Here is a 144179-nt window from a genome sequence, read left to right as displayed (position 1 = left end):
GGGGATGTTTGATGCACGGCACTTTAAGTTACGGTATCATATTGCTTCATACCCAGTATCATGTCTTCGTTGCATTTTCATCACAATGCATGGGTTAGGAGAAGCGTCAGCAAGCATTTTAGATGAGTGCTTTGTGCGTCTTGCGTTTCTGCATTTTGAAAACCCTATGTGAAAAATAATAAAGATGTGCGTCAGTGGATGTGTCCGTCACCTACGTCATAGCACTGAGTATGTTCTTCGTGTGGATTGGTGTGGGAGTGTCCAGTGTGCATGGTTGCTCGGGTGTTCTGACCGTTAGCTAGGTCGTCATGGCATCTCTAACGATGTATTTATTTACTGTTGAATGGTTCAGTCGAGTTCGTCCATGCCGCAGGTGTCGGCTTGAGCAGGGCAGGCTGGTGGGCAGGCTGGTGGGCACATCCGTATGTTCCTGTACCAGGGTATTTGGTCGTCTGGTAGATAGGCAAATTCCTCTCGTGGCAGGTGTCTGGGCCGCGATCCTCTAGGCCAGGGGCGTGAGGGGATTGGTGGGAGTCTTTTGTCCCATTCTCCCACTTCATTCCCCCCTCTGGTCGACTTGTCGACCACAAACATATCTTTTTCCTTATCTCCTCTTACTCGCCATATTTTAGTTACTCCTCCCAGGTGTCCATAGTGGTTGACATGGTCTTCAAATGACCAATACATATACACACAGCTTCCTCAAGGTGTGCAGTATACCGATTTCCCGATGTAACTCCTTGGGTTTCTTGGGTTTTCGAGCTTCACAGATGGTGGGTCCAGGTGGTTGGTGATGATCTGCTTGCGCAGTTTTTCTCTTTCTTTTATTATTGTGTCTGTGTGCTGGCCACCATCCGTCGGCATCAAGGGGTGCATACCAACCGTTTCGATCATTTCGTCTGTAGTGCGTGCTTTCCGGGCCTTCCAAAACCTTATTATGATCAGTGCAGCTCCAGCCAGTATTGTGCATCCAACTATAATCTTCAGTCCGTCCGACAGCCATGATGGTATCCATGACCATAACATTGAAAACCAGCTGTCATCCTTCTTCACTCCTTTACTTTCTTCCATCATTTTGGAGTGCATCTGGGCCAGTTGTGATACTGCTTCTGTCAGTGTACCATTGTCAGCATCGTTAGCAGGAATAAATGTGCAGCATGATTGTCCTATCTTTGCGCAAACTCCTCCTTCCATTGCTGTAAGGAGATCTAATACATATCTGTTCTGTAGTGCTACCATCCTCACTGCTCGCAGTTCCTCTTTTATTGCATTGAATCCATTTACTGTAGAATTAATTGTCATCATTAGCTCCCATCGAGTTATCTGGAGCCATTTTGCGTTTGCGTAAGCTTGTAGTCCTGGATGTATTATTGACGAGAAGAACATTGCTGCTCTGCTGAATAGTCTGTGTTCTGGTGGGATTGAAGTGAGTGCTGTTTCCGACCTTCCCCATAGGTAATTTCCTCTCAGAGGTTCTCCTTGTCTCTTCTTTCTATTCAGGACATTGTTGTTGTTGTTGTTTTCGTTCTCTGACCCCTTCTTAGGTTATACAGATCTCTTCTTCCTCTTGTTTCCTTCATCCATTTTAGGGAAGTTTGCCATGTTCACATGTTTCTGGGGCACCACTAGTTATGGCACATTAATGTGTACCATTGTGCATATACCATTCCACAGAGGGGGCAGTGTGTAGTATGCCTTGTTTCCACAGGCCCAGTAATGGTCCATTAATACTGCTGTTCCTGCTCCCCCATCAGGTAACTCTATCACGCTTGCACAGTTGGTGTTGTATCCCACGTCCACTTCCCCTCTATGTTGGTAGCATATCTTAGGTGCAGACAGCGGCAGTATGCTCATTGGGTCTTCATCCTTCTCCATCCATGTCAGCATGGGTATGTACTTGCCCCAAATCGTCCAACATCTGTTATTGTGTTCATCAATAGTTGTAATATTTTCTCTTGTTACCATGTTGCTGCCAATCACTCCTATGACCCATTTGTTGTCCATGTACACCTTCCCTGTTATTGTTACCAGTGGTCTTTCCCAACATCCTTGTGTACCAGGAACTTCAGTGGCGTACCAGTCACATGGTAGGTATTGTAGTGTTACTTTCTTCGTTTCTCCCTTTTCAGGACCACTTGTCATGTATCTGAATGCTTCAGCATGCAAACTGCTCTTGTGGTAACTCAAATAAGTCTTGAGGAAGTTGTTTTCGTATGGATATGTGTCTTGCGTTTTCCACACCAATCTCACCACGTCCCTTGAAATCGCCCTCTCGTTTAGAATAGTGCTAGGTATATTATACATCGTGCTGTCTTTTCATCTATTTCTGTGGCAGCGAATGTTTGAGAAGCGCTCATGGCATATGGGATCAATGAGCAGACGTAGCAGCTGTCTTCTGTTGTCTGCTTACCTATTTGGGTCATGTGTTGGTACCACATGTTGTTCGAGACGTGTGCTGAATATGTTATGTAATTATCAATGCCTTTATTATCTGAGTATGAGCTGCGTTTAACTCTATTTCCCTTATGTGGAGGCTTGCTAGTACCACCTGACGTAACACCTGTTGCAGCCGTGGGTGGGGGTACATTATGTTTGGGTGCAGCCAAAATATTGATAGCATAACTTTTCTGCCATACAGAGGCAGCCAAAAAACCAGTGATCATCAAAACCCCTATCATCTTTATTACAGAAGCTAGTCTCACCGGCATTTTGCTCTTACCTTGCTGCAGTCCGGCAGCTTATTCTTGCGACGTTAAAGTTGCCCGCCTGAAAATTCTCAATAAGCTTGTTATTAGTGTTAGTTGTTGTTTTCAAGCTCTCCCTATCAAGTAGTCGTTCAGTGCCCAGGCGAAGAGCTGTTCCCACGCCAATCTAAGCGATCTGTCTCTTAGGGCAGGCAAGTGTTGGTGAAGATGGGGCATTGATTGTTCTATGGCCAAGATAAATACTGTGTAGTAAACACGTACCCGCCTTCTTTTTAGGTACTTTGGCCTTTTTATGTGATAGACAAATTGGTGTGATAGGGCTTCAGGGTAATTATCGTCTGAGGGTAGCATCTACTCCTGGGCAATGTACGCTGTTAGTTATCTGTTTTCTCAGCAATACAATAATACGCGGTACCTGCATGTGCGAGAAAGAAAAAGAAAACATACAAGTGTTTACATGTGTATATGTGCAAGACAATGTCCTTCAATTGGGTGGTGGCTGTAGTGGGTAGGAGGTTTGTGGGCAGAGGGTTTGGGGCTCAACTGGCGGAAGTCTCTTTACTCTTTGATCGTGTGACCATGGGGTGGGCGGTATGGGAATTATCAGTTTCTATTTCAGTAGTTGTCTCTAGGGATTCTGGGGGGTGGCAGGGTATGGAGACACTGAGGTCGTCAGCTGTGGTAGACGTCTCTTTCTCCGTGGGTGACGCTGTCGCTGTTCTTCCAATGGCCCTGTCGGTGACGCTAGGGCGGGTCTGGAGTTTGCAGATCTTCACGTCGTGTAGGTGATTCCAAGCATGCTTATCCTGCAACTTTACTGCTCTTGTAGATACCTCCTCTACAAGGTGGGGACCAGTGAAGCGTGGGCTGCTCCACTTTTGATTGAAATTGCAGAGTAGCGCGTGGTCACCTTTAGCGATTTTGCACAGTTTTTCCTTTTCCAATTCTTTGTCTGCTTCTTCTTGTTGATAACTCTTAGAGCCGCCCTGCGTGCGCTCGAGCTGTTGAGACACAAACGCTACACTAGTAATCAAAGAAGACACATATTGGTACATTTCATCACCAAGAACAGTTGCAGTGTTTTCATATTCTGTGAATGCTCTTGATGTTGGCGTTAGAGGAAGGCGCATTTGACGTCCGGTCACCACCTCGTGAGGAGTGAGGTGGTGGTCGGAGCCTGGTCTATTCCTCAGCTCAAATAGAGCTAGCGGAAGGCAATACAACCAACTCTTCTTTGTTGTTTGTTGTATCTTTGCAATGGCCTCCTTCAGTAGGCCATTAAGGCGTTCGCATATACCGTTGGCCTGCGGGTGATATGCACATGCAAATTTATGCTTGATGTTCAGTAAGGATGTGATGTGCTGGAACATTTCATTAGCGAAATGAGGGCCGTTATCCGACCGCAGTACCTCGCACACTCCCCACCTGGGGAAAACCTCCCTCACTAGAAATTTAGCTGCTCTGAATGCATCTGGATGTGAGCAGGGTCCTGCCTCAATCCACCTGGAGAATGGGCATACCACTACAATCGTATACCTATTTCCTTGACATACGTTGATTCTATCAACGTAATCAATATGGACGTGCAGGAATGGTCCCTCTGGCCGGGGTATAGTACCTTTTATCACTTGCAGCGTGTGACCGGCCGTAAACTGTTGACATGTGAGACAGATGCTGATAAAATTTGTCACATGGGAATTTAACTCGGGGCAGAACCAATCTTCCCTAATTCGTGCTGCAATAACTTCCTTGCCTGTATGAGCTGGGTGGTGGAGTTGGCTCAGGGCGGTGTTCAATAGTGCCAATGGCATTACCATCTTTCCAGTGTTACCCTGACGCCATAGTGCGTCAGTTGGCGACATTGTACATCCTCTCTTTACCCATATTTCTTTTTCTGCCATTGGTGCAGCCGCTTGTAACTCCATTATCTGTGTGGCTGGGAGATGGGTATACCCTTCTCTCATCAACATCTCTTTAGCTATCCCCCTCCCTCTCCCTCTCTCTGACTCTGGGGGGTTCCATATCTCACCAAAATATGCAGCATACTTCGCATGTGCGTCTGCTGCTGCATTTCCTTTTGAGATATGATCTTCTCCATTAGTGTGTGCAATACATTTGACCAAAGCTAATTCTTGGGGATCATTTATTACTTCAATTAATTCAGCTAATAAGAGAGCATGTTGCACTGGGGTGCCCTCAGCTCTCCTAAACCCTCTTCTCCTCCATTTTGTCAATCCTGAGTGGACAGTAGACGTGACATATGCGCTATCAGAATATATAGTTACTCTTTTGTCAAAGCTTTCCTTCAACGCCAAGATCAGTGCAACCAATTCTGCTGCTTGAGCAGAGTAATGTTGTGGTAATTGTACACATTTCACCGCCACACACACCAATTCCTCTGTCATTTTTACCACTGCTGCCCCAGTTCTCCTTATCCCATCACTCTGGTCTATTGTTGATGACCCATCAATGAACAAGAGCTCTCCTCCATTTAGCGCATCCTCTTCAACTTTTCTAGTACATGAGTACATTTCGGTAGTCTGCGTACAATCATGTGCATAGTCGCCCTCCTCAATAACTTCCGCTATAAACCTTGCAGGATTAACTGTGCTGCATCTGACAATCGATAATTCTGGTCTAGATAAGATGATCTCATAACCTGACGCCCTCTGCGTGGTTAGTGTGGATTTAGGCTTGTTCAATATTGCAAATAGTGCATGTTCCACAAATAGTGTGGTTGGGCACCCCATTGTAATAGATGATGATTTCTCTACCGCGAAGGCAGCTGCGGCGAGACCTTGTTCGCAAGGGAAATGACCTAACATAACAGGATCCAAGTGACCGCTGTAAAATGCTACTGGTTTGTATCCCATGCTTGTTTTTTGAGCCAACACTGCTTTCATTACTGCTGAGTCGCAATGTGAAAATATAAAGAATTGTCGTTCATAATCTGGGGTGGCCAGTACCGGAGCAGTTGATATTGCGTCTTTCAGTTCATCAAAGGCCTCTTTCATTTCCATTTTCCACCCCAATTTTTTCTCCCCTTTGTTAGCTTCTCTTAATGCTTCAAGTAGGGGTCCTATGTATGAGCTATAATCAAACACCCATGCTCTACAGTAGTTGCACAATCCCAGGAACTGCTGCAGCTCCCTCACTGTTTGTGGCAATGGCGTATTTTGATATAGCCTGTGCTCTTTGTGGTGCAATCTTTCTTCCGTGTTGGGATATCAGCTGACCAATGTATAGTACCTGTTCCTGACAGTACTGTAACTTTTCTTTGTCTACCTTGTAACCCTTTTCAGCCTATATTGTCAGCATCTTCAATGAGTCCTCCCTGCATTTTTTTTCGCTTGCGCTGCAAATTATTATATCGTCAACATACTGCAACACTGTGCTTTCCAATTCAATGTTTCCCAAGTCCATCTGTATTACTCTGTTGAAAATTGAGGGTGACTCGCAGTACCCTTGTGGCAATCTGGTGTGTTTCCATTTTGTGTTTCTGTACGTGAAGCTTGTTAGATCTTGTCAATCTGGATGCAGGGGTATTGAGAAAAAGGCATTTTTGAGGTCAATCACTGTAAATCGTGATGCCTCTGCTGGAATGCCACACAATATTGTGGCCAGGTTTACTGCTATGGGGTATTCTGCTTCCACTATGTTGTTCAAGGGCCTGAGGTCCTGGATGAAACGCCAAGACCCTCCTTTAGCTTTGCGCACTGGATATACGGCTGTGTTACATGGTGATTCTGATGGTACCAATATGCCATTATTTATAAGGGCCGTTATTGTTTCATATATGCCCTCATCTGCCTCTTTTGATAGTGGGTATTGCTTCACTCTAGGGAGTATTGCACCTTTTTTCAATTTTATTCTTACTCCCCCTATACTTTTTATGCACCCCACGTCATAGGGACTAGTAGTCCATAATGATGTTGGGACTTTTGCCATATCCTCCTCAAAAAAAGGAACTGGGGTGGATGTGGGTGCTTCAAGTGCCATTGCAATTTTCTGTGCCACTTGTTTGTATGTCACTCTTAGCCATATATCTACACTCATCATAAATACCATTTCACCCTCTTCCTTTTCTTCTGAAAATAGCTCCTCGTCTGACACCTGGGTGAGCCTGCATCCCTCAGCTAGGGCTATCACTGCCCTCCATGCTCTTCCTTCCCTGTCTTGGGCATGTACTGCGATATAATCAGCAGTTGCTATAATGCTCTCCATGCTCACTGAAATCACCTTTCCTTCTGATTCATTGGCTGGTGTTTCTGGTCTAAACAAATAGGCTGTTGGCCTCCTCCAGATCTTTTCTTCTATTCCTGGCATCCATGCGAATGCCATGTCTGTTCCGTACTGGAACAGTTCGCCATCTACTGGCTCAGCCCTAATCACTGTCTGTCCACAGTATGCTTGCATAATTTGCCATGCAGTGAGCATGTTTATTCCAGGAGTGGAACAAATTATGCCGTCCTCCGTAAAGGAGATTGTCATATTCAACCTGCTCATTATGTCTCTCCCAAGTATGTTTACTGGTGAGTCCCTTGAATATAAAAGCGGGACGGACATGTCATAATCCCCTATTGATAAGGGGATGTTATCAGTAAAGGGAACCAATCCCCTAGCCCCAGAGAATCCTTGGGTGTTCATGGCCTCACCTGACATCTTAAATTTACCTTCCCTTATGCAAGACCGGGTTGCCCCGGTGTCGACAAGGAATGATAACTTTTTGTCACCTATCGTTACCTCTATGCGTGGTTCCTCCGCACTATTAGGTGTTACCGACAGGATGGGACACACCAAGGCCGTCTGTGGGATGTCCTATTGTGGGTATAATGATTGACCACTTCCTGTGTAAAGGTTGTGTCCCAGGACCGTCACCCTTCCCAGTTGTGTTTGCTGTAGCTGTGAATTGGTAGACGTTACTTTATGGTCTTGGATTTGAGCGGGTTGCTGTACTTGCTGCACTTGAGGTTGTTGTGTCATTGCTACCTGTTGTTGTGGTGGTGAATATGTCTGTGGCTGTTGTTGTGTTGCTAGTTGTTGCTGCACATTTCCCGGTTGCAGTGCCTGTTGTTGTTGGTGGCCCTGCTGTTCCCTTGTAGGCCCTTGTTGTCCCTGTTCTCCCCATGCTGGTGTGCCGGGTCGCATTCTACATGTGCGTGACATGTGTCCTAGTAATCCACAAATCCAACATACCGGTGGTTCCCTGGTCTGCCATGGAAAAATCCCGGAATTGTCCTGGTATACTGGTTGCCCGGTGGGGTAGAAATTTCTGAATCCTCCCCCTTGCTGTTGTGTGTTATAGCCGTATCCCCTCCCCCTCATCATTCCTCCCCTTCCCCTGTTATAATTATAATATCCAGCTCCTTGTGTTGAGTATCCTCCTCCCATGTTAGTCGTATATGGTGGTGGCGGCTGTTGTGCTACAATCTGTGGTGATTGTATTTGGGAGGGATCTTGTGCAGCCACTACTTGTGTGGGGTTTTGGGTCATTGTTGTAGGTGTAGTTATTAGTGCACCTTCCATCGTGTATTTAGTAAGCTTTTTTCTGCACCAATTTAGCCTCTTCCGCTTTTCTACCCTCTTCCTTTTGTTTCATCTTTTCTTGCCATCTCCTACAATGATGTACTATCGTCAGTTGTATTTCTGGCCATGCTTTTGCTTCCATCCCCACTACTTTCTTCAATTGTTTCTGCACTGCTTCTGGGAGCCCTTGTATTAGTATATGATAGAATATTGCTGGTGTTTTGTCCCATTGTTCTCTAGTTTCCATACTCCACTTCTCTTGAATTTCCTGGATATAATCAACAGGATCTTCGTTCTCACGCATCTTGCTTGATGTAATCGCTCCTATGTCTGATGTGTCTGGGTATTGTAACCTCAGCGCTCGCCATAATGCATGTCTGCAGTTTGTGAATGGTGCCCCCTCGTGTGATGTGTTTGTTATTGTGACCCCGGGAAAGCCTGCTCTTTTCCAGATGTCATCTGCCGCATCCCCCAATATTGATATTAGGAGGCCCTTTACATCTCCTACTGCTAGTTTCTGTCCTGCAGTGTGTTTTTCCATTTCATATATCCATTTTCCCGCACCTCCACTTAATGATGGGAGCCTGCACTTCATATTTTCCTTGTCTGCATGCTTCCAAGGGACGTATTGTGGTCTAACCCCTCCCCTCTACAGAAGTGGCATTAGGTTGTGTCCTGTTTGACCCCCTGGGTTCCCCAAAGTCGAGTCCGTGTACCCCTCCTCTTCTTCCGTATCGTCTACATCGTCTGTTGTGTCCATATTTCCCTTGCTCGTAACTGTTTCTCCTCCATCTCTACCCCTTCTTTTATCATTTCCTTTATTGAATGTGGGCGTGTGTATTCGTTCTTCCTGGCTGCGTCCAGGGAGGTCTCTAAGCCTGCCTGCATAGGGTGCGTGTTCGTGAGGGGCGGGTGCGAGTGTAGGTGGGCATGTTGCACGGGATGAGTGTGGGGTGGTGGAGCATGTTGGACGGGATGATGAGGGTGTAGCTGCACGTGTCTGCCTTCCCGCCATTCCTTGCTCTTCCCCCTGACTTCCCCCCAGTTCTTCCTTTCTCCTGCAGGCCCATGGTGATTCCCTGTTTGTCCGGGTGATGTACAATTTATATAGGCTTTCCCTTTCCCTATTTTTTCCTTCCTTCTCCATTCCGTCTTCTTCCTCACTACAAAAGTCATCCAGGAGCGACAACCCCCAATCTGTCTTTTTCCCCCTAATCGTTACTGTTTTTAAGTTTATTAAATCCGTTCCTCCCGTTTCTTCTTTACCAATTGCTCCCCTTTGTGCTGATGTTGTTGCTACTTCTGTGTCTCTGCGTACATATCTCCTTACTTCACTCTCCCCTCTCCTATCTTCTCTTTCCCCTTCTCTTTTCTCTGCTATTTCTCTACCAATTCCCTCTCTTTTCTTTATTAATTCCTCCATTACTTCACTACTCATCTTTTCCAATATCCTTTCCTCTTCTCTCTTCCTTTCCCATCTCTCTCTTTCCAGCTCTAATATGCTCTCTATCATCCTCCCTTCTTCGTATTTCTTTGTCGTTTCTGATAGTATTCTCCTCTTCCATATTTCCATTTCTTTTTCTTTCTCTTCTTCCTCTCTTTTCTTGTCACGCAGTGCTGCTCTGGATACCCTTTCTGCTACTGCCTTTACCCTTTCAGCTTCTCTCTTTCGCTCCTCAGTTCGTTCCCTCATTTTTTCCAACTCATTCTTACTTTCTTTCCTTTCCCGTGCTCTCTCTCTTTCCTCTCTCTCGAGCTGCTTGATCAGGGCATTTTGCTCATCCCTTAATTCTGCTAATCGTTCCTCCAAAATCTCTTACTTTTGTCGTGACAGCTCTTCCTCCTTTCTTTTTCCCCCTTCCCCTTTCATTTCGCTCTTTCTGTCATTATCCTCGTCCATTTTCCTTACTACCTCCTTCTCTTCTCCTGTTAATGAACCTCGTAATTTTAATAATACCTGCGCAGCTACCCACTCATCATGTCCTATTGCTGCGATTTGTTCTTCGCTAGTCCTCCCCTCCCCTGCGGGCATCTTCGTATAAGTTGGTCCCGTCGTACTAGTCTGCTCCTCTCCCGTGTGGCCACCTGTAGCTGTATATGGTGGCGGGCTGTATGCCGGGTTCGAGTACCCCTCAGCCGCCCTTAATTGTTCTCTCACTATTTCTCGCAGTTCCGTTAAAGGCTATAACCCCCCTTCCTCTTTTTTCACTACCTTCGCTAGGGGCATGTCGTCGCTCGGTTCCTTTTTTATGTCCTTTTCGTTTATGTTGTTACTCTTTTCTCCTCCCTCTTGTCCGTTCCCCGTGTTCTGTGTGCCTTCACTCTCTTTTTCCCCATTCTCTTCTTCCTCCTTAATCTTCTTCTCTTCCTTTGTTTCCCCCACAGTGAACATTCTGTTTGGTCCTGGTCGGGACCCCTGGAACATCCTCCATAAGTTAAACACCTCCACGTGGTGTGTCAACTTCTTCCCCTTGTATGTGTTATGCAGATGTGTTAATAGTGAGTGTTGGGTATATGGATCGAAACTGCCATTAGGCGGCCTTGGTGTCGTCATTTTGTTGTCTGTCCCCTGTGTCCATTCTATGCTGTATTTGATCAGTTTCTCCCTATGGGGTGACAGTGTTTTACATATATGCTGTAGCGGGGCAGTGAGGGTGTTCCCCCACCCTCCCAATCCTGTCCCGTATGACATAGTAGCACTTCAATTGTTATCCTCCCTCTATATGATAGCGGTTATCTTGCTAATAGTGTACGCTGTACAATTTCAGATCTTTACCTGGCCCCGTAATTTTGGGGACTTGCGATTGTCCGCTAAAACAAAATAGTAAAATATAGCATTTGCATTTGTATATTCTTTTCTCTCTTTTCTTCCTTCACTGAACACCGTTACGGCCCCCTACGCCGAGGCGCACGTAGCCCCCTGCGGCTGCGTGCCCTGTGTGACGTTCTTATACAGCCGTCCCACTTTATTTTACCCCTCCTCCTCTTGCTTCACTTGTCGTGGCCGGCGTTCTCCGTGCGCGGCCACGTCCCCCTCTTCACCTTGCCCCGATCTACTCGTTACCGTTTATCTTTGTCTCCACTCCCTTACCATTATTCTCTTCCCCACCACTCTCCAAAAAATGTCTTGTGTTCGAGATATCCTATGAAAGCCCTACTGGTGACGTCACCGACCTCTTCCAAAACTACTGGTGAGTTCTTTACATGTTTTTAAAAGTTTGAAATAAGTTTGCAATCTACCCCCGTTAGCCCCACAGCTGTCCTCTTGTCACGCCTGGAACAAGGTAATCAACAATATAATCAGACTGCGCACGCTGCGTCGCCTCGCGTGTGATACGCCCCTCGACAGGAGGGCTTAACCAGCCAATTATCTTCCGTATTAGGCAACCAGCTAGCTACCGCCTACAGGGAAACGTCATCTATCTATCGAGTTTTCTGCTCGATCAATAGGGATCCTCATCTACTCATTGATCAATAATCACCAAATCGTAGCAAACCGCACACACACACACCCTTACAGGTGGTCGCGACCTAGGCCAATCAGTGTCTACGAGCGGCCGCACGTGATGTTTTCGTGCTCCGCCCCCTCCTCTTTCGTAACGTAGCGGACTGCTCTCGCACTTGTCCAGCTACCATTCACTTCACCGTCAACACTAATTTATCAAACCTTCTCTGCGCACCTGTGTAACACCTCCCACCTCCCGTATTCTATTCCTCCCCCCTCCCTCACAATTTCACATTGCTTGTTGGGCGTGGCATACTCACCAAGTTCTCTTGATGGGGGGCCGCTCGACTGCGTGCACCCCTCCAAGCGGCTCGCCACCTCCCCTCGTCTGGACCACGTCTGGACACTCGCCAACCGCGGGCAGGATACTTCTCAACCGGCTCCCGAAGGCCAATATCCGGATTGCGCTGTCTGGTCTTCTCTCAGTTCCGCGATGGTCCTGTAGTCCTCAAAAGGGGGCAGCGGCAGAGGGGGCCGCGCCGCCGGGCCTCCTCGCAATGAGCGCACTCGGAAAAATAAAATAAAAGCAGATCTTAAACAGATCTCAGCAGTGCCTCCAACTTGTCGGGGGGAAATTTTCCAACCCCGTCAGCTGGGCCGTCCGCGGACCTCCGGGCAGGGAGGCCCCAACTCCTCCCGCGTATCCCAAAAATGAGTATGAGACACACACAAGAAGCAAGGTGGTTCTGCTGTTTATTAAACAACGGCAGGGATGGGTCTAGGATCGTACGCGTCCGTCCTGACTCTCGAAATTCGTGGGGCTCGCAGGCCCTTTTTGCCTCAGTATGACGCGCTACTTGCGTCACCTGGGAAAGTTAGCAAAAAACCTATCGCCACTCTGGATTGGTTCCTCGAGTGGTAGGGTTAGTATAGCACACGTATAGAGGAGATTGTTAGTGGTTAAGGGTCAGTCATGTGGTATACTTGGGTTGTCCCTTCTATTAGATACATGAAAATTGTTACACGAAGACCCCTGATGATTGGCTAATGTTAATGGCGTCAGTGATGAGTGCCCCGTGTTCTGATTGGTCCACTCGCGAGCCCCCCAGCCTGGGACCATCGTTGTTCCCAGCTCGCTGTGTACCTGTCATTTGCAACAATATGTAACTATGTGTTTGTGCAGACAATACGTGGATTTGCTCACATGCTTGGGAGCAGACTATTCCCACCGCCGTAGGTGTCCATTGGGTCATTTCATTGTTGCAGCCTGTGTTTGAAAACGTGGGACCCAGGCGACTTCTCCCTCCTGGGTCTGGCACCCTGTCAGGTTCGGCTTGGTCACGTGAGGAGAGACCGTGGTTGAGGCAGAATTCTGCACATTTAAAATTGTATTTGCCTCTGCGTGTCTGACTTAGTTTGCAGGTGTGACCTTGGCTTCGGCTTGTGGCATGCGAGTTGCAACATTGCCCCCTTGGCTGTCAGTTCTCGCTGGGCTCATTCTGCAGGGTCAGCAATTGTTCTCTTGTTCGTTCAATGTTCGTGGAGGCTCTTGTTTGCGGCCTACTTGGGCCTGGTGCATAGGTGGGGATGTTTGATGCACGGCACTTTAAGTTACGGTATCATATTGCTTCATATCCAGTATCATGTCTTCGTTGCATTTTCATCACAATGCATGGGTTAGGAGAAGCGTCAGCAAGCATTTTAGATGAGTGCTTTGTGCGTCTTGCGTTTCTGCATTTTGAAAACCCTATGTGAAAAATAATAAAGATGTGCGTCAGTGGATGTGTCCATCACCTACGTCATAGCACTGAGTATGTTCTTCGTGTGGATTGGTGTGGGAGTGTCCAGTGTGCATGGTTGCTCGGGTGGTCTGACCGTTAGCTAGGTCGTCATGGCATCTCTAACGATGTATTTATTTACTGTTGAATGGTTCAGTCGAGTTCGTCCATGCCGCAGGTGTCGGCTTGAGCAGGGCAGGCTGGTGGGCAGGCTGGTGGGCACATCCGTATGTTCCTGTACAAGGGTATTTGGTCGTCTGGTAGATAGGCAAATTCCTCTCGTGGCGGGTGTCTGGGCCGCGATCTTTTAGGCCAGGGGCGTGAGGGGATTGGTGGGAGTCTTTTGTCCCATTCTCCCACTTCACACCATTCGCTTGTTTAGCTTGAAGCCCTCGGTATCGTATCCTCCTCCAACCGACCACTTTCACCTTCCATCCGTAAAACGCCTGTGGAAACTAGGTAGGGATTTTGTCAAAGAGGGACCCTGCCCACCGTCTTCGTTTTCTTGCAAAATTACGATTTGGTGGCTCTCCACAGGAAACCCTGCAATGTCTGTTCGTCCAAAGCTCTGGAATCAACAGGTTGATAGGTCTTTTTTAACCATACGACATTGCCACCATGTGAACCCAGGGGTCCTTAAATCAGTAGCAAGTCATGCATGGATGGGATTCAGAATAACTCTTACACCAAATAATCATACCGATTCAGGAAGTTGGCAAAGTCTAATCCGACTGTTTTAATATCAATAGTCTAAACAGGGAGTTACAACGGACATCAACGGATGTTTGCTCGAGCTCTCAAACATTTTGCATAAAAAACATGTTTATATACTAAAACTTTGTCATACATGATGTCATACTATGTGGCAAACAAGAAAATCCTACGGGGTGTTGTGGTTAGATTAAGGGGAACGTCTAGGTATACTTTCTATAAGGGAACGGGTTGTGATTGGGCCTCTACAGTCAGGTGGACAACTTATGCCCACCCGCCAATGCAGGTCATTTTCATCAGTTATTAGATACACAGTATATCATTGGCTACCAAACTATAAGACCCTTCATTATATGTCCTTCTACAATTGGTTGTCATGCTCGTACCCTTCTGGAACATTCGGCTCCCTAGCAGCACGTAAGCTGGTACCCCACGTGTCAGTGGGTGGACTTTGACTGTGTCTCCCCATCCAATTGGCCCAACATCTCTCACCGCTCATGCCATCTGCCATTCAGATTGTCTTGGCTTTGCAATGTATCCTTGCTCCTGGGAATATCAGGGAGTACAGGCACATGCTTATCACAGTTCTGGTCTGCACACCCAATTCCTATTTCCATCCTTGACTCAAGTGACAGGAGAGCGTATTTTGCCTGTTTTGCCGCATTTAATTGTCTTCAATTAATAAACTTGGCACTCGTGGTGTTTTTTCTTTGCACCTTAACATGAGACGATTCAACGTCTCATGGTTTCTGTTCTTCAACGGTAGATAACCAGTTCTCGGCCGCTTCAGCCTTTGACACTAGGCCAAACAGCTCTTCCAGGCCTTTTCCATGTTCTTAACTTCATGTTGCTGCGACACAGCTTTCCGATCCTTGTTTCTCTGTGGGTCTGAGCTTACTAAATATGTGACACCGATGTCCAGCTTCTATATAATGGCGACACCGCCTGCAGTCTATTCACTACATATAGCTAGCCTTTATGATTACTTAGTCTACTTGCGTTGCTGACCATGCACAGTTATTATACGGCTTGCATTTTCTGCACTGCTTTTCACATGTGCAATCTTCATTCCACATATGAAAGTTTACTCAATTCTTTATTTTGTCATCAGATTCCATAAAATCTATACGTCTTTTTCTTCAGCCACTCTTCTCAGTGCACCACGCTGGCTTCTTGGACATCACCAACTTCTCCTTCTCTTGTCTTCATATTCCTTTGTGGATCTCCTTCAAAAGATTGACATCTCTACGGTGATACATCAGATAGGGTTTTCTTAGTGGATACCTTTTCCTGAAGCCTCTCCGTGGAATAGGCACCATCACTGGTGTCGTGCATGGCGCAGGTTTTGGTTTCCAGTATATAGGAAGTATGGGTGCGGGACTTCCTGAAGAGGCATTCAGCTGCTCCTCTATATAGCGAATAGACTGCAGGCGAAGCCGCCATTGTATAGGAGCTGGACATCAGTGTCATAAATTTAGTAAGCCTAGACCCATGGAGAGGAAAGACCAAGAATTGTGTCGCAGCAAGAATAAGCTGAGATCATGAAAGTGCCTGATGAGGTTGTCTGGCCTGGTATCAAAACTGAAGCAGCCAAGGCCGGTTATCTATTCTTGAAAGCAGCTAATGTGCGAAGGATGAATCATCCCTTGTTAAGGTGCATAGAAAGAACACCAAGAGTGACATTTAAATGCTGCAAAATGGCCCAAATCGTGGTCTCCTGTCACGTGAGCCAAGGATGGAAATAGAATTGAGTTTGCAGTCCTAGAACAAAGATAGTGAGAACCTGCACTCCCATACATTCTCACAGACAAGGGCACTTTGCAAGGCTAAGTTCAAAGACAATCTTCATGGCAGAAGGCATGGATGATGAGAGTTGTTGGGCTAATTGGGTGGGGAGTTAAAGTCAAGTCCACTGCCTGGCACCTTGGTCTGTGCTTACATGCTGCTAAGTGAACTGAAGGTTCCAGACATGGCACGAGCGTGCCAAACAATTGTAGAGGGTGGTATAACAAAGGGCCTTGTAGTTTTGGAAACCAATGATAAACTGTGTACTTAATAGTATCAAAGATGACATGTTTTAGAGGTAGGCATCAGTTGTACACCTGACAGTGGGCTGCCAATCACAATGCTAGTCCCTATAGAAATAATATTTAGATGTTTCCCCTAGCCAATCCAAACCCTTGATAAGTTTTCTATTATTTGCCACATAGTATGACGTCACTTCTGACATATTTTCTGCATATAAGGTTGTTTTTATGAGAAAATCGTCAAGAGCCTGAGCGAGCTTTCGTTGATGTCCGTTGTATCCTCCCTGTTTTAGATCATTGTTAATAAAACAGCATCTTTGCCATCTTCATGAGTTGGTTCCGTTATTTGGACTCAGAATTACTCTGCGATCCCATCCATTGCATGCACGTCACTAAAGGACCATAAGCTCAACATTAACATGATTGCTGAGAAGGTAGAATTCCTGGACAAGATGATTATACTTGTGGGCAAATCAATACACCTAGACAAGTTTGAGAAATAAAATCAAAATGTAGATATGAATGTTTGTAGCATATGCCACGAATGAGCTGCTTATGCGTCAAGACTGAAGCCCACCAAAGAAATATGTCTTGAAGACATGACCACTCAAGAGGCATTTGCAAAAATGTCCTTCCGTTTAGGGTGGGGAAAGTGTTTATCATTATAATTGGGATGACTTCGTAGAAATAAATACATGACACTGAATTGGTGAGGTAATATATATGAGCACTGGTACCCCCTCCCCTTTTGCTCGATGTATTCTTCACTTTACCCCATCTCTTTGCCCTAGACAAATAGGCAGTATATCCTTGAGAATTGCTGTATTTCGTCCATTGGGACATGGGAAGTTAGGTTTCACTGCTCTGGTATGCATGTCGATATTGACCTATTCTAGTCAAACTGTTCAATACACAAAAAGCCTTGAGTAGGTTTGTATTCCCTTGTGGAGGGAATGTATTGCTGTTTAATCCTATGACAGAGTGGGCCAAAATCTCCCTGTATAGGAAAGGCATCTTGAGAACTGCCCTCTGCACAGAGTGTGTGAATAGACTAGCCGAGGAAGAAAGATGTGATAAACTTTAACATGGCTGCCCTCCATATATGCCCACCCAATTATCACAGTCTTTAATGGCACCATACTCTATGCATCCCAGTAGTACTTTAGAGTAAAAAATCGTCTATTTCTGGAACCATATTTCTTGCTATGTTATTGGAACTTATAAAGCACAGGTAGGCCCAATGGCATTTTGGCGCTGGAAATACACAGAAAGGCTTGATAAAAATGTGGCTTAAAACAAGAAATGTTTTCAGCAGCTGCCCAAATTCCAAGTGTTTCTCAATTAAGGTGGCAGCCCATTCCATAGCTTGGTAGCTGAGACCTTGTTTAATGCATTTAACTGTAAAGTGAAGTGCTTCCATGGCGCATGTCCTTGGTATTGAAGTCTATGAGATTTTAATAATCAGTTCAGGGTGAGAATCACCCCGAATCGTCCTAAGCTTGTGTTTTAGAGAGGATGGCCTGCACAGAGAAACTGTCAAAGTAATAAAGGAGTCCATGCTAAATGTTTTACTAAATAAAATTAGAACCCTTGGAATGCTGAAAGATCCCCTTCATTGAGCAATCTGCAGGCTACAAGAACTGCTATAGACTGTATTTTTTTTTTTGTCAAAATCTTTTTCATTGAAACATCAAAACATTGAATTCATTAATAAACCAAGTCAGTGGCAATTTAGGTTGATTAAAACAAGGCACAAGTCAGCCGCCCCACTGGCGCCTGTCCTTAGAATCACTTACTCAATTTGTAAAGTTCATAATGATCAACGTTTGTCACTGTTCATTCATTAGTTCATAGCAATGCAATAACATTTCATTTTCTCATCTTTATGATTCTTGTTAATAAATGTGTATCATAGGTGTCCTATGGGGTATGATATTACAGCTTTGTGTTCCGTAGCGTGCTTTGTTAAAGAAAAGGAGAGGAGAAGAGAAAAAAATAAAATAAAAAATAAAAACCCCACAATATTCCTTTAAGTCACCACCTTCACCGGAGTCACCGTTAGATGCGGATCGGTTCAGTTAAGATTACTCCCTTCCTCGGGTCCATCGCCTGCAAATTATTTTAAATTATATATTCCAAGACTAACAACAGTGCAGAGAATACCTGCAGTCAATACCCTGCGACCAGCCAGGCACATTTTTTGCTGCCAACTTCAATATATTTATGTGATGCCTACGGGTTTAGCGCGCTCAATAAATGTAAAAATAAATGAAATAAATAAATATTTGCTATATGTTTGAAGAGCGATGTAGGTTATAAAAGCTTTATAGACCTCAACCACAGGCTATACTAGGAGTAATGTTGTTGTATGGCTTATTACATGCCTTTTTTGTGCTCGGCCTTTAACTCTGTCATCAGGGTCCATAACTCCCGGTACGATCCCTGGGATAGGTCTATAAAGCTTAATTATAACACATTGAATGTTCACTTAGCGTTCTTATTGGACATTCTGAGGGCTATAACAACCATAATAGCCCATCAAATTGTTGTATGCCCCACAGATCCGTAAGAACACTATATTGCAGTTCCCTCTAACCACCCAGGAGGATTTCTGCACTAAATCCACCTGGGCAGTCACAGGGAGCTAGCTATATGTTGTATATTCTTTATACTTTTAATAGAAAAGTGGGTTATAATAGCTTTATAGACCACACCCTTAGGCCATACTCAGTCATAAGGGACCATAATGGCCAATGTGGCTCTCAGATTGGTTCGATAAAGCCTAATTAGAAGATTGGAATGTTTCTATTTCAATTGCAGACACTGCACAGACAGAGGGCAATAATGGCTATTAGAACCCTGAAAGTGGGAGCTGGCAATCAGTATGCGCGGAACGGGCTGTATTGTATGGTTAATTCCCGCATTCCAAGCAGCCTGGGTGCTGCTAGCCAGTGCCCCTGCTCCCCTCCTTCCTCTCCTCTTAGCACACATGTAGTTTCCTATGCGGGTGCTAAGAGTGTCTAATAAAAATTAAAAAAAGAAACGCAGTGAGGTAAGTTTCTTTTTTACCAAAAATAAATTAAATCATTTGCACCCACGTAAAAAAACCACAAGGGTCCTAATGGCTATACGCCCCTCTGCGGCGGGCCATGCCTGTTGGTAATGATACCACTGCCCGCATTAAGGGAACCTCACTTTGCTTGGGCCCTTAACTTGGGATGCAGGCCGTTACCGACAGTGTCGGACTGCCAGCTCGGGGCATATCGCTCCAGTAAAAGTATTTTGTCCCAGCATTCCAATGTTCCTTCTTTGTCTCTCCCAGTTTTTAACAGCACATTCTGCCTTCATTGTGTGGAATAGTCTAAAAGCAGTAATTCGCCCTACTCGGGCCAGTACTAGGTGGTAACGACTTTGGCCCTTCTTAAACACCCAAGCAATTTGGCAGAGGGCTGTTACTATGTGGTAATGTCGTCGGAATGTGCCATGTTTGCCTTAAGAACAAGAGACATTTGGTCCCGTACTTTGCACTGAAAATCATGTGCCCTGAACGAAAACGAAAGTTGAATACGAAGGTTCTCAATCAAGCACACTGTGCATGTATGAACAAGGTCTGTTAGAGTCTATAGCTTTCATCTACAAGGACTGTCCTTTGTTTTTTTCTAAATGCATTTGTGGGAACTAGAAGTGCAAACGTTAGCAGGAAAGCAACCATAGAGGCACGGATTCCAGTATAACACAGGTGTGTCAAATTAAAAACGTGGCAAGCAAAATCTGGAGTGATACACGTGCAGGAACGGTTGGAGCTGGCAATAATAAGCTGCCATGCCTGATTATGTTTTATGTTTTGTTTTTGTTTTAACTGCAATTTTGGCTTACTTTTCGACCGATCTAAAAAGCCGAAATTGAGTAAAAGTGATTTCAGAGTGTCATCTGCAAATTATGTATTTTTAAACGGTGCAATTACAGTGTTTTTGGCACACGTTTTTCTATGATATGCCTGTTATTGAAGCGGGTACGATCGCTTAGTGAGCTAAGGCATCTGCCGACGAAATATGTGTGCATGTGCTGGACATGTGTTTTACTGCTTGTGGGGACCACTAAGATTTTAATCCTGCCCAGGACTTAAAATGACAGAGAGTTGTATAATAATAACACCTTTAATGTACAGTGCTATGAGGCCCCAAAGACTGTAGCATCATGCCCTGCACAGAGAAAATGAGTTCCAATTTGTGTTCCCCATTTCCTGCTGCCATATCGTGCTCGTCAAACTTGACAGGATAAAGGAGCAAAGGACGAAAAGTGATGGTGAAATCTAAGATTTAGGGCCGGATCCATGGATTTCGTCGCAGGGAAAATAGGGCCTTTGCGGGCCATTCTGTGTGCGTGCAAACCCCCCCTTTTGCAGGCTTTTTCCAGACCTTGCAGGTACTCCGTGCTGGTCTGGTGCGTCACTGCGAGCGCATTGCGTGAGAATCCACGCAGAGCATGAGTAGGGCCTGTGCAGAGATTAATATAGGGGGCGGAACATGCATATACCCTATTTGCCATGCAGAATGAGGAATAATGTGGGTGTGTTGAGGGACGGGACACGCTAAGCAATGGCATGCACAATCCACTGCAAACCCACACAAATTCATGGATTTCAACGTGCAAACTCACGTATGCAAAAGTCACACGCAAACCCTGTGATCCAATCCCCCCATGATAGCAGGCATAAAGTCCAACGTGCAAAGGGTCTAATGCGTATAAAGCACACAATGCACACCATACAAACATCACACAGCTATAATGAACGCTGCGATAGTGGGAGCCATCGCACATTGACACAAAGGAGGAGGAGCATTTGCAGACCTCAGATTTTCACACAACACACCATGCTGTTTGGGATGCCTGATGACCAGGGTATGTCAGGTACCAGTTCAAGCCCCATGACATCCTACACCTTGTCAGGGAGTGTCAGCAAGACATAGCATCACCCACCATCTGCTCCCAGGTCCTTAACCCCCTTGAAAAGTGCTGAAAGCACTACAGTTCTTTGCCACAGGCTCCTTTCAGTGCACCATTGCCATATTTGATGGGCAACTCTAGCCACACAATCCTGCTGTCTTCACCAGGTCTTGGCCTGCATAACATCACGTGCGTGTCTGCGTAGGCACATATATATGCCCAGAACACTGGAGGAAAGGCAGAGAGTGTGCCAGGATTTATATGTGGTGGCACACTTTCCACATGTACTTGGAGCTATCGACTACACACATGTTGTGCTATGGCCTCCCGATTTACGGATCACATGTACCGCAATCGCAAGCACTGGCATTACATCAACGTGCAGGTTGTCTGTAAAGCAAATGGAATGATCATGCAAGTCAATGCCGATTTCCCTGGTAGCACGCATGAATGCTACATTTACCACCAGCCACCACGCTACTGGGCCCTGGCATCGGTAAAATATGGCAATACCCAGCTCATTGGTTAGTATGAACTGTCACGCACATGGATGCATACATGCATGTGACACATTGAACAACAGACCATGAGAATAAATGCGAATAATAACCATGTACACATTTGTAGGGGACAGTGCCTGCCCGCTATCACCATTCATGATGATGCCATACAGGAATCCTGACACACCAGCTGAGGTCATATTTAATGCAGCACATGTAGCCACTAGGGGCATAGTGGAGTGCACATTAGTGGAACTTAAGTCACGTTTCTACTCACTAGACCACTCTGGTGGGGTTTCAGTATATGCCCCACCAGCAGTCTGTAAAATCATAGTTGCAGCACGTGTACTGCACAATTTAGCCACACAGTGTGGCATACCAGTTGAAATGCAAGTGGGACATCGCCCCCCAGCCACAGGCACCACCCTTGCCCTTGGTTTGCCAAAGGACACAGAGAGAGGCTGCACGCAACCAGCTGGTGCAAACAAACTTTACCTGAAAACCTGCCCCTGTGGAGCACACACAGTGATGCCACCACCCTGGTGCCATTCAATGATTATTTGTGGCCTATCCTATGTGCCCATAACAATACCCTGACAATGTGTGTCTGGGAGAGTCAAACTGTGTGTGTCCATTAGACATAAAATAACATGCACCAAACACTGTCACAGTCAAAGCAAATAGAACAACATTATCCATTTTGGTGATATGATGCACGTTCAGATCCCAGCCCCTCCCAAACGATTCAGATTGTGCAAAATACAAAAATACACCTGGGGAATGCATTGATATGATATATGTCATTTATAGGGCACAAAGGCAAAATGCATTGAGGTGGATATATGGGGGTGGGGAGAATCATGTGGGTAGAGGTGACTGGTGGGAGACACCTGCATTGTAGAAGCACATAAATATTCAAGAGAAACTAACCAGTTGCTTTGCAGAAGTGTCATATAGAATACATTGTATGCGCATGATATCCTTAACATGAACTAAATCAGTAATTGAGAGTAGGCCTGAATCCTCATAAGCCATGTTGGAAACACAGAACAATGAGGCCTCTTCCCTTGCATGACAATCACAACCCAACCCCCAGGCAAGGCAGGGCACATGCATGCAAAAACACATATAAATGTATCTGGTTAGAACTTTGTACAATTACACAGGAATGCAAGCAGTCAAATGGGAGTAGGGATGCGGTCGATTGTGAAGGCTAAATCCATGGGAGTCAGGACAGAGGTCCTGAGCTGCAAAAACAGAAGCTGAGATTTAAGACTCCAGTGCCCCCCCTTGATAATGGCCATCCCATTTGAACTACCAGATGCCCAGGGATAAAGCTCCTAAATCCTTCATGAATTAGATCGATCAGTGGGATCCCAGGCCTAGGCCTTTGGAGGAGTACCTGACAAAGGGGGCAAAAGAGAACAAGTTTTGTGATTTGTACCAGGGAGAGCAAAAGGCGATGTCAACGTCCATAAGATTGCAACTGGGAAGCCTGATGGGGGCACCTACGTCTCTGGGATGAGAAAAGAGTTACCTTGTTTGCAAGGACCAGGCTGACCTCAAAGTTGTCTTTCGAGCACATGTTGATGGCCAGATGCACATCACGTGGTTAGACCTCAAGATAGGGGGGTGTATTTGAAAGCCTAACCAATCATTTTACAGTGACCCAAGGTGAAGAGACCGTCACCTATGTGTGAAGAAGTTCGAGAAGTTGATATGGCCAATGGGAGAGGGGTCAATATGTGAATATCAGCATGTAAATAGGCAATAGCCAATGGGGGTGTTGGATGAACAGTGTACATGAAATGCATCACACATGATGATTACCGTGGTTATAATATGCTCCTTGCTTTGATGAAGACAGAGAGCTCTCTGGCAGCGGGATTATAATGCCCTGTTGCCATTTTCTTCTTTGTATACAAAAACAAAGCTCTTGTTCTTCTAGAAAAAGGGTGCACCTAGCCTTTTTCCCTATGGGTTGATAAATCAAAGGCTGTTTGTTGTGAGTTTACCCTACATTGTCCACAACAAAGCATACAACACAAGCAACAAATTCCCCGACCACTGTCAAATGAACACCACCAACTAATGTGCTTGTAGACCCCTAACAACACACAGGAGAACACAAGTAGGAAGGAACAGCACAAAATGGAAAACAGCAAATAACACATGTCAGTCGACCCATACCACCCTATGTATGTTACACAACAATATAAAGGTGGAGGGGCCACCCCATTTATTGACAACAAGTATGCTCACAATACACATTCACATAAAAGTAATGCAGGTGCACTGCAAGAACGATGCACATCTCACCTCACATCTTTCCCCTTCTGAGCCTGCAACAGCTGTACAGTTGAATGCATCAACACCCCCCTCTGTAGGTCTGCAAACCACCCAACTCTGCTGATGTGTCATGTGCAGGCATCAAACAGCAATGCCCCCTTCAATTGCCGAAACCAACTTCCCCTGCAGAATTCCTCAGTACAGAAAAATAACACAGGGTCAGGACAGGTAAAGCATCCATGCACCCAATTACACTGTAACATGTGCCCCATTGAGTGCCATGCAACAAATCCAAACAAGAACTCCCCAGCCACCCATCATCATGTGTCCCTGGACCCATGCAGTGAGATCCACCCACCTCAGGCAAATGCAATTAAAACAACCCCACACAGTGACACCTTCCCCACCCACAACACCTACAGTGCATGCCCCCAGAGTGCCATGCAGTGAAGGACCAGGTACCCCTTTTCCTGGTGAGAGGATATTGTGAACACTCTGATCTTTCTGAGTCAGAATGACACTGAGAGGACTCCCAAATAGAGATCACTGAAAGTTGAAAACCCAGGATCCCCTTTGAAGCACTACCAATGCCACAAAAAGGCATCCCCTGATTAATGTGGCTTCAGGACAGTGCAGTAAAGACTGACAGGGGAGCCAATGATGGAAAGTCCAAGATGACGGGATGCAAACATCTCATCAATTACAGTGAAGATAGCATAAGGCACAGGCAGCTGGTCAAAGAGGCAGCAGTCATACAGGAAGGCAGGGCACAGAGGCAACTGTCATAAAAGATACAAGCTGACAAGAGAAAGGAATGAGAAAAGAAGGCAAAGGAGACTGACACACAAAAGGGAACAGGCAAGAGGAAAGGAAGGCAGAGTTCACAGGGAATGGACTGAATGGGGACCAATGTGCTGGGAACTGAAGTGAGCGCTGAGATGAACTGAGCAACAGTCAACAGGCAGCAAAATACCTGCTGATGTGCCGTGCATGGAACATGTCCCCATGGCAAACAACAACAGGGCAAAGTTAGGTGCCTGGTGTCTGTGGTGAACATTGCATCCCCCAAATGGCCTGCAATGTTGTGCTGTTTGTACATTTGTCTCGGGACACCACCCCCAGGAGCGGCAGAAGTACCAAGAGTGGACTTCCAGCATGGGTAGACATGAACAGCTGAGTGAATTGGAAGCCGTGCGGCAAGCAACACACATGCAAAAACTACAAGCAATCACTCGCTAGATTCCCATCACCATGTGTACCAAAACACATGCAGCCGGCCCGGCCATCCTCATGACAACTCACTGATAATTGCCCTAAAGTGACAGCCTCCCTCACAATAATCCCTCCAACCCTTGCCCCCTTTTGCCATGCGAAAACAGCAAGCAAACAACCACCAGCGTACCATCACCATGTGCCCCTGCACCCATGAAGCATGAAGCCAGACCTACTTGCCTCAGTACAAGGAAAAAAAAACATACTGTGCCAGCCCCCCTGCCACCAACAACACCACAAGTGCCACCGTGATTGCCTTCTACTTACCTGCACAAGGTACCCACCTGTCTCGCATCTACAGCATCCCACCTGAAACAACATTCTGAACTTGCAAAGACATGCATTGCATCAATGTAAAGATACTGGACAGCCATGTCAACTCCCGTATGGAACAAGGAAATAGGCATGGATCATCCAGTGTCAACGTCCAGAAGTAAAAGTAACCAAGTGTTATCAATTGAATCCAAGTGATTTGCCTGCGGCTGAAAGTACTGCGGTCAAAACGTTCGCATGAGAAAGGTGCGAACTACCAAACGTTTGCACCTTTCTCATGCGAACACACATACATTCTCACACCCACACACACAACACACCCATAACACCCCCCCACCAACACCCTCAGCACACCCCCACCCACACCCCCAACATAAACAAACCCCACTTACCTTCATCGTCACACTGGGTTCCTGCAGCGCCAGTTCCCTTTCACTTCCGTGATCGGGAACCGGCGCCACAGGGTCCTTTTTTTACAGAAGGCTGCAGGGGTGTGCCCCGCAGCCCCCGCTCACTAAAACCTAAAGTATAGTGAGCATGGCGATGCGGGGGACACCCCCGCAGCCTCTGTTTTTTTTGTTTTAACAGAAGGCTGCAGGGGTGTGCCCCACAGCCCCTGCTCACTAAAACCTAAAGTATAGTGAGCGGGGCGATGTGGGGGACACCTCCGCAGTCCCTGTTTTTTTTTTTTTAGAATGCTACCACCAAAGGTTCGAACTTTTGGTGTTCGAACCTTTGGTGGTAGCATTTTTAGAACTTTTGGTCGTTGCGACCATTTTTTTTCTGGAAAATCGTCCTAAACCTTATCAATTATCAACATCCCAAGAGCAAAACTCACCAACAGATAAATCACTGGCAGCAAACCAAATAGGTTGCAAGCACAGCACTACATGTACCGTGGAAACAGGTGTTAGTCAGCCCCAGGGATTCGGGCGCAAGTGGCGACATTGATTGCAGGCATACAAGTTCTGCACACCCACTGTCAGGAGTCACGTGTGCCTTTGGGTCACCCATGGATTCAGGGGAGGAAAAGGACTCCAAGTAAGGAGGTTATGGTCTCGGGAGTAGAAGTACAAGTATGGTAGCTGATGAGAAGGATGACAGAGGGCAAGAGGGAGACAGGACACAGAGTGATGAATGTATAGCAGTGAAGTGGGGAGAGAGAGAGAGAGAGAGAGGGAGATAGGGGAATCGTGGTGCAAGGAGGAGACTGGCTGGTGGGGAAATCGGGAGAGATATGTTGGACATTACAGTGGGAAAAGGCAGAGAGAAGGTGTGCAAGAGGGGAAGACAGAGACAGGAAAACTTGAAAAAAAGCAGCATAGTCAGGGAGCCTGGAAGGCACATAGATGGAAAAGTAGCAGAGGTGAGAGGCAAGGAAAGACAAACGTTGGTGAGGGAGAAGAGCAGACTGGAAAACAAAGGCCACCTGTGAAAGGTCAATCAGCAGCTTCACATCACAGAAACAACATGATCAACCCAACATGCCATGTAAACCAGAAAGAGAGCCATATGCCTGCAAATTAGTGCCTCCAACCACATCAAAATACCCTGCACCAACTCCTCTCTTTGGAAAGCACTGTAAATGGACATGCCAATTCACTCACTCTCCAACAGAGCACACACACTGGATGAGACTGTCCCAGTAAGTGTGCGTGGATCACAGGGTGCTCTGGCAACACCTACAGGGACAACAGATTAACATAATGTGGGGGGAGTGGACGATGTACCACATGAATGTGCCCACAATGTGCACACAGATACCGTGAAGTCACTCACACTGCTGGATTTGAACAAGCAATGGCAAAAGAAGTCATGCAATACATCCAGGTGGAGAGAACATACTGAAAAGAACAATGAACAACAAGTGACTTGATTGGGGAATGCAGGTACACCGTGTCACGGGTACACATGCGCATAGCTGTACAGCCATAGATGCACCATTGTGACAAACCTGTCCTGTGGAGTTAATTTAGACAAATGCCCAGATCTGTGTCACCAGTGGCAAGGCCATGAAGAGGAGCAGCCTAGGTTGTGTAGACCTGATATGGACGTTTGTGTTAGATGTGGAAGTGTAGCAGGGCAGGTCATGTGAGCAGATAAGGGACTGGAGTGGGCACTGGCACAGGTCAAAGAGTAGTGTGGACATGGACTGAACCTGCAGGGCCCTGTAGGACACATGGGGCAGCAGGAGGAGAAGGGTGGCAGTAAGAAGACATCATAACAGTCAGTAAGGCAAGTGGTGAACAACCAAAATAAACAGAGTCAATATGCACAGATAATGTAGGATATTAATGAGGATTAGATCCATCATGTGCCAAATACTACCAATGGCTGAGGTGTGATAAGTGTTGCACATTCAACTCATTTTTGTAGTCAATTGCGGAAGTACAACCTCAGAAACAATGCACATGCTTTGAAGTGGAAAGGCACATACCCACACATGCATGTGGACAAACACACATCTGCACTGATATTTACCATGATTCAATCATTACACCCCCAGTAAGCAAATGTGTGAGAATGCATGCAAAGATTGTTGGGACCCTTCAGATATAACACAAGGGACCGTGCTTATCCTTACGTGCCGATAGAGCTGCCCTGATGTGGTTCCCTCATAACCTCCACCGGAAACTGTAACTCCACATTTGTGAAAGCAGGGCCAGTGCCTGGCAGAGGGCATGGGAGCTAGGGAGGTGAAAAGGTGCAGGGTGAACCTCCCATGGAGTGCAGTCACTGGATGAATCAGGATCACTGCAACAACATGGGACTTTGTATGTCAACAGCTATAGTAGCAAATCATGCATACAGCACATATGTGTAAAAAGGCAATCAACCCATTGTTACCTGCACATGTAATCCTGTTGTTTCCGGGGCAACCATGGCAGTTGACACCACTGTGCATGGCTGTATCTCCAGTACAGCACTCATTAAGCCTTTGAGAGGGCAACATCAGATCTCTCAAGAAAAAAGAAATACACTAAAAAGAGTCCATCTTGAATTGGGAGATAAACAACACATGTCTCCATACTAGACAGGGGTATGAAAAAATAAGAAGAATGGGTCCTTCACAATCAAGGGGTAAAAAACATCAAAAATCACACTGGTCAGCTGAAAAGAAAAACCCATCCTGGACTGAGGTTTTTAAAAAAGTCCACCCTGGAAGGGGAGGGGGAGGTTGCGTGTCAATATCCACATAAGTGGACCACAAAAAGTAACAAAACATAGAAAAACAACATCCCTCCATGGGCTCATGGACATCACAGCAAAGGTGGTTGAGGCGGCGTGGGTGTGCTGGTCCCCCCTTCCTGCAGATGATCTGCATGTGGTTGTGGTGGTGGATCCATTCCACCCAGTGCCAAGGCCTGGTCTTCATTGGCCAGGGCCAGCCGTGAAATGGATGCAAGCACCAGCACTCTAAAGGCAGTGATTTCATAATGCTCTTCATCAAGCATGGCCAGGGAGTCTGTATGCATGCTCACCTGTGGCACATGAAGTTGCTGGGACAGTGTCTGCCTCAAGGCATCCATCTCCTCATGGAGCTGTGTCTTTGTGGCTGAGAGTTCCTCAAACTCTCCTTCTCACAGTGATTGGATCTACAAGATGCTGATATCTCACGCCTCAGGGCCTCTCTATGTGCCCTAGTATCTTTATGCAGGAACTCCTGCAGACACCTCAGATGAGCCCATCCGCCTTTGATGCTGATCTCCTCGCCCAGTCTGTGGGAGCGTCTTGAGGACCGCTTGATCTGCAGCCATTGCGCATCCCGGGCCGCTGGTGTGGTCATGTTCTCGGCCAGTCGATCCATGCCCTCTGCAATTCGATCCAACACATTGCCATTGTCAACTGTTGTTCATGTGTTTCCTTTGCACATGCTTTGGATTGTGTATTTGTCCACACTCTATTCACTGTAGTGTGTATTTATCATTATGGGTGCTGCAGTGGGAAGTGGGCTCACTGTGGATGGGTGGCCTAAACACATCACTTGTGCATTTGATATTTAATTGCTATGTCACTCCCATGTCATGCTCACACACCCACCAAAATCTGCAGTCACACACTGCCTGCACTCATGTCATGCTCCACCTCTGCCACTGGAATGCAGTTGTGTCCACACATTTCCTGTCCCACTGAGTCACGCACGCTCTGACTGACTTCCCATCACCCATGCATAGGTTTGTCATGTTTTTGTCCCTGACAGAGACTTTGCCGCCCCAACCACCTGGGCTGTAATGCGCCCAGTCATTATTCATGGATATGCCCAATCTATGATTCTGTGTGCTTCTGTCCTCAACAGGGATCCACTTGCTGTGCTTTGAGGCCTTTGCAATGGTACATGGCCAATATGCACATGCCACTTTGCATTGCATTCACATGTCACATGTAGATCGGGTGGCCACAGTGTTGGTGGTGCAATATTGTGCTGTCCAGTTGAAGTGCTGCAGATTCAGGTCTGCGAGGGAGTGGCAGGAGATGCTCTGGTCCTGGATTCAACACCAGTACTACCAGTTGATCGTGTTGGTGGTGGACATGTTGGAAGTCTGCCTCATGGTTGAGGCAGACAACAGAGGTTCAGATGAGTTACAGCTATACATTGGACTGGTGGGGTGGCAGACTGTCAGGGGGCAGCCTGGGGGTATCGGCAGAGGTGAGGGGGGCTGGTGGGTGGTATCTGGACTTGAGGGTGCTTACATGGGGTATTGGCAGAGGTGTGGGGGGCTGGTGCGTGGTGTCTGGGCTTGAGGGGGCTGGCTGGAGTAGTGTCGGTGGTGAGGGAAGCTGGTGGGTCATGTCTGGACTTGAGAGGGCTGCTTGGGGGTATTGGCAGAGGTGAGGGGGGCTGGTGGGTGGTGTCTAGACTTGGGAGGCCTGCCTGGAGGTATTGGCAGAGGTGAGGGGGCAGGTGGGTAGTGTCTGGGCTTGAGAGGGATGCCCGGTGGTTATTGGCAGAGGTGGGTGGTGTATGGGCTGGAGAGAACTGCCTAGAGCAGTGCCGCTGTTTAGGGGGGCTGGTCGGTGGTGTATGGACTAGAGGGGGCTGCCTGGGGGTATTGCTGGAGTAGAGGGGGGCTGGTGGGTGATGTCTGGAGTTGTGGGGGCTGACTGGGGGTATTGGCAGAGGTAAGGTGGGCAAGTGGGTGGTGTCTGGGCTTGAGGGAGCTGCCTGGAGTACAGTTGGTGGTAAGGGGGACTGGTGAGTGGTGTGTGGTCTTGCGGGTGTAGCCTGGGGGTATTGGTGGAGGTGAGGGGTGCTGGTTAGTGGTGTCTGGGCTTGAGGGGGCTGCCTGGAGTAGTGTCAGTGGTGAGGTGGTGTCGTGACTTGAGGATCCTATCTGGGGTATTGGTGGAGGTGAGGGGGGCTGGTGGGTGGTGTCTGGGCTTGAGGGGTCTGCTGTGCAGTAGGGGTATATGCCAGCAGTTTGGGTGCCTTGGGAGTAGGTGGGGACAACTTGCAGTTTCGCTGGGGTACCGCCGTTGCTTAGGGGGTCCTCACACAGTTTCACAGGGGTACAGTCATTACTTAAGGGAGACCTGGCGCAGAATCGCAGGGGTGTGGACGTTACTTAGGGGGGACCTCGTGCAGTTTCGCAGGAGAGCAGCCGTTATTTACTAGGGATCTTGCGTAGTTTTGCAGGGTTGCAGCCGTTACTTAGGGGGGGCTCAGGCTGATTTGCAGGGGTGCAGCCTTAACTTACCTGGGAGCTTGTGCAGTTTCACAGGGGTACAGCCTTGACTAATGGCGGACCGCGTGTGGTGTCACCAGGGTGCTGAATAGTGGGTCAGAGGTCGATACAGAGGTTTGTGCAAAGGTTGATCTATGGCTTTGGTTTTGATTTGCGTGGGGGCGTGTTGTGGGCGTTCCTCGTGCAGCTTGGTTTTCTTTGCAGGTCGGGTTGCTTTGCGATTTGTATTTCATGAATACGCAAAGTGTGCACTGGAAACTTTGTGTGTAGGGACGTGCAAAGTTATTTTTTTGACAGGGACTTTGCGGGATAAATGCTCACTTTTCTATGAATCTGGCCCTTAATGTTATAGCACAAATTACACCATAGGACAATCATAGTTGCATGGAAACACACAGTGGGTACTGCACATGAGCCACGTTAATTGTCTAAACGTCCAATAAGACTGCCGGGTCCATTGGTAAATGAAATGTCACCTATCACATACATCAAGTCCATCAGGAGACAATACAGCCCCTTCAGACCGGCGGGGGTGTTCTCATTAACTTGGGATACGAGGGCCATAACTTGAGGAAGGGTCATTATTCCAAGTGAAAAAGACCCCTCCAAATATATATAAGGCTTTTAGCTTATACTGGTATTTGGCAATAGCAATATAAGTCTATGAGTTGGGGTTGTAAGAAACGTTGTTTAATAGTGAGTAAAAATACATAAAATGTTGTCTTTATAAGATAAAAATGTAATTCTAAACTTGGTTGAATTGGAACAGTTTTAGTACAGACTTGCTTTTAGTGTGATGTTAAAGTGTATAGTTCTATTTAAATGTAAGAAGCGTTGTTCCATGTTTTAGCTTTCACTTTGGTGCGTTAAATAGGATGTTGTCATGTTGAAGAAGCAGTGATAAAACATTTCTTTTTAAAATATGTGGCAGAAAATTGCCTTGTGTAGCATGGTATAATGTTATGGACTGTTGAGTAGTTTCCCTCAGGTTTCCATGAATGTCAGTTGGGGATTCAGGATGGGAGCCATTCCAAGAAAGATGTTGTTACCTGCTCTCCCTTCTACCTTCTAACCTAATGGTGGTCTAACCTAAAGGATCATGTGTTTCCCCACCCTTTACAATGTGTTTACCAAGCATCTTTTTGACCTCCTTGACTCAATCAGCATATCTTACACAAACTATGCCGATGATACACAGATTCTCCTACCACTATCGGGCAATTATGAGGACGATGCCAGTTCTCTTAATAAAACGTATCTGACAATCCAGGCATGGATGACCACCAACCATCTCTGCTTAAACATCAACAAAACTGAGCTCCTGCTTGTAGGCACCCCATCCATGCTAAAACAGCTCAAAGCTCAATACACTTCCTTCAACATATACGGCATACTATATGTCACCCTTTCTCTAACAAGGCAACTGAACTTCATTGCCTCATAGGCTGCCTACATGAACAAGTTGATCAATGCTGCCAGACAATTCCTTATCCCAACCAGCAGTCTTAGGATTGCGTGAGCAATAATCGGATCAAGGCACCACTACTGCAGTGCCCTTTATACAGGCATCTCCAAGCAGAACATCAGTAAGATGCAAGTGATCCAAAACAATGCCCTAAACTCTGCCCTCAACATCTGCAAAAGAGAACATATGTCTTTGGGGAGAAGAGAGGCCCACTGGCTCCCTATCTGAGAAAGGATCATTTTCAAAACACTATCCATTGCACACAGATGATTGTCTCACTGGCTCCTATCTACCTGTCACAAAGAATGTGCAGAACAACTTTGTCTAGACGTGTGAGGTCAGCCTCTGCATATTGCTCCCCAAACCAAAACACAAACTGACCAGAGGAGGAGGCGCACATTTCCCTACAGTGGCAGCAAATCATTGGAACTCTCCCCCACTCATTCAAAGAACAGAAAACTCCTAGTGGGCCTTTCATAAAGCCCTAGAAATGTGGCTGGTTGCTTAAACCTCACAGTAAACGTGGCCTCTTGCCTAACAACATTGTGGTTTTTGCTGTATTTACATATGCCCTGTTTGCATTTTCCTTTTCCCCTTGTCCCCATAACAAATGTATCTGGTTGCAACAGATGTATCTGGATGCTCTGATCTCCTCAGACCTTCCCCTTTCTGTCCCTCTCACCACTCCTCTCTCCTGGAGTGATCACTTTCTCCTTTCCTCCCATCTCAACCTCTCTACCCCTCAGGCCAAGCCACTTTCATCACTGCCACCACCTTCTCAGTCATCCGACCCATGAAGCGCGTGTCAGCTGAGGCTTTCGCTGCCACTTTCTCCCCCCGCTCTCCTTTTGGCTGACTCCCACCCTGACACAGCCCTTTCCTTGCTCCACTCTGCTATATCTTATACTCTTGATACTGTCATGAGAATCCGCCTGAAGCCCAAAGCCAAGTGCAACTCCTGGTATGACTCAGACCGTGTTGCCCTTAAACGCAAGTGCAGGGTAGCTGAGAGGAAATGGCTTGCTTCATGTACATCATCCGACAAATTGGCCTGCCGCCTGCTCCAAAGGCAATACCGCTTCTCTGTCCTCACCAAGAAGAGAGCTCTTATCCAAGCCTGCGTCTCTGCAGCATCTAACAACTCGGCCAAACTATTTAAAATCTGCAAGGAACTGGCCAATACTGCTGCAGTCTCTACCTCTCCAGTCCCTTCCCAGGCCCTCTGCACGGCCGTGGCTTCTCCCTTCATCTCTAAAACTCAGGACATCCTCTCCTCACTCTCGTCCTCTCTCCTCCCTCCCTCTTCTCCCTGCTCTTCCTCTGACCCTTCTGCAGCCACCTCTCCTCCCTCCTTCTCTGCCTTACCCCTCTTCTCCGCAGACAAAGTTTTGAGACAAGTCCGATCTATGAAAGTCTTATCTAAACAGGTTCACCCCTGTTCCTCCAAAACCTTCAAGGACCACACCGACTCCCTGGCTCCTGCCCTGGCCAACTTCTACAACCACTCATTCGCCACTGGAGTCTTGCCATCCCCCCTGAAGCACTCCCTTGTGCACACTCTTCTTAAGAAACCTTCTGCCGACCCCTCCTGTCCGGCTAACTATCGCCCAATCTCCATCACTCCCTTCCTGAGCAAACTCCTAGAAAAACTGGCCAGCTCCCAGCCTAATCTCCACACTGAATCTGTTGGTTACCTGCATGACCATCAGTCTGGCTTCAGAGCTGCCAGAAGCATGGAAACTGCTCTCCTGATCATCCGTGAAGACCTTCTCTCCAACCTTGATTCTAACTCTCCCTGTGTCCTCATCCTGCTTGATCTCTGTTCTGTCTTTGACACTGGCAACCATGCCATCCTGCTCAAATGTCTCTGTGATAACCTGGGTATCACCGGTCAGGCCCTGGCGTGCCTGACTTCTTTCCTCTCTGACCGACCCTCCCAGGTCCAACTTGGGCACTTCCTCTCTACCATCTTTTTCTCTACCTGTGGTGTCCCCCAGGGGTCTAACCTCTCTCCCTGGCTTTTCAACCTTTACCTGGCACTTCTTGCCTACCGCATTGCCACTCTCTGCCCCAACTTTCAGTGCTATGCGGATGACACTCATCTCATTTTCAGGCTACCTTCGGCCAGCTCTTCTCCGTCTCTCATCTCCGACTGTCTGTCTGCTATCCAGGAGTGGTGTGCCGCTAATGACCTCTGCCTTAATGCCAGTTAAACTGAGATTCTCCTCATTGGCACACTCACTCCCTCTTTCCTGTTGCTCTCTGGCCAGCCTCTCTTGGCCCTCCTTCTGCTCCAACCTGCGAGGATAAAAACCTTGGGGTCATTTTCGACTCCACACTCTCCTTCTCTCCTCACATCTCTGACGTCTCTAAGAAGTCACATTAGCAGCTGCACCTCCTCAGAGGTATTCTACCTTTCCTCTCCTTCCCCCAGAAGCTCACTGTCTCCAGAGCTCTGGTTCTCTCTAGGCTGACTATTGCAAGAGCCTCTTTCTAAATCTGCCTGCTTCTACTCTCCGCCCTCTGCAACTCATCCAGAACAGGACTGCAAGACTTGGCCTTGGCCTCAAGCCCAGGCACCGTATCTCTCCAGGACTGAAATCTCTGCACTGACTCCCTGTGGCTGCGAGGATCAAGTTCAATAACCTCTGCATTGTCCACAAGGCCTTCTGGTGCCTGTGGCCTCAATGCCTTCAACTCTCTCTCCCTAAATATCTACCTTCTCGAGCTCTTTGCTCATCCGCCTCCAACTCCCTCAGGGTCAGTCGCTTCTCCAAGCAACGAGTAGGTGGTAGATCTCCTTCTTCGGCTGGGGCTTCCCTTTGGGACAGCCTCCCTGCCTCCCTTAAACTTGAGGAGAACCATCTCTGCTTCCGGAAGCACCTCAAAACCTTTCTCTTTGCTTCTGCCTTTTCTCCTCCTCTCCCCTGCTGACCTCCAGGCTGAAACTGAATCTGCAGTGGTTACCTGGCCACCTTCGGATCCCGGGCCCAGGACCCTCCCCCGCCAGTCACACACAGCTGCACTGCCTGCCTGGCAAGCCCCGCACTTGGTGACTGTTTCTGTATCCCTACAGTCCCACTACCAGCACTTGACACCTGATGTCTGCACTCACCTTTGCACTTGCCACCTGCTGGCCATTACTTTTACTTATTGTTATTATTCTATTATGATTGTTGCCTGACCTCCCTTTGTTCCCCCTTCCTTGTCGCCCCTTGAAATACTTGTGTATAGGCGCGTTATAAATGCCATATCATATCATAACAGCGCCTTGATGCCCCGGGGCTTAGGCACTTTACAAGTGTAAAAATAAATAAATAAATAATACCATGTAACTAAATAAAGTACCTTAATCTTTTATATTTACTGGCTCCAGCATCCTTCCTGTCTCTCTCCTGTGGACCCCAGACACTACACAATGCTGGTCCTTGAATGCAGAGAAATGCTTTCTGCTCTTTCCTCCTCTGCTTCTGGGATCACTGTGGGTCGTTTGTTAAGCCTGCTGACGGGTAAAAATGCAGTAAAAGTGACGGCACACATTTACCACCACCTTTATTGACCCTAAGGATTTTTTTTTATTTGCCACGCAGTGTGGGAGATCAGAGAAAGCTCTTCCAAGGTCACCTGTCGAAACCACTTGGTTATCCGCTTGCATGTGTATTAACGCCAGAGGGAAACTAATAGATCCTACGAAGGAAGCTGTTGTAAATCCCTATGTCAATGGTTAATTGCGGGAGGCATTTTCTTTTTTCTGCACAACAGTGCAAATGGAGATGATCCTCTCTGTGTAATGAACACTTTCAGCAAAAGAACCTTCAGAATGTTTGAAATGCACTAAAAACCAGTAGTTGTTGACTGCATTCCAAGCAGCGAGATTGGCTCAGAGGATGTCAGTAGTGGCCTCCATATACTAGTATGCACATATTGTGTAATTTTCTTAGTGACTAACATGTTTAATGTTCCTAGTGCTATCATGAAAGTAAATAAATGGTTTCTCGCTGTGCATTGTGCTAAAGCTGATTCGAATTGTTTAATGGGATAATGATGATTTTCTGGCAGTGTACTGCATCACCGTGCTATCAGAGTACAGACTGCCCTTGTAGATTACCCAAAGGGAGGTCTTCCTTCACGTGGAAACTCTAAGGAATCAGAATAGTTTCTTAATTGGAGGCTTTTGTCTGTTGTTCTTGAAAAGAGTGAGACAAATCACCACAATGTGGCTGGTGAACCAAACAAAAACAAACAATTGCAGGTGTAGTCAAATATCCAAAAAGTAACACAAAACGCGTAATAGCAACCAGGAAGAACAATCGCATCCCGACAGCCAATCAATATGCAGAGCTTTAAGACATTAGTCTTCAGTGTGTCCATGGATCCTGATGGATTATGGTCTTTCCATCTAATGGCATTGCATCTAATGCCATTACATCGAATTTTTTTCATCTAAACATTTTGCATCTAATACATTTTTTAGTTGTTTGTTTTTTTGGGGGGTACCCCCAAACTCCGTTTTGTACCCTTTATAATGCACCTAAACAAAAATAAACCCTTTACCCCCAAAAAATGCATTAGATGCAAAGTTTTTAGATGGAAAACATTCGATGGAATGGCATTAGATGCAATGGCATTAGATGGGAAGACCAGGTTGCTTCCTGCTGTACCTGCCCTTTAGGTTTCGATGGACCTCGTTGACAAGGTAACAGTAGAGCCGAAACCTTTACTCTAGAAGAGCATGCAGCTGTCTTTCTGCTAATTCCACATCTGGAGTTCAGGCCCCCTAGTATTTAGTAGAGCAGTGGAGGAGGAGTGTCTTGTCACTCTAGAGGGTGATTCTCCCAGAACTGCCTATCTCTTCCTCCCAGAGTCTTGGTTGGGGTCCCCTCCTTCACCTCTCTCAACGTCACATATACCCCTTGCCATGTGCTTGTTCCCCCTCCCTCCTTACACATCTTGTGAGGTCAAACCAGGCCCGATGGAATCTTCCTCATCTGACTTCCTCTCAGGATACCATCTCCTATTGAAGTTCTTCAGCCTACTCCTTATCTTCTCCCACCACCTCCATCTTCTTCTCTCGTCTCCAGTCTCATCGGCAAACTCTCTTTGCTAATGTCTGAAAACCTCTCCATGTTCTACCTCACATCATTTGACACTCTACCACTTATTGGTGTTCTCCCTGCTTCTCTTTCTCATATCATACAGCCTCCTACTGAGGTTTTCACTTCTCCTCTATTAACCCCATTTCTTGCTATCATAAACCTCTTGTACTCCTTCACCAAGCATCTGCTACTCCATACACCTCCTTACTGTCTCCATCACCCTCCGCTGCACTGTCACCATCATCAACCACCTGCTCTCCTCCTCCAACTAGCTCCTGATACACTCTGTGCACCCCTGTAATGTCTCCATCAGCCTCCCTTAAACTGTAACTGACCACCACCTGATAATGTTCTTCACCAACTACTTCATATTCTTCTCCAGCAACCTCGTGGCATTCTTCACGACCATCCTCTTGATGATCTACAGTAGCCTCTTGAGAGTCCTCAGCAACAACTTCATATTTGATATTATATGAACAAGTACAATTTTGCTAAGGATGAACACCAGATTTGATTGGGTAGATCTCATCATGGAACAAGAGATCACCTGCAACACAATGCTGATTGTCCTAGGCTTAGATACATTGACCTAAAATGGTGTGGAAAAGGATAATACTTAAATTATGGCAGAGTTCTGGGAACACAAGCGTCAATTTGTAACTTACTCAAATACTCAAATGTGCCTGCATGACTTCTTATGCATGCTTCTTCATATCTGTTCCTTCCTTGTAAATTGTCCCTTTTCATTTTCTTTTATTAATGGCTGATCGAGCTGTCTTGGGATTTCATTGATTTAGTCTAAGCATGATTTAAGGGTCTGGGAGGATCTTTATGCCTAAATGCATCTTTTGGTTCAGGTAATTTTGTAATTGTATATAAGATTGAATCAGGAAATGATAAAAGAACAGAATGCTGTCAACCATGCTATGAGGATGATAGTCATATTTGAGTTTAAGGGAGTCGTTAAGAGTTGGGTGGCAACAGTAAAAGCATTGGCATTTGCCAAATTCCAACTTTTTGTCCTCCCACCCAATTCAGAGGTGATTTCGAAATGCCTCCATGCAATACCAGTGGTGGTATTATAAATTGGAGGCAAGAATGAAAAACCATTCCAAATGTGTTTTAAAATGTGTTCAACGTACACAAGGGAAGCACAAGCACTTATCTTGAGTACATGGAAAAAGGTGTTTACTTTGGCACTGTAAGGGCGTGAAAAGGCAGGCATCTCTATTTTGCCCCCTTTCCTCACATTAACAATTAATCAATAAAAGGCCCGAATTTACCATTTTGTGCATTTATAAAAATGTATAGTAGTGGCATGGCATCCTTTGTATCCATGAGGAAGGGCTGAATATACCTCTATCGCTTGCAGGAACTGTAAATCCATGTCCTGCAGAATCCAGTCCCTCTATGATGTAGAATTAGTTGGAGCGCGATTAGGTATTAATGCAGAATTAAAACTGTGACCCCCAGACTCATATTCCATGACCATATTGGTAGTAGGATTGTTGGCATGAAATTAGAACACTGTTTGCTGTTGGATCTATCAGGCCAAGGTCATAATAGTTTAAAGACTCATAACAAGTGCAAGAAATAGATTAAGATGGACTGTACAGAATATACAAGCCATATCAAGAAATTGAATATGGAAAATTTGTAATTTCTCGTTGTTTAATTAAGGAAATAATATGTTAAATAATATTACAGTGAATGCATTTGTTAACAACTCATTTTGAAGTGCCCCCCAACAATTTTATAAGTACACAGATATCTATAACCTCTGATAGTTTAGCAAATAATAGAGAATTGAGACAGGTGACATGCAAATTAGAAGACAGAACTACCATTCCTTAAACAGAAGGAACTTTCCTAATGATGAAGGCTGAAGAACAGTACATAAACAGGGTGACATAATATGAAATAAGAATCACTTTCTTAAAATGTCAGGAGATGATTGAAGCTATAGCTCAGATTGATACCAGGAAAGTTAGTGTAATGGTCAATAATTTAAAAAAAGGAATGCATTTAAAACATGAAAATTCTGTTTATGAGTACCATTGTGGGCTTGTTTACCAATTCACTGGAGCGTAAATTAAGATTAAAGTGTTACACCTCTTTTAAAACCTCCATGTATCCTCTGTGGCAATTCTGTTTTTGAACCTGGGTGGGGGTGTAGGGGGTGGCGAAGGGGAGCTACTTTTCACCCTCCCTTCTTCCCGCCACCTTAAAATACCACTTTTTAATATGCCAACATGACATTTTCATGCTGGTGTAAAACCATGGGATTCCTATGGAATCCGCCAGATTTTTACAACAGCAAAAAGCAGGTATATTCCACAGGAATCCATTTTAAATTATGCCTGAATTTTTTTTAAACTATTTATTTCTCATTTTCAACAAGTTACAATAAACAACAGAATTAACATAACAGTGGAAAACAAAATAAAACACAATTCCAAACCATAACTCTGTATTCCACCATATGAAACTTAGGACTAACCTAAAACAAAGCCAGATGTATCAAACAAATGACAACAAACAGGTAAGACCACACAAAACAACCACATAGACAACACAACCCCCCTACCCATATATTAATGCTAATAGACCAATGCACTCCACTCCAGAACCGATTGCAAAAGCGATGCATAATGGTGCTTCTGCAAACATTTTACACCTCCCTTTGCCCTTCACAGTGTACATGGTGAACATTTATCAGTGGGGACCTGTTTGCACATAAGTGCAAACGTAAGCGGTCCCCTATGGACAATGTACTATTTGTTTTTAAAATGAGCTCCATGGTGTTCGGATATAAAAACGTTACACGATAACATGTCAGAATAAAAATAAAAATCACTAGAATTTGGACATCAGGTACAGCCAACTGACATTGGATAAGGAAGATATTTTAGAAATCTTCAAACACCTGAAAGGTTGTCACCACAGACCCTGATGGTATTGCAAACATAGTTATCAGAAGGCAAATTCCACTTACTATTCAGGCTGAAACTAAAGTCCATAAACCTTACCAAAATCGTGGACAATGTCTTTGTTGATACCAGTACATAAAAAAGGACCGTGAGAAGATCTGAGAAACTACAGGCTGTGTTCTTTGTGTCTAGCAAACTATTTGCCAAATAATTCCCACAGAAATTGAATAGATACTCGAATATAAATCTTGACTGGCTCTCTGATGGTGTGGTTTCAGAAAATACTATTTTACGGTTCATGATGTGCTATTCCACTGTACACTATCTAGAAAAGCTATGACCCAGGTAAACCCTCTTCATACCTGGCCTTTCTTGTCTACACTCTTGCTTTTGACTGTGTAGTTCGAAAAAGGCTGTGGAGGAAGTCAGACATCTGGAGTATAGATTTGGGTTTACTGGATCCAATAATTAAGTTGTGTGAGAACACCACAATCTAGATTAGATTGAGTAGTGAGGGAGCCTTCACAGTGCAGGTAAACACTATTCGGGGTTTGAAGCAAGAGTGCGTGTTGGCTCTTCTCTAGGTCAACCTTTATATGTCTGATCTCCCGGAAGCCCAGCAAAACTGGGGCAAACACGTATTGGATGGCTTGCTTATCTGGTGAATTTGATCCTGCTAGAATACACTCAAGTGGGATGGGCACAACATTTAAATGAGGTTACTTGATATTTGAAACACAGTTCATTAGCTCCCTGGATGGGGTGGTACGCAATGAGCGAGCACAGAACTCAGGTGTGCTCATTGGTATAAGCCCCCTCCGTGTGCTTCACTTGCTTCAGGCTAGAACAAATACAAATTTAAAAAACTAACTTTTGGTCCTGCAACATGCTGTTTTCATGAGATTGACTCTGCTTTCATTGTTGATTACATCATTATGAACACTGACAATGGGCTCCCTCTTAAGGGAAGCAGTGTTGTAGGACCAAAAGTAAGTTTGTCTTTCTTTTTTTAAACATTTGTTTTAATCTTTAGAAATAAATGAGAGGAACACAAAAAAATGTGGTTCACTACAAAGAGAACTAAGGAGAAGTTTTAATGATGAATATTATTTATATATTTATTTATATTTATTTGTAATCAGTTATAAAACTTTTACAAAATACCATTTGCCTAAAACATAAGGAATACAAATCACAATCAATGACATCATATACATTCATCTATAACATTATCCCAAATATTAAAAATTAAAAATTGGACATTCACGTAATTGGTTTAACTTTAAAATGATACATTGTACAGTCTTGTATAGTACAGAAGAAATAAATGCATGATACTGAAACATTTAAAACAATAAATAATATTAAGAGCTAGTCCATAGTCTATACAATTAAAACAAATTTAAACTCATTGTCCAAATGGGAATTTTAACCATTCTACCCTTATTCATTGAAAAGAAAAAGAGGTCATTACGTTGACTAATTATCATTTTTCGGGAGCTTTTTACATATTATTCCCCATAGCCTGAATAGAGCAAGATGCATGGTGACATTATCCATATTCAAGCAATATGCCCAAAATGCATCTGTTTAAATAGCCTCATAACAATGCATATGATTACCAAATGTGGTCATAATCTCTGGGCCCAGCCCAGCACATTCTGTAAACAAATGTTGTGTCATTTCCAAGTGCACACTACTCTTACAGATCCTACATGTGCACGCCGTCCGGGGTACCTTATATCTAGCTCCTAGGTTAACCCATACAGGCAGTTGGTTGGTTACTAATTTCAGACGAAAACTCCTAGCCACAATGCTAGGACCTAATATCAGATATCTCGGGGCTTTGAGATATTGATGGGTAACCTTGTCCACATCTTTATGGGAACTTAAAATACTAAGATACTCATTATTCCTAGTCCAATCCCATTGCAGTATTTTACCTTTCAACATGCGTTTCATCACTCTGTCGCTAGTTCCCTGATTACATTCCAGCACCCGGCCAATATTTCAAACCACTTTATCATAAGGTTCTTAAAAACCTTACCTTTATGCCTAACATTGTCATGATCATTTATAGCCATCAATCCTAGATGCTGACATTTTGGATTCATATTAATTTTCAAATAGAGAATCCCCTGATTTATTCTAACCTGGCTTTTTAAAGACACCAAGCCCAGCTCCAGCCTTATGTATTCTGTTGATACAGACTGTGCCAGACCAAGAATCCTTCTCCAGAAATAGCACTCATTGACATCTAGCCACCTAAGATCAGCCATTGCCAATGCATCCAAACCATAGAAAAACATTGTACAAAGACATTGATTATCCAATGTCAACGCCCCTTCCAGGGAAAATCCAGCGGTTTGGTATCCTTCGTACCGCTCAGTGTATAATTAAACAGTACAAGGTCATGATGAATATATTGGATGTGAAAGGGTTTCCATGTTAGGGGTGCTCCTAACTACAAGTTAACATGAAAGTCAAACAAATTAGGCTGAAGGTCAAAAAGTGAAGCCTGTGGTGGCTATGCTAAAGGGAATACATAGTAGGAAGGGATGCTATTCTTTAAATTCCATTATCATAATTATAAAACAAAAAAGTAACGTCTATAGTTTTACATGGGTCGGAATCAATGTTACCAAATTCCCCTAAATTGTTGAACAGATTAGAAGGTTGCCTATGGCAGTCAGCGTAGGCCCTACCTCCTTGCACTCAATCATACTATATAATAAAAGGCAAGAGGTATGTTTTTCCGAAGCCGTCCTGACTGTTTTGCTGGTCATACCACTAGAGGAAGCTGTTGCATTATGCATACAACAATAAGACTTCAAGTTCATCTTCCAGGTGAACAAAATGTGTATTTCAACAACATCACCACTTTCGGGAGCTGTTGCCTTACGCGTACAGTAATAACATTTAAAGTTCATGTTCCAGGCGAACATGATATGTATTTCAGCAATGATAACATACAATTAGCTGCAGTAAAAGCCCAAGAAAGGGATTCATTTGATGAAGCACTGTTTCTCTGACAAAATAAATTACTTTTTTTTCAATGTTCTTATGTAGTATGTAAATATTCATTGTAATATTTCTTAGTATGTATTACCATTTCAATAATATTCTTCACGTACGTTTTAAACTTTATCTGACTTCAATTTACTTTATGTTATGATCTCATGTCTGCTTCGAATCATGCTTCATGTGAATTGTATTACTGTGAAATTCTTAAACATGATATATTTGAGTTCAAAACCATAAGTGGAATCCAAGAAAAAGAAGAGCAAATACAACAATTAGCCACATATACTATGTTGAACATTCAATGGATTCTGTGAGATTTTGTTTGAGGTTACTACTCCTCCACGTAAAAGGAGAAATATCCTTTACAATTTATTTTTCTATTAACATACATTACGTTGAAATACACCACATAATATATTAACACGCTAAAATTGTCACCCTTTAGCACATTAGCCCGTGTACACAGGCTTTTCCACCAGTGCAATCTAATAGAATCAATTTTGCAAAACTTTTATTTGTTACTTTGGCTTCCATAAGTAATACTAGATTTAAGTTATAAACCCTGACAGGGCCGAGTTACAGGCCCGAGTGATGCGAGGGCCTTAACATTAGCCCCGAGGGATTACTACATCCGGTAATGCCCCCAGCCGGAAGGGGTTAATTGCTATTAGCATCCTGGCTGGTTTTACCATGTTTTTAAGTGGACAAAGTGCGTGTTTGCCATTTCTCAAATTGAAATAAATGACATAACAAGATGGCCGACATGGACAAGGGAGAAGAGAGCTGCACGCATTACCACGCTGGGAACAGTAAGGGCCTGATTAACAAAAATGTTTTAACATAGGAATGTCCCATTGAATTTTGTTTTTGTAAATCAGACCTTAAACACGGCGAGGGATAAGGAAGCTACAGGTAAGTGAGGCAGGGTTTTCTGGTGGGTAAGGGCCGTGGAAATTGAGGGCCGCAGGATGGATGCAAGGGGCACAGGGAAGTGTGGGGCACACGTACCATCTGTCCCAGCGGGGAAGATGGCGGCCTCCTGCTTCAGAGGAGACTTAAAACAGGAGCTTTACCATGAAGACGGACCTGTTCCGAGCTTCCTGATTGGCTGGGAGGCTGCCTGACCTCCTAACCCCCAATTGGGTGCTAATTGTTAATACATAAGGTCAGATGATACGGTGTTGTTATAATTAAAGGAAAACATGAAGTAAAGGCTTTGCTTAATCTTGAATGAATATGTAATGAATATAGAGAATTTGTTTTAGTAAAATACAGTGGAAAATAAATTGGGCTTTCAACCTTGTAAATTTGATAAAACTATTGAAGCTCAAAGTGAAGCCTTTGGACAGCTGTACCAAAGACGTTGGGCCTCATAATTGGTGGCTTACTGCCATCCTCATAACACTGATTCCACCACCTGACTTCCTGATGCCACCGGGACTTGTCCCGGTGGATCAGGAAGTCAGGTGGCGGATTTGGTAAGTTCCCATTCCCGTGAAGTCCTGGGAATGGGTTCACGGAAGCACTGACACCGCTGTTAATGGTGCAGGTGCTTCTGTGACAATTCTGCCGGCATGGCGGTCCAGAAGGGGTGGTAGTATGTTGCTACCAGCACCCTTACTTCTGGACTGCCACACTCATAACGAGGTCCATGTTATTGAACACAAACATACTTGCCAGAGAATATGTATGGGTTGTCCCTTGATATATACAACCGCAACCACGTGTTATATTACCTAACCCAAAATGTAAGCGTTTTTATGCTGTTCATGCTGAACCTTTTGTGTAGAGTGGAAGTGTTGATCTCACAGGCATGAAACATATTTAAACAAATTGGATGTCAATTATGCAGAACCTCATAGGAATGTGAAACACTGAAACATCGTATTATCCGTTGCGATACATTAGATCTATCACATATTTACGTTTAACCATAGGTAAAGTGATACAACATGGGCGAGAAAAGCTATGAAACTGGTCGATACTCATACCTCCCTTAAATCAGCCACTCTAAACCCAAACCATGTGCCCTTTGGTACACCCCTGAGTTCACCTCCAAGAAATCCACAGTCAGAGTCCTGTGGCACAAAAACCGTAACCCCAGAGATCTCACCAACCTCAAATCTGAACATGCCAATCGTAGGATTCTGATCACCTAGGCCAAAGTGGTTTACTAATGCAACACCATTAGAGCAGCCTATAATATGAGCAAAGCCCTATTTGAAGTAGTAAACCATTGCACCAAGCCATTACTGAACTAGAAGTGCCAGCATTTCATGAACAATTTGATGGAATCAACAACTTTTTTATTGAAACAATTACAAAATTTGACAGACCGTCAAATCAACCTCCACCAGCATTAGCCCCCCCTTCATCCCACTAGGCACACTGCCCCATGGAATTCTCTGCTCCAACCCTGGACCGCCTAAGAGGTTTACCTCCCTCAAACCTACCTTGTACTCTGACAATGGGCATCATTATGAGTGTGGCGGTCTGGAAATAAGGCTGACGGTAGCAATCTAACAGAACCCTTTCCATACCGCCACACTACGACTCTGCGGGCGGGGGCTGTTACCTGCCGGGCACAACGGCACCCGCCCGCAGAGTTGTCACAGAAGCATCAGCACTGTTAATGACCGGGAATAGGGACTTACCAAATCCACTGCCTGACTTCCCATTCCGCAGGGACTTGTAATGTCCAGGTGGCACCGGGAAGTCAGGCGGTGGATTCAGTGTTACGAGGACGGAGGTAACCCACTGGTAGCACCAGTGGGTTACTGCATCCTCATAATGAGGCCCAATATCATGCTAGCATCCACCATTAAACAAGGGATGGGCCCGGCACTCAATGCACTCTTCAGGATTGTAAATGCCTCTCTCACCGAAGGGTCATTTCCAAACATCCTCGAAACTGGTCTCAAATGACCTCTTTTGAAGGAAAAAAAGGAAGACCCATATGACCTGGCCAACTACCACCTCATTACAAAACTCCTTTTAATTTGAAAAATCTTGGAAAAAGTAGTCGCTAACCAACCTCACCAGAATCAAACAACTACACCTCCTGCACGACTGTCAGTCGGGGTGCTGCCCCAAGTGCAGCCTTGAGACAACAACCACCTTGGTGATGGACGATGCACTCCAAATCATGGACAAGGGTAACTCAGATCTCCTTGTCCTCCTTGACCTTTCAGTTGCATTAAACACCTCTCCATCTTCAAAAACAGGATATGATTCAGTGGCATTGTCCTGAATTAGTTTGTTTTCTATCTCTTGGGCAGACACCAGGCCGTCCAGATGAAGACACTGAATTGAATTTATTGTTTATTTATATAGCGCCTATACACAATGTGTTTCAAAGCGCTTCAAGGCAGGGAGGGAACAGGAGAGAATACAGTGACATTCTTACAAGTCCTTGATACATTCAGAATGTGAAATTAACTATCATGGTCAGCTTGGCGACATTTCAGATAGTGCAAGAGCTTTTGACAATGATAAGGAGGGGAGGGGTGGGAAGGCGAATGAGACAGACAAGTGGCTACATTACCATGCCTGACGACAATTGTGGTAGTGTCGGAATTTAAAAATAGGTGGGGAGAGGGTGTGTTGGAGTAAAGGTAGAAGGAGAAGAACAAAAGAAGTGACTATCATACTAGGCCTGATGACATTTCAGATAGTGCTGGGGGGACAAGTAAGGGAAGGGGGAGTAGAAAAACATTTGATGTTATCATAATAGGTCCGGGACAATTCTGATAGAGTAAGTGCATAGAAAAAAAGTAAGTAAGGGAGGGAGGGAGAAGGGAGAAGGGAGAGGGGGAAAGAGCAGAGAATGAAACAGTGAAAAAGTGGAGAGAAGCAGAGGGGAGAGTAAATACAGTTGCAGAGGTCAGTAAAACACATACTGTTGCAGGGAACAGATAATGTGAGCAAGGATTCAAGATGACGATGGGCACAGCATGGTTCAGGGCCACCCTGAGTACGAGATTCAGGGGAGGTCCAGCATGACAGTTTAGAAGGTGAAGCAACAAAAGTCAATGTGTCCACAAAGTCAAATCCAAGCGATAGCAACTGGTCAGTGATGGTGAAACCATAATTAATCAAGACAGCTCTAATGGTGGTTATGGAGAGGGGGTGGAAGAATGGATAGCGGGAAGGGGAGGGCAGGAAAGAAGAGATCAGGCAAAGCATGGTAGTGGGGGAGCAAAGCAGGATGAGGAGCCAGAAAAGAAGGGGGACAGGGGGCAAGCGGACATAACCGGGGTCCAGGAAGGGGGTGGGGGGACAGCGGACATCACAGGGGACCAGGGGGGGGGTGGGGGCACAAGATATATCACGGGGGACCAGGGAGGGGGTGGAGGGGCACAATGGACATCACAGGGGACCAGAGAGGGGGTGGTGGCACAACAGACATCACAGGGGACCAGGGAGGGTGACACGATGGAGATCACGGGAGACCAGGGAGTGGGAGGGGGGCACAATGGACATCACTGGGGAACAGGGAGGGGGCGGGAGAGGCGCAACAGACATCACAGGGGATCAGGGAAGAGGTGGAGGGCACAACAGATATCACTGGGGACAGGGAGGGGGGGCACAACGGACATCACAGGGGACCAGGGAGGGGGTGGGGGCACAACAGACATCACAGGGGACCAAGGAGGGGGTGGGGGTTGTATTCTAACTCACACCAAGATTCCTTCTGAGTCCCCAAAAGCTCCATTCTCTCAGTGACCCTCTTTAACCTTTACATGGAGCCTCTGGGCACCCCCACAAAGATCATGATATAGCCATCCACCAATATACAGATGATACCATGGGTGTGCAGTCATAATGTCAAAAAAAAAATGTCGACAGACAAAAATGTCGACAAAAAAATGTCGAAAAAAAAAATGTCGACTTTCTCTTTTTTTAATTATATATTTATTTTAGGGGTTTGGGAGCTAAAAAAAAGGGAAAAATTTAAAAAAAAATTAAAAAAGCAGGGTTGGGGGGGGACCCCCCCAAATATAAAAAAAAAATCAATTAAAAAAAAAAGTCGACATTTTATTTTTCAACATTTTTTTTCGACATTTTGACTGTCGACATTATGACTATAAACCGATACCATGTTATACATGAGAGTAAAATGCCCACAAGACAAATGTACAGATGATACCATGTTATACATGAGAGTAAAATGCCCACAAGACGAATATACAGATGATACCATGTTATACATGAGAGTAAAATGCCCACAAGACGAATATACAGATGATACCATGTTATACATGAGAGTAAAATGCGCACAAGACAAATATACAGATGATACCATGTTATACATGAGAGTAAAATGCCCACAAGACAAATATACAGATGATACCATGTTATACATGAGAGTAAAATGCCCACAAGACAAATATACAGATGATAGCATGTTATACATGAGAGTAAAATGCCCACAAGACGAATATACAGATGATACCATGTTATACATGAGAGTAAAATGCGCACAAGACAAATATACAGATGATACCATGTTATACATGAGAGTAAAATGCCCACAAGACAAATATACAGATGATACCATGTTATACATGAGAGTAAAATGCCCACAAGACAAATATACAGATGATACCATGTTATACATGAGAGTAAAATGCCCACAAGACATCAGTAATCTCTGCAATTGCCTAGTCATGTATGTCAGCCCCCCAGCTCTAACCTAACCCCTTTAAGACTGAAATCATCCTCACCAATCCCCAAACAGCAATTCGTCTAACAAGTCATTGATATGCTCCAAGAAGGATTTGATCCGCAACTCTCGGAGCAGCCTGACCTTCCAGAAACACATAGTCAAGAAGGCCTAAATTGCTTGGCTCCAAATCTACAGAGTTCACAAAATCAAACCCTTCTTCCCGCTGCAGGACCTAGAAGGCCCTTGTGGGAAAATGCACTCCTGACAGGGCTGCAGCGGCTCACCTGTCTCCCCTAAAAGCAGTCCACCATGCTACAGCATGCCTTATTATGGGTGCAAGGAAATATGGCAGAATCACCCTCGTCCTATGCAAACTACACTGGCATCCCTGTAGGGCCTGGATACTGTTGAAGACTGTTTGTATCATCAACAAAGCAGTCATGAGAAACAACCCAGCTTATCTGGTGGTTGAGCTACTCATATCTGTCCTATCTGGGGGTACACGCTACTTTTGCAGCAAATCAACCAACAAGCTTGAATCACAACTAGGCTGCAAAGGGAGGGCCTGCAATCATTCCCTTGTCAAACACCAACTTTGTGCAACGTGATCCTGGTATCGGCTCACAATGCCCCCATTATTCTCCAATTCTTCAAAGCTCTCCGAACATGGCTTTTCAACAACATCTGACCAAGGACTAATCCTGATGGACACACTGTCTCACACACTGAAACTCACAGTACTGTGCTACTGTTAAAATCGTCAGATCAAATGCTGGTTGCCCACACCCTTTACAGCGCTCCCCTGCTCTTGTGCTAGATCTGCACTTTCAACAATAACATGAAATAAATAGGCTCTCCGTGTTTATAATAAATAAAAACATTCTCATGTCAGGGTCCAGTTATGTGTTGAAAGCAGAAGCAGAGACAAGCAACGTAGCACCACTCATAAGCCCAAACTGTTGCACTGGAGTACGATATCATGTAACGAAGGACACACAGGTTGTTTGTGTTGTTTGGTTATTTTTTCCACCCATTGTCCTCCCGTGTTTATGCAAATCCCCATGACCATTCCCGTCCACTACCTGCCACTCCCAACCTAAAACACACCCTCATGGGATCTGTTTGAGTTATCTTTTTCGAGCAGTAACATCAAACTTTGGCCTTCCAGTGTTATTTCTTACTAGTCTGTTAAGAGGTCATTTCTTACTTGCGGTTGTAAATGCACTATTGGGGGAGTAAATGCCTTACCCAAGTGTACTTTTGGCCACCTAATTTGTATCTGTCCCTTGAATATAGTGCTGTCACAAACAAGCTTTGACACAGCTAACGGTTTGGACTTGTGCACAGGTATTAGACAGCCATTTTCCATGTCCCAGGTAATCACACCAGTTTCCAGCTCTTGTCCTCTTATGGCCAGGTAGTATCTCTATGGCAGTGCCTAGCAAATGCCTATCCCATGCCTACACAAAAGCCACAACTTTTGCCTTTGCCACTGCTTGCTTTTAAAAAACCACGTAGTTATGATGTGGTTTTTACGACATGCCATATGTACCTAGAAATGTCTTCATGCAATGAATATGGTTTATTTGCACCAGGCCATATACATGCTATGTGTACAGGATGCCATAAATATCCCATGTAATCCCAAAGTATAATTAGGGGTGCATTACAAAGAGGAGGTATTTTAAATGCCATGTGCTTTTACCATTACTACCGTACTCATAATGGGGCACTTTAGACATTTGCTCCCCCTATGAAATCGAGGGCCTGAATTGCATTCTGGCTAGACAGCTATTTATTCCATTACTTTTTATGTAACTTTCCATTAAAGATTATATAGTCTGCTGTAATTTATTTTCTGTTGCCTGTCTCCCCATGTCCTCACCCCTTCCAAAGCCTAACTTGTAGGTTGTCATGTCAACTCTAAAAAAACATGGCAAACGGTGTTAAGTAGTGCAAGATTTGCATTCCTTTTTTTATGTTCAAGTGGGATTAATTGGATACGCTTGGGTGCCATGGGGTTGGTGCAATCAAGGGGGTAATGGAGCCATGAAATCGTTTTTTAAGATTATAAAGCGCTCATTTGTTTATCAAGGAGAGCGTTACCTTAATTGCTACAATACAAGCAAATTAATAAGATTTACAGTGACTTGGTGACGGGGGACTAATTTATCTCGCTCCTGCACTCAGCGTGCTGTTTTGTTTCCCAGACCGATTCTCGTGCGCGTGGACAGCAGAAAGCTCGCGCTCTCTTTGGCTAGGCCTTTGCTTGCGCAAAATCACCTCATCTTTCACTGTTTCTCATTTGCCTTCCACCTAGGTAGCAGCGCGCCTTATTAATTTATGCAGATATTACCATGCGAGACCAGTCGTTACAGCCAATATTGACACACAGCAGAGCTGACTTTCATTCTCACACCTCAAAAATGAGAATGAAGCCCACACAGAGATACTACAAACACAGACTTCTAAATACATTCGACCGCCTCACCCTGCAGGCCTTGTTACAGTGCGTATTACAGAGAACGAAATTACGGACCTTTGAAGGTTAAGCCTGTAGGGATGTGGTGCAAATGCCCAATTTTAGAGTCATGTGTTGTTATTGTTTCGAGGGCAAAGAAGTAAGGAATGGATGCATTTGGCTTTGGTGCACTGTAGATGTTGTCTTTGGACAATGTGGTCATCAATATATATATATATATATATATATATATATATATATATATATATATATATATATATATATATATATATATATATATATCTATATCTATATATTTATTTTATTTGTAAAGCACACAAACTAGATACATACATTCAAGACGTAATGCAATATGCAGGGGACATAGTGAGGATGATTCTGTACACTCAAGAGGTACCTGCATCAGTCGTTGTGGCCTTGGCCTATTGGGACAGCCATGTTTTGAGGGCTTTGCAGAGTATTCAGTAGGACGGTTCAGCGAATTCCACTGTTTGGCTGCAATGTGGGGGAAGCTAGCTCCACCAGCTTTGGCACACCTGATTTTGGGTTGTATGAGCCGACGGGCATAGGTAGTTCTGGTGGGTCTGGAGGGGCAGACTCTTACAATTTTCTGTGAAAGATAAGGGGGTACTGAGTTGGAGAGGCACTTGTGGGTTATGACTAGGGTTTTAAATAGCACACACTCTCTAATAGGCAGCCAGTGGGCAGCTCTTCTGGCTGCGGGTGATGTGTTCCCTTTTAGGGATGTTTAGTGCTGCTCACAAAACATTATTTTGAATGACTTTGAGCCTCTGGATGTTTTCTGTGGACATGCCAGCGAAGAGGGCGTTGCAGTAATCTAACCTTGAGCCTATGCCTGCTCTGGCCATGGTGAGGCAGCTGTCTGTGGACAGGAAGGGTTTTGCGGCATTCAGTAGTTTGGTCACATAGGCTGCTGAGGATGCAATGGCATTGACCTGACGTGTCAGTGAGAGGGTGGAATCCAGGTAAACCCCTAGGGTTTTGACAGAGGTCAAAACCAAGATCTGGATGTTGTTAATGTTGAATGCTGAATATTGGAGATTGAGCTTTTTAAGTACCCCAGTGGCCCCAACCAGCAGGATTTCCAAGCCATGTTAGACAAAGGCAGTTGGCCGCCACCCAGGTCTGGATGGCGGAATATGATGCATTTATGGTCATTGAATTATATGAATGGATGTCTGTGAGGGGAAGGAGAACGTGTGTGTCATTGGCGTAATTAGTGTAGGCTATGCCGATGGAGTCTAGCATGTCAAAGCACGGTCTGGTGAATATGTTGCACAGGGTAGGGCAGAGGCAAGAACCATGCAGCACCCCACAAGGGATAGGGGTTGGGGTGGTGCTTGCTTGCTCAGAAAACACTCCCATAACTCTGCCTTCTAGGAAGGAGGTGATCCATTTTGAGGCTTCCTGCGAGAAGTGGGCAGAGGTGGTGAGATGGTGACACAGGATTTTATGATCTACTGGGTTGAAGGTGGCTGAAAGATCCAGTAGGAGGAATAGTGTCAGTTTGCCACAGTCTGTAATCGCGTCCATCTGTTTTTTTAAATCCAGCAGCGCAGTTTCGGTACCTGGCGTGGGCGGAATCCAGATTGGCGTAAGCCTAGAATATGGATTGTTTTAAGGAATTGTTGAACATGCAGCTCTATCTAGAATTTTTAGTAGGAAAGTAACTGTCATTATGGGCCTGCAGTTGTTTGTGACTGTGGGGTCCAGCAATGTTTTTTTTAGTAGGGGAAGTACCCAAGCTTCCTTGAGGCTGGATGGTACCACTCCCGAGACAAAGGAGGTGTTTATAAACAAGGTGATGAATGGTTCCAGGACTTCCAAGCAGTCCTTGATGATCGTGGCAGGACAGACATCCCCTTTGCACCTGGAGGGTTTAAGGTTTTCCAGGATAGAGAGTACTTCAAATTCTCTGATCTCCTTGAAGAGGTTTTGAGGTACCTCGGCATCAGTACGTTTGTGGTGGTGGTTGAGGCCACATTGTAGAGGGGTGCATTGAGGCTGTTTTGATTGGACATTATTTTTTGTTTAGCAAATATATTTTGTTGAGCATTGCAGTTTGGATGCTCGTACACAAAGCTGCGACTTTCATGAGAAACTGGGGAGGGGTTGCCGGGGTCTCAGGTTCCCTGAAGATAGAGAAGCTCTGCCTTGAGTTTGAGTTTGCATTGGTGATTCTCAGGTTAAAGGAGGAGGATTTGGCTGAGATGATCGCATTTGTGTAGGGGTTGGAAATCTTGGTGAACTCCTGTCTTGGGGATTCAACAGGGTTTTTTGCCAAGTTGCAAGGGTCAGCTGTTTTTTGTTGCGTAGTTCACGTAGGGCTGGGGTGTACCAGGAGTTAGCATATCTGACAGTTTTGGCTTTGAGGGGTACCTGAGGGGGTACTGGTGTTGACTGTCTTAACTAGAGTTGAGGCATATATGTCTGCAAGGAGACTGGTGTCTTTGGAGAGCAGTGGTTTGAGGTTGGGGATGTTCAGGAGAGGCAGTAGGGGCTCTTTGGTCAGTTTACGACAAATCTATTTTTGTTTGGAAGAATGAGGTGTCTGGCCATTTGGAAAGGCACACAAATGGAGAAAGCCAACAAGTATTATTTATTGAAGTAAAAGTGTTTGTTCGTCTTTAGTGATGGATATGTTAGTGAACACGTAGGTCAGTAGATGGATAGGTGATTGAGTGGGTGTATGTCTACAAGACTGATTGCATGAGTGGGTGGGTGAATTTATAAGTAAATGAACGAGTGGTTGGGTGGATAAATGGGTGGCATGTGGATGAATAAGTGGGTGGATGGGTGATTAACTGGATAAGTATGTGGATGAGTGAGCATATAGTGGGTTGGTGGGTGGATGGGTGAAGGAGTGGATAAGTGGATGAGTGAGTGGGTACAATAGTGTGTAGGTAACTGAGCGGATTCAGTGTCTTACCAGGTGATTTATTCAGTGGATACATTGCCTGTGTGTTGTGTGGATGAATTGATGGGCAATCGGATGAATGAATGAATAAGTAGATGAATGCAAGGTATGTATGTGACTTGCTGAGCGAGCATGTTAGGAGATAGATGGATGGAATAGAGATGATGGACAGTTTGCATGCCTGTGTTTATATGGATAGATGGATTAAGGTGTTCTGCTTGTATGATTGTGTATATATGTTTGCTGCTAGATGAAGCATGTGTGTGTGTGTGTGTGTGTGTGGGTGTGTGTGTACAACATGCATCAAGATAGGGTAGTGTTTGGTGGATGACTGCCACAGAGGTAGATGGGTAGATGGGTGCATGAATGGATTGCTCAAGGGACAGCAACTTATGGGGTTTTCTTGTGTGTTGTGTGGATGGATGCACATGTTCACGCATAGGGAAATGAATGTAAGAGGGCGGAAAGCAGGGAAGCTTATTTATTCTCAAAAGAACAGGCGCAGCACCCGTCCATATTCTCTGACATACAGTACAGGTGTAGCATCAACAGTGAAAACACCTCCTAACTTCTCCCAACAATCTTTCCCAACACACAAACGCACACACAAACATATAAACACACACACACATACACACACACAACTACACCTTCTAACCACCATAAATGTCAGGGCACCTGACACTTCTGTCAACAGGAGAGATGCCTATCCTGGCTTACTAATTAGAAAGGGCTGTAGCAGATGGATATCACGCCACGCTGCTGTATTTTAGAGAGTGATCTTTGGGAGGATGTTTCCATGGAGACGTTTGGCTCAGTGTTGTGCTTAGTGCTAAGTGATGTTTGTAAGCTTCTACTTACCTATACCACCCATTAAGAGATATGTCAAGGTTAGAATTCTCAGGACTTTTTCTGATGGTAAGCATTTTTCAAATGACAGAACAAAATGAGGTTCCATGTGATAATGTTCCAGCAAAAATTTTGCCATTAAAGAATCGTGCCATTTTCTTTGCGGTGACATTATCACATGTTAACTACGGGGAACACCCCTGCAACCCTCACATTTTTTAATCGAGTGGGGGACACCCCCGCAACCTCTGATCCAATTTATCCCATATATTGTCCCCATAAATAATGTCGCCTATGCCGTTTCCCAGCGACTATATGTATGGCGACATTATTAATGGGGATAATATTACCTGATACCCAAAATGACTGGAGAAACTTTGTTGATAAATGCCCAAAGCCTGACTTTGGTCTTGAAATTGATTGGCTGGATTATGATTGCCCTGCAGAAGGTAACTCCGGGGTGCTCTGAACACAGATGTAGGGTGGCTATGCGTGTGTCATGAGCAACGGCTGAGAGGCCAGTCATGGAAGACGTGTCCAATTTGTCGTGCCTTTAATCGACAAGAGCAGCAGTCCACACGCCTGCCCAGTAGATCTTAGCTATGGTTTCATCACCTTGGTAAACTGCATCTGCTTAATTTGCTCTCGTGCAGTGAGTGATAGAAACTTCATGGGCTGATAATAACAAAATGAGACAAATGAGCTTTGGAAACATTTTCTCTAGGGTTGAGAACGTCATGGTAAAGAGCAGGTCACTGGAACAATTTAGTCTTTTTTTAAGGTAACATTGTAGGCTTCCTGTCAGGTAGCCTATTTCAGACACAGATACATTGGGCCTCATTAAGAGTCACCCGGTATGGAAATAACTGTGTTGCGGTAAACACGCCGGCACTGCTGTTTCCATACCGGGTGATCACGAGTCCTGCAGGCGGAAGTGTCATTCCCGCCAGGTCTGACCTGGCGGGTTTAACACCACCCGCCTGCAGGCGGACGTGGAAACACCGGCACTATCACGAGATGGTGCTGGTGTTTCTACTTCCCCATTCCCATTGAGTCCTGTTGGACTCAATGGGAATGGGGATTTACCGAATTTCGCCTCCGGAATTCCTGGGTCACCGGGGTCGTAATGCCCCGGTAATTCTGGGAATCACGGAGGCAGAATGGTAATACGAGTCCGGCGGTAACCTGCAGAATTTGCAGGCACGGTTACCACCGGACTCGTAATGAGGCCCATTGTTATCAGCAGGATAGTTCTGAGGCGTCAGCTAAATATAATGGGTCACAATCTGATTAAACATTTGGTACAAAGGAAAGGAGTGTTCAGTAACCTGGAAGTACTAAAAGGTAATTTCTAGATATTTTAACAGGCGGCTGAAGTCTCTTCATTCTACCAGCAGACAGTGCAGGACAGTGCAGGATACATCTCAGAGAAGCAACCTCATAAGCCTCATCCCCTGCACTAACTTGCATTGCAAGGAGCCCATGGCTTTGCTTGAAACAGTCTGGCCTAACTGTTCTTCAAGTTCCCGATGCACAGTGGCCTGCGTTCAGCCCACCTTTTTTTATGATTTAAATCTCATAAGTAGGAAACCACTTGATACTATTTGGACCAGAAGCGTTGTCAGATCAGGAGACAAACTTTGGCTATAGTGTGCTAGAATACACCTAAACAATCTCTTCAGACATCGATGTGTTAAAACCAATTTTACAAACCACAATGAAACCTACCATGAAGTAACGTACCGCTTTGGGATTTGTTGGGAGAAACCACAACAAACTACTGGTTTTAGGGGCTCAGTTTCATTAGTATTCGTGTGAAGAAAAGATGGGCAATGAAGAATAACATCACTGTGCCATAAAATAGGATCATAACAAGCTCTGGCAAAATATTTGGTATATTTTCACATTGCTGTTCCATGGAATTGTCCCTGCTGCTTTTCCTCTTTATGGCACTCAGTTTGTGTTTTAGGCAAGGTCTAGGTACAAAGGAGAAGGCTTCAAACCTGCACCTTCTAATTGATCACCAAACAGTTCCATGTGATTTCCTCCCCATACATTGCAAAGTTGTAAGTTACTTTGTGGTAGATTTCTTGGTGGGCCTTTTCTTTTAATGGGGGTCCACCTCACACTCCCTCTTCCCAACCCACTCTCCGTGCCCACAAATTCCCACCCTCCTACTTCACTTACCCCTCCACATATATCTATTTTCACCCCACAATGAAACCTGCCATGAAGTAACGCACCATTTTCTCCTTTATGGGGCGGAATCCAAAAGTATTCACAACAAACTACTGTTGTAGAGGCTCTGTATCATTGGTATTTAATGGTCTCTCTAGGGTCTTTCATGGTGTAAATAGAATAATATAATGGAAGCTCCTGGCAATGAAGGGTAACCGATAGGCATTATTGAACATCCTTAAAAAGAAGCATAGAAACTTAGTGGTGACAGTCAGATTGGGAGCAAAGGGAAACTGTTTTCCTTCTATAAGAGGTATCAGTGGGTGTTTTTGCACCATTATTTTTTAGCCTATATATAAATGGGCCATCAGAACCTTCAGTGGCAGTAATGGGGAGATTCACCAGTAGTAGAAATTCCAAAATCTCCAGATGGCCTAAAGAAATTTCTCAATTTCATCACCATGTTAATGAAGAGTCATGATTTAAAATGAATGTAACTAAATGTAACTAAATCTGATGACATTCACTGTGGACAAAACTGAAGCATTAAAACGCTTTGACCATGAGTAGAGATGTATTAAAGGGAAGACAAATGGGGTACATGCCCTCTGCTGCCTCCCTATGAGGTACTCCCGAATTGCTGTCTGATGCAACAAAGTCCCTAGGTCCGCTGACTGGCTATTGCTGCCAACTAACGTCTGATCTGATCAATTAATCCTGTGATAGATTCTAGGTTCACCGTATTCCATACTGTTTGTGCATTCCCTGTAGCACAGCTTGTGTAGTGCTCATTTCACCTTTCTTCGGGGAATATCTTGATCATATGCAAAAAACAAAGCTGATATGCATATTGATAGGGTTGAGTGCCACACAATAATTCAGAAGATAGCTAACTGTGTTAATCACTTATTTCAGAGGTATGTGGTTTTATGCCAGATTAGAGAACTAAAGCCTGGTCAGGGAGACTCTGCTTTTCCTCTCTTTGAAGTTGACAAACTTGAGTATATACACTTTGGTGATAAACGTTGGTGGAAACAATGATCCTGCACCAGAAATCACTAGTTATTAATACTAGCATAACATCAGTATGGTGCATGTCTTAAAAATAACAATATTGTGTTCTTTGTGAGGAACCAGGAATGAAATGCAGACACAGAGGACTTATGGTTGTGGTTATAGACCCTTATTAAATGATAAAGGGGTTGGAAAATACCTCCCTGTCCCCAATCTAGGAGGCATTTCCCTACCTCAACATAAAACTATGGGTCTGTTCTGTGTCAAGATATCCAAAGCAAAAATGTCCTGTGTCCGAAATCCTATCCTAGCCCTTGCATTCTAAAAGTAACTCTAAGGTGTTAAGGGTTGTTAGATATTTTTGTGAGGATTGCTAGTTCACCAAGAACACCGGTTAGCTGATGTTATTTTTATACCAGGATCCTTAGCCAAGACAAATGCAGGATTTAGTGTTGCACTAAATGCACAATTTCACTACCATAGTTATATTGGATTGCTATCTATTACCCAGAGTAGACTTACCACATCACCTGCAAGAATATGTATTTATAACATGGGGAAATTAGCTTACTATGATTTGACTCAGATCACAGTGCTTTGGTGAACCTTACCTTTACCGCAGGCAGTGGAAATAAATGCCCCTTAGCTCTGCATCAGTCTATGCATTACCAGTAGAGCACACAAGGAACAGACCAGCACTGAGCTAATTCTTTCAAGCATTTTATAAGCACACAGTTTTCAGTGAAATAAAACAACACATGTAATGAAATTAACTAAGCATAATATTTTCAAAGAAACAAAAATGAAAGAGCACACTATAATCTCACAGTTTCCATTGCGTGAAAGCATTTTCTATTTTTCAAACTCAAAATAGGGCGTCAAGCACACTTCATAGCCACTGCCCTCCCGCGATAAAGTCCTTTTCCCCCCGTAGCAAACTTCACTTATACTTTACCATTTGGATGTAAAATGCACTGCTATCTGTAACCGTGAAAAGTGACAGCTATTTGGTAGGATTGTAAGCTTTCAGTTTGCATTTGAAATTGGCCTCTTGGATAGGGCGAAAACACATTAAAATATCTATCCACATTTGCATTGTCTGTTTCTGTATTTTACTACTACCCTTCCCCAAAGAACGGAACCTTTGAATGGGTCACTTGTACATTACTATCTTTACTGAAAAGTCATGCTCACCTCATCCACTATAGGAAGTCAGCTCGCGTGGAAATTGCTGTGCTCAGATCGGCGCTTATCTCTCTCACTCCCAGAGAATCACTGCAGATTTCCCACTAACAGGCAGCTTCTCTCTCCAACTCTCTGGCAGCTATCGTCACTGCCACTCAGCACGGAAGCAGCCAGGTCTCGGAGCTCTTCTTTTTTCAATTTCTTCTTCTTACAATCTCACTTGGCAGCAAAAGCCCCCCAAAAGCCTTGTCTTTCTCTCTTTGTCTTCTTTTTAAACCAACTTTGTGCCAACTCACTTCATGTATATCCCCCTACATAGAATATATGATCTCCCAGCCCCCTGGCTGTGATGTCATATATCAGTCAAACACCTCCTCTGGCATAGTCAAGCCTCCTGGAAACTTCCATAAGTATCTTTTCCTTTACCGCCAACCTTGAGCAGGGTTTTAGTTCAATGGACACGGAATCGAAGAGTTCGATTTTTTTATTCTGGCTTCCTGTGCTAACAGCTCACAACACAATGGACTGTTTAAGCAAAATGATTTCTGCACATTCCATGTTCTCTAACAATCACGTCTTCCACCGCAAAAAGCAGTTTTATTCCTGCATTTACTTTCTAAGCAGCATTGCAGAGCTGTGTCTGCAGTCCCATTTACACCCCCCAGTTTTCACCCTAAGTTTGCACTCTAAGTTTGCATCAATGATTTGTACTAAGTGATATGGACTCAGCTGTCCCATTCTAAACACTAATTATATCAATAGGTTACATGTTAATAATTAGGAGTTACCTGATTAATTATGTTAGAAATTAGATATTAGCCCTCACACTACCTGCAAAGGGTAAATCCCAGGTTAACGCTCCACTCTGGTTTTCATGAATTCTCAATTCTGTCTCAAATCAGTATCTCACATACAAACTACCATATCCCTTCTGTAGAAGTCTGAGTTGTGATTCCTGGCCCAGTTGAAAATTGCAACATCTAAAATGTGCACCACCCAAATCTCCTACAGGGTTCTTGTCTTTGGCTTGAAAAGTACACAAATGTTCAAGTTCATCAAACATGTATAACTCCAAAGTTACAAATGGATAATGCTCACAGTTCCAGGGAATGGCTCCCTTTCCCAGGTTAAGACAGAAGAGAAGATATTGAGAGACTGTGCAGGATTGTAAAGGGTAACAAACCCACCACTCAAAGGAATTGAAACATAAGGTTATTGTTATCAAACCACATTGGGAGAGGTGATTTTCTTTCTAGAAATGATCATTACCATTTTAGATTGAACACGCACATTCATTCAAAGTGTTCTGGGTGGTGGAATGCAGATTCACTTGTAAAACATAAAAGGAATGGTTAAAGTTAATCCTGCACAGTCTCTCAATATCTTCTCTTTTGTCTTAACGAAGTTGTGTTGCCTTAAGGGCATATGGCCGTTTGATTGGATGATTAGAGTACTTTCAAGCAATACGCTAGACAGTTCCTATTTATTAGACAACTTATGCGGTATTCGCAATGTTTGGTTTGCCTTTTTAGGCGGTTTATGTAGGAGCTCGCACAGGCATCCATAATAATTATTCTTTTTCATTTTCAATGAGTGAATGTGGATCTGGATTCCCAGCTAAAAACAGCAGGGAAGCGCACATTGAAGCTTAACAGTAATGATTAGTAGTTTCTCTTGCAACATTATGCACCGCAATTTCGTTTATATGGGAGAGTTGCTGTTATTATTAATGGTAACATTTTTCAATGAAAGTTGAGTGGCATAATGGCTCGATTGCTGGTGCTTTCGATTTTTTGTTGACTTTTACTTAGTCAGCAATAGGTTAATATGTGGCTTGATGTATCGCCACTTTATTTAACATGCGAGAGAGTGAGGGGCATGTCTGAGAGGCCCGTCCTGCACGCGTAACAAAGATATGTCACCTTCCTGTGAAATGCACACAGTATGGTTAGAAGTCCTTTGATGTTATTTTTAACGCTTACCATTTACTTTGAAAGTCGAGCGGTATAAAGGGCTTCATTGCGAGCACTTTAGTTTCTTTGTTGACTTATACTAAGTAGGGGCGTGTACAGCCTATGACACGTGTTCCTGAAGTCCTCAAAAAGAGGCTTGTTTCAAAATGGCACCCTCGTGCCACACGAATGTTGTGCAGAAGGATCACGAAGACGTGTAAGCAGTGCAAGCATCATGCTACAGTAAGGAAACTTCCAGGTTTATTTGTAATGGTAATGATCTAGATATTTAATCAATGTATGGTTTTGGGATAAGTTATCTTTAGGCTTAAATGCAACTGAGGAAACACATTTTTTGTGTATTCATTTTTTGGTTATTAGGATTGTTCACAATGAAGTTTAATCAGGAATATCCTCTAATCGGTGAATGGATTTATTGAAGTCTTTGGTATGCATCAAAATTAGGTAAGGCCGCTTGTATCTGTCATCAGTATTATTAGAGGTTGTATGACTTTACCAGGCACCATGCTCTATATATCCCCAATTGTTTTCGACTTTATTTCAGAATTTCATCTTGGAATTTAGAGAGAAAATTCTTTATTGGAAGATTTGTGAATTTTCACATGAACTGTGACAGAATGCACTATTAGGTGAGAGTTTCAATTCACTCAGGTGTTATGGGATAAAGGTAGTTCAGTGTAATTGAACACTTTTTGAGTCTGTGATCACTCAAACGTAGACATTTCAAAGGCACAACTCATTCAAGGTCTTGTAGGTGGACAATGGAATGTTTAAAGATGTATTAGTGTTTAAACATTATGAATTATTATGTATTGGCATAATTCGTTGGTTTAAGAGTTTAGTTGGATGAAACAAGAAATCAAATAATGATCAGATATGTATTGGTTAAGTAATGTAGAGAGATGTTTTTATTTCATGACTGATTTGTGTTTTCACTTTTTCCTTTGCCCCTGTTTTGTTATTTCTGTCTTCACCATTTAATGTCCTGCTCTTTACAACGTTGTGAATCTCTTATGGTGTGCAACTGGTCTGTATACATTTTTACTTCAATATTATGTATTGTTTTGTGCTATTGTTGTTTTGGCTAACGCCCTGAAGAGGACCTTGGAAGTAGAGGTCGAAACACGTGTCGGCTTAGCCTATGCAAACTAAATCAAAGTTCTGTGAAAGGCTTGTAATCAAGATATCCAGTGTTTGATAACTAGCAACTTCCTAAACTGTTTTTTCAATTGTGTTACTAGAGGTGTTTCAAGTAGTATCAAGGCACTGGCACATTTGGGATAACTATTTTAAGGGTTATTTTCATAGATTCATAGGGCCCTAATGTCAGTACTCACTCAGTGTTCCAGATGACGAAGCAGCTGGATCCCTTCAGGCCTGGTAGTCGTGGAACCTGGGCTAGCCCTAGCCCAGGTCTCCTCTCATGAGGGAGTTCTTCCTTTAGATTCGCCCCGCTTCTGATTCCAAATTCACCAGACAGAAGGGAAAAATCAAATGAAAGAGCAGGAGCAAGACACCACTGGAACCCAGGCTGCAAAGGAAACAAACAGGATTAGACCAATTCTTAATGCAAGTGTATACAATAACAGATAATACTATCAAAAGACCAGCCTAAGTGATGTAGTACGATCTTGGATAAACCCGTGGGTAGGAGATGCTGAGACTTCAACCTGATCCACCCTCTCTGAATAGTTCACAGGAAGGAAATTGAACTGCTTTAGTACTATGTCTAATTATGGTCAATAATGCAGCTATGTTGTATGTGTCTTACCAGTGTGGGAATGTGTATGGACCAGAGTGGGAAGCAGTATTGATAAGGAGTACAATCCAGGAAGAACAAACGGGTATAGGAAGGAAAGGTTAGTATAGAAACTGCACTGGAGCGGCACGAGGGATGCACTAATTACAGGTTGGTGCACTATATAAGTTCCTGCAGTGCACCCAGATGGTGCACAATGCTGTTCTGTAAAGGTACAGTATGGGTACTCAGAAGGAATGTCCCAAATCCTAGCATAGTTACATATCTCCAGGTGGAAACAGTAATTAGAACCAGTTAATAGATAAGGAGTGCAGGTAATGTGAGGGTATGCACAGTCGTGAGTTCTTTTATCAGCTGAACGTGACCGCGTTGAAAAGAATGTAGAAATTGACTTGGAACTTTCCTTTTTCAGAAGAGAGCGTGATCGCACTGAAATTAATGCAACAATCGTGTTTGAATGTTTGTTGTGCAGTAGCGCAACACAAGGATTACGGAAAATGGAAGAAAAGATAACAAACAAGATACGATTTCAGTAACAGTCATCCCTGAGGCGGAAATGCAGTCAGTTGCAACAGGCAAAGGTCGTTTTCCGTGCAGTCGTCAGAAGTACCAATTCAGCAAGCAAAGGAAGGTCCGAAAACAAGGTAGGGAATCGAAGCTTCGATAGTGTCAGAATACAGAGGAAATGCTGAACTTGATTATAATCAGAAGCAGTGTTACTAGTGTTCCGGAAGCTTTTAAAGCATATCAATGGCGTAGGGCGACGCACAAAAGAGTACATGTGAAGTCACGTGACAGCTGGAATGCATCGTAATCTAATGCGATTGCGCTGTGCATGTCGTTACGCTGCTGTGAGTGTCTCCATGGCAACCTCCACTGTTGAAAGAAAGGAGCCACAATGCAATGGGATAGACAGGATTCCTTTTTTTGTTTTCCTTCTCGAAGGCAGCGCTTTCTTGGTGGACTCGTGACCCACTGGAACCGTGACACCTAAGCTATCCACCTTCCATTGGTTTTGCAGCCTATTAGTGCCAACCCATATAACGTAGCATTGGATTAGAGCATAGGTTAGACAGCGCAATAGAATAAGAGTTCATTTTCTTTTTCTCATATCTGCCATTTAATTGCTTTAAGGCTGGTCTAAAGGCAAGCAATTATTTTCTCCTGGCAGCGGTAGCGTTCGATATATCTTGGGAAATGAATATCTTTCTACCATTCCATAAAAGTTGCTTTGATAGTTTCACTTTTTCCATGTGTGTAACCTAGTAATGCTAAAAGAAAAGTTCTGGGAGTATTATTAGGAAACTGCACAGGGTTTGGATGTCTGATCTGATGAGTCCTTTGAATATTGAGTTCAACAGACGTTGGTAGATCCAGGAGTTTGGTTTGCATTGTATTAAGGAACAAAATTGTGTTATCTCCCTCAGAGCCTTCCAAAAGGCCGACAATACGAAGGTTGTTCCTTCTGTTACGATGTTCAAGGTTTTCTGTTGTTTCTGCAGATGCTTAAGAGAACTTTCAAGTACATGTACTCTGCAAGTCACACCCTCCGCATCACTAACACGTCCCTCAACTTCTGTGTTTCTTGAATCAAAAGCCAACTATTTATCATCAAGCTGCTGCAGTTTAGTGTTTATGGCTTCCATGAAAGGTTTCAGACCTCTAATTTAATTAAGAATAGCTTGCATGACTGGGACTGGAGATTCTTCTTTAGGTGGCAGTGATTCACTTTTCTGTCTCTTAAGGATGTTGTACGGAGATGCAGGTATATCCTTAATTTGGCCCTTTTTGGAAGCCATAACACACTGGGCTTGCAGAGCAACAAAAAGCCAGAGAGATGAGGTATAGGGGCCTCAAAGAGTTTCAGTTATACAGGTTGTGCTGTACTGAACTGAGTTATCCCGTTATACCCCTAGTGCATTTAAAGGTGGGCTGATTTATGTCCAGTTCTTAAGAACAAATAGTGGGTCAGTATTTTATAATAAAATGTCTTTAGGTTTAGGCCTTTTGGTGAATAAAATGTTGAAATTATAATTATTTCAAACTTCAGTTCTCAAAATGTTCAGAAGAAGCTTCCAAATTAACTATATATGGCTGTAACTTCATGCGCGTGTGTTGAAAAAGGCTGTTAATGTTAAAAGAAAGAAGAAAACATGTATTGTAGAGAAAACGTGTTACCAGTAGGTCAGCAGTACCCGCAGTGCGGGCCTCCTGAACAGCTGTGAGGGGACGCTGGATGCTTTTCTACACGACACCGCAGTCACAGGCCTCGCCCACGGAAGTCTTCTCTCAAACACAAAGCGAGTCAGTTCTGTGACTCGGAGGAGAGCGACGGACAACCAGGAAAGTAATTCATAGTTATTTGAAACTTTTAAAAAATAATTTGTGCAATTATTATTGCGGTAATGAGGTAATGTAGCCACCCGAGCGGGAGCGCACGGGTTAGGCGACTGCTCGCATCGGTGATCATCCACGCTCCCCAGTGTCTTATTCTTAACTTCTTCAAGACTGAGATGATCTAACTTAATGCATCCAATCCCCCTTCCTTCCTTCCTCAATCTCTTTTCCACCCAAACTGCTCCCCCTTCAACAAGTCATGCAACCTTTTGGTTAGTGACCTTAAACTCCACAGTTTTGTCATTTCTACTTTTCTTGTGGCCAGAATTAGACTGCTTAGTATCCCGAAAGTCACCCTACTCCGTACTCACAACAATACTAAAACCCTCATACTGACCTTGGTACTCAACCTCTTTGACTATTGTTCTAGCCAACCTCTTAGCATCCTCTTCTGCTCCTTCTCCTCACTTGACAAAGTACTCAACTTTACCACCCATACCATCTAAAATCTTCCACTCTCTACTCCCTTCTCCAAACACTGTCTCCAAACCGGTTGAATTTCCATTAATTTCCTAGTGTTTGCTTTCAAATCCCTGATGGAGCATGTACTGTCCTACCTATCTAACTCTATCTCCCTCTGTTCGCCTCCTCACATCATCCAGTAGTGTACTGTGCGCCTCTCTGACCACTCTCTGCTCCCCCTCTTCATTCTGCTCAATCTCCCTCTTTGCTCTACAGTACTAGAACTCCCTTCCTCTCCACTTTAAACATACCTCTACTATCCACTCTTTCAAATCTGCTTTGAAGCCACACTTCCTTCACAAAGAAGTAGCACTCTTTACGTGTACACACACATATCGCCACCTCCTAGCCTACCCTGCATTTAACGTCATTGTACATATTCCCTTGCATATTGCATTCCTCTTGGACCACTTATGTTATCCATTTGTCTTGCCCTAATTTCTGAAGTATCTATTATCTATCACTCACAGATCAATTGTGCACTAACTTTCCCGCTAATGTACGGCATCTGATTTAGGAATGCCCCGCCAACAATTCATTTATTTGGCATTTCTGGTGGAACACCATATATCCTCATTTTTTAAATATTTTTTATTTTATTGTTATACCCTCAATAAATAAATGCAATACAATAAAACAAGTAATAATTATAATAGCTTGTGCATTAAAGAGTCAATGCATGGAGCTAATGGTATCACCACATTACTGCACAGACATTACTGCGAATGCCAAAAAATTGCATTGTTTACAATGATTTCATGTGAAAATATAGATAGGGGTTAGATTGGGGTATTCATTAAAGTAGGATAAAATCGTAAACGGTGTGATGTTTTCGCATTCACAGTCATGGATGCGATGTATTCACATAGATCCCAGTTCATCAGGGGAGAGTACCCAGTAGTTTGAGTGAGAGATAATGCATCTGCCAGTCAAAGGCAGTGTTCAGGGAATTGGAACTGAGAAGATCTGAAGGCAAGATGTGGCCTATATCTAAGGTGGGAGCCAGTCGAAGAGCCAGTCGAAGAGCCAGACTGGGACTAAATGCCCTGCGGCCCGTAAACATCGAGAGGGGCACTGGAATTATACAAACAAAGACTGACTGTTGGGAATGGGCTCAGGCCTGTAGGACAAGAGGTAATTTGGGATGCATAGGTGTGATAAATGTAGATGGTGTGTACATTTGCTTAATGGGTGGGACAGAAGAGATTATTGGTCCATCGGAGGAGGGATGAAAGTTGAGAATAAATGGCAAGGGGTCAAACTACTATTTACATGTGTGTAAATGAACTGCAAATAGTTGAAACCAAAAGAATTCTCTGTAAACTATAGGGGAATTGGAATTGCTTGCACTTTGCAAAGGTTTATTAAAAGTGACTTAATTGTTCTGCATTACAACTTGCCCTAATTCAAGGACCTGCCACCTGTGCCCCTGCAGATGGTTTGGACCATTGCCTAGTCTGGCACTGGCTGAGGCGAGTTGCAATCCAAAACATTTGGAGAGCCAAAAGTTGCTGACTCCAATCGTAAGGTGTTTCAAAAGGAAAAAAATAAAATAGACCCTGTTGTGTTGTTGATCATCAGAAAATATTTAAATCGAAGCATGGTCCCCCCATTCCTTGGTTAAAAAAATCAAGTTGAGAGCCACCACTCCTCTATGCCCATGTGTGTGTGTTTGTATGTGTGGGGCACATGTGTGTGTGTGTGGTGTGTTTTGTGTTATTTTATGTTAAAAAGCTTTTATATTGAACTGATCACCACCGCATTTGTCTTATATTGCCAAGGCTTGTCTAGATAGGGGGGTAGTGTGCCCCCGTTCAGGGTGAACCAACCTCTGGGCGGAAGGAAAAGGTGGAAAAAAGGTGAGAGTATAAGAGAAGCGGGAGTAGGATAGAAACGAGACAAACAAATAGAACGGTACAAGGGCGTGTAGGGATAGGGTGTATGCTTGTGGTAGTAGGTGTGAAATCATTGCTAGTAGATCAAGTGAATGATGATTATGGAGAAAAGGAGTGAAACCCACTTGTGATGGCGAGTCATTTCCCATGAGGGCAATTTCAAATACAATGGGTCTCATTACAAGAATGGAGGAAATGAAAAAAGGAAGGCGGAATGGCAATACCGGCATCGTTAACGGGTCCGGGGCATTATGACCCGACAACCCACCAATACCGCCACCGCCAGTACCGTGCCCCCTCATACAGGCATGGGCACGCACACGTGCCCCTTCCAGGAGGAAATACTGGGATGCCGGTAATAGGAGGACATCACAACCCACGCGGGCATGCAATTACCGGCATCCCGAAGGTGCTAATTAGGGCCTGCACGATGGCGGCCATACAGGCATTGCGGACCACCCGTAAACAGCAATCTGCAATTAAGCAAACTGCCACAGGTGCACACAATAACCACAGGTGGAGTCAATGGAGCCTGTTCCAGGATAAAAGGAGTACACCCACACACCACACCCCTCCCTACACCAAAATGATACCACTAGCTTTTGCAATCATGGGGCTGGAGGACATGCCTATACTGCTACAACTACAGCAACAATAGCAAGTAAAATAACAACAGCTACTACAGCAGCAACAACAGGCAGCACAGAGGAGACGCAGGAGGAGAAGGAGGGTGAGACAGGCCCAGCAATTACCACCAGTGAAGCCAGTAGTACCCTGTAGGCAGCCACCAATCCCTTGCATCAGACCCAGTCCATTCAAGCTAACCCCTGAGCAGATCCACACCCTGTACCGGTTGGACTGGGACACCATCACCACCATAGTGGACATGATAAACAATGACATTGTCAGCCTCATAGAAATACGCACTGCCATCCCCCCGCTACTAAAGGTGGTGTCTGTGCTCCACTTCCTGGCCACCGGCACCTACCAGCAAACAGTGGGCCAGCTGCATGGCATTTCACAACCACTATTTTCACGCATGCTGAACCAAGTGCTGGATGCCCTCCAGAAGCACGCTTGCACCCACATATCCCTACCACGGACTGGCCAGGAGATAGCCGACACCAAAGTAGGCTTCCATGCACTGCCCTCGACTGCACCCATGTAGAATTTGTAGTCCCTCATGCCTTGGAGGTGGTGTACCGCAATCGCAAACAATACCACTCCATCAATGTGCAGATGGTATGTGACTCCAGCAAGATCATCACACAGCACCCGATATCCCGGATCCGCACATGATGCCATGGTGCTGCGTAACTCCACGCTACCCGTCACATGGAGCGACATGCTGGACCACGTGCCTGGCTGCTTGGTGAGTTGCCTGACTGGCTCATGGCAGTGCATCAGGGTAGTGATGTGTTTGGATGCACACTCCACCTGGGTGGGAATGGGGGGGATGCATACTCCACCTGGGTGGGAATGGGGGGGATGCATACTCCACCTGGGTGGGAATGCACGGTGAGTGGAGAATGCACACAGAGCCAAACACTCCTGACCTGAACCCCCAACCCCAACACAACACATCACTGCACACATTGGCCCGATTATGTATATCAATGACAACATGTAAGACACACAACCTGGCCACAATGGGTATGTCTATCAAAGCATTACTAAACATGATAGCAACTGTGCCAATGTGGCAAATGTGACCATGCACTGTTTAGTATACGCAGCAAAAATGGGAGGCAAAACATCGTCCTGCAACCACAGTACACCCGCACCAGCATGCAAGAATTCACCGTGCATCATCTGTACAACGCCATCCAGACTACCACACCTTATGGCAGTATAGAATGCATCTAAATAATATTTGTGCATACGTACAGGGACATGTGCATGTCCACAGCAAAAAGCTGCGGGCATGACTGTGAATCCTGAAGGTGGCAGCTCAGAGTGACACACACTTATTGGTATTTGCTTGCAGGTGATGGAGGATATCCCTTGAAGCCGTGCTACTTACCCCTGTGCGGAAACCGCAGAACAGCCATGAAGAGGAGTACAACCGGGTACATATCCGTACCCGTGTCGTGATTGAGCAGACCTTTGGCCTGTTGAAGGCACGGTTCCGCTGCCTAAGCAGGTCTGGTGGAGCACTCCTTTATAGGCCTGAGAAGGTGGCAAAGATCACCATGGCCTGTATCATGCTGCACAACATGTGCGTCCGGAGAAATGTACCACTGCCCCCTGACATTGACATGCATGCACCGGGTGAGGATGATGAGGATGGAGGTGGAGGTGAAGCAGCACCCCTGTCAGTACGTGATGCACAGGATGGCCGTGCAGTACGCCAATCACTGATTCACAAATACTTCTGAACTACAGGGAAGGGACTTTGATAGATATGTGTCAGTGACACACTGGGTCCATGTGGACATGCACACAGGGAATGTTGGGAGTTGGGCACTGAACACCGTCATGCATTAAATGGATACACACGAAGTGAACAATGTCCAGGCATTGAATTTGTTTTCACACAACTGGTGTATTGATTCAAAATGTAAAAATGTGACAACCCCTCCCCCCCCATATCGCCAGTGGACTCCCAAAACCCCCCAGTAAACTCCCAAAACCCCCCAGTAAACTCCCAAAACCCCCCAGTGAACTCCCAAAACCTGCAGTAAACTCCCCCTAATGCTCCTATTCACCCCCAAAACCATCTGTGCCACTCCCATAGTTCTCCCACACTATTTGCGGGACTTCTTGCTGTCCGGGGGCAGCATTTCAGTGTGCCTCGCACTCCTTCTCGGACGCACAGGGCTGGAGCGTCCAGTGGAAGTGGGGACAGAGGAAGCAGGTGTCGTGGATGGTGAGGTGTCGGTGGGGATTTCTACGCCTGCTGCAAGTTGTGGCCACTGCAGCAGGATGGATGTCAGGACCTGTGTGATGGCCCCCAGACAGTCTCTCATCAGCAATGCCGAGGCATTGACTGCGGCTGTGTTGGCCGTTATGGCAGCTGTGGTTGCCCCTATGGCGGCTGTGGTTGCCCCTATGGCGGTGGCTATCTCCCGCCTGGTGTCCTCGCCATCCGCGATGTATTGGCGCATCAGGTCCAACATGGACTCCTGTCTGGCCTCCACCCTCGCCAGCCGTACCTCAAGGCTGTTGATGGGAGCAGCAGTGGTTGAGGGTGCTGTCATGGGGCCTGCATTATCAGTGCTGTCCTCGGGGAAGGGGCTCAGGTTGGAATCGTGCAGGCAGGGATCGGCACTGCTGTAGGTGGGTGAGGGCTGAGTTTGGGGTGGGGGGTGGACACGGGGCATGGGGAGTGTGGACATGCCACATGCGTCGCAGCTTCCTGGTCCACATACTCCTCCACGTCATCTTCCGTGTTGGCCAGTGTTTCTAGGGCCACGCCTTCCACTGGTGTGGGTGTGGGCAGCTCGGTCTCCACAGTGTCAGGCGCACTGGGTGTTGTTGTGGGCAGCTTGGTCTCCACAGTGTCAGGCACACTGGGTGTAAGTGTGGCCTGCGAGTCTGCCCCAGAGGTGGTGGTGTTGGTGGGCGTTTTCTTTGGCCGGGACGTGGAGGCCCTTGTGCTGGTCTCCTGGCTGGCATCTTCTCCATCGGTGCCTGGGGGGGTAGAAGAGATGCAGGGCATCAGTGATGGTGTTACATGCCGGATGCATTATATGGTGCTGTGGAGTTTTTCATTTATCATGCGTTCATGTCTTACAGGTGTGTCACACAGGGTAGTATGAGGGGGAATTTAGGCACTTGCTGCATGGCAGGTGGCATGCCGTTGTATTGGGGTTTATGTGGTGTATTACATGGGCAAGGTCCGTGTGTGTTGGCTGTGTGTTGGTAATGGGATTGGCACTCAGCATGCATTTCGGTGTGGCAGGGTTTGGGCCTCCAACTGGACAAGAATATGTTCATGTGTATGTTGGGACATGCATTGCCTTGCCTAGACTCTCTTCCACATCACTTGTGCTACGTCATGGTTTCCCCTACAGGGATCTTCAGGGTCACTCACCTCCTTCTGCAGTTGTTGCCGCACCTGTCTCCATCTCCCCAAATCCCTCGATGGACTCCAGATTGATGAAGGTGCTTGCCGTCTCCTCCCAGGTGGTCAGTTTGGCAGGAGAGTGGGGACCCCTGCCTGTAGCCATGGCCTCACTCCTGTTGCTTGACAGGATATTACGGACCGTGAGGCGGAAGTCATCACACCTCTTCTTGCAATCCTTCATGGACAATGGGGTGGTTCCAACAGCAGAGACCTTGCGGGCTACCTCCTGTCAGATCTCCTTCTTTTGCAGCTGAACCTCACGTTTCAGGTTCTGGTCTTTTATCACATCTGCATGTGCAGCAAGGGAGTCTGCAAACATGTTCAATTCTGCATCAGAAAAGCACTTTTTCCGCAGGCGGGGGGTAGACTTCCGGGTTGCCTTCAACATAATGAAAGTATTGCCACCGGGCTCTCCTGGAAACAACTGTTGGTTTGGGGGGATTGCAATGGATTGTGTTTTTAAAGATGGCTGCCGGCGCATTTCCCGTTCCGACGCGATGACGTTACTTATTCCGAGCCCGGTATTAGCATGTTGTTATTACCGGGTCGGTATTAAGGGGTTCCTCCTAGGCGGAGGCAGTATTGGCGGGTCCCGTGATGAGGCTATCGGGGGTTGGAGGGACTTTAGCAGCATGCCGGTATGGCCATTACCGGCATGGGGGTTCACGCATGCTTGCGCACTCGTAATCACCCGTTATTGGCGGCGTCATACGAGCACGGACCCGCTCGTAACTACATGCCGGTAATGACCCCTTTCTTACTGTGCTCCTCGTAATGAGGCCCAATTACTTTGTGATGCTAGAATTATCAAACAGTTGTGTCATGGACACAAGATGTGCTTAATCTTCTCCTTGTGATGTTTGTGTGCCTGTGTGTGCGAGACAGGAGAGAGAGAAAGAGATGAGAAAGCAAAAGAGAGACGGAGAGAGAAAGAGAGGGAGAGAAGGCCAGAGACCTATTTAGAGACTTATTAGAGACACATTTAGGAAATCCTGGAAAAACAGCATGAAACGCAGCATACCCAGCCCCTTCGTTCTATCTATAATTCCACCATTCGCCTCTTTTCTGTCTTCCTCCTGGTACGTTTATTTCCTCTTCGCTACTTTCTACTTCTATTTTACCATTGGAATCACGTCTTCTCTTCAATTTTCTTTCTATCATCTTTAAACGTCGCCATGGCCTTGCTCCTTCTTATCTCTCATCTCTAGCCTCCTTCCTCCCGTCCCCAACACTCAGAGTCCACCTTTCACCTTTTTGTGCCCAAACCTCCTTATGCATCCTCTCATTTTAGCTCTTTTTCCTTACTTGCCCCTTATCCCTGCAATGCTCTTCCTCTTACCATACGTTCATCCTCTACCTATCATATCTTTCCAATATGTCTCAAAGCTCATCGTCTGTCCCGCCTGTCAGTTCCACAACACTTGACATGTAAATATTGTATTGCCATCATTACCTTCTTGTTTGCACTGTGTCTCTCTGTATGTTCAGCGAAAGCGCTACATACATTTCAGTAAATACAAATACTCCTTTCCCACTCCATACTCATAAACCAAATCAGTTAAATATTCATGAAGCATGACAACAAGCAGTGGAGATTGTGATTGTGTAATTCAGGTATATTGACGTTTTCTGTTTTCATTGTACAGAATTTTTTGAATTTGAAATGTGGACCAGGTGCTGTTGTGGTTCTTTTTCATCATGCCATCTCCAGCTCCATAGAGCTCCCCTTGACATCTGCCCTGACAAAACATTTTAACATTTTAAATTTCAGTCTTTCACTTACTGTGTTCATAATTCTGTTATGAGGCTTGTGTTGGCATGGAACAATTCATAACTCTTGTTTTTTTAATAAGAGCCTCTGATACCTGTGGTAGTTATATTAACCCCTGTATGTTAATGTGTCTCCTTTGACTGCGGATTTACGGAGTCACTATAAATCTCTTTTATTTGGGAACTATTGTACCAGGCTTGGAAGATGGGCGGTTTGGGGGGTGGGGGAGCAAGAACAGGTGCTGACAGAGATATAATAGCAACTCCCCCGGCTAAATGTATAAATGGCACTTTCCACGCACTGTACAACACATCAATGCCTCCCCTGCTAATAATATATCACCGCCAATCTCTCTCCGGCAGCAGCTTGAATTGTAATGGAGTCCCGGCAGAGCTCGGCTCTGTGAGCTCCCCTTTACCTCTGAGCACAATGGCTTCCTTTATCCCCCGGCGGCTGTGATCCATTGAATCAGAACCCAAGCGAGGTCCACGTTGGGAGCCTAAGACATCAGGATAATCACACGAAAAAGAACCCACGTTGCAAATGAGGAGTTTCCCGCGCTGAATTGATCTTTTCTTCAGGGCTCTCTATGATGTACCTTCGCTCCCTAACAGAGAATGGCGGGATTTTAGCTGACCTCCGGCCCAGGTAATCTAGACCAGCTATGCCACACTCCGAAATAACCTTTACTGCGGGTAGCACCGTTGGCCTTTAGTTGTTATAAAATGGATGTTTTTCAAGGTGGGGTAAAGTAGACAATGCAGACACAACAAAAGAAGGAGAACGAGAGAAATAGGTAGGCGCCGATGAGGTGGGCGTTTTTGTGACTTAAGATGAATATAGTGGCGTTTGAGGGCCTCTCCACAAAGGGTTTGAACCACCATTTTGTCTGCCCTGAGGTAAATCGGCAATTTAAAATTGTTAACGTAGTCTCAACCAGAAGAACCTATGGAGCTGGAGCAAGTACACCACCACATCAGGCTTCCATAAACATTTCTTCTTTTAATTTTTTTTATAGACAGACAAGCTTTTTTCAGATTTAAATTGTCATTCGATTGCGAAGGGACCTTTTCAGCACACTCCTGCGGAAAGGCAGGAGGCTGCCAGTCTTAGTACACTCGAACATACGTGTGTTTATATAATTGTTGTTTTAAAGATATAATTAGCCTTTGACTATAAAAAATCACTTTTTTTAACACATTATTTCCTGAGAAAACAGCACTATTTCCGGGCAGACATTTGCTCTCTGATATTTGTTTACCTCTTAATGAAAAAATAATATAACGCTGGTTGGTAAATCTGTGGGTATTTATTTATCAAATGCTGCTTACCTTAGTAAAAAACGGATGATGGTGAATTTCCTGAAAAATCAACGTATGGGTTAAGGTGACAAATCTCTATAGAAGCTGAAAGATTGGTTGCAAATAAAGCCCCCGCATTACAGATACTTGAGGGCTAATTGCGGAATAGCCACTTTCCGCTGGCAAGGGCAGTGTTCAGGTATTTGTAACTGAGAAGATCTGAAGGCAAGATGTGGCCAGATCTAAGGTGGGAGCTAGCCGTAGATCCAGACTGGGACTAAATGCCATGTGTCCTGTAAACGTCGAGCGCGCCACGGGAATTATACAAACAATGACTGACTGTGGGGACTGCGACTGTGGGGAATGGGCTGTAGGACACGAGGTCATTTGGGATGCATAGGTGTGATGAATGTAGATGGCGTGTACATTTGCTTAATGGGTGGGACAGAAGAGATTATATGTCCTTGGGCGGAGGGATCGAAGTTGAGAATAAACGGCAAAGGTCACAGTATTATGCACATGTGTGTAAATGAACTGTAAGTAGTTGAAACCAAGATAATTCTCTGTAAACTATATAGTTGGAATTGGAATTGCTTGCATTGTTAAAAGGTTTATTAAAAGTGATATTTTTTGCATTACAACTTGAAGGATCTGCAACTTGTACCTCTGCAGATGGTTTGACCATTGCCTAGTCTGGCTGAGGGTGTTGTAGCCCAAAACATTTGGAGAGCCAAAGGTTGCAGATTCCAATCGTGAGGTAGTTCGCCAGGAAAAAAAAAAATGAATAGACCCCTTTGTGTTGTTGACAGTAGTGGAAATGGAATAAATGTGAAGGGGGATCCCGCAACGGGCTGGGTTGCGGGCGGAGCTTAGAGGAGGGGCGGAGTGCCAGTGAGGCGGAGTTCAGAGGGGGTGGATCTGGCAGTTGAACTCTGATCAGAGGATGTTCGAAATAGTTTTAAAATGGCGTAATTTCTTTCATGGCTTGAAAAGTACACAAACAAACCATAGTAAGAATGCACTTGCACACATTACTATGGTTTGTGTACTTTTCAAGCCGTCTTCTCAAGACTACAAATACCAGTATCTTTTTGGGAAAGGCAATGATCACTGCGGGCTCGATAATATAATCTGCTCTGTCACAGGGGGGTTCGGTGATCATTGCGTTTTGAAAATGGATTCTGCTCTGTGTGCACAGTGCGCTTTGTTCTCTTTCACAGGGTCTTTGACCCTCTGCGAACCTGGAGGTTGTCCTCGGAAGGGGAGTATCCAACATTGCAAGCGTGGGGCGCAAGCTGCAAAAAAAGTCCTGCTACTTTGCCCCCCAATTGCAGTTTTCACAATTCCTTATGGTCTCATTTGTGCCCCCAAACCGACCACCCCTGCCCCAATCTACTTTTTGGCAACATTAATGGCCTTTTAACAAATGACAAAAAAACCAAAAAAAACTGCAGTATCATTACAGATGCAGGACACTCATCTATAGAGGGTTCTGTCCAGGCGCTCTTGGGCAAAATAAATGCAAACCTCCTAATTTGCATATGGATTGCACCAAAAGAAGTGAGTTTACAGAAAAGGACATTACAAGGAGCATCATCAGTCTTTGATACTTGGAGGCAGCATGGAAATTACTTAAGAATAAGTTGCCATAAGTAAGCCAAGTTGCAAATAACTTTCTTGGTGCAAAATATCTAAATTTCGCTATTATTATATATGGAGCAACTCTTTGGTTATTATGCTTTTTTTTTTATAATATCATGATATATTAATATAAGATATGAGGTGAATCAGAATTACTTACAGAGCTGCAGATAAGACAGTGCAATTTACGGATTTGCACAGGATCACACAAGGTGAAACCAGGATTTGGACAATTTAAACAACTGAGCACATCTTCCCAGGTTTAGCTGATATACATATTAAGGTTTTGCTTTGCATTTCATATGCTTTAATACAACTGTATTTAAATCAATGCCTTAGAAGCAAACCACATTACATGATAAACTAGCCTTTCATAGTAAACTAACTATACACTATATACATTGTCATATAAATAAGTTGAGCAATAGGAGTATGGCTTTACTTTTACTCTCCCCCATCCTGCATTCAAAGTGAGCCTAACAAACGCCCCTTGGGTTTTCCACAGTCATTATTTCATAAAGCATGCAACAATATGCACACTTATCACTCCCTCCCATTCACATGTCTAAAGCTAAAAGTCCCTGCTAATGGCCCCCCTTCCTCCCATCAGTGTCTAATGGCTCACATGCTAATTCTCTTTACACAGAGCAACGTGAAAGCCCCTCCCCTCCCCGCAGCTCTTTGGGACATTGTCCTGGCAGGGGGACACCTCTCCCGTTCCCAAAGGGCAAGGTGTCCTCCTGCCAGGACAATGAACGTGCTGAGCAGGAATTGCTCAGCACACATTGGCCGGCCAGCGGGACACCTTTCCCGTTGGGCACCTTGATTGAGGTGCCCAACGAGAGAGGTGTCCCACTGACAAATGTCCCGCAGCTGCTCTCCCTCGGGTTGTCACTTTATTTGATGTCCCTCAAGTATTTCCCGGTATTTACTTCCAGTATTTTTTATTTTATTTAATAGGACCCATGATGTTTTTTTCATTGGGTCAGTGTGTACATGTAGATATGTAACAGGTGCGGGGGCAACAATGACCTCTTGGTCTGTCTTGCATGATCCTCTGATTGGATTTGATTAGAATGTTTATTTTTGATAATTTACAATGCACAGATTACCATGCAATAGTTCAATTGAACCAGATGACCTTGGCAAACTCCATACATTGGGCTAGAGCGCTAACCCATTTGTAAAATAAAAATAAGTTCAAAAGAAAAAAACTAAAGAAACAGCAAATATCAAACTGGAGCATCCCTTAAGAAGGTGTGGGTTGTTGAAAAAAGGAATAGACTATTTACGATCTAAGCAGGATATTTGTTTGGCCAGTGTCAGTCAGTGTCCTAACTAAGTGTAAGGCCATTTGCCTTTTATTGCTGCTTTACCTCTTATTTCTTTGTCTCACTGGGAGATGTCATTCATACCCTTATTTACATATGGTTATGAATATTAATACACCTATACAGAGAGGCAGATCAAAGAGCTGCTGTGTTGAATGGCCCTGGTTATTAGTATTAGAAGTGCTTTCACAAAAAAAGAAAGCTGACTCCTAGTGTTGCTTCTTCTTGTTGTATTTGGTGGATGCCATCTCCAAATGAATATGTCCTACTGGATCCTGTTATCATGTGTTCCTTGCTCCATTTACACTATGCCTATCGCTTTAGCCCCCCTCGACACAAGCTTTTGTGGGTCGTGATCCAAACGTTTTACTATAGTACATTTGCTGTTGGCCATGACAAATAATTTCAAGATGCTAGTGTGTTCCACGCTCTCTCAGTATGTATTCCAAAGAGGAAGGGAGGTGGATTATGTGGGGGTGTCCAGAATAGTACCATGCTATACATTTGCTTTGTTACCCCCCTGGCACATTTTATTCATACAGCTTGACTGCAGGGACTTTAATGTTTCCCTATGAACATTAGGATACATAAACACATTCTAGGGACACTTAAAGAATTATGACATGATGGGACTGTGTCTCAATGTGTATCCAGTCCTTAATTTCCTTCCACTTAGAGGGTAAACCAAATGAGATATGTCTGGCAGTTTAAGTTTCAGGTTTATTTACGTATGACAACATCCTTACTTAAGGGAGTAACCCTGCACTGTATAAAGACGGTGATATTACATATAAATTATCTATACATAAAAGAGAGGAGTGAATCCGTCCCTGCTGGACCCGATATGCGTCAGGGTGCACACACAAGAAAGCAAGACTGTTTGGCCCGGCCATGCAGGAAAGGGGGGGATCTATACATGGCTGGTTCCCTCATCCCCTGTCAGGTTCTGAAAATTGGCCATCAACCTCCATGATCAATGGAGTCAAAGGCAAGTGACAAGTCCAACATGACATGACTGAAATGGCCCATGTGCATAGTCATCAACAAGTCATCCAGCCCCCCCCCCCCTCACAGCGGGGAAGACTGTGCTCAATAAATGTCTCTATAGCCGTTCCGTGAGACATCAAATAGTAAGCTTCTCTCTTAAGCACTTTCCTAACCGTGTACATACTACCCTCCTCATGAATCTTGCTAGAAAGGGAGTGATTGGACTTCGGTTGATAGTTGGCAAGGATATCAAAACTATGGCTGGTGCGTTTACTAAGTCACACTAGGGCTTTCTTCAATGGCACCCGAATCGCTGCCTTTAACAGTGCCCTGTTGTGTGGTTTACGCCTGCCACCGTACTCCTATACCAAAGTTCTCCTTAAGAAGGCTTGATGGACACAGGTATTCCTACTTATACCTATTTATACCAGTGTTCAGTACTAAGAGTTAAATAGTGAAGTCAGGGCTCAATCTTTTAGTAGCTAAAGATGCTTTGGGCCAAACCTGAGACTTTATGTATCGTCGGGACCAATTTCAGCATGGTTGCGCTTTATCTCACCCACAAAGAACTAGCCCTGTGAAGAAACACCTTGATACATTCTACGGGAAATTCTAACACATATATTAACCACATTTTTTATGAACAACAGTATTATAGCAGGAGAAGTCACAGTCAAAAGCAGAGGAATGATGTAGTGAGCAATCATAGCTCTTTGAAGCGTGGGGTGTGAGATCTAAGGAACTCATGGTAGCAACAGTAAAGACAGACACAAGTGATCACAGTTCAAGGGTGTTTATTAAACTGTATAGGTAGGTTAGAAAAATGCCTAATCTAAACCTAACTCTAAGATGGGCGCAAGCTTCGACCTTAAAACAATAATAAGGCAATCCTAGTGGAGTCGTCGTAAAAATAAAAGGGCCTATACTAAGAAAACCTATTGTCAATCCTTATGCTAAAAACAAAAGAAGTGTGGGATAATGTTCCTAAGAAAGAAAGAAGTGCTCACAAATACTAAGTCAGGATGCGGTAGTGGGGGTCCCCCTTACACACATTTTTTAGCTCGGGACAAGGCGGGACTCCTGAGCACAGCACACGCTCGAGCTTTCGCAACATGAGCCAACAGTTCCCCTCTGAGCAATTAGGACCTTTGGTGGTTACGTTTATTTTCTACAAAAAGTCTCTTGCCTCCGAGGACCTAATATATTCAAAACAATAAACAAAAAGTTCCTTTCCGTATGAACGGTGGGTGATGACTTTTCAACCCTGGATCCCCCTCTTCCGGGCTCATATCCACAAAATGTTCTAAATGATATCAGGACCATCAGAAGTTATGCTTTCCTGCTTCTGAGGGCCTGACAGGTTCAAAGTACAAAGCAAAAGTTCAACAAAAGTTCTTTTCTGGTTGCACTCTTGGGTCCCCGCTCTTCCGGGCTCAGACCCCTCTCGAATATCAGCCTCCCTCTGTTGGATTCACTCTGGCTTGTATTCAATAACTTGACCTGTTCACGTGTCGGTGTGTGGCGAGTTCACTGCAGCTCTCACGCACACGTTTTCTCCTTCGGCATTCACAAATCCTCTGGTGACGGCTGTTCGGGTTCCCTCTTGCCAACTTTGTCATTCGCACAGTTCTTTGATCAGTTCTTACGATGCAGGATTCACTTCCCTTTGCTTTGCAATCATCTGTCAGTCAAAGACTTTCCACTGTACAGATGATTTTTTTAGACACCTGTATGACAATTCTGGCCCCTTTCTTGCACTTCCTCCCAAGGCCTTGTGGTATCAGCAGTTTCAACAATAGGGTAATCGACCAGAGTTTCCCGAGTGAGCACCCACGTGATGCCTGACTTTTCTTTTGCTGGTTTTTCCCTTTGGTATCCATAGTTCTTTGCTTTTCACAGTTCAATTAGCTGTTTCCTACTTTCGTTCAACACAGTTCAGTTTCTTATTGGCTCCCCTCTCGATTCACCAGCTGTGATGAACCGCTTGGCTTTTCTTGTCTGATGCGCCTTATGATTCCTTCTATGGAGGTTTCATGGGCTTGGTTCTAAAAGGGCAAGATTACTTCTCTCCTTGTCACCCTCTCGGTTCACGCGGTCTTTCTCCTCATCTAGAACTGCTGTGCAGCATTAGCTGTCTCATCGTCTGGTCTGCTTGCTTGTATTGTGCTCTCATGCTCCACCTTTTATCACTTTAGGAAAGGGAAAAGGCTGTCAGGTGTGTGTGATTCTTGTCAATTGCCTGACTTTGCCTGACCCTTGTGTTTGGACATGTCAGGTAAATGGCTTGTGTCTTAGTCCGTTGTCCTTCGTGATATGCGAAAGTGTTCGCATCAGAAAAGGGGGGTAGAGTGCTTGTGCATCGTATGAGGTAGGTTGGGGAAAGATGTCATAAGAAGGGGGATACCGCATCTCACCCATCAGTGTCCCACTTTCACTGCCAGAGGACCCCCCCATCCAGGTGATCCCCCCGTCACTGCCCCCCCACCCAGGAATTGTATCCAATAGCGATGGCCATGTCCTGGCAACCTGGATGACAGGTCCCCGGGGACTAGTCAGGGAGACACCTTAAGGTTTCTCACAGTAAGCCACAGCCCAAATGGGTGATAATATCACCTGCATAGGGCAAAGGCTTAGGACATGTGAGGAAGAGGTACGAATCCCCGGATGTTGTCACTTCTCCCCTAGTGGTAGCCCCTTCCCGTGAGGCCAGGGAGGTGAAGCCGCTATCCAATAATCAACCTGGGGTGTTACTCAGTGGGTGGATCTCATGGGAAGGGAAGACCCCTATGGGATTAGTGATGACCTGGGGAGAACATGGTATTCCCATAGCCCACCTAACCCTAACACACCTTTCTACTCCCCCTTCCACCAACACTTTCTCTAGAGTTCCTATATTGTTTGTCATACCACCAACATAGGAAGTTCTGGGATGAGGAAGAGTGTGGACTCCTCAAGGGATATGTATCCCTTAAGTACTGAGACGAGAGAGAGACCAATTGACTCCCTGGAAGACCTCAGGATCAGAAGTGCAGAAGCATAGAGAGCACTTACAAGAATGTGAATGAACAGTCTAGTTTCTCTCAAAACTTGATTAGGCAGAGCCCATTCAAAACTGAAGAGGGAAACCTGGGAGGAGAGAGAAGCCCTCTCTGGAGGAACGGCGAGCTGCAAAGCAGACTGAGCGGACAAACTTGAGAAGTCATTGCTGGGGACGCTGCCCTCTCGCCATGGAGAGACCGACCGGATCCATGGAGAAGCAGGTGTACATACAGCTGGAACGTGTGGTTGACAGGTGATGCACAGCCTGCAGGGAACCAAGCACTGCAGAGCTGTCACAGCACATCAGAAAGCAGCAGAGACTGCAAGAGACTCGAAAGGACAAAGAGGAGAGCCTGCAACCAACCGAAGAACACTGGCAAGTGCCTTTCAGGCACCTGGCTTCCTTGGAAGGTTGGTGGACCTCCAGGAGGGATGACAAGTATTCAAACATGGGTCGGGGACCTGCACCCTTTTATGAAGAGTAACCTAAATCATCTTCATAGTCTCAGTACCTGGTAGGGTAGTGAACTAGGTATGCAGCACCAAGGGGGAGAATCCCATGGGTCTCAGACCTGCATGCTATTATGAAGATCAATCCAAGTCATCTTCATAGTCACAGTACCTGGCAGGATAGTGAACCAGGGTTACTCCACACAGACAGAAAGGATACACAGGTCTGGGACCTGCACCCTTAAGACTGGGAACTCATGTGAATTGTTAACTTTTGTTGTGCAAAGAAAACCAGGGGAAGAGAGTCATTCTGCTTGGTAATATTGAAATGTGAATTGTGACAGCCAAAAGTGGAAAAGAAGGCAGGGAAAGGGAGGAATTCCCATTGGCAGTGTGAACTGTATGCTAAAGTCTAAGAAGTGCCTGGGGAAAGGGAGTAATTCCACCCTGCCCTTGTGAACTGTGAAGCCAACAAATCTCAGGAGAACAAAGCAATCCCTCCTGGTGTCATGATGCCTACCTCCAAGGAGCCAGGTCCGACCCAGCAACCCCAGAGGCAGGCATCATTTCGCCCAGGGAAATGCCAGCGGGCCCAAGCTGGGGCCCTTTGGACACAGTCCTGGCGCCTTAGGCGCCAGGCTCATGTTGGACCCCTGTCCTGGCGCCTTAGGCGCCAGGCTCATAAAGCTAGACATGTGTTCAAGTGTTTTAAGGTGCACTTACCTGATGCAGACCATGCTGCTACATCCAGGCCCTCTTGAGGCCTGAATGGAACTACTTTACCTGTGGATCTACTTTCCCCTGGGTGTGGTCGGGGAAGGATACATACCTGATCGGTGGAAGGATACATACCTGGAACTTCTACCAAAGCTATTTAAACCACGCCCGATCAGCAACTCACGCTTCGCGTTGTTCTGCTCCTCGCAGCTGGACGCTCACCGTGTCAGCTCCTGCATCTGGACTTCAGCCACGCCTGTCAGCATCCTGGGTCACCTGCTAAGAGAGAATTGGAGAGAAAGAAGACCTTACCTGCTAAAGCTGCATCACAGAGACTTCACACCGATGATCCTGAAAGGGAAGACATCATTTTAAAAGCATTTCGCTTCGATCGCTGCAGCGCTGCATTTCATTCACCTTTCCTGGGCACCTCCATCTTCAGCAGCGATCATCCGGATCCGCAGCCACTTCCCAGAGCCTAGAGAGAAAAAGACAAGAACACAAGGTGAGAGAAGGAAGGGAATAGGAAAAGCTCAGTTTCCTTCTAAGACTTACCTGTTGGGTCATTCCCATTTCATTTCGGGTCCTGCCGCTTCCTGGCATTCCGGACCCCGGCCCCTATGGGGAAAAAAGACAAAGACATTGAATGAGCGAATGCAAAGACATTACCCGAACGCTCATCCAGAACTTACCTGTCATTTACTGGAACTGCACGTTTCACTTCGGGTCGGCGCCATATCTCCGGCATTCCGAACCCCGGCCCCTAAGGGGAAAAAGACATAAGCCTTAGCGCTTGCTGCAATAAGACAATGAACATTATTATTAAGCTTGAACTTTTGAACTTGCTACAGAACTCTTACAGCGCCTTACCTGAATAGTCAAGCTTATTTGAACTCCCATCAAACCTCAATCCAGTGAAGTAACTGGGTTTCAACGCGCCCCTGCATCAGAAGAAGGATGGAGAACTCATCCTTCCAGACCCTAAGGGGAATATTCCTGCGAGCCAGTGAGTCCATCTTCAGAGTCCTGCGCTTCACCATAGAAGAAGCATCAGCACTCGAAGCCAGACCTGCGCCTCCGTGGGAATCAGGTGAGCATGACACCTGGTCGTTTACACGAAAATCGTGTATCGTGAAGCCAATGAGAAGGAAGTCCCGGGGAAGGGAGTCATTTCCCTGGCACTGTGAGAACATTGCAAATAGAATACCTGGAGAAGGGAGGCATTCTCCAGGATCCCAAATAGTGAAGATTGTGAACCGTGAAGCCAAATGGGAGAAGACCCGTGGAAGCGAATCACTCCACCAGCACTGTGGAGACACTGAGAACCAAATACCTGGAGAAGGGAGGCATTCTCCTGGAACCCAATAGTGAAACACAACTATGGTAAATAAGGATTCACGTTTCAGTTGGAAATGTTTTCTTTTGAATTGGAACTGAAACCTTACAGAACCACAAGCTGGAACCGTGTTTGTTTTTCCTCAGAAAGAAACTGAGACCTGGAGAAGGGAGTCATTCTCACAGGTGAAACTCCCCCTATGATTGGAACTGTAGCTCATTGTACAGCAGAAGGGAGTCCTTCTTCCGGACCAAGAAGAACCACTTCCCTTTTCTTATTAGTTATAAGTGTGAGGCATAGAAGTAGGCATTTTGACACATTGGTGGACTCATTTATTAACTTGGACATTCTGACCGATTCCTTATCTCCTTAGTAGAGACAGGGAAACCCACTTGGAGTTAGGGAGAGATAGGTTTCCACTTTATATGTGCCTGAATAAAAGTATTTTCCAATCACAATGTCACCACTCTGTCAGACTCTTACTTCTGCACCCTTACATATTGTGTCAGGAGTGGGATCTGGCATGGTTGACACAAACTGAGGGATACTTAGGTTTACTAAGTTGAGCGAAAGAAGCAACAAGACCCTGTGTTGGCACTAAAGAGTCTATATGCTTTGACCTATCTAGCAGCAGGGAAATAATTCTAGAACAGTTAATCCCTACATACTTAGTCTTGCCCCCACCCCGGTACCCATGTTCGATTGTCTTCACTGCCAGGGCTTGCTTGGAAACATGGCCTGGACGGTATAGCTGGGGTGGTGTACCCATATTATAGAGGAGATGTCGAGATATTGCTACAGAATAACAGCAAACATTCCTATCACATTAAACTAAGGGAAAAGATGGCTCAGGGTATTGTAAGGAACTCATGGTGGCAACAGTAAAGACAGACAAAAGTGATCACAGTTCAATATTGTTTATTGAACAATGAATGCAGGGTGGAAGAATGCCTAAGCTAAACCGAAATCTAAGATGGGAGCAAGCGTCAACCATTAAATGAAAATAAGGCAGTCCTGGTGGCGTTGTGTCAAATAGAATAGGCCTATACTAAAAAACCTATTGCCAAACCTTACAACTAATACAAAAATGGTGTGGGATGGTTTTCAAGAAAAGAAAGAAGTGTTCACAAATAATATGTCAGGATGCGGTAGCTTGGGTCTCCCTTCCCAATTTTATTTAGCACAGGACAAGGTAAGACTTTGGAGCACAGCACATGCTCGAGACTTCACCGCACGAGTTGACAGTTCCGTTTCAGCTGCCACAGCACACACTCAAGCCTTCTCGGCATGAGCTGACATTTCCGTTCAAGCTATCAGGTTCTTTGAGGGTAAAGTCGCTTTACAATAAAAGTCTCTTTCCTTCGAGGGCTGATGTATTCAGCAAACAAACACAAAGTTCTGCTTCATGTAGACTTTGGCTGATGGCTTCACCCTTGGGTGCCCCTCTTCTGGGCGCTGACCCTTCAGAACACTTTGGCTTATAGCTTTCCACCCCTGGATCTCCCTCGGCCGGGCTCGGATCCCAAATGACAAGGGGGGCACTTCTGTTCTCCTTGTCTTGCAATACTTCTTGCTTTTTGCACTTGAGGTGAGGATTCGTCACTCCTGGGTCCCCCTCTTCCGAGCACATACCCCTTTCGGATGTTTCTCTAGGCTCTGCATCCCTCTTCCGGGTTCACTATGGCTTTAAAACAGATCACCTTGCACAGTGCAGCTTGAGTCCTGCTAGCATCCCCTCCATCACACTAACAACGGCACAGCCATGTGGAGCTCTCTTAACACATCCTGCAAACGTCTCTACCTCCTAGCACATACACCTACTTTGTTCCTGACTAGTGGCTCTCTTGTATTGCAGACTTAATAGCTAATTAATCTTGGACTTCCTCTTCTGGTAATGTACCACACACATAACTTGGATACCTTTAACCTCCAACCATCAACACTTGACTTTTTCTCTCTTCTCCCTCTCCCCCCACTTCTCTTCAAGAAACAAAATGGCACAAGTTGCGCTATATAAAACCACTTTCTATTAAATTACAATTGTTTCATTTTTTGAAAAGGGCAGCTGTAAAATAGCTCACTCCTTAGAAAACTGCAGAACAATTTATGATTAAGTCTGCGTATTATAGCGTTTATCTGCTTGCCAGTAGTTTGTTTTGTAGACATTTGTAACTAACATACATCCTGGCAATGCCCCGGGGCGTCAGTTACAAACCCTAGAACGTCATACCCGGTCACTAATAGTCACTAATAGCATTCTTTCTTGAGTGGAGAAACAGCATCAAAACCGTTTCACGACTCAAGAAAAAAAAGGAAAAATGGCCACCAAGGATTGGGCAGAAGGGACTACACCTAGTCCCTTCTCCCTTTCCATGGCAGCCATTGCAATGAATAGGAAAAAAAACAGAGAAAGTGGCTGCCCATGGAAAGGGAGAAGGCACTACACACAGTCCCTTCTCCTTTTCCATTGTGGCCAGTGTAAAAATGTAAACAAACTAAATAGTCGCCATGGAAAGGGTAGAAGGGACTACACATAGTCCCTTTTCCCTTTCCATAGTGGCTAATCGTGCGGCAGAGATGCGCCGGGAACAAGACTGCAGCAGGTAAGTCAGGAGGGGGGTGGAAATATGTGGAAAAGAGGGGTGGGGTTAGGGGGAACGGGCGCAGCAGCGCACTTAACTTATTCCTGGGAAGACAAGATGGTGGCCTACCGCTACGGGGAGGATTGGAGCCGGGTCTTACCCTATGTGGTAAGGACCCTGTTCGAAACATCCTCATTGGCTGGGAGGTACCCTGTGTGGTAAGGACCCTGTTCGAAACATCCTCATTGGCTGGGAGGCCGCCACCCCCCTATCCGGTACTAATGGATGATAATCCTCCTCATTCGGTCTGCCCTGTCCCAGAGTTCAATGAATACCTTTGTTTTATCCATAACTGCCGCTGTTAGGTCTGGTCTTAGGGTCATACATAATATAACGTGTCCTTTAATTCATCGTTTAAGGTATGCAGGGTGTGGATGAGCAGCCCCTTCATAAGAGCTGGGGTTCCTCCGGAAACATCAGTACTTTGAAGTTCCCAGACAACTTAGAGCTTACCGGAATGGCAATAGCTGAAGCTGGTGCTGGATTCTTGGAAGATTCAAGAAAGACTTTCATGGAAGGATATTTTTTGTTGCTATCTGTGCTCTCGACATACTGCAGCTTCAAGTGACAACACAGAATGGAACTATGCTGCATCCTTCTCAAAAACCTTTTGAAGGTGGGGATTTTCCAGTAGGTTTCTGCACCATTGTCCTCTTTTCTGTGGGTACTATGGTTTTCGGGTCCTACAACCCTATCTTCCTTACACCCCTCCCCTTATTTTCTTCTCTCCTCATCTTCTATTTTTTTTTAAAAACAAAATAATTTTGTTATAAAGATTCCAAAATGTTATTCCTCACTCCTGTTTGGACCATTTTTCTGCCACATTGTTTGTTGTTGGCGAATGCCCCCATTGCCCAAACCCCACATAAACTGGTTGGGCTTCCCACACGGTATAATATGAGGCTACTGTAAAAATAACTTCAAAGCCACTTTTGGCTCAGTCTATCCCTGGTGGCAGTATGCTTCAGCTTGCCAAAAACAATGTGTGCGACAATCCTCCTATTAATGCTGCCACCGCCTCCCTTCCCAGAGTTGGTGAGTCCACCCATCCCAGAGAGCTCTTACAGAAATAGGGGTGCTCTGTGCTTCTTATAGTGTGCTTAACGTTTGAATATTTCCCTCCACCGTGTAAGGGCCAGCGGTGACTCAGAAAGCTGGGCTCAGGTAGGAGGTTTGCCTAACTTCCTTTTCAGATCTTGGCTCAGGATCAATATATTTAGCTCAGAGCACCTTTCAGTTTGATCCTATCGGCACATGATATGTAAGCCAATGCCAACAGTTCCTAAAGTGTTGGCAACACTGGTTCCCCACTCCTCAACTTGACAGACTCAAGACCACCTCCTTACAGTAGGGGTGATGCACCTCCACACGACTCCTAGATGTTTTCGCCCTCAATGCTCTGTCCGCCCCGTGGTCATGCACAACAAACATCCCAACCACGCCCTACAGTCACAGGAAGAGGCCACTCTTTGCCACAAGTTGCTCCCCAGAGGCCTCACCAAACTCCCCTTCCAAAAGTACAGCAAAGTGGAATGTTGCCTGAGCTCTGAGCTTTAGTGACGGAGTCCCCCCCGAGGATGCACCGATGATCGGCTCACTGTTCTGATCCCTCCAGCATTGCCACTGCAGCCATCTTGTGAGGTGGAAGAAAACTGATACACACAATCCTTGTTTCTTCCTTTCCTTTCCTTCAATTCAGAGAAGCATTACAATTGCCCAATATTAGCCAGCAACATTCCGGTGTAAATATAATGAGTAATCATCATCAATAATTTGGAATTTCTGTACCAGAAATCCTCTTTGCAGGAGCACAGGAAACAAGAGCAGATCAAGGGACATCTGCACACTCAGCCATTATGGCCACTCATACTCAAATGGGGTTTTTCATGCATTTTCATTTCTCCATCATTTTTTAAAATAATGTAATTTTTTAAACTATATTAAAAAGTACATGTTAAATGACCTTCTGAGTGCTTTGGTCATGCTCATTGCATTGTCATTTATGTTTTCAATTACAATACTAGCAACAGAAAAACAGAAAACTCTGTATCTTTGTGGTTAAAGATCATTACCTCGGAACATATAAGCAATCACCTGTATATTTCAAATAATTCTGTTCACAATACCTTCATAGCAGTGGAATGTTCTACTGCTCCATGCAGTATTCACCAGATCATGTCTCTGAGACAATTGGCCCGATTCACAGAACAGCCTGCATTGATCCCGCTAAGCCCTCGCGCCAAAACAATACTGTGTGGCCATACGCGGAAAGCTTCCAATGCGCAGTCTATGTATTCATGGAATCCAAATTGCAGAGAAATCCGACCCACAAACATAATTGAGCTCTGCGAGGAACACCCACAACATGCCCTCATGCAAACCACAACCATAGCCATAGACCAACCTTTCCGCAAATTTTCGCGTCCATCTCTGACCCAACATCCAGCACTCTGGCGACGCTGAGCGAGGTCCTCTGTAAGTAAAGGCTGCACCCCAGGTAAACAGTGTGAGGTCCCCCATAATTAAAGGCTGCACCCTAGCTAAACTGCGCAAGGTCCCCTGTAAGTAATGGTTGCACCTCTGCGAATCTGCGTGAGGTCACATGTAAGTAACCGCTGCGATTCTGCATGAGGTCCCACGTAAGTAACAGCTGCATCCCTGCAAAACTGCAACCCTACTCCCAACTCACCCAAACTGCTGGCAATTACCCCTAGTGCACAGCAGCCCCCTCAAACCCAGAAACCACCCACCACCCCCCACACCTCTGATACCACTCCCAGACAGTCCCTCCGGTCCAGACACCAACTACCAGCCACCCTCAGCTCTGACACTACCCCAGGCAGTCCTGACCCCAACCAAAGCCGTCCTCACAACCAACACCACCCCATGGCAGCCCCTCAGGTCCTGACACCACCCACCAGACACCCTTACCTCGGACACAACCCCAGGCCGTCCTGACACCACTCACCAGCCCCCTCATCTCCGACACCACCCCCAGGAAGCCCTGACACCACCCACCAGCCCCCCTCATGTCCAACACAACCCCCAGGCAGCCCTGACACCACTCACCAGCCCCCCTCCCCTCTGACACAACCCTTGCCTGGCCCTGCCACATTACACCCCTACAAGTATAATGTTGACCAACAAAGTACCTCAACTGCACTGGCCTGCCTGCGACATAAAGATCACCGGCCATATATCCACCCCTAGCCTGAACAACTGGGGGCACTGCTGCAGAATCTATGACCATAGCTCATCATAGGACTCCCTGGTACATCACAACCAGTTGCACAGCAACAGGACAGCAGAATGTAGCACCAGCTACACTTTGAATACGCCATGTACATGTGGCATAATAAAGCAATTTAATGCAATGTGACGTATCATAGTGCCCATGTGCCATTGCAACGGCCTCAAAGTACTTTAGGTGAGGGACCTAGGAGGACACAAGTCCAAGACATCACTGATAGGACAGAGTCAAATCTAATGTGTGTGCGCATAGTAGCATCTACAAATCAATGAATACATGGATTCAGGTAGGAAGGCAAAGCAGTCAAAATCCCTGCAAGTAACACAGTTTGAACAGGCGTGATGTGAAGACTGTCTGAGAATGTGTGAGCCAAGGAGATGGATGATGTGTACAGCCAGACTTAAAAAATGTACATGTGAAGATGTAGCATTTGAGTGACAGATGTGCAGCCTGACATGAGATCATCCACTGGGTGATAGCTGATGTGTGCAGGTGGGTGGCCATGCATTGGGAGGGACACAACCACCAAATAACGACTGCACAAGTATTGAGTGTGTCCCCCCAACCAATGTGGCATCACAGAACAAATGTATTCCAAGACCATAGTAAACCAAATTCAGCACATGAACAAAGAGACAGCAACAAAAGTAAAAAAAAAAAGAAAACCCACACAAAAAACTATAAACACAGGCAGCAGGCTCAATTGTCTCTCATCACGTCCTGCAGGGCAGAGTTGCATTCCTCATCCTCGACATAGAGGTGAGCCTCTGTTCTTTCCTGGATCACTTGCAGGCCCCCCAACATTCTCCTCTCCTCCTCCTCTGCATCCCTGCAAGCCTCCTTCAGGATGGAAGCCTGTCTCAGAGTACGTCCCTCCACCACCTCTGCCCTGACCCTAGCAATCCCCGCCCCCCTAGCCTGCTGTCTCTCTGCTATCAGTTGCCTTATGAACTCCATTTGATGCACACCATATCACAGAGTCTCCTCCATTCCTCCTACCACGTGTCAGAACTGTCCCACCTGACTTGCCTCCTTGATGTTGAATGGCCCTTTGAGGATTGCCTCTGTGCACTCCTTATCTGCTGCTGCCTGGCTGAACATAGGCTGCTGTAACGCTCACCTGATTCCCACGGAGGCGCCGGTCTTGGCAGGATGGTGTCTGTGACTCGAAAAGTGAAGTGCAGGACTCGATTGGCTTCCGGGGCTGAGCCTCTTCGCACTGTGTGTCTAACTCGAAGAGTGAGATATCTTAGATAGGCGAATGCTGGACTCTCCATCTGCGTCTGGTGCAGGGTGCCGTTGCCAGTTCCTTCACTGGGTGAAACGTAGGCCTCTTGACCTCAGAGGATTGCTACCGTCGTTAACTGCACGAACGGTGAGTTTCCGGACACCTTTTAAGTCCTTACAGTCTTTAGGTGCGTGGGCACGTTAATGTGGAACAGGGCTCTGTATAATGCTTTTTCTATTTGTCTTGCAGGGCTCTTGAGGTAGAAGATGGTGTGAAGAAAGCCGAAGTTCGAGCCAGAGTCTTGGAATGACGCGCTTGGAAATGCGTAAGTAAATGCCGGTTGCCTGCTTTTCAAAAGCTCTCTAACTGTCTCTTTTCCCTTGCAGTTGTGAGTTCGGGTGTTGAAGAGACGCTGGAAACGCCAGAGTATTTGCAGGTGCCCTATTGTGGCGGGCGCGATGGCGCGTAAGTAAAATACCTGTCTAATGTCTCTTCTTTTGTCTTTCAGGTGCAGGATTGCAGCGTTGAAGAAAACCGGAATTCGCGGAGTGCCGGTAAGTAATTCCACACAGGAATAACTATGCTTTTGTCTTCACAGGCGGAGGAGCAGCGTGAAGAGATGGTAGCTGCTGATGGATCGGGTGAGGAAAGCTCTGCGCGTGAAGGTTGCCGTGCTAACCTGTTGTTTCTTGTCTTTGCAGGTGCTACTGAAGGCTGGATACAGGAATGGTAAGCGTTTGTTCTTGCAGGTTCAGGATCGCAAAGAAGAAAACTGGAACAGACACGGTGAGCGTTCTGCTGCGGATGCAGAATAACCCGAAGCACGTTTCATCAATCGGGTGTGGTTTAAATAGCCTTGGAGTGATGAGGCGTCTTCCTCCACGGCCTTGCCTAGGTAAGAAAAGAGTTCCTGTTCCAGAAGAGTTCCAGTGTTGTATCCAGGGAGTGGAGCTTGCCCCACCCAGATAAGAAAGTAGTCCCGGCTCACAGAGGATTCCTATGTGGCTGGTAAGTAAGCAGCATGGTCTGCTGCAGGTAAGTCCACCCAAGCATCTCCATACAAATTATGAGCCCGGCACTTCCAGTGCCGGGACCAGTGACTTTGATGAGCCTGGTGCCACCGGCGCCAGGACAAGGTCCAAAAGGTCCCAGTGGGGACCGGCTGGTGCCTAGGATGAAGGTTAGGGGCCTGCTTCCAAGGACGTTGGACTGGTCCTAGCTCCTTGGAAGCAGTGATCATGACAGCTGCTCAGGTCCCCCCCACTGTCTGGATCTTACATGTTGCAGGACCAGCACTGCCCCGAGGTGCCAGCTGTCCCTCTGCTGCCTGCCCCTGTGTTGGTGTCTGGGCAGGCACAGTGACCACACCTTCTGTAGTATGTGGGACTTACACCCCACCTACTACAGAGACGTGCTTGTCACCAGACTGGGCGGTGTGGGGGGAATTGGAGTTTATGGGACCTTGATGATAACTTGCAAGGAAGGCTCCCTGGAGGATGACTGGGGCACAGAGGAGGCACATCAATTGGTGATGCTGTCTCGCCAGACCAGCCAGCAGGGTGTGCACCAACTCAAGGCTGGTCTCCTCTGGCACAAGGGAGGGCTTGGTCTGGGTGGAGGAATGTACAACGGTGGGCAGTGCTGCAGCAGATGGACCAGGGACAGGAAGTTGTGCAGCTACCTGCACATTGCACTGCCCATCCTCACATCTCTGGCCCAGAGGTGCAGCCTGAATGAACACCACCCTGGATGCCCCCACCAGACCCCGTTTTCTGGTCTTCACTTGCCTCCTCCTCCACCAACCCGTCCATCTCCCTGGATGATCCCAGAGAGCTTTCCTCCCTGCATGGCCTCTCTGTTTCCGCTCCCTGGCCCACAGCCACTGATGCGTCCCCCACCACAACACCCCCCTGGGACATACCCCTAGCAGCTCTTCCCGATGTTACATGCGCTCCCCCAGCCAACTCTCCCTCGGATGAGGTGGTCTCAATGGTGGGTGGCCCGGGTGTGCACTTTGGTTGGTGACACGGTCCCTGCCCTTCTGCTTGACTGCGATGCCTCTGCCCTCTTCACGTGCTGCAGCAACTGTGGAAAATAGGACAAAAGACATTGACATCAGTTATCGTCATAAATGCATGAGTGGCATACACAACATTAACATCACCAATCATGCAGCATGTTGCAACCAGGAACTGACAACACACAATGCACACACACACATGTACGTGCCCATGCAAACTGCATGTCAACTGCTGCATTAGTGTAGTGTGAAGTCTGAATCATAGTCATGATACATGCACATTTCAACACAGCACATTGTTGTGTGGCCCCCAAAACATCACCAAAACATGCAATGCCACCATACCAATGACCAACCATGGGTATGGGAGCTGCACCCGTGCACCTGCCCACACAAAAACAGTCACTAACATGCATATGTGACAGCATAACCTGCAAGCAAGCAATGTGTACCTCCACACATATCTGGGAATCAATTGTTCGTGTTGTGTGATGCAGCATACACATATTGCATGTACTGTGAAAGCATCATGAAGCAAGACACATAAAACAGACCTGAAGTTCAAAATAAAATACTTTATTAAATGTCAGAATGGTAGAAAGCTGAATTTGCCGTATGCTAAAGTGGGATTTCCCTACCTGAATGAAACTAAGGAAAGTCTGGGTCAAAGAGTTCAACTTAAAAGTCTATCTGTGTCCAACATCTATTTTTGCCCTCAAAACAAAAGCTAAACAATGTGTAGAGATGTCAATAACAAAAGAAATAATGTTTATCTCAAAGCTCTGAGCTTCTTTCAGCTTGCGTCTCTCTTTCAGTTCCACTTCCCTGAGTGTAAGAAAGTCCTACAAAAATTATCAAGATTACCTTGCTCATGTTCAAGGTGATACAGTTCCAAACAATCCTCAGGGTTCCCTTCCCCAAGTTCCAAGCAACAATGTTCAAACACAAAAAGGCCTTAAGGCTCCGGTCTCAAAACAACCAATGTAGTTTCTCAAATCTCAGGGTACACTTCCCCAAGACTTTAACTTCACCACCACAATGTCTTTAGTTTTCAGCATTCAGGGGTCACTGGTCTAGGTGCAGCCCACACAGGTTCTTTGGTACTGGCTCCTGCACACCAAGTCATCTTCACTCACTCCATCTTTATTGGCCTCTTGACTTCATGTGCTGATTTACACTGTCTGGCTTTTCCTTATCAGTCTCGTGGCTCTGCCATCAGGTGTCACACATCTATTGCCAGTCTTTCGGCCTTGCCACACTGCATTCATTCACAAAAGTTAACTTTGAGGGTATTTTATTCGTAACCCTCCTTCTTATGACTCTCTGTCACACTTGCGCCCTTTTTCATATCTTGTTTTCACATGGGCACCTTGGCTGTTCTCTTTAGTTGCTTGACCCATAAAGTTTTATTCCATTCCGCATTTAATATATTTAACTTCAGGGTTTCATTTAATTTGGCTTTCAATACGCATTCATACTATTTAATTTTTAAGTTTCCATTCAGTTCGATATTCAAAGATTCTATTCAGTTCAGTATTCAATATCCCTTTGTTTTGCTTAAGTTTAAATTTCCATTCAGTTTGGTATTCAATATGCCTTTGTTATGTTTAAGTTTAAATTTCCATTAACTTCGGTATTCAATATGCATTGGTTGTGCTTAAGCTTCAGTTTCCTACAGCCGGAGACTTTCGAAAACGTTCTCTCTGAGACACGCAACCACTCAAATAAAAGTATTCCTTCTTAAACTTCAACAATTGAAATGTTACTGCTAATACACTCGCATACCAAGATATACCGGGTTTCTCATCTATCAGAAACTCACCGGTCTCATCGATAACTTTCACAGCAATTTATTTTACAGTTTGATAAAATGTAAATAAAGAATAAAAAAAACTTTCACAGCAATGCAGAGCACAAAAACCTCTGCTTCTGATGTTAGGGGTCCAAATTCTGCCCCTTGGATGCCCCTTTGTCTGCTCATCAACACAGGAGAACAATCACCTTTGTTTAAAGGGAAAGGTACGGCCTCTCCACACAGCCCTCTTCCCCGCCTTTAGTCTGTCCCAAGGAGCCCCAGCTCCCATGTAAAAATAAAAGTTGATGGCTGGAAGGTTTGCAATTAATCCTAACCTCTGCCATTGCTCTGGGCAGCTCTCCAGACCATCGTTCCTTGCCTGCCAAGCTATTACAAAAGGGGAAAGACCATATGCAAATCAGGGTTGGTCCCACCCCAAAAGGTGCAGTCCAGCCAGACCTGCTTGGTCACATACCACTCCACTCTTCACAAGACCACCTCTCTCTGCAGTCCCCAGCATTCTGCAAACAGCAGACTGACTCACTGCCGTCACCTCTAATGGTTTGCCTTCTCTCAAACGAGGTCCCCTGCTGGTCCCTTGCCCATACAGACACCCTGTTGCCCCCTGTGGTTTCATATGACTCTGATTTTATACACCTGCAAAACTCTTTAACAGGTTGCATATGTGCTTTCTCAATTGAGCGTGCCTGACTATGATTAAAGGGACATGCCTCACCTTCACAACACTTTGCAGGCATCTTCATAGTCCTGGGTCTAAAGTTGTGAAATGTTACAGTCACCTCTTCCTCGTCTCAGTACTGTCAAGTGTCACATGAGGGGAAATGAGGGGAGCTGGCTTACAATATCCCATAAAGGTCAGGGGAGGGTTAGCTTGGTTTTCAATAGGGAAAGGGGGTACCATGTCTCACCTGTGTGCACCCGACTCCCAATCCCCAAGGAACCTCCACCTATGTGATCCTCCCTCCCTTCCCCACCCCCAGGGTTGGGTTCCAATATTGATGGCCTTTCCCTGGCCACCTGAGAAGAGGATCAAGGGGGTTTAGGATTGAGAATACCCTCAGGCTTCTCACAATACATTAATCAACTTATGGGGATCACCAGGATATAGCTAAAACAACTTGGTCATACCTGGATTCAAAATACAACAAACATACAATGGGACTGGTTGTACTAATAGGCTTCCTTTCTGCATAGTACATACTTATGAAGGAGTCAACTTCATACTGAGAGACTAGTAATTAAATAATATCTCTAAGCCTGTCTTGTTTATTGCACAGTATTTAATATAAAAATCATTAAAAATGTATTGTTTTGCTAACAAATTTGTCTAAAAAAGTTGAGTTAATTATCAAAATTTAATATAAAGTTCCCGACTGACAATAATACATTTATGACATATCATTTGGCATTTAATAGCTTATCCCTTCATAGATATCTTGTGTTTACAACCCATACAAGAAACTTACAAGCTAGTTCCTGTGACTAGATCTAAACAGTGTAAAACAACAAATCTATGAACACTCAATAATTAACAACAATTAAAATCACATACATTAAATAAATGTAACACCAAATTGAAGAACATACTAGAAAACACAATAAATGAATCTCAATACTTAACATATACCCAACATGTTTCTTTCCTGTAAAAACGGACAATTAGATGTATTAAAGGGAAATTCTTCAGGGGATTTGTAATCATAGGGTAGCTGTGTCACACGTATTACTGTTTCTGGTTAAAGTTGAGTTTCTTACAGTCCACTTCTCTAACTGTGGGACTCTGCAGGGGATGGGAAAGAGAACAATAAGCACAACTACTTGATAGTGGTGTTATGACTATTTCTTAGTCTTAGTCCATAATGCTCACAATTTCATTTTATAGTGGCATCACTCTAGCACTTACCCGAGTTAGTAATTTGACTCAGTGAGTGGAGTAGAAGCGGTCTTAATCAGCTGTCCCATTATTGACCTGGGGGGCATACAAGGATAAACCAGACATTTTTTTACCATCTTTGGGAGAGGTTTAGTATAAAAGCTACAATTTCAAAAATTGCTAATTATCTAATTAATTAGATAATGGTGCCTCGAAACTCTAAGTATGTTAGAATGTTTATAATCAAGTTGACACTTACAGTGGGTTGGTACTGCAATGTGTCAACTGGTTCTTCTTCCATTTATCGCTGTCGACCACTAGGTACAGCTTGCCATGCTCAAAGGGTTGGAGCTGTGATCAAGTAATTGTAGGCGCCATCATCGTACTGTTACTCACTACAAGTAAGAATAGTAAATCTTGTAGATAACGTTCTGCATTTAAAATGCTACTTTTTGATCTGAGCACCATGTCGCCTCGCATGCTCCTGTGTGCAGTGAACAGTCAAGGCTAGTGTCTGGTTGGTCTTGGGAGTGAAATATCACAAGGACTTTTAAAAAGAAAATCATAACTTATATTGCCCTGATTAGAAGGAAGTTATTCATTTGTGCCTGAGTTTGATAGATTGACATGCTAGATTCAGTTTGAGCAAACATGCTGATTCCCTGGCTAAACCGCAGTGTCACAATTACACGTGCTACCAAAATCCACTGTGCTAAATCACATGCTTATGTGTGTAGTGTGCCGTCAGGGCTAGTATCTTGTTAATTTTAGCAATGGAGTCTCTCAAGGACTAATAAGGATTGCAGTATCGAATGTTAATTAATAAGATGTTAACCATACAGGCACGAGCGCAATCGATCAAACATGCTGAGTTAAGTTAAATTTAAACACTGAAGCTAAACCATAGCTCAGGCGCTGTGTCGGGGTTGCATGTGCTCAATGGAAATCTTGTGTGGAAGGTTTGTGGATAGAGTGGCCAAAGGTGAATGCTACCCACATTGTACAAATGGTGCCCTTTAAGATTCCTAGTAGGACGTCTGCATAAACGGGCTCCTGCAATTGTGCAGCAAACGGAAACCTTAAATCTCAGGCCACGTATTCACTGTAATAGAACTCCTGTATTGAAAAAAACAACAAACAGCTTGTTCTTATCGTGATATTCAAATGGTCTTATCGTAATCAAAACCACAAGAGAAAGATAGCACTTCTTACTGTCTGCCACACAGGACAGCATTTATCCCGCTCGTGTTGTGGATGTTTGAATATTCCTCAATCAGTCATTTTTATCTGATGTTGTGTATTGCGTGACGTATCACTTTAATCCACGTTCTTGGGCTAAGCTACATTCGGAATTGTGCGAAGTGTAGTAGTGTAGCCACAATGTGCCTTTCTGTGGAATTAGTAATGTATGAGTCTCTGTAAACGGATAAAGAGAAGCTACAAATAGCACGTCGTTATGTTTTAAAATTCCAAGACATACAGTACTCCAATGTTTAATAGTTAGACACTCACATCGAGGTTCCAAACACCTAGTGGTGCACTCCTGCGTAGCAGTCTAGATATTAACTTGCATTAGTCTGAAGTCTCTAAATCAAATTAGAGCAACAACAGTGAATAGGTAGCACACAGAGTATTATTAATATGCCATATTCCAATCTAATGAGTCGTTCAGGCCCAATTCATGGCTTCTGGTCTGAAAAATCAAGCATGGTTCTTCTTTTGCGAGTTGCCTTTTGTCATTTTCTTTATTACCACTCTGCTGAATTTTAAGGATCACTGCCCATCTGATATCATCGCAGGTGTGTCCTACGCTTATAAAATGACCTACCATTGGTGCTGTAAGTGTTTGGTTCTCACAGTTCACACCTGCACTTGTGCTCCAAATGCAGTGGGATGAGACGTCACATCCATGCACATGTGTCACTGTCAGCAGATGTGTCCGCATGGATGCGCTTGCAGGTGTGCCACACATGGAGGTGTCAATCATGCTTGTCCCTCACATGCCCACAACATAGCATGTTGCACTTGGTCCACGATCTTTCATAGCATGTGCCAGAGTCCAACAAATCACTGAGGAAAATCATGCCAATGCCCATCCATATGCCAGAATACAATGTCTGATGCCGCATAAATCCAGCATTGGCATGAGGGAGCAAGCTGCTGCGTCTCACACCACACACAAGCTGCAAACAGAGCATAGCATCTGCAAACATGCATGCCACACATACACTGTAGAGCATTGCTCCACATTGCTACTCAACAGCAGCTTCCAGACAACTTCTCCAGGCACAGATCTGGGCATGAAGGTCTGGATAGAACCTCTCAAAGACCTGCAGCTCTACATTGGAGAACCAGTGGCTGCCCGCACAGTACACTTCCAAGGTGGGCTCCTTGGCGAGGGCAGCCACCACCTTGGAATGGCCACGGCCTTGAGGTCATCCCAACATTTCCAGACTGTGTTATTTGTGTGGTCTGTATGCCAACTTCGGTGGAGGTGAGGTTGGCAGCCCTATGCGTCGATGTGGGGGTGCTGCACTCTTCCGAGGATGTTGATGGTCCAGACATGGCACCCCATACACAGGTATGGCATAGCTGGTTCCTGCCTAGGTGCTGTGGAGCTGTGGTGGTTTTGGTAAGGAGAGGTGGAAGTCCCAAATACAGAAGAGGTGGCCATAGGCCCAGCACAGGAGTACAGGCAAACGTAGAACAGCTGGAAGTTAGCAAAGGTTCCAATCACACAGCGCCAACAGTTTAATTAAAAAATACTTGAATAGCATCAATATTTATTCAACAGGTACAGCCTGACATGTGTTTCGAGCTTAACCATGCTCTTCCTCTGAGGCTGATAATGTAACACAAAAATTACAATGTACAATTTATACATAATACCAAAAAACCAGATACAACAAGGGCGGGTGGGGTGGGAAAACAAATAAACAATTTCACATATATGCACAGTATTTACCAAACCCAAGCACAAATCAAAACATGGTACGTTTTTTTCATTTGAACGACAAATAAGATGAAAACAGCGATAAAGAAACCAATCCACAGCAATAAGCATAAACACAATTATAATGATGGATGGCGGTAAGAGAAATTACAACAAGAGAGGAAAAAAAGAAAAGAAAACAAAGTACCATTAATTAGTATGGGTGCAATTGAAACAGGCATGGATAAATTACAACAAGTAAATGCACGCACGAGCCTAGTCACTGCACAGACATTATTGTACCATAAGTGTAGAACGATCTTAGCAAATCGTTAAAGGTATGAGGCAGGTATGCCAACCTGAGAACCCTGTCAAGTATGCACAATACTACGACACAAGATAAGGAAGGGGAAAGAAAGAAGGAAAACCTTTTACTACTATACAGCTAATAGCCAGGTCCGTGTTAGCAACCACGTCTGCTGTTAACTCATTACTCTTAACGCTTCGGCATGAACAGAAAGTCAAAAAGGGCAATTTAATAAAATCGTACCTCTTATGGCTTCGCGATTGCGGAATATGGCTGCTTGTAAGATGTAAAATAGCAATTTAAAGTTCACGAAGGACGAACATAGATATAAACAATTACGGTCCATTGAAATATGGGGAAGAAAAAATAGAAAGCAAATATGAGCACCTATCAAATACTCATTATTGCATCTCAACAAATCTCGAGCAGCACGTCAGCTACGAGCAGACAGTGGTCTTAGGGACTGTGTGAAAATAGACTTACCCTGGTGGTCTACTAGAGCTGGAATGTTATCTCTCACAGAATGCGAGCAGACTCGTGTTCGTAGTATATGTAAGAGCTGGCTAGCCTGCATATTACACACAAGTTCAAGTGGCAAAGCAGCACCGCCATCTTGGATGAGTATTAGTTCAAGATGACTAGTGCTAGGCAATTAAATATAAAGATACCGCAAGTTATGAGAGCAGTTTATTTTAGTGAGTAAAACAAATATTCAATTTGGCACAACTCCGGATATACGTGTGTCCCAATCCCTATATTGGGGCCTCAGTTAGAGCAAACATTGATTATGGTTGGGCAATACCATAGGCTAGAGATAAGCAGGCTAAGACGTGAGTCCTGAGCTATTGATAAGTGCAATTATAAATGGAACGTGTTCACTTGAAAGTAATCCAGGATGGGGTAAAAATAGAGGTTGGGGGGCGTGTGCATGTCATTGACTATGTTGCATATCCATGTCAGAAAAATATAGGCAAAATATCAAATGTCATTTATCCACCATGAGGTGAACAACAAAAACAACATGTACTATCACGAGCACATCTTGTAAAATTAACTTTGACTGTACACTTGTCATTTTACTACCAAAGAGATGGAGTATGAACTCAAATTTTATCAAGACAGTAATGGCACCGTTTTCACCCATATTTGATTAATGTCCCAACATGTCATTGTTATGGAGAAGGTGCGGCCCACAGTCATGCTAATTTATAAAAACACATCAAACTCATGACCAGAATTTAGACCGAGGTATACAGTCCTGTATTTGCAGATTAACTTAGCTTCTAATCTTCTTAGCTACAGAATTATATTACCACCACATGGGGGCAAGGTGACTTTTGCCAGTCCAACTAAGTTAATGTCCTGTTTGAGATCCATTTGGTGGCTCCTTTGCCAATGCCTGGCTAGAGGGTATTTTGCATCTTGGCTAAGTGGTCTAATAGTACTACCAATGTATTTCTTACCACATACTCATATAATACAATAGACAACACATTTGGAGTTGCAATTTATAAAACAATCAGTATGATTTACACTCGAATGGCCGAATTCATCTATATTTGTGTCTAGAGCGTGTAAACACATTGAACAATTACCACATTTGCGAAATCCTTTGTTCTGAGCCAAATGAAGCCAAGTCTGCTTTTTGTGTGTGTTGTTCATAAATGATGGACACAGGATATTTTTGAGTGTAGTCTCTTTACTAAAAGTGAAGTTAGGTTGTGGGTCTATCCATTTGCTAATGTCCTGGTCAAGTTGAAGCAAATGCCAATGCCGTTTAATAATAGTGTGGAGTTTATGACTGTGTGCATTACACCTGGTGATTAACCTAATCTTATTTGCAGCAGGTCTCGGAGCATCACTTGTAGGCTTGAGTAAATCAGCTCTCCCAATTTGACTAACTTCTTTGGCTTGTGCTTCACAGTACCTTACATCATAACCTCTTTGCATAAATCTCACTTGAATGAGGCCACTTTCTGATTAGAAATCCCCCATTCCAGAACAATTCCTCCGGGCTCTGGTAAATTCGCCCTTCGGTATGTTTGAAATGACTTGTTTCTTGTGACAGCTCGTGGCATGAAGTAGGGCATTAACTGAAGTACTGTTTTGGTTACAAAGCCTTCATTCGTCATTGATATGGACAAGTCTAAGAAATCAATACTGTTTTGAGTATAGGTGTATGTTAATTGCTGGCACTCAGAGACAGTGCTGCTTGCAAGCAGGCACTCACACATATGCAGCCAGCAGCAGATAAGGAGTGAGTGAGGCAAAGCAGGGCTGGAGGAGGCAAAATCAGCAGTTTGCTTGCTGGAGGAACTCCTGTGTGCATCTGTCATCCTTAGCAGACAAAAATTGAGTAAAGGCCATTAACGCATAAGTTACCCCGTACACGCGGGATACAGCGCACCTACGTTCTGCACCTATGTGACTCACAGCAATGACAGTGTAGTATGAGGCATGTAATGTGCATCATTGGTGGTGCGCATGAAGGTACGAGATGGACGAGTATCGCATACATGTATCTGGAGGTGCTACGCAAGCTGTTTCCTTCAGGTAACGCGTACTGCATTTATATTTTTGGGGGTTGACTCTGCGCATATGAGCATGTATTATTCTCCATTTTGAGGCCTACAGTGTGACATGTATGCAATTTTTCAGTTTAGGCTTTCTGGGTACTGCATATGCAATTTTTCAGTTTAGGGGTGCCTCTGTGTATCGCGTACTGCTTTTTTCACATTTTGGAAGCTTTCCGGGAACAAAATCTGCAATTTTTCAGTTTAGGGGTGCCTCTGCGTACTGCGTACTGTATTTTCCACCTTTTGGAAGCTTTCCGGGTAGCGCATATGTACTTTTTCAGTTGAGGGGTGCTTCTGCGTATCGTGTACTGCTTTTTTCACCTTTTGGAAGCTTTTGGGTACCGCATATGCAATTTTTGAGTTTAGGGGTGTCTCAGCGTATCGTGTACTGCTTTTTTCACCTTTCAGAATCTTTCTCGGTACCGTGTATGTTACGTTTCAGTTTAGGGGTGCCTCTGCGCATTGCATACACATATTTTTGCTTTTGGGGTACTTTGGTGTCTTCATGGACCACACATCTACATCACACATCCCATAGATTGTCCCCTTCCTCCCTCGCATTGAATATGGGGTATTCAGTTATCAAGTAGAGGACACAGTTAATCATACCAAAGTTATTATGGATACAATTCCAGAACGGTTATGCAAAAATATGTCCTTAAGGATTTACACACTTTTCTTTCAACTCCTAAAATGATAAACACAAACATAGGGCAACGCAAGAGTGAGAACCTGGACAGACAAAGACATCTAATCATCAAACAAGGGTACATCACAGAAGAAGCTTGTGGGGAGGGGTTACATGTATAGGTCACTAAATTGCCCTCACATCTCTTTATAACAATGAACTCTGCAAAACCAATGATTCTTACAGTATTTAGACAAAAGCGCCATGCTTCAGACCGAGGCTCCAGAGTGTGGTTTCCTGCTGTATTTCAATAGTTTCAATATTTCCATCCTTGGAGAACTAACAATAAGTATGAACTTATCGTTGAGTCTACAAGTGTTTATTCCAAGGTTCGCAGTAATAGTTGAATATTGTTGAAGCTAGAGGGGTATAGAGAATGTCCACCCAGAATCATGTAGCTTGCATTCATTGCCAAAATATGTTCCCTACTGATGTCCCATCTCCAGTGTAGGCTGTTTTGCAAATCCAAATCTGAACGAACACTCAATGACATTTTATGAAGATTTTTTTGTTGTTGAGAGAAACCATAAATTCATTAGGATGTTCAGCTCACTGGCCTGTTCCAGCTACAACCAACACGAAAAAGGCAGGGCCTACGACTGACGCAGTTATCCCATCTCTGTCAGTCAATTGTACTAAAGAATGTGGGTACACTTAAAACAATATAAATTGTAAATGTATTGTGCTGTGGTTAACATATTTTAGAGTTCTGCTCCAGTGATCTCCTTAAGTCTTTGCTTCAGTTCCCAAACCACTTTCCATGTTCTCTGATTTTTGCAGATAAGTCACCATATCACACTTGATAATAGATAATGTTTCTCTGATGGATATCAAACAGCCTACTTCATTATGTGATCAGTTTGTAAAAAGGAGATCTACTTACCTGACTGGAACTTACATTTTGGTAAATAAAATGAAAAAATGTTTGACATTCAGGCGCCTTTGCATCAATCAGACCTTTCCATTGCAGCGATCGTCTTTGTACAGGGTGCTGCTGCTCACGCCACTGGTCTAAACACATCACCTGTGCAGCGCAATTGGCATAAAGCAAGCAAAAGCAAACAAGCAAACCTGACCTTCTTTGTTGCTAAGCAGTGGCCTGATTTTAGGAGACAAAGTAGTCTGGTATAGCACTTATCTGGAGTCATTGGTAGGCCTCAATCAAATCTCTTTGATGTAAACTAAAGCCCTGTTTCCAAATGGCAACTATCAGTATCAATGTGCCAGGCATTTGGAAAAATACCTGTCCACCTATATCTGCTATGCCTGATCTTTTAAAATTAAAGTCTGAAAGGATAGCTCAGGTTTGAGCCGATTCATTCCTCGTAGAAATTGCGCTTCTACGTTGATTGCTCGTGGCAATTTGTTCCAGGCAGATTTGTTCGAATTATTATTATTATTATTTTGTTTACATATTTCGTCTCACATAAAATGCGGGAGAGACCAGACGCAATCTTCCACATCTCCCCCACCCTAATTAAATACCTAAACCCGCCCTCCCCCCTATATATTTGCCAGGCGGTGTGCTACAAAATTGCGAACAAATATGCCTCGAGCAAATTGCATCGATGAAATGGGCATGAACGGAACTTCCAGGGACATCTTTTAAAAAGTGAATGAGAATTGTGATTTTCCAACACTGGCAGTTACCCGGCCTTCCAAACATATGGTACAATATAATCTCTTTTGAGCCTCACTATTATTGTGTCAGTATGGTGGCTTAGGCTATGAGAGATGTCCTCAGCGTCATTGCTTCTTTTGAATGTGTCACGTGCGTGGCCGTTATAAAAAGCTCATATTTGTTTTCTCTTCAGCAACCGAGGAAAAGCAGTGTCGCACCTGCCGTGCTAAGCAACACAAGATGGTCCACTGCAATACATAGTTTACTGTTTCCAACCGCTTTGGGGCAAGTCTGCAAAATTAAGTACGAGGATTGTTTTTCTTATTGGCAACTATTGATTTCAGATTGTGCCACTCTCCCTCATTAACACTTTTATTGCCCTGTCAATCACAGCGGCACTTGAGCAAGCAGGAGCCTGAAAGGTTTTGCCATTGTTTAAGAAAACAACCTGATGCCCGGAGGAACAATGACCGTTTATTGATGCCATGTGGAAAACCGACTGAGATTCGGACGGCGAAGCAAATTGGAACATTGGACATCAATACAGATCCGCGTGTTGTTTTCTGTTCACGATTCTTTACTGAGACCTCCCCTTCCGAATGACACCCATTTCGGTCCCAGACAGACCCACTGCCAGTCCCAGGGCACACTTTGTCTTAATGAAGAGAAGGAGTCTAGGACTAGACTAGGCTGCAGTACAGTAGCTGTTGTGCAAAGTGAAACTATCACTGAAAATCATATGGAACCTATTTTATCTGTGGTGCCCTTCATAGCATTTTGTGTCAAACGTGTAGTGTGTTGTTCCTTTTGGAGACCTTCGAAGGCTGGGCCAAGGTAGGGGTTACTTGGAGAGTGTTCTGCCAGTCTGAGGCCAGCAGCATTTCTGATAGGCACCGTCTGTGATCGGCCCTTTCACAGCCACATATATTAGTTAACACGCATGTCTCATAATGTATGTCGGACTGTACTTGGGGGGGGGGTCATTTTCATCATTAAATGGTGACTTAAAATCGAGTTGTGTTAATTTCACACATCTATTTAACTGACCCGTTTTCCAGCTGGACCAGGGTGTATGTAGGAGGGCGGAAAAACAGTTATCATCTAACTTTGCTTTTGTCCTGCACAGGGGCGTTGCTAGGTTTGTAAAAGACCCGGGGCTAGAGCCCATTGCAAGTTTGGACGTCACATAACTACATGGCATCAAAACGATCGTGAACGCAGGAGCTGCCCGTTGGAACATGTTCTGTGATCCCAGTTCCATTGCAGCCTGGGCCACAACCATAACTTGCACAACCACCCACACACTACACGCACCCTTGCACGCCACAGAGGCATTCACTCTGCGTATATGCTGGACATACATCCACCCAATGCACATATATCCACCACTGGCCACACCCATAACTTGCACGCACACACTCCACTCGCTCTTTCACACCCCAAATATCCACACACTCCATAGACACATACTGTAAATATACTCCACATACAACCATCCACTGAGCTTATAATATATCCACACACTACACTCTACCCACACCCATAACTTACACCTTCACACTACATGCATCCCCGCACTCCACAGACGCATTCACTCTGCACGTATACTGCACGTATACTACAACATACATGCATCTATCCAATGCAGAAAATCGAGGGTAGGGGGGCTAACCAGTAATGGGACATGATCTGAGAAGTGTATGGCAAGGTCTGTGAACCCCAGGCAGCTACAGGGCTCTTAGAAGATGTGGGACCAATGAGAATAAAGGAAGGGTCTAAGAGACGTGGTCGATTGTTCGTAACTCATAAATGTGATTCTTATCCAAACAACCTCTAGCCATCTTCTTAAAGGATTCAACTTTAGGACAGTTACTTTCTACAATCCCTGCTTATTTTCGACGGCAACCCTGCCCCATAAATAACTCCATCTTTAAAAGGGTGGCAAGCAGACGTCCTTCACAATTAGACATCAGAGGTGAATGATTATTACAGTGGGGCTTCTACGGCTCAAATTAACATTTTATGGTTTCTGACCTTGCACGCAACCTGCTCTTCCAACATTGGAACTACAGACTCTACTCTGCTGATGCACCTCCATTCTGACCTTGTACGCAGCCTGCTCTTTCAACATTGGAACTACAGACTCTACTCTGCTGATGCACCTCTATTCTGACCTTGCACGCAGCCTGCTCTTCCAACATTGGAACTACAGACTCTACTCTGCTGATGCACCTCTATTCTGACCTTTCACATAGCCTGCTCTTCCAACATTGGAATTACAGACTCTACTCTGCTGATGCACCTCTATTCTGACCTAGCGCACAGCATGCTGTTTAGCACTGGTACTGCAGACTCTGCTCTGCTGATGCACCTCTATTCTGATATTGCATGCAGCCCGCTGTTCCAGCACTGGGATGCAGACTCTGCTCTGCTGATGCACCTCTAGTCTGACCTTGCGCACAGCCTGCTGTTTAGCACTGGTACTGCAGACTTTGCTCTGCTGATGCACCTCTATTCTGATATTGCATGCAGCCCGCTGTTCCAGCGCTGGGATGCAGACTCTGCTCTGCTGATGCACCTCTAGTCTGACCTTGCGCACAGCCTGCTTTTTGAGACATGGGACTGAAGACTCTGCTCTGCTGATGTACCTCTATTCTGACCTTGCACGCAGCCTGTTGTTGCAGCACTTGGACTGCAGATTCTGCTCTGCTGGTGCACCTCTAATTTTTGACCCTGCACGCAACATGCTCTTTCAGCACTCCCATAGGTTTGCCTGCACATCCCCTTGGCCCGCCTCATCAGTGCACCTCTGCCCCATATGTGCTATTTCTTCCCCCTGAATAGATGCAAACAATCAGCACTGGGCAGAGACACTGGCGTCTTGTCTCACTTTCAGAAGAGTTTGGCAATGAGGGAACCTGTTTCTTGTCAAATATTCCTGCTCCTTCCCGGTGGATCACAAGGTGGGGGCATGCAGGTGCTCAGTCATGGGGTGTAGAGGAAAGGGGGGATTGGTATGTCCTCTAATGACACATGAAGAGGCGCTTGATTTTCATGGGACACTCTCTCTGGGAGTGGGGTGATGGGAAGTGCTCATCTCTTGCCACCCAGTGGGAACAGATATGTACACATTAGGTAGCCCGGATTGGTTATTCTAAAAGGACTGATTATTGACAGCAGGAACATTCGGGGTTGAACCCTAACATTTCATATGCCATCATACAGCCTCTTGTGCATACAGCATCTCTCAAAGACACTACACACACAGGGCGAGAGAGAGAATTTCACTGTGTGGTATTTTTCCCCAAACAGCAGAATGATCTGTCTACAGAAGCACAGAACAGCGAGCAACTAGCACAGTTTCTCTTTATGCAGAAACACACATCACTGAAAACATTGTACCATTTCTTCTTCTGTACGACCACACAGCACATAGCACTATTTCTCCTTCTGGAGAAGCAAACATCAATGAACACATTGCACCATTTCTCCATCTGTACAAAGACATAGCACTGGGCATCTAGCAACATTTCTCATTCTGCACAAGCACACAATACCGAACTCCTAGCACAATTCTGCCTTGTGTACAAGCACAGAGGACTGCACCCGATGGACAATTTCTCCTGCAAACGCACACAACACCTAGCACCATTTCTCCTTCTGGAGAAGCAAAAATCAGTGAACACTTTGCATCATTTCACCATCTGCACAAGCAAACAACACTAAGCACCTGACACCATTTCTGCTTCTGTACAAAGACATAGCACTGTGCATCTAGCATAATTTATCATTCTGTACATCCACAATATACCGAGCAGCGACCACCTAGCACAATTCTGTCTTGTGTACACGCACATAGCACTGAACACATAGCACCATTTCCCCATCTGTACAAGCACATCACAGAAAGCCCAGCACCATTTCTTCTTCTGTACAAGCACACACAACCTAGCACCATTTCTCCTTATGGAGAAGCAAACATCAGTGAACACATTGCACCATTCTTCATCTGCACAAGAACACAGCACTGATCACCTGGCACAATTTTGCCTTGTGTACATTCACACAGCACCGAGCACCTGACTTTTTGTTTTTCTTCTTCTGTACAAGCATACAGAACTGAGCATGTTGCACCATAACTGAGCACCTAGCACCATTTCTCACAATCACTCTGTGAAAGAGACATCCAGTGCCTCTTTGCCGGATTTGCGTAGGGGCCATCATGAAGTTACTCCTCGTTTGTTAGAAGATAGTAAAAGGCAAGCATTTAAACATGAATGATGCACTCCCATGTATTGCAAGATGGCAGACGCTTTCTGTGCACCAATGCTATTTCTACAGCACCCCTTCTTATACAAGGAAACTATTAACTAAGACTTCTGTATCCTTCTAGTGTAAACAATTACATTTAATGTTACTTCTTTGAATGTTAAAGGTTTGCACAACCATGTGAAGAGACAGAAAATATTATCACACCTATTTAGAACCAAGCCACCTAGTGCCTATATTCAGGAAACACAAATTTCACAAGTAGAAGCTGCAAAACTCAAATGTCACTGGGTAGGTCATGTTTTTTCGAGTGCTGCAAATGGGGATAAAATGGTGTCATCGCTTTGATCAATAAGAGTTTCAATTGTAAATTATTAGCGAACAAATCAGATGACATTGGTAGATGGGTTTCAGTTACAATTTTAGTTGACTTCAGGAAATATACCATCCTAAATGTCTATGGTCCGACTTCGCCTGATCCCTTCTTCTTGTTACAGCTTAAAAACAACATACTCCAATCTAATCCAAACAATCTCATTATATGTGGCGATTGTAATGACATTATGGATCCGTTCCTCGATAGGAAATCCTCCGTTCATGTTAAAAATACGAAATCTCATATGCAGTTTACGAAATGCATCTCAGAGTTAGGCCTAGTTGATGCCTGGCGTATTATGCACCCTGCTGATTTAGAATATACCTTCTTTTCTAATCCCCACAAAACTTTATCAAGGTTAGACTATATATTAATTCCAAAATCGTTAACTAGTTGTCTTAAAGATGCCAAAATTTAGTGTATATCATTATCTGACCATGTTCCAGTGCACATTCAATTTGCGACCTCACAAGACACTTGAAAATCCAAAAGATGGAGATTCAACTCGGCCTTCCTGAAAGATTAACTATTTACACCCTTCATTATCCAACAGCATCATAACATTTTCTTAGAAAATAAAAGTCAAGATACTTCAGTTAGTTACAACTGGGATGCCTATAGAGCGGTTCTTAGATGCTGCATAAAATCCTTTGCTGCATTTAAAAAAAAGAAACTCAAACAAGAATTGGAAAACATCCACACGCAACTTAAAATCTTAGCATCCCAATACACAAGCACCAACTCAGAAGCTACTCTAAATAATATTATGAACCTCAGACTACAATACAATAAACAGGTTACACAATATTCCTGTGCTAATCTCTTAAAATATAAAGCAAAAATGTGTCAATTTTCTAATAGTAAATCTCTGGTGTCATACCTAAAATTCAAAAAGGAGAAAACCAGAATCGCTGTTATTAAAGACTAGTCAGGATGTAGGATCTTTTCAGATAAGGATATCATTAAAGGTTTTTTCTAACTTTTACCAAAGATTATACGCGCCTGAATCCCGACCATGCAAAACACATATTCATGAATATTCTTCAAAATATATCCCGCACTTCGTACCCTGAAGTTAACCTACACACAATCAATGCTCCTATTTCTCCTAGCGAAATTTACAAAGGTATATAAAGATCTCAAAAAAAGGGAAATTCCCAGACCCAGATGGTTTTACCAGCTGATTTTTTTGCGCACTTTGATAATCTTTTGGTACCCAACTTGGTGAGCTTTTCTCTCAATTTACCTTAGATAATAAAGCACAGGGCTCTTCTTTAGAAGCCATGCTCATAGTTTTCCCTAAACCCAATAAAGATCCAGAAATACCTCAAAGCTTCAGACCTACATCAATCATTAGTACAGACTGAAAAATCTTTGCTAAAGTCTTAGCCAACAGACTCCTTCCCCTATTACCCAAATGAATTAAACCAGATCAAGTGGGTTACATCAAAGGTAGACTCTCCTCCTCAAACTTAACACCATTGTTTAATATCCTAGACAAAATACATGGCTCCACAGATCCCTATGCTGCAGTAGCCTTAGACGCCGAAAAGCCTTCAACCGGGTGGAATAGAACTATATGTTTGAAGCTCTTAAGTGGCATAGCTTTGAAACCCCTTTTCTCTCCATGATAAAAGTACTTTATTCAAATCCCAAGACAGCCGTTTTCATTAATGGCCAAATGTCCTCATACTTCCCCTTATTTAGGGGCACACGCCAAGGATGACCTCTTTCCCCACTCCTTTTCATTTTAGCATTAGAACCTTTTCTAGAAGGATACAGATAAATCAGAGATTCAGCCCCTCAATGTACATTGTACCAAACATCACATACAATCTTCAGGCATGACCTTGTGCCCTAATGGAATTAAATAACTCTGCATAAGCATTTCTGCCTCTCTTAAAAAAATTACGAAAAGCAATACTGAAACCATACTCTCTAAAATAAATGAACTTACAAACTCCTGGTCCCCCCTTCACTTGTCCTGGTGAGGCAGACTAGAATCTATTAAAATGATGATCTCACCAATTATTTTGTACTCCCTTTCTATGCTACCAATCCCCTTTCCCTCCTTTTTCTTTAAATCTCCTGTCGGACTAAGTTCCTCTGGGGGAAAATGAGACATAGACTATCCCTATGCAAATTTAAGAAACTGTGCGCATCCGGAGGAGTGGGTTTTCCTGATTTTTGAAAATATCATATGGCTTTTATTCTGAAACAAGTACAGTTGTGGGGGTTCTCTTGATCAACCTAATGATATACCTCACTGGTTATGTTGGAAGAGAGCCATGTTCCTCCCCCTTGATCTCGCTGATTGTTACCTTATTAAAACAAAGAACAGATTTATTAAATTTGCCACTACTATCCTATCTGCTCATTACCTTAGAATATATATGCTTCCAAACATCTCCAATTCGTTGCAGTATATCTCACCATTCATATGGTTTAATCCGTCAATTAAAATTAAAAAAAGGTCAATTTATTGGAGGCCAAGGCTCTCTCTAGGCCTTAAATATATATATCAATTATTTGTGCAAGGTATTCCCATTTCATTCAACGAATTTGCAACCCAATTTCATGCACCAACCTCCTATTTGCAACAATTCGTATCTAACATTAATGCAATTACAGAAAATGATGACTCCTTGATTTGTAAAAACATTGCCCCGAATGCTGATAGGTTACAATCTTTACATAACTTTAATATGTCTGCTTTACTGTTCTATAAATCTCTTGTTTGTAACCCCTCCATGGCAAATCTCAAAGAATGACTGTCGGGTGTGGCAGCAAGACTTAGTCAACTTCAATGGCCTAAAGTATGGAACCATGTATCTAAAGTCACCTCCTCAGCAAGTCTACCTGCAAACCTTATATTTCTTCCACCATAGAGCCTCTGTCACCCCTTCTTTACTTTTAAATGTGGCCAGATGCAAAATTATAAATGCTGGAGCTGAATACAGCGCTCAGGATCATTGAAAAATATGTTTTTAGAAGGTAAATGTGTCCATTCTTTTTGGCTTGATATATGGAAGACTCTGAAGGATATCTTCAAACTACAACATGACTTTCAGCCTCATGTACTTTACTCAGGAGGTTTTCATTTTAAAGACGATATAAACAAAGAACACTACTGTTTATTTGATCTTTTTTCGTTAATTGCCATCAAAACCACAACATCTAACTGGAAAAACCTATACAAACTGCACTACAAAATGTGGTGGAACTCAATCTGCAACACTGCTAGATTAGAGAGGTTCTAATGCCTCTACCGTGTCTCTGTCACTGAAACATGAACTCAATTGGAAATAATGTTTAGAATATTTAGCCCATTCAACTACTGTATAATTACTTCCTTGTTATTTCTACACCATGCACAATGTCCCAGTCCCACTCCACCCTCTCCTACCTTCCCTTATGTACATGTGCTGTTATTATGTCGTTCTCAATATTTGTCTTGTGTCCCTCGCATATTTCAAAAACTTGTTATAGCCATGCCTCTTAGTTTCATAGTAGGCTCACCTGTTGTTTAGTTTTAATCCTCAAACACACGTATCTACTATGTTTATTATTAATAGATAATAAAGCTGTGTATGTTCTCAAATTAATAAAATCCTTAAACATCAAAAAAGAGAAAGGCCATAATATTCGCGATTCACAAAAATGGTCAATTAAGGGACTTTTTCAATTCCTTCTGACTCAATTCTCTGCTCAATGGAGAGCTACAGATACTGGCAACAATACTGGCTATTGTTTAATGAATATTTTATCTAAGTTTTCTGCCTGGATCAAAATGGTTTCATGCAAGAAATCACAAATAAAATTGGATGGAAAAGTAACATTTCTAGCTGCTGCTAGAAAGTGAAATATTTCCTGGTTTCAAGGGCTGGTCTGCAAAGGAAATAGTACATCTGGAAGAGTTTGGCTGGGGCAGAGGAGAGTTTTATCCATTCCGGCCACTTTGTTCTAAAATATTACTCCAACAGGCAGCTTTCGTAGAACAGAGAGCTGTCTGAGAACAGCGCATGCACTTGCTGTACGCAGGGGAGGAGTGGATAAGGAAGTGGCGGTCAAAGGTGTTTGAGGTAAGGAGGAAGACCCGGTTGGGGTATGTGTATGTGCGTGTGTATGTGTGTATGTGTGTACACGACATGCTGGGAAACATCATAGATTCGTTTTATCAATAACTTCAATCTAGCCATACTCCATGTACACAGTTAAGAGGAATTTCAAGCTTCCTCAGGCAACCCTTCTGGAAAGTAAGGTTATGAGTGGTCACATTGAGGAAAAGCGGATAATGATGATGTATACAACGATAATGTAAAATGCTCCCAAACCATTGGATGAACTGATGGCCACATGAGATGAGGATCCGGGCTCCCTAGTAAAAGGTGACTGGATCAAGGCCTTGAGTTCATCAAGGGAAATGGGTATTAATGTATGTTTCTGCAATTTACAATTCAAAACACTACATCAAGTATATTATTCCCCGAGTGTGCTTCACAGGATGGTTATAAAGGACAATGAAGTTTGTGCCAGGCGTGAGATAGCAAATATGACTTTTTTCATATGGTATGGTTATGTCCTTGAATAAAAACATATTGGGGTAGCACACTGAGCATGTTATAATATGGGGAACGCCGGCCCCGCCTGGGACATCTACACTTACCCGTTATAATGTCCGGAGACGTTCTGCCAGACATGGCACATTTCTATTTCAAAGAATGCAGCGCTTTGCAGCCCCATTTCATATACGCTGGAGGTTACAGTAATGGGTATTAATGCGGAAGGACTATAGGGGTCATTACAACCTGGGTGGTAAGGGATACCGGTAATCCCTTACCGCCCTATTCCAAGGTCCCTTGGCGGAGATCGTAAGGAACTTGTGGTCTGACCACACGTCCCTTACGGGTCCCGCTAAGGGACCAGGGTGCTAATAACGGGCTTGCAAGTTGCAAGCCCGTTATTAGCGCCCTCCCCATTTCCATTGAGCCCTATGGGGGCTCAAATGGGAATGGGGAATGGTATGTTGAATGGGGACTTACCGGTCCCGCCAGGGTCAGACTACACCGGTAAATCCCCATTGAACGAGACTGGACACGAGCACGGTATGGGAGGCAGCCATGGAGCTACTAGCTCCAAGGCTACCACCCATCTCGTAATGAGGCCCTATGTTTCCCATCATCCTTGGGTTACATGGGGACGCGCATTGAATTGTATTTCACGTTCTACGTAATGCGGAAGTTTGCTTCCATTTGAAGTTACTACAGTGGTTTTGTTTCATCCGAAGTCCAGTCTTCACACGTTCAGAACCTCATACCTTGTAGTGAACTTTGCCTGTGTTTGAGGACTCCGTAACTGGTTCCTCCATCTTTACCAGCTCCTGGTTTTTCGTAATCGCAGTGGTCCCTTATCATCTCTTGGACTTCCTTGCTTAGATCAACCGATCTTTGTATCAGACCTTTCGCTTGCCTACGGACTGCCCCTTTTGGAACAGATTTTGCTTTGGTTTCTCCTTCCTGTGTACCGGACCTTCCGTCTGCCTACGGACCACTCTCTTCGAATCTGAATTTGTCACTGGTCTCTCCTTTCTGTGTACCGAACCTTGATTGCTATACGGATTGGCTTGGACATTCCCTCTCTGCTGCGGTTACTGACACATTGCAAGTATTTTTGTTCTTTAGCTGGGTAAACCTTATATTCTCCTTCCTATGTTTACAAGTTACTTTACTTTTTTTTTGTTACCTATAAGTCTGGTTGCTTCCTCTGATCTTCCTGAAACTTACCCTTCCTCGTGCACTAGAACGCTCTGCATGGACGTGCACCATCCCGACTCTAGTGTGATCCGCGTGCCGTCGGGATTAGTACCACTACTAACAACTCCTATTTGTTGTTTTGCACCAGTCGTTGTGGACTTTCGCCTATTCTTCCCATTATCCATTTACCATTCAACACAGTAAGGCTCATTCCAAGTTACCAGTCATCCATTTGACCGAGTTCTATTTAGTTGAGCTTACCACTTACTTCATTGTCATATCTGTCTCCAGGGTCAGGTTACCTAGAGGAAGACTTAGCTGCTATTTAGTGCAGGTATTATTATTTTTGATATATCTGTGTTTAACCCACTACCATTACCTGATATTAAAACATTGTTATTTTCTTTACAGCTGGTGTCTATAGCGGTGTGTGTTCCTGCTCTTTTGAGTGATTGGTCTCCTTTGACTGACTTTTCTGAACAGTCTGGGGGCATATTGCTAAAAAGAGTTCTTTTCGCTCAACAGAGAGGAGGCCAAGTTTAGGTCTAACTAAGGGCTCTACTATCAAGTCACTGGCCACGTTTCTGTAGTATCACCAGGAATACCACCCGGTGAGTGACAGAGGAACAGTAATACTACTTTGGGAAGATAATTGCACCCAGACCCTAAATGGGGGAAGATGTATGCTATGTTCTTATTGGGAAGCTTTTTACGCCAGAGACATTAGTGACGGCCAAAAGAGATATCTCTAGGAAGTGGGGAACTGAAAACATACCTACATGGAGGATTGGAAAACCGATCTAGATAGGTGTTTGGAATATGGAAAACAGATCTATAAACAGAGATGTTGCCCAAAGAAGTATGAGAAGGTATGGAGTAAATGGGAAAAGGCAATGTAAACTGTTCTATTTGTGGGGAGCAGACGTGGAAAACACAAGATGAGGAAGCGTCCCCGCTCATTAAAGAGACAGCGAGCGGAGAACAACAAAGATCTATGCTGTCGGGAGAAGGGGCGGACTGGGCTCATTCCATGGGGCTTGGGTCGGGATAAGGTTAAAGGGGTGCAATACTAATGCTTATGATCAAATGCAGATAAAGTTGTTTTATTAAAAAGAAAAGAACAGAGGACATGTTGCTATGTCCTGAACCTTTTATGGCGAGCAGTATGGGATTCTATGGTTAAAGGAATGATGGGAATTATAGGCCCAAATTGTAAAGATGTTTGTATTTACATTCATATTGGCTGCTGTCAGAAAATAATGAGAGTTATTAATACATAATACTCATGTCTGTGCCCTTAATAAATACAATCTCGATTTTGCATTGCACACTAGCAAAATCACGATTGTAGCCTAAAAAGAAATCTTGGGGTTTTACAATCATACTTTCAAGACTTAAAGACACATAATAGCAAAGCAGTATCTCATCTATTCTATCTATATATATATATATAAGTGAAAATGTGTGGATTTCCGTCTCTGCATATGTTCCCTATACAATTCCACAGCGTTTCACCAATCTGCACCAGAATTTGCCCAGTCACCTATTAGATTCCTCCAGACATTACTGACTGCATGACATCTGGACACCCCACCGCTTTCCCCAGATTACAGCAAAAATGAAAATGTGTGGGTGGGTTTGTGGCTTCACGTATGTTTCCTATACAATTCCACAGCGTTTCACCAATCTGCACCAGAATTTGCCCAGTCACCTATTAGATTCCTCCAGACATTACTGACTGCATGACATCTGGACACCCCACCGCTTTCCCCAGATTACAGCAAAAATGAAAATGTGTGGGTGGGTTTGTGGCTTCACGTATGTTTCCTATACAATTCCACACCATTTCACCAATCTGCACCAGAATTTGCACAGTGACCTATTAGATTCATCCAGACATTACTGGCTACATGACATCTGGACACCCCACCCCGTTCCCCAGATTTCAGAAAAAGTGCATATTTGGGTGTGAGATTTTGGGTTTGTGGGTTTGCGTATGTTCCCTATACAATTCCACACTGTTTCACCAATCTGCAACACATTTTGCACACTCACCTATTAGATTCCTTCTGACATTACTGGCTACATGATATCTGGACACCCCACCCCTTTCCCCAGATTTCAACAAAAGTGAAAATGTGGGTGTAGGTTTGTGGCTTCGCATATGTTCCCTATACAATTCAACAACGTTTCACCAATCCGCACCACATTTGTGCAGTCACCAGTTAGGACCCTCTGGACATTACTGGCTACATGACATTTGGACATCCCACTGCTTTCCCTGGATTTCAGCACAAGTCTCTGGGTTTGTGGCTTCGCATATGTTCCCTATACAATTCCACACTGTTTCCCCAATCTGCACCAAATTTTGCACAGTCAAGTGTTAAGACCCTCCGGACATTACTGGCTGCGTGACATTTGGACACCCCATCCCTTACCCCGGATTTCAGCAAAAGTCAACATTTGTTTGTGGGTTTGTGGCTTGACAAAGCGTTGTTCTTTATACAATTCCACACTGTTTCACCAATCTACACCAACTTTTGCACAGTCATCTGTACTATGAAAGAATGAAAGACTGGGGCAAGGCTGGGTTATCCATAAAAGTGAAATTTGTCAGCATAGAGCATTCGGTTTAAGCTGTAACGTAAGCGGTTTGCCGCCAGCAAATGTTCATCATTTGCACTGCGGAGTGCAAATGTAAAGTGCAAAAGACAACGTTGAAGCGTGTACGCCACCTTTTGCCCTTTACATTTGCACTCCACAATGCAAAGTGAGTAAACACTGCCTGGCATGCTGTCATGCCAGTCAGCGTTTACTATTGTCTGCGAGTGCCGCTTGCCATGCTCGCATGGCGGGCGGTACGCACAATTGAAACATTCTCTGACATGCAAGCATGTCAAGGAGGGTTTCATTTCAACGGGGAGCACTGCTTACCATGTGCGCTTGGCAGTGTTCCCAATTGAAATTAATCCCTCCCCGATATGCTAGCATGTAATTGTTCATGCACCCTGCCTGCTTTATGGTAATGCATAAATGGCGGACCCCATAGAGATCTCCAGCATTTGTTCCGGCATGAAAATCCATGCTGGTGCAAATGTTGGACCATTTGTATGGTCGAGAGGAAGAGAGGGGGTGGAAACACAAGTTTCAAATAAATGAGTGAATGGCACGATTGAAAGGCGTGAAAGCCTTACTCAAGGCTTTTACGTCTTTCAGTCATGTTACACCACTGATAAAATGAGTGACATGGTCACCTGTTGTAGTCATTGTTTGATGCAGGCCGTCTGCTTGGCACTATGCACAAAGAGAAGAAATTGGGATGCTCAAAGAAAGCAGCTAAGAACAGAATGGCTTTGTTAAGAAAGTGTATGTGACTCATAAGCATCCTTCACCGTTGACACTAGAAACGAGCACTATGAATATGGCCAGACTCAGGACGTGGCACGGTGCTGAGGGCAAGTCAGGACTGCCTCCCCAGCCAGCTAAAACCTTTTTATATTAACGCATTTTCTCTTTCCAGGGGAGCAGGCAGAACTCAGCTCGAGTTGTATCCTGGAACCTGAGTCAAGCCTGAGCCAAGCTAGCCGATGCCCGCCTCACTTGTCCACCTCTAGATGGCATGTAAAGACACTCAGAGGCCCTATGGTTTAGATTGCCGAATGGTCGAAGAGTTTGGACAGCTATTAATAAAATTGCAATATTTGGTCTCCCACCAATTTGGGGAGCTATAGTTGTTGGTGCTGCTTATTTTACCATTACATAAAAACAACAGTACTGAGATTGATCATCCAGAAGAATGCACCTCCATGTTAAAGCATGGCCTCCCAATGCACCTCAGAATTCTCATAGAGTGTCACACAGACCAGAGTCTTGCAGAACTTGCTCCTGTTTCTGTGCCAGTATGTCTCTATAAAACATTGATGTGCCTACCACTTCAGCACATTCTGCTGCATTCCTTCCATTGAATTTCAGTGTTGCTTTTTTCTTGACTGGCTTCGATTGCTTTCATTGTTGTAGTGGTCAGATTACATTATTTGTGTTTCCTTTGTCTAAGACCTTTTTTTCGGCCCCTTTCATCCTTTTGGATGCAAGTTCCATTGAATACAATGGTACCTGTCTTTTCATTACGGGAGGAATTGCTTTCACTCTTACTTGCTGTCTTCCATTACTCCGTCTTCTGTGCCAGACTGCTTTTTCATCAAACATACGGGATGTTCTGTCTCAACCCACTTGATTTGCTTTGGAGTTAAACAAATTGCAGCTGCGTACATTTTTTACCAGTCTGTATCCATCTATCTTACTAATTAACATTGATTCCGAAGTTCTACAAAGAGTGCCTCTTTTCAGGAGTATTTTCTTGGACTGGCACTGACAAATAACCTTTTCTTCAAGTAACATTTGTCACGGCTTTAAGTCCAATTTTACCAGGATGCCACTCAGGTTTGTGTAGACATTGTTGCTTTATTTCAATCTACTTCTCTTTTTTATTTCATCATTCCAAAATATTGCACTCTCACATTACTTTCACATTACAATTCAGTACTTTGCTTTTTTCCTGCTTGCACATTTATTTTCTTCATTTACACAGAAAGCGGTCCTTTTTGAATCTCTTCCAAATGTCCTGCTTTGTTATTATTTCATAATATAAAGCTTTACCCTTGCCTATGTTCCATTGTATGGTGTGGTTTTGCTCTTCAGACAGGATGCACTTCTGTTCTTCTTCATTTAAAAGCTAATGAAAGCAATGTTTCAAATATTTTTTATTAGATTTTTAGGGAAAAGGGATACAATTCAAGATTGATAGAGCAACAGCACAAAGCATCCAATTTAACTGTGCATGTAAGCACACAAGAAATAGCTTGTATACTGTTTACAGAGATGCAGGGGGGAGCACGGCCATTGGATATTATTGGTGTGGATCAACATGATCTTTGAGCATTTTAGATAAATGATTACTAGGTCTACAACCACGCCCCAAATAGTGGAGGGATGCATGCAAGGTGGGAGGGAGGAGGCAAGGGAGATGGGAAAGTTAAGGAGATATAGGGGTTCATCAGTAGTATGGCAGGAAGATCAAAAAGAGGCAGTAACAGAATTATCACCACTTTTTCTGCTCCGACGAATTACAGATAACCAAAAATTGGAGGTAATTCCATGAGAATAGCTCAGGGGCAACATGCTTGTCTTGGAAGCAAGACAAGACTGAGTATCATGGGTTTGATAACCAGTGCCACGCTTAGAGGATGGACTCTAGCATGAAACGCAATATAAAGCCTAATTTATCCCCAAATTACGAGAGCAGACAGTGCTCTGTGCTCTCTGCCTGTGGATCCTCTGAGTTCTCAGTTTCAATCACAAATCTGGCTGTCTTGACTGTTTGTTCTCAGTGGTCTGTATACTCTCAGTTCCAGCGTTCCCTCCATGTGCGAGTCTCAGGAATGATGGCGTCCCGGGCATGCCAGTAGTACTCACTAAAGTGAGTACAGGATCTGTGACGCCTCAGCACGCCCGAGCAGCGACATCACATGTTTATCCATAAGTCCTCCAAATTAGGTCCTCCAAATGATTTGCAAATCTACTCAAATACATCACTTGAATTTCTTTTAATCACTGACAAACCATGAAAAAATGCTGCAAAGTCTCCATAACTTGAAACTTGATGACTGCACAAACTACATTTCAATTCAACCATTGACCCTTTCTTCGATATTCCTATCAAGTCATTGGGACTCTCTTTAGAACGTTCTGTTTGGCCCAGCCAATTAGTAGTGCAGATTGTGAGCAAATTGTATGAACTACATGTAGGTCCTAATTTGGAGGATTTATAGATTAGCATGATTGTTGGAGGGGTATTATTTTGGCGTGATATAATTCAACCAAAAGCGCACAAACAAATTGCTGACCTTTGAATAACAGCCTGTGAAAACACATATTACGATATTAATCTACTGATCCATGTGAAAGATATCTTTGATGATTACATTGGACATCAATTGCAGAAGAATGGAAGTATAATATTTAATTAGCAAAGCTTCAGTTCAGAATTAGAAGGTATTGGAACAAACATGCACGAGAAAAACATGTTCATTAATTATACATAATTTAAGTGGGTGTATTTCGTGTGACGATTCGGGCTAAGCACGTTTCCATGTCAGACTGTGAATAATGGATATTTTAACATAGTGGAGGAATTACTGATTGTTTGGTTTAAACTGTTAAGGCAGTGATACTAAACTGATTGAAAAGTTTTTTAACCTCTGTGAATTGTTTTGTTTAAGTGCTGTGCATGTAAGAAATCTTTATAAATGCACCAAATATACTTAAAGAAAATAAAATAAATTGTATGCAGCTCAGCTTTGCCAATTGGGCGTTTTCGTTGGAGCTTTTCTCCCACTGTGACCAACTCAGCAGGGAAATCAAAATGTGAACCCTGCTATATTCTCTTCACCCAGAGAAGCAGCTGCAGCAGGAATGCACCTCCGTGGTAATGCCCACGGAGGCAGAGAAACAGAACTGGGATTATTGTTGGCATTCTTGCTCAGTGGAGATTTTCCTGACACTTAGGGCTTAGCTGCCCTTATGGGGAAGATCAACTAATATGAAAATGGATATTTTTCACATTTAAACACAAAGAGACAACACGAGGTCGTGGTCCTACTGAGTGACTCACTGACCATAAAATCAACTTTTTAGCTTTTCTTAATTCTCAGTGGAGGTTTCTCACATTGTTTGCTAATTTGTACACCAACTGATTGAATTTGTATTGGATAAAAATCATTCGATCCTCAGAATGTGCAGATTAGGAAATGGTGGCGGTTGGATCTGTACAAATAGCTGCCTTAAAAGGTACGTTGTAGAAATGTTCCAATGGAGAGGACTTTCTTTGGAGGCTGGAGGATAGTAGTCCGTCTTCTGTTTCTTTTGGGCATTGCCAGTCTTATTTTCCTCCTGCCCTATAAAACCTGGCAGATAGTTGGCTGTACCGAAATGGCAGATTGACATTTGCACTCTTGTATTCGCATTTGTGCTATTGCATTTGATGAATCTTACCTCTTTTCCTGCAAGAAACATGACTTTAAGGCCTGGCTGACTCCCTTTCTCTGCTAAAAAACGGTTTCATTCCTGGCCCTCAGTAGGAACCTCTGGGAGGCAGACGGCTTTCTTCCCGGTTGCAGAGTGTCATAAGGAAAAAGCATTCCTATTTCTTTGGTGTAAAGAGGAACCATATTTTGCCCCATTCAAAGGGAGGGCGGACCATGAAGAGCGGGATCCCCGAGAGGGAGTGATTCTAGTAACACGTGTGAATTAAAAACATGCCAACAGGCCGAGAGGTAACCACCAGGTTAGCACGCTAGTTCCACTTTGGAGACAGATAGATAAAATAAAAAAGAAGGTATGCCTAGTTGGGCATCCCCAGCCTTCAGTGGTTGTGAACCTGTTGGCAGAGAACCAGAAAGAACAGCAACATAGGTCAAAGCTAGAGGTTCTAACAAACCAGAGTTCAGCTTTCGATTAGAATTCAGATTTTCCATTGAGTAGAGTCAGTGGCGTCAACTAATTGAAGATGGTTGTCTTACCTAAGATACTTATTTTTCAATGCCGTCATATTTCTTTTGTACTTTTTTGGGCAGTTCTATTCCATTGTATTCATTATTTGTTCAATTCCATTAAGTGCCAAAATGCAAATGCAACCGTTTATATTCTATCAAACAACATGGGTGTCTCTTCAGAATGTATCTCCTAAGTACCTGAAAAGAACCAGACCTTCTTCAAACACTGAGGAAGGTTATTTCTTGTTCCTATTAGACTCCAATCAAAAACATTAATACTCCAATTTGGAACAGCAAAAAGCATCCAGATGTGTTTTAGGTAATTATTTCAGAGACACCCAAATGCAGTAAACGTAGTCCAGTCAGACAATTTTTTTATGGTGAAAGATACATCACAACAAGGTACTTTTTCATGTTGCTTTCTCTTTTTAGTATTTCTCAGTTGAATTTTAATCAAAGTGGAAGGACCACGGTAGGTTTAAGGCACAAGCCTGCTTGTTTTTCATCCCACGGAACTCCTCCCCTACACTACTCTTAGTAGGAGCCACCGAAGGATCAGACCGTGGACCAGTCCTCTGCATGCGTTACTCTTCATACCTCGGAACACCTAACACGCCCATTGCCTTCCACTTCCGCCTTTGCTGATGACACTCAGCTCGTTTTCTGCTTTCCCTCTCTCACCCCTGTTATCTCTGAATGCTTCACCAGATGCCTGACCGATGCGAAACGTTCTCCCTGCCTCACATGAGAAACTTAAACCTCCCATCTCATTTTATCCCGACCTCCTCACTCCTTTACCCAAGGTTTCCAACCATTGCGCTTTTTGACAGTGACTTAAAACTCCAGTATTTTACTATGGCAACTGCTACAGCTTAAACTCCTTAATATGGATAAAGTCCACCCGGTTCATCCATCGCTCAGCAAAAACCCTATTCTCTAGCCTTGCACTCAGCAAACTCGATTATTGCTCGAGCACACTCATAGGCCTTCCACTCTGATCCTTCGCTTCCCTTTCCAAAGTTCTCAAACTCAGCAAAAGAACCTACCCGGGCCCCCACCCTCCTCTGAAAACCAAAATCACTCTGGATGCCTCTCCATGGAACATCACTCTCTCTTTAAATTCCTACTGCTCATCTGCAAATCTATCCATGCTCCTGCCCCCTTTCCCTGGCGGACTGCATCTCTCTGTTCTCTCCCTCTCAAACTCTACAATTTGTTTTATCTGCACACCACCCTTTCCATTCCCACTGTTCCCTGCAGCTCCTCCCACGTCTTCTACTTCTCCCCACTTGGTCCCTTGACTGGAATGCTCTGCCCCGGATACTGAAGCCAGGTCACCTGTGGACCTGTTTAAGAACAGACATAATCTCCACTTTGTAGCCAAGAAGGATGCACCCCGTTCCCCTACCCTCATTAAATGACCCCAACCTACCCACTGGCTAAGCACAATTGCAAACCTGTACATATATATATATATACGGATTATGTGTCAGTGCAAGAGACCCTTACTGTCCACGTCCTTCATGTTATTTATGTCTCTTCCGTAGTGTGGGTCTCCGGACTATGTATCATTACGCTACCCGTGATTCTGATCCAGAAATCTGTTATCCATTGCATGGCTCTGCAATCTGTGGCTCTCCAGCTGTTTTGTACTGCAACTCTCATAATCCTTCACCATTGACTGTGTTGACTGGGGCCGATTGGAGTTGTAGCCAAAACATCTGGAGAGCCAAATGCTGCACATCACTGAGCTATCGTAAAGGCATTGTACACAGGGATTTCCTCTGTCATCTGTATGATTCCCACCTGTGCCACTTCTTTTTAAAGCGTCATCCCTTTTGTTTAATAGATACAATAAATACAAAAACTATAAATGGATGGCACTGTTACCACATCTTCCATGAGCGGGACAAGCATAGCCACTTCCTCTTATTGGTGCTCATAGATCAGGATCTAGGGGCCAGATTGTCTGCCCAGCGTTCAAACACACTAAGGGGCTGGGGAGATCTTTCCCGGTAATGGCAGCCCAAGCATGGAACGGATTACCCAATGCCATCAGATTAGAGGGTAACTATCTGGCTTTTCAGAAGGCCCTGAAGACAGCGCTGTTTAAATAGCCACCACAGCTTCCCCAAGAATAACATAGTAAAGCATCTAGCAGCCCCGTCTCCTGTATGTTGTTCCCTTGTGTAAAGGTGTGCGCCGTGATGCTTGCTGGCTTTGGTGCAATATGTGCGCCCTGATGCTTGCTGGCTTTGGTGCAATATAAATGTATACAAATAAAAATAAATAGCGAGGCGGCCTCCATCAACCCCATCCTGTGTGAGAGTGTCCTGCAGCGTTCCCGATACTTCCTCCTCATCCCCCTCAAGGGGCAGCATCTCAAGATTGGTGTCAGCCAGGGACAGGCATCTTTGAAGAAATGTTATTGGTCACATATCCGAGGTGTGTACAGTCTGTATATATCCTTAAGGTCAACATTCACAAATGCTAAAGCAACAGGCATGCTCCACTAGTTGTTTTGCCCATCTGCCCACCTTCTGTTGTTCACCTGTCATCACCACATGTGTGGACACTGTGAGGGTGCACACATGGCATCTGGACACTCTGAACGTGTCCATGGATAAATAAATGAAACATGATTGCAAGCATTTAGGGTGGCTTAGAGGTGGTGCCCCGGTTTCCCAAGCACACCTTGCTTTTGTATCACACACAGCTGAACTGTAATGTATAGACCCCCATATCAATACAAGCACATTGCTGTCATACAGGTTGGTAGGGTGTGTAATGTGAGCATGTGGTATACAATGTGGGGCAACACCTCATCTCCCCAGTAAATGGCTTTCTAATGCACAGGCAAAGGTGTGGGAATGAGTGACATACAGTGGTTACATATGTACAGTAACCACACACATCAGATGTACATACGCACACAAAGTGCATGTTCCATTTGTATTGCTAACCTGGTGGCGCTGTAGCTGTGTATGGTCCCCCAACGCTCACCACTCCTACAGTGGAGAACATGCTGGCCGCCGCCTCCTCTATTGGAGTCAAAGGGTTGCCCCATGATGGCCCTCCACCTGTGCCCATGGCATGGGCACACATGCCTGCCAACTGTGTTCTTGGTTCTGTGTCTCATGTCCACCATCATGTCTTGATATCTTTAAACATCCGGCAAGGGATGCCCAAGGAATTGGCATTGACCATCGGTTCGACCCACACTGCCGTCCTAACTGCAATACAGGAGTATTAGCCTTCTGTGCCACAGAGAGTGTCCTCATGGTCCATTATGAAGTTAGCCATCATCTCAACGTCTTCCTCGGGGGAGATCTTGGCTTGCTGCTCTTTCTCGCCGTCTTTATCACAAGTTTTCCCTCTGGCTGCCGTGTTCATCAGCAGAATGTTTCTGGATGCAAAGTGGGGGCCTTCCAATGTTCTCTGCTGGGTTTCTGGGAACCTCCTCCTTTGCTCCAGTTTTTACAGGCATTTGTTCATGTTGTTTTCCACATCATGGCCTGACGTGCCCGTTTTTGATACAAGGTCTTGGGACTGCCATCCTTTGCACTTGTACATTGCGCATCTGATGCAATGCACTCCTTTTTTGTGCTACCGCGTCAGGAGCCTTCAGTCATTTGCATCTGACGCAATGCCCCATGCACATGTGAACTGTGTGAGATGCACCATTACTTACAGCTTTCTCTGTGCTTTTTTGTGTGCTGGCATTTGCACTCCCTTGTGACAGGTGCATTTCCTGGTATTGGTTTGTGGCTCTGAAGGTGGGGGAGGGGGCAATGAGACACAGAAGGGCACAAGTGCATCTTTGCGCAATTATGTACCTCATAGGGATGTGCTTTTTTGAGAATCTGCACCTAATCTCTGAAATATGTAACAATGATGGACCGCCAGTTCTCCAGGTAAGTTCTCAGGTTCTTTATTGTCCTTCTTCTGTACTCCTCCACAAGACACGGGGATGGTAGGGGCACAAGATGACAAGGGAAACACCGGGCTCACCCCCTCACCCATCTTCTCTGCTCACAGCTTCACTCTTTCTCACCAACCGTCACCAGCAGAACACTTCCACACAAACTTTCCAATGCAGATGACCTTACACTCACTGCTAATCACATACAGCCCAAAACACTAACTTGGTACGAAAGTCCCATAACGAATCTTGCAAACAGGTTAGATCCAAACTCTATTTGCGCAGACAAGATCTAAAGTCCATTAGCCCAGAAGGTGAACAGCAAACACTACGAAGGTTGTCCCAGAAGCCCCAACACATACCTTAAGCCATGCGTTGGTAAAGCGGTTAATGTCAACCCATGCTCAATGATACGCTCGCTAACAGGAGTGTTACTGCAGACATCCGCGTCCGTACAACTGGAACGAGGCTTGATACGCAAGCATGAGCAACGTACACTGCGCACGTGACGAACCAGGAACACCTCTCCCTGCAGTGACGTCAGCATAACAATGGAGACGCTGAACCAACAACTTAACAGAGCTTCTCATAAACACACTCCGAACTCCCTCTGACAGGTAGGTGTGTGACACCCAACACCCGCAAGGACCAAACTCCCTCCGAAGGCAGGCGTGTGACTCCAAACACCCGCAAGGACCAAACTCCCTCCGACAGGCAACGCGTGACTCCAAACACTCACAAGGACCGGTACTCTCACCTCCAGAGCACCGTGGGCAACAGCAAGCCGAACGTGGGCCACATCCCTCAGCACAGTCCACACGGAAGGAGCCAGGTCCCATCGCAAAAGGGCCAATAACTCTGCCCAGGCCCGCGCGGACAAGCATGACCACTGCGGCGCGGCCACACTCCGATCCCTTCCAGAATGGAAATGTGGCGACACATATCCGTCCAGCAACGCAGGCAGAAAGGGCCACGCAGCCCACAGGACCGCCGTCAATCCAGACACCCGCTGCACAGGGAACAGCGCTCGGCCGCTTGCTGGCAGGAGGAGCTCCAAACACCGCAGGCTGCCTGCCATAGACGGAGAACATTCTGCCATGACACCAATGGACAGAAACAGCCACCCGTCCACTAGAAAAGTGTGCGGCTCTCCGGACACAAAGCTTGCTGAGAAATCCAGTACGGCGGGCCTCTAGACATGGACCCGCCTGGCTGTGGGGGGACGTCCACTGGGGCCGTGTTCCTGGAGTGTTGCATCCCCCCCAGCAGCGCCAATGGATAAGGTAATCCACCTACCATCCCATCCTCGTCGCCAGTGTAACAATGATGGACCGCCAGTACTCCAGGTAAGTTCTCAGGTTCTTTATTGTCCTTGTCCTGTACTCCTCCACAAGACACGGGGATGGTAGGGGACACAAGATGACAAGGGAAACACTGGGCTCACCCCCACACCCATCTTCTCTGCTCACAGCTTCACTCTTTCTCACCAACCGTCACCAGCAGAACACTTCAACACACACATTCCACTGCAGATGACCTCACACTCACTGCTAATCTGTAAACCAGATTACTACACTTCTCCTCCCCTAGGAAACACAAAAGCCAGTTACTACAAAATGTTTTGCGATTTTCTTTTAATTATTATTGCTAAAAAAAATGTGTAAATCATGAGACTTTACCTCTGCGCCTGATTCAATTCCCCTACCATGATTAGATCAGATCCCACCTACTATCCCCCACATCCCTCCTCACATGTGCCCCCTGCCCTTCCTCCTTCAGACGCCAATACATTGAGTACCAATAAAGTAGCTAGGGATAACAGCAATCATTACAGTACTTAGAAGTGGGAGGAATCCAGCGAGAATAACTAAATACAGCCTGATATTATTTCTCAGTAGTATTTCACCATTGTCACTTTTCAGCCATTACCCTAAATTGGCATTCCTTAGGAAAGACAGTTCTGCTTCTTGTGTTGATCAGCGAGACACGGTGGAGAGAATGTACACAGTTGTCTCACAATGGTCAATAACATTCATCTCAGAAGAAGGCAGCGCCCAGTTATTTTGGCTCTCAATCTGTGCCAGAATACCTATGCTAGCCTCCGATACAAACAAGCAGATGCCTTTGGCAGAACGGCACAGGGAATTAATGCGAATCAATGCTGTCATGTTGCCTCCATCCATTGAATTAGAGTTGTTGAAGCTGAGTTGGCTCATTATGTTACCTTATATCCCCTAGAGCTTTTTTTTTAAAGCAGTGTGCACGAGGAATGGCTGTGTTATATATGAATGGCCTGCATACATGTTTTCTTTCCCCAACAACCCTGGTGCTAGAACAGATTGCAAATCAAAAAGGTAATAACCCCAGAGCAAAGCTGTCTAGTCTGCTCTTTGTCTCTATTAATAACAGTGCTGATTAAGTGCCACAAGCACTGATCTAAGCATACTCAGACGAGCAGTACCTAATGGCGGGAGCATTTTACTTAGAATGTAAAGGAGGCACGTTTCATTACTGCAAGAAGAAAGTCTTTTGAGAAAAACAGTATTGATGAATGTGCACCAGAAAATAAAACATACATCAACAGAATAGATGAAAATTGGGCTTTTGGGATCTCAAACTGCATGCCTATTCTTTTCAGCGCTTGTAAAAAGGAAAAGTAATACAAGCCGTGCAGCCGGAAGTGAAGGAAGGTGCATGGAGAGTACACCTGCGGAGGACTATTTACCCTTCTGCATGCGTGATGGAACATGACTATATGTTAGCATGGTATTTTAGACTAGTAATCCTGATATTGTGTGTACCGACCAGTATATTTACATGCTTGGTGTTTAGCCTAACAACAAATAGCTTGCCAAGTGTTCGGCTGAATATGGAGCCACATAGTCCTTTTACCTAAGAAATCATGTTCTAAACTTAAAAGTTAGAGTCTTTAAAAAAAAGAAAGACTATTTTGAATATGTGTTCCCATGTAGCATCTATTTCTCTTTATTTTAATTAACATCTCATCCATATTTAACGCACACAAGCCACAAAAGCACACATTAACATAAAAACAGGAACCAAATGTACAGAAGAATGTTGCATATGCAAAGCCAGTGCTTCTCACCGTGCCGGGCTCCAGGACTGCAAACTGCCCGCTTTCAATGACCAAAGTAACGACTGCAATTTACGGCTGCCGTCGCAAACTGCAAGCATTGCAATACTTCGCGAATTGCAAGGCGGCTTAAGAGGAAAGCGAATTTTGAACCATCAGCTCAAACTCAAATTGTACATGGTTTCCGTTCTTTTGTCCTCAGGAAACAAGTCGCGAGTGCATGCCAGGTAGTGCTCCATGTCTCTACTTATTTTAAAGATGGCGACATCCTACCCTTGTGCCAAACATAAGAGAGGACTCCCTCAAAGATGACAATAGGCTTGGAGCAGGAGTAATCACATGTAGGAAACAGGGTCGGACTGGGACAAGAAATAGGCACGGTCACCCAAAAATAAGTGGCCCATCCATCGCCTCAAAAAAGTGGCCCACCCCTCGCCTCACAACCCTTGACCTCTGATGACATCACCAGAAGTGATATCAGTTGACCCCACCCCAAAGTGACATCCCGGGAAGCGATGAAACACGAATTTTCACCCCTTCACAAAACAGGAAGTGTCATCAAATAGCATTGTTCCTAAGTACACTAAATTACCGTGAATCCAAGCACACGCAAGCCCAAGGCCAAATGATATGTTATTGTACAACATTTAAGCTTAAGCTCTTTTTTATGGAACACATATGCATACAATATCACCAACCTGTGTTGGTACTCATTAATTGAAAAAAAAAGAAAAATAAATGTGTCTATTTTTTTTCAAATCCGACCCAGGCATGGCCAGAAACGGGCCGAAAAGGGACGATTTCAGCCTGGCCACGGGCCGAAAAGGCTGAGGGGCCAATCCGACCCTGGTAGGAAAGGCTGAGATGTTATAGAATCTTCCCAAAGCCCACAAGCTCTACCAAGGCACTTGCCTGTGGGTCAGATGCTCAGTTGCACCCAATCTCAATCCACGTGCACTTACCCTACCTCCTTACCACTGCTCTAGAGAATGCAAGGCTCTGTGGCTTTCTCTATGTCTCTCACTCTTCAAGCCTCCTTCCTAAAACACCAGTAGAGCCTCATTACGATTTGGGGGGTGAAGCAATTAGGAGTCAACAGACCTCATTACGAGTTTGGAGGCAGCCATGCCCTTGGTAAGGGCATGGCTGCCTCCAAACTCGGTTCCGGGTTCCCTGAATGGGGAAATACCGGGCCATTCCGACCTTGGAGGGCCCAGTATTTCCCCTTTTGGGGAACCCGGACCCAGACCTTCCCCATTCCCATTCGAGCCCCCAATCCTCACCGGAGCAGGAGCTCCCATCGTCGCTGCAGGAGCAGTGCCCAGATGCAGAGGAGAAGCAGGAGCTTCCTCTGTCCATTAGGTAAGCACGCAAGCTTATCCTGAGAATCGCCGTCCTCCTGCATCTAATCCCTAAATGCGGCTAAATTGTGCGCATTTAAAAGCACACCACTCGAAATAGATGCCAACCTGCTAAGGAAACGCCACGCACCGCTCGCTACTTATTTCGGAAAGCCCTGAGCCACTGAAGCACGAGAACGCCCGCTTCAAGATGGCCGCCGGGATGCAGTAGGCACCCATCTTCCCTTCTCCACACCCACCCGGAGGCTCACCCCCTGCCATTGGCTAGCCGGGCTAGAAAGTGCCCAATCAGCCGCCGGCAGGCGAAAGCCGGCCCCCTCAGGAAGGCCACCGAGAGAAGGCTGAAACCTGTCCTCAGCCCCACCAGCACAATCGAATCCTCACCGGAGCAGGAGCTCCCATCGTCGCTGCAGGAGCAGTGCCCAGATGCAGAGGAGAAGCAGGAGCTTCCTCTGTCCATTAGGTAAGCACGCAAGCTTATCCTGAGAATCGCCGTCCTCCTGCATCTAATCCCTAAATGCGGCTAAATTGTGCGCATTTAAAAGCACACCACTCGAAATAGATGCCAACCTGCTAAGGAAACGCCACGCACCGCTCGCTACTTATTTCGGAAAGCCCTGAGCCACTGAAGCACGAGAACGCCCGCTTCAAGATGGCCGCCGGGATGCAGTAGGCACCCATCTTCCCTTCTCCACACCCACCCGGAGGCTCACCCCCTGCCATTGGCTAGCCGGGCTAGAAAGTGCCCAATCAGCCGCCGGCAGGCGAAAGCCGGCCCCCTCAGGAAGGCCACCGAGAGAAGGCTGAAACCTGTCCTCAGCCCCACCAGCACAATCGAATCCTCACCGGAGCAGGAGCTCCCATCGTCGCTGCAGGAGCAGTGCCCAGATGCAGAGGAGAAGCAGGAGCTTCCTCTGTCCATTAGGTAAGCACGCAAGCTTATCCTGAGAATCGCCATCCTCCTGCATCTAATCCCTAAATGCGGCTAAATTGTGCGCATTTAAAAGCACACCACTCGAAATAGATGCCAACCTGCTAAGGAAACGCCACGCACCGCTCGCTACTTATTTCGGAAAGCCCTGAGCCACTGAAGCACGAGAACGCCCGCTTCAAGATGGCCGCCGGGATGCAGTAGGCACCCATCTTCCCTTCTCCACACCCACCCGGAGGCTCACCCCCTGCCATTGGCTAGCCGGGCTAGAAAGTGCCCAATCAGCCGCCGGCAGGCGAAAGCCGGCCCCCTCAGGAAGGCCACCGAGAGAAGGCTGAAACCTGTCCTCAGCCCCACCAGCACAATCGAATCCTCACCGGAGCAGGAGCTCCCATCGTCGCTGCAGGAGCAGTGCCCAGATGCAGAGGAGAAGCAGGAGCTTCCTCTGTCCATTAGGTAAGCACGCAAGCTTATCCTGAGAATCGCCGTCCTCCTGCATCTAATCCCTAAATGCGGCTAAATTGTGCGCATTTAAAAGCACACCACTCGAAATAGATGCCAACCTGCTAAGGAAACGCCACGCACCGCTCGCTACTTATTTCGGAAAGCCCTGAGCCACTGAAGCACGAGAACGCCCGCTTCAAGATGGCCGCCGGGATGCAGTAGGCACCCATCTTCCCTTCTCCACACCCACCCGGAGGCTCACCCCCTGCCATTGGCTAGCCGGGCTAGAAAGTGCCCAATCAGCCGCCGGCAGGCGAAAGCCGGCCCCCTCAGGAAGGCCACCGAGAGAAGGCTGAAACCTGTCCTCAGCCTGTCACCAGCCGCTCGCCAGACTCGAATCGCCCAGCATTCGAATATCGAAGTACTAAGAGCTCCAGGACCTGCTCCTACCCCTCCTGATCACCAGGCGAGCACCTTGCCCACTGGACCCACTTCTGTGTCAGTATCAAGGTAAGCGCTGATCCTACGAAGCGCATGTCCAACAAACTTTACCTACATCATAACTGCACCTATCAAGCATACTGGAACGCTCTCCCATCTGTCCTCTGACTCTGTGCCTTAATACATGTCTCACTGAAAGATTATTATGATATTTACAGCCTGATCCTTCCGTGTCTCTGCTATTCCCATTGCCGTAGTCTGCATTTACTGTGCCACCTCTTATCCCCAGGCATGACTTTGACCTGTGCCCAGATGCACGCCGCATCTGTGTGCTCTCTTAATATGTAGTCCCATTCTCAGCTGTATTAATGCATTCTAACTATCGTTAAGCTTAATGTGCCTGTGAGTTGCTTTATACCCCTCGGTCGCCTCCTGACCGCATTTGAAATGCGTTGTACTTTACGATCACCCTTGACTACATATACGCTGTACCTTATGGTCACCCCTTGACCGCATTTGTAGTGTGGTGCACCTTATGCCTAGGCCTTTCTGCCTCTATCGCCAAACTATAATCCAGGTGACCCCTATTTATACACTAGATTGATGCTACTCTCCGCCTTTCACTGATAAATCGAATCTAGGTGTCCCCTCTTATGTACTCTACTGTTGTGCCTCTCTGCCCTCATTGCTAATTTGTATCCAGGTGACCCCTATTTAGGCATTAGATTTCAGTGCCGCCCTGGCCCTCTCCCTCCTACGTAGTTAACTAGGTCGACCATCATGTACATTAGTGCTCTCCTTTCACTTTACTTCACGCTAGCCTTACAACCTGCCCAAGTCACGCAGCTACATACGGTAACCACCTTACCACTCTATCCCAAACATGATCATCCTTCTCACAGTCTAGCTTCCCTACGACTTATGGTGTCGCTTAGAATGAGCCCGGCAGCCTTTGCTGGAGGACAGATCAACCAATACCTTAATGACCCTGCACTCTGGCTAGAACACTTCGCCAAGAAACCTACACCCAACCAGCCTTGCCCCCTCCTTCTTAGAAACAAGAGACTAGGCTCCAGATTTCGCCTACGTCACTCCCGCAACAATGTCTCGAAGAAAACCTTACTACCTCCACCTGGCACACCACCTATCACTACCACGTGTAAACCCACATTTACAGAGGTTAAACTGCCTATGCTTAAGGGTGCCCTTATTAACGCCAGATCCCTTACTGCACATGCACTAGACATAGCTGATCTTATCACCACATCTGACCTTGACTTCCTAGCTATATCCGAAACCTGGCTTCATACTGCTTCTGGCCCCTTACTAGCGCTGGCTCTACCGCCTGACTACGGCATCACACGATGTGACCGCCCCACTACCCACTCTAGAGGTGGGGGTGTAGCCTTCATCCACAAAAATGCTCTTGACATAAGAGTAATACCTGATGCCAAATTGGCATCTGCTGAGCTGCTGGCAGTCAAACTAGCACTCACCCCCAATCAAACGGCCACTGTGCACCTCATTTACAGACCTCCGGGTCCGGCACTGTCCTTTGCCAGTGAAATCTCCACCCTCCTTCTGGACAATACTAAAAACAAATCACAAATTATCGTCCTAGGCGACCTTAACTTAGGTCTTGGAGACCTAAAGGATCCTGCGGCAACTGACGTCGAGAACATACTAACCGACCTTGGCCTCACCTTGTACATCCAAGAACCTACCCACACTAAAGGTAGAATACTTGATTGGCTAGCTGGCTCCAACTGCAACATCACGGTTCTCAGCAACACCCCTTGCTTATGGTCTGACCACCACGTCATAACCTTCAACATTGAAGCTTCCCCACGTACCTCGACTCCAATAGCCCCAGCTCTCCCGACCAGAAGCAAAAAAGATATAACTAAGGAGAAACTCCTGCCGTTGCTACTTCCAGCTCTTGATGCAGCCATCAACACTTGCCCTGACCCCACGTCCCTTGCTGACACGTACAACCTAACTATGCTAACGGCCATTGACTCCATAGCACCTATCAAACTTAGGAAGGCCAAACCACAAGCGCACCTTAATTCATGGTTCACCCCTCAGTTAAGAACTCTCCGCAAAGCAAAACGCTGTGCTGAAAACCGTTGGAAAAGCCACCCCTCTGACGAGCACAAAGATGGTTTCCTTCTTGCCTCACTCTCCTATAAAGATGCCATCATCACTGCAAAAAAGGAATCCCTCAACAACCGTATTATGCAAGCTGACTCGAACACTAAGGAACTTTTCAAAATCTTAAAAGAGCTTGAAACTCCAGTCGCCCCCCCTGACACCTGCTTGAAAGATAGCAAATGGTGTGCCAACATCCAAGCAGCCTTACTAAATAAAATTTCTTCACTTCAAGCGAAAATTAAAGTCAAACAGGACAACATGTTGCGCGATAACCGTGCTCTCTCCCCTGCCAAGGCACCCACTCCAGCCACTACTAACTCCTCACCATTTACATTCTCACCGCTCACTGTCGCCGAGGTAGAAAACATAATTCTCAGAATTAAACCCTCCAACTGCCAAGGTGATCCATGCCCAGCCCCTATTATCAAGGACGCGGCACATGAATTAGCCCCATTCATCACTGCCTTCATCAACTCGTCATTCAAAACTGGTATTGTCCCAGATAACCTGAAGGATGCTTGGGTGATCCCCTTGCTCAAAAAACCTACCCTTGACCCAAGCATTCCTACTAATTTCCGTCCCATCACTACAGTACCATTTCTGCTTAAGATTCTAGACCGTGCGGCATACCTCCAGATTCAAAACTACCTGGAATCCAATAACATGCTAGGTCTACGACAATCTGGCTTCCGCCCCAGACACGGGACGGAGACTGCGTTAATAGACCTCAAAACCCAAATCGAAGACCTAAAGGATCAGGGTAAGCTAGCAATGCTACTACTTCTCGACCTCTCGGCCGCTTTCGATTTGGTTAATCATCAGATCCTTTGTAAGCACCTCCACACAGCTGCCAACTTCTCATCGTCCGCTGCAGCATGGATCAAATCCTTTTTGAGTAACAGATCCATGAGAGTCTTTGCCCCATCCCCAGCAGCCGACCCTTCCCCAATTCATTGCGGCGTACCCCAGGGCTCCTGTGTGTCACCCACACTCTATAACATCTTCACAAAACCACTCTTTGATGTGCTTGACTATCTGGGTGTCTCCTACACTAATTATGCGGATGACACCCAGATACTCATTCCCATTACTGGTGATTATCTGGCTGACACTAAAGCCCTTAATGATGTCTACCTGGTTATACAAGCCTGGATGGCCCAACACCAGCTATGCCTCAACGATGATAAGACAGAGCTTCTCATTTTGGGCACTGCACAACGCCTGAGCAGACTTGAACCGGTATACCAATCTTTCACTATAGATGGCAATAGCATCCAAGTTTCAAAAGACACTAAAACTTTAGGGTTCTACCTTGACGCTACGCTATCATTAACCCGACAAACGAATGCTGTCAGGTCTGCATCAGCATACACATGTAAACTCATTGCAGCCTGCAGACCTTTCCTGACCACCCCCAACAGTGTCACATTAGCAAGAACCCTCATCATGGCCAAAATTGACTACTGCAGTGCTCTATACCTTGGCACTAGTCAAGAGAACTTACACAAACTCCAAACCACCCAACACAACGCCATTCGTGCCGCCTTAAACATCCCTCGTAACCACCATATTTCAGAAACCAGATCAAAGTTAAAGTGGCTACCTGTCAAGCAAAGAATCTCACTCAAAGCACTCGCCATTACACACAAATGTCTGGCCAACAAGGCCCCCATCTATCTTGGCAGTCGACTAGCGCGACACTCGACCTCCCGTCCGCAAAGAACTGCCCAGTCCCATTGCTTAGCAATCCCTAGATTTAAACTGCAAAAAGCAGGGGGCTCAAGTTTCCCGGTCCTAGCTTCCAAGCTTTGGAACTCTCTCCCTGTTACTATCAGAGCGGAAGAGTCTTTTCACACCTTCAAAGCCAATACCAGATCCTGGCTGTTCGACCTGCCTTAAGTCCCACACAGCGCCTCTTTCTTACTTTCCATGTCCTGCTAACTGCTCACCTGTATTTCATGTCCTGTTCATATCATGTAATGTCTTTTCTCTGTAAAGCCTTGCATCGTGACTCCTGTACCTATGCACTTCTGTAACCTCAAATTGCGCCCTGATGCCCCCGGGCCTGTGGGTTTGCGCGTTATAAATAAAATAAATACAAATACAAATAGGGCTCAATGGGAATGGGGAGGGAGCTAACAACGGGCCCGTTAATAACGGGCCGGTTGTTAGCTCCCTGGTCCCCTCGCAGGACCCGCTATGGACGTCTGGTAAAAGCAGACGTCCAGAGCGGGCCCCGCAAGGGAACCTCGTAAGAGTGCGGAATGGGATTAACGGCGCTGACACCATTACCGCCGCCGTTAAACCCATTTCGCCCGCCTCATAATGAGGCCCAACATGTAAGCACCTCAACCATCGGTGGTAAAAGCAATGCTGTCATCACCAAAAACAAACACCAAAAGGTAAGTCCGTCACTTTTCAGCAGAATTTTTGAAGAAAATTAGAGGAATTACTGAATGCTAATTCCACTGGCAGAAGAAGTGCTGAAAGAAAATAGCGTCATAGCAGAAATGGTAAGCTCAGCAGTGGCTATTTTGAAAAACACAATTTATCCTAAATCCACCACTTCCCATTAAGAAGACAACCAAACATTGCAGAAGCAGGTCCGGAGACAATGGCGATTCAGGGGGGCTTGAATTGAGGGTCCTCAAACCCGCATTTAGTGAGACAGAGCTGCAGGTCCTAGCAGATTAAGTGACGGACAATGCAGTAGAGCTTTTTGGAAGCCAGCAGCGCAAGACATGCATATACCACAAGACCACTATATGGACTGAAATACGGTAGTGGCAGAAGTCACTGTGCAGTGAGATACAGAAGGCTGCTGGAAGTGGTGGAATGACCTCAAGATGTCACTTACCGCCTTGAGACGCCTGCCACTGGAGAGGCACAGTGGAGCCACTGCACCTAATCCCTGGGATAGAGGAGTGTGGCAAGCATCATGCACATGGCAAGGATCATGGGAGTAGGAACAGCAGAAGTGGGATCAAGCAGACAAGCAGAACCAGGTGAGCACACAAGTACAACATGGAGGTAAGGTTATGTGAAGGCGGTGCATGAGTTCCAAGCCATCATTAGTTGGCCACACCGGTAACATTGTTGATGTTAAGTCCCTTGCAGCTTCAACTTCAACAATGCCAAAGCAATTCAGATGGTGACTCATTTCATCTTTGCACCTAGAAGTCACACCTGTCATGACCACCTTGAGTCACCCCATTGCACACCCAAAGGTGGAACCAGGGTTCAAACACCACACCTCGGCCTGTAGGATACACACTGGTTAGGAACATCAGGTAAAACAGGCAGGTCAAGCATAAGGACTAAGCAGCAATTGGACACACAAGTTCATGAAAACTCTCTAGATCATGTACTAGAGCCTATTTAAGGCCACGCCTACCAGTGCACCATGCTGGTTATCTGAGGAAGCCTACCTGGAAAGATCTATTTCACCGTACCTGTTTGCCGGATGCTGGTATTCCGGATTCCTTCGTTTCTCCGATCGCATCGCTCCTGTCCGCTACCATCGCTTCCTGTGACCTTTGTGGCAAGAAGAGGGAAGGTTACAATATCTAAAAGAAGTTTTGTGCCATGCTCTTCATTCTCTCCCACTACTCTGAGCCATTCCTACTATCATTGCAACGCTACGCTACTCGCCAGCCATATTCAGGACTCAGCCCGTCCCGCTCCTGTGTCCTTCCCAGGTGTTGTCTCGTGCTCCACTCTGTTCTGGGAGTCAAAAGAAAAATGAGATGGAACACTGCAGATTATTCCGTCATACCTGCAAAACATCGTAACACATAGAGAAAGACAAACATTAAGGTGTGCTTCAAGCTCACACGAGATCAAAGAACAATAGGCTACTGGGATGACTGTAATCACCAGAGTAGTGAAAACATGCATATGCAATCAAGAACATTCAACTATCGTTGGGGTGACTATTAACCACCAGAGTTCCAGCCATAAGAAGACTGGAGGTGAAGCAACCACCAGGCTTCACAAGATAATTGAGAGACGCTGAGCATCAGCAGAAGCCACTGCAGGTATGCAGGCTGGGACGTCATTTCACCAAAATGCCAGGGGTAGCGGAAGTGACATCACACAACCCTTGACCTCTGATGACATCACCGGAAGTGATGCCATTTGACAAATCCCTGAAGAGACATCACGGGAAGCGAAGACACATGACTTTTCGCCCCTTGACAAAACAGGAAGGGGCATCACATAGCATTGTTCCTAGGTACACAACAAAAAATATGGTTACGATATCACAATAATGTGATGTACATTTCATACAAGAATGGATCACCATATGCATCGTTAATATCAGTGTGTATAGGCCCATATTACCATATTACTGTGAGTGCAAGTGGACGTCCATGCGAACTGATAATGATGTGTTATTATAAAGCACATACACTTAAGCGCTTTATATAGAACAAATATACATACAATATCACCCAACCTGTGTTGGTACTCATTTATCGACCTCAGTCGGATGTAAGGCTAAGTTGAGGTGTTTAAGAACAGACTAAATCAGTGACTCACCACACAAAGTGTGCCTGATATAAACCTTTAATGAGTCTAGCAATTATTGTATAGAATTCCAGAAAGACAAATGTGTTATTCCTATTCTTTCTTAATTAGGGTCACTGCTCAAAGTGTTAAACTTGAGGCACCCCCCGTTTTTTTTTCGTTTTTTTAGGCCTGCCCAAGAAAGTCAGCCACTCCAGAAACAAAGAGTGACATGGCACTGGACACAGCCCATGAGCTTATATTTGAAAACTTTTTTTTTTTAAATACCCTTTTTTTTAGGGGTAGCAAGGGAAACCACAGAGGTAGCAAGAGAGACCTCAGGGGTCGCAGTTGCGACCCCTGGTAACCCCCAAATGATGTCCCTGTATGCAGAGGATAGGTTGGGTGTGGAGCAGAGCAGAAATTTAGACTACCAGGCAGACAAGAGACGGCCAGCACAGATGCAATTCTTTGGTTGCAGTAGGAGCAGAGACTCATCACAAACCACACATATGCAAGCTCTGAGCGAGAAAGCACCCCCAAAACAAATTCCCTCCTCCCTATGAGGCACTCATTATCTGTACCTTACCCCTGGCTAGTGAGAACCTACTTGGGAGGTCGGGTAACAGCAGCTGGTAAGCCGTGTCCACAGCGTCCCAGGGAGCCAGAAGACAAGCTAGGACGATACAACCCCATGTGGAAATCAATGGAAATAAATGTCATGAATGTAAACACCAATATACTTGTCACCTCAGGCAATCTTGAGAGCCAGCCAAGCAGAATGCCATGCAGATTAACCCAGAGATACCCCTGGTCATACCATTTGCACCATGCCATATGAAATGTATAACTCACAGGCCCCCACACATGAGTGTACACATGCACAAACATATACACACACATGCGCCAAGAACCAGGCCCTATCTGTACAGTGAGTGGTATACACCACTAAAAAAGATATTCCTCCCAGCAGTCATAGAACTGTAATAATCATACTAAGTCACATAGGTCTGGACAGACACCCTCTATGAACGAAGGCCTAGAAACTGGAAAATACCAAGAAATTGAAACACATGCACTGTGTAGCCATTCATAGAACAGCCTTGTCATATGGAAGTGGCAGTGCTAAAGGTACAGCCCCATCGAATTGTGGTCAATACAGCCATAACATCCACATACAGAGGCATACACAGGCCACTGATCATTCCATATGTGTCCTGCATTGACCTGCACTTTTATACATAACAACTGATTCCAGGTCCATCCTTTCATTACAGGCACAGAAGGCAGTCAGGGTGAGTAAGGTGCCACTTGTGCCAGTGCTGCAGTGCCTCTGCGTGCCATGTTCGTCACCTCAGTTGAAAACACTGCTACCCAGAGCACCTCTTCTGCCACTACTGCACCCTATATAACAGGAAGAGGCCACAAGACCTGTCACAAACATAGTATGCCCAAGAGTATCTACCATCTCTACGGTTTCTCAAACCTAAACAGCACCATATGCACCATCCAACAACACCAAGCTGCCTGCTCCTGTATCTGCTGCTCCACCCATCACCATAATACTTGGCAGTCAGTTAACAACCTTGCCCTACGGTGACCACCTTCCTCAGTTAGAATGCATCTGACTCCAATGTAGGCTCTGTAATACATATCAACGGGGGCTGGAGTGGCCCTGCCCTCGTCCACACTCCCTCTGGTGATATTTCTCCTGTAACCAGTCCTGTTACTGAAAGATCAATAGAAATATCAAGGCTTAATACCACCAAAAATGAAATACATGTACAGTTTATTGGTCATATAGCTATCTGGCTCTTAACGCCTCGCAGTGAGTACCAGCAGACACCGTGAGGGGGGGAGAGAGTGCTGGGCATTACAAAGACACAGATTTTTATACAGTTGGCCACAATCCCAGTTACATCGTCCAGCCCCTCTTCGTGTTACTTATTCATTAAGGGTTTGTTGCCAGTTCCCATAACTAATACAGATTGAAATAACTCTACATTGTTCAATGTTTTCCTCAAACACTAGACATATCTTTCTGCACCTACGATACAATGGTAACATTTGTTTTCAAGCTTAAAGTTAATCCAGTTTTGAGGAACGTACACACAGATTTCTGCAAAGGCACACAGTTTCAGCTATTCAACATTCTGTTCCACTGTTTGAACGAGGATGATGCTATTGATACAGACAACATCTAAATTACTGTTCAGTTCAACTCTAGTTTAGCTCCAAGGTTTCTTAGTGCAGGACAAACAATCCACTTTCAGCAGCCTCAACATGTTTATCTACGCTGACACAGTACAAAGTTCATTTTTCTCTGCTGGAGCCAAAAACACAAAGTTTAACATGAGACAGAAATAGGTGTTAATCAAAATGGCGGATGGTTCTAAAATGGCGGCGTAGTCAGCCTTATTCAGGTTCATTAAAATACAGTTTTCAGTGCGATGCAAATGCGCTTAGGCCAATGTTCGTTATCAAGCAGTATTATGTGAATTATACTTTAACATTACTAGGCCTCCCCAAGCCTCTGTCACCTGTGAACTGCAGTGACATCCACATTATAATAACAAATAATGATGAAGATAACACTTTAGGGGATAGTGATAGAGCAATGGGGCACTGATATGTAACTCACACCCACTCACCTGTTCACCAACCTGATGGTCTATCTGGTGATGCATTATTTGCCATCTGGGAGGGACTCACAAGAATGCAACAGTGCCAGGAGAGGATGGAACATCTCACAGAGTTTATCTTGCAGCATGCACAGGCAATGTGGGATGCTGTTCAAGTGGCCTCAAGGGTAATAGCGACAGAAATGGCATATCAGTAACACCAACTAATTGGGGTGACAGCAACACAGAAAGTGGGCGACAGAGCGTGTGGGAACTTACTGAGGCACTGTTAGCTGGACAGGAGAATTTTCAGAGGGACTTCTCTTTACATTGCAACATATATGTGGCCAGGAATCAGTCAGCTCTGCCTCCATTACCCCTACAGAAGGGTCTGTTGCTGACTCCTCAAGTGACCATCCTGCATGGCCATCCTCTGCTGGCCTGACAGCCAATGGTTAATCATCAAACTCCTCCTGCGAGTTAGGTGGGGTGCCATGTCCTCATGAGTCGGCAGTAGTACTAGCGTGGAAAATCGCTCATTGAGCGTTACAGGTGGCCACACCCCTCTACTGCACCCCTGAATGCCTTTAAATTTGATTGCACCCCATGAAATGTAATGACCCCCCAAAAAGTGGTATATACATTTTATATAAACTCAATAAGCACCCCACTGTAGTGTATATAACA

The sequence above is a fragment of the Ambystoma mexicanum genome, chromosome 6q, assembly GCF_040938575.1.
Source record: "Ambystoma mexicanum isolate Mex_15411 chromosome 6q, UKY_AmexF1_1, whole genome shotgun sequence".
Lineage (NCBI taxonomy): Eukaryota > Metazoa > Chordata > Amphibia > Caudata > Ambystomatidae > Ambystoma > Ambystoma mexicanum.
Note: the sequence above shows the minus strand (reverse complement) of the source record.